The 130630-nt window shown below is 40.8% G+C and overlaps 4 protein-coding genes across 8 annotated transcripts; 2 read left to right on the forward strand and 2 right to left on the reverse strand.

Annotated features, from left to right (window-relative positions):
* Positions 1 to 2123: 2123 nt before the first annotated feature.
* Positions 2124 to 3573, forward strand: phox2bb (paired like homeobox 2Bb). Its single transcript, XM_058064208.1, has 3 exons — positions 2124 to 2364; positions 2781 to 2968; positions 3142 to 3573. The coding sequence occupies exons 1-3, from the start codon at positions 2124 to 2126 to the stop codon at positions 3571 to 3573; spliced, it is 861 nt and encodes a 286-aa protein (XP_057920191.1).
* Positions 3574 to 5354: 1781 nt separating this feature from the next.
* limch1b (LIM and calponin homology domains 1b) lies at positions 5355 to 54383 on the reverse strand. Of its 5 annotated transcripts, XM_058061131.1 has the most exons (26): positions 53627 to 54383; positions 37972 to 38042; positions 36789 to 36858; positions 34050 to 34156; positions 30942 to 30972; positions 27337 to 27447; positions 26731 to 26929; positions 22211 to 22469; positions 17997 to 18123; positions 16396 to 16553; positions 15851 to 16313; positions 14287 to 14592; positions 13405 to 13507; positions 13220 to 13305; positions 12362 to 12443; positions 12215 to 12283; positions 12113 to 12141; positions 11638 to 11751; positions 10425 to 10517; positions 9173 to 9316; positions 8991 to 9085; positions 8786 to 8884; positions 8256 to 8348; positions 8045 to 8153; positions 7836 to 7938; positions 5355 to 6491 (listed from the first exon to the last, which is right to left on the reverse strand). In XM_058061131.1, exons 1-26 carry the CDS (start codon positions 53714 to 53716, stop codon positions 6466 to 6468), a joined length of 3237 nt encoding a protein of 1078 aa, XP_057917114.1. In that variant the 5' UTR covers positions 53717 to 54383; the 3' UTR covers positions 5355 to 6465. The 5 variants fall into 5 exon arrangements, with proteins under 5 accessions (XP_057917114.1, XP_057917130.1, XP_057917125.1 ...); XM_058061147.1 differs by lacking the exon at positions 11638 to 11751; XM_058061142.1 differs by lacking the exon at positions 8256 to 8348.
* A 1911-nt stretch (positions 54384 to 56294) lies between these two features.
* On the forward strand, positions 56295 to 58453 carry LOC131105051 (transmembrane O-methyltransferase-like). The gene is made up of 3 exons (XM_058052764.1): positions 56295 to 56562; positions 57849 to 58045; positions 58109 to 58453. Exons 1-3 carry the CDS (start codon positions 56295 to 56297, stop codon positions 58451 to 58453), a joined length of 810 nt encoding a protein of 269 aa, XP_057908747.1.
* Positions 58454 to 59545: 1092 nt separating this feature from the next.
* LOC131110544 (cathepsin Z-like) lies at positions 59546 to 63299 on the reverse strand. The gene is made up of 6 exons (XM_058063759.1): positions 63119 to 63299; positions 62857 to 63020; positions 60273 to 60452; positions 60043 to 60193; positions 59794 to 59956; positions 59546 to 59717 (listed from the first exon to the last, which is right to left on the reverse strand). The coding sequence occupies exons 1-6, from the start codon at positions 63232 to 63234 to the stop codon at positions 59592 to 59594; spliced, it is 900 nt and encodes a 299-aa protein (XP_057919742.1). The 5' UTR covers positions 63235 to 63299; the 3' UTR covers positions 59546 to 59591.
* Positions 63300 to 130630: the final 67331 nt, after the last annotated feature.

Consider the following 130630-nt stretch of genomic DNA (forward strand, 5'->3'; position numbering starts at 1 on the left):
TATTATTATTATTATTTGTGCAAGTGGTGCTCCAAGTGTGCCTAATGTTGTGACCCAGCAGGTGTGTGAAAGTCAAGATGATAAAGGAAAGAAAGAAAGAAAGAAATAGGAGGAGGAAGATAAAGGGAAAATAAAAGGAAAGCTTTTAATTGGGTTTGCCTCGGCCAAATATCAGAAAAGGACTTCTGCCTCCTTTGAGCTTTATTAGATTCCCGTTCTCGTTCTCATTCTCGTTCTCATTCTCCGAGATCTTCCTTTGATTCCCCGCCAGACACGTGCAAGGCGCGCCATTTGGCTCTTTGGCTTTAATGGAATTAAACATTTGTTGTTAACTTCTGACCGGACACCAGCTTTGGTGCACAAGAAAAGAAAGAAAAACGACTTCTGCCCCCCCCATCCCCCCTCCAACACTACAAATGCATTAAAACACGCCCACATTTAATCATAAAGATCATTATATTATATTTTGTTGTTACCAATAAATGCAAAAATGAGATGAGTATTTATGAAATCGAATTATTTGTTTTTAATATCATTTGTATATCATACTGGCTTTAAAAAACATCAAATATTAGCATCACTATCCTCATCTTTCCTTGCAACTCATAAAAAATAACACAACAACAAAGGCCTCTTCTAATAAAATTGCAAACATTTAATGTTTTTACACAAATATCCCATAAATAAATGTGCTAAATTTAATTTATATTCTTATTTTTTTTGTTTCTTGCCAATCCTGGGGGAGAAAGTGCAGACTTGAATTGGAAAATAAACGAATTGAATTGAATTAAAATAAAAAAGGAGGGGGGGGAGGGGGGCAAGTGTGTGAGCACCTTATTAGAACAAACCGAATTAAACACTCAGCCAATATTGTCAATCTTATAAGAGGTCCACTTCCATAGTTTCATTAGAAAGATTACAATTTGTTTATGGGTGTAAATAAAAGGAATGGTGAATGCAATAAAGACAATTACAAAGCAATTTGGCTCCTTTCCGGAAGTTGATGGACACGCAAAAACATGAGGGCATTTTAATAATCATCTGCTTTTCACACAAACGTAGCTATTTTTAACAGCTACATAAAATGAGTAAATTGAACACTGTTGTAATGGCTGTTATTTATATTATATTTCTATATTGGATATTAATTGATTGTAATTGTTTGTGTTTCTTAAAAAATACGGATCATTAAATGGGTTGGAACTTACCCTAAAGGTGGGGAATTATTCCTATTTGTTTCCAGGCAGACAACCAATTGAAAATGTATTTTATATATGTGTGTGTGTGTGTGTGTGACGTGTGTCGCATCCTAACTAACCCGCATCAACAGAAGAAGAAAAAAGAGAAGAAACGAAGAATTAGAAGCAGAAGAGTGGCAGCAGATGAGTGAGACTATGTTTCCCGTGAAAGCCCGTCAAGGTATAAAGGCCTTAAAAGCTTGGAGGGGGGTGTGGGGGGGTAGAGAGAGAAATTGGATCAGGGAGAATCGTCACCCAACTTTCATTATTTCCAAGTGCTGTGATTGAATTAAAGGGCAAGGCGGCGGTTGCGAGGGAGCGGGGAGGCTGCTGCTGGAGGATGGAGGAGGGATGGATGGATGGATGCGGGATGGATGGATGCTGGTGGGTGGGTGGGTAGGGTAGCGGCGCGTAATGGCGAGGTATTAAATTGTAATTAGAGATGCAGGGGATCAATGATGGGGAAGGTTGGACAGGCCGGGCCCCCAGTGGCAGCCCAATAGACTGATGACTTATTGTCATGTAAAAAAGGCAGCAGCAATAAGAGCAAACTGCTATTGTCCAAGCGGAAAGAGCCAAGTTTATTATGAGGACTATATGCTCTAGAGACCTCGGGCTAGGCGGCTCTTGGGGGGCTTTTCATAAAACACGGCTCTGTTGCTATAAAGGAGGCCACTTTTGGAGCAGGCGCCGAGCAGTGAACATCTAAACATCCTCCCTCCCCCCCCATAACACATCCCAAACTTCCATCTCGCATCCTGTGTGCTGGCTTTCCCTACACCAGATAAGCCGATTTTCTTTCCAAAAAAAAGAGGGATTTGTGTCTTATTTTTGTTTTTTTCGTCGGGAAGTTGCAGCTTTCGACGTCCACTTTGCGTCTCCCAAATGTATAAAATGGAGTATTCTTACCTCAACTCCTCCGCCTACGAGTCATGTATGGCCGGGATGGACACATCGAGCTTGGCTTCGGCCTACGCGGACTTCAGCTCCTGCAGCCAGGCCAGCGGCTTCCAGTACAACCCCATCCGGACCACATTCGGCGCCACCTCCGGATGCCCGTCTCTCACGCCGGGATCCTGCAGCCTGGGAACCCTGCGAGACCACCAGAGCAGCCCGTACGCGGCAGGTAAGGACTAGAAGCGGATGTCGTTGTTGGGAGTTTGTTTAGTATTTACGCGGAACAAATTTGCTTACACAAATGAAAGAATTTATCGCGTTAGGAGCGATCGTCTAATTCGGTTACCGGGGAGGGGGGCAACACACCCCAAAAAACCTCCAACAGAATTATCTTAAGCCGCCGTAATGTATTTACTGTGCGATGAGACAATAATTAGATAAGCAAAGAGCAAAAGTCATTATTGGTGCCAAATTGGAGTTCCATGCACGCAGAGACGCCGCGGATCGCGCGTCGAGGACACATTTATGACAAGTTCGCTCCGACTTGAGCTGCAATTAGTTTAACGTTCCAATTAAGCTCAATATAAAGCAAAATATGAGTCTCGGGTTCCACCCCAGCCAACGGGACGTGTATCTCCTCCGCAGTGCCCTACAAGCTGTTCACCGACCACGGAGGACTGAACGAGAAGAGGAAGCAGAGGCGCATCAGGACCACCTTCACCAGCGCGCAGCTCAAGGAGCTGGAGAGGGTCTTTGCCGAGACGCACTACCCGGACATCTACACCCGGGAGGAGCTGGCACTCAAGATAGACCTGACTGAAGCCAGAGTTCAGGTAAGATTGACGAAAAGGAGGTTTTTGCTCCAATTACGCACCTTTTACGCAAAGGTTACGCACTGGCTTGACTAGACAATTTGGCACAAATTGGCGATTTTAGTCGATTAAATTAATCGTGCGTTATTTGGATGGTGATTAATGTCAACTAACGGGCTCTTTGGATTTCCTAGGTCTGGTTCCAGAACCGACGGGCCAAGTTCCGCAAACAGGAGCGAGCAGCCGCAGCCGCAGCAGCCGCGGCCAAGTCCTCCACGGGCAAGAAATCCGACCCCAGAGATGAAGACAGCAAAGACGTCAAATCCACAGACCCGGACAGCACCGGAGGACCCGGTCCGAACCCCGTACCCACCTCCAACTGCGGGGGTCCCAGCCCCACAGGAGTGCAGGTGGTCAACAGCAGCGGGAACGGACAGGTGGACCAAGGGAAGAGCTCCGTGTCCTCCGGCATGGGGGTGACGGCGCCGAGCCAAGGATGGGCCACCGCCCCGGGGACCATCACCTCCATCCCGGACTCTCTGGGCGGGCCGTTCGCTAGCGTGCTGTCGTCCTTGCAAAGACAGAACGGAGCCAAAGCTTCGTTAGTAAAAAGCGGCATGTTCTAAAAACACACACACACACACACACACACTACAGGACAGTGAAATGATTGACAGATGGACTATGAAAGTGTTTTTTTTCCTGTTATGGCCTCTGCTGTACAAATCAATGATTGTCTCGTCATGATGTTGATTCCTTTTCTTTGTACTGCATCAGCTGCAGTTTTACTACAAAACTCCAGCATGTGAACCAATGAATACTTGTCTCTGAACGCAAGCAGGACTTTATTATAGTTTCTTTAAATTGTCCATGTATTAAAAAAAAAAACGGCACAAGGTACCCCTTTTCCCTTTCATGGACGTTTGTGTCTTTCTACTGCAGTTTTCGTGGCTCCAGTCGTGTAGTGTGAATACTTAGTAGTAATACATACTCGCCTTGTATAGTCTTCATTTTTTTTTGGATGTTGGGACTACAGTTTTTTTTTTGTCTGAGAGGAGGAAATGATGCAAGTGTCATTTGCATGTTGTCTTTTTTCGATTCTTCCATTGTGTGAGTTTTTTGTCCTGGGTCTGAAACTTATTTATATGTCGGTACTGAATGCTTATATTTAAGAAGGGGGTATTTCTACATGTGCACATAGTTTTCCAGGTGTACCATTCAGATGGTTGTTGATGATAAAAAAAAAGGAATTATAGTGCAAATGGGCTTTGTCGTTTGTTACCAGGATACGCTTCAACAGTGTAAATGATGCATTCAGGGTCACGTTTCAGATTAAACTGCCATGCACTTGAAATAAACACAGCATACAATCCAAATATAATACTTCATGATGCAAGTTTTACCTTCAGTTTGATGCTTGACATGAAAAGGAAGCAGGATCTCCTGCAAAAATGACACATATATCTGCAGGATCACATCACTGGTTTGCATTTCTTATCAATATTAATAATTTTCCCGCCAATACGAGGCCACGTGCTTAAAAAAATAACTGCTTACTTTTCCTCATTTAAATGGAAATCCTGGTTCACACGTCAATAAAAATGTATAAAGCAAACTATAAATATATATATTGATATATCTGCTGGTAACATGTAATTATGTTGTAATTGCAAAAAAATACACCAAATAAACTTACATACACTCCAACATATATATAGGCATAAATTACATATTGATATAGTTTGTAATAATATACAAAAAATACACTTCCCTGCACAAATATTGATATAAAAATACACTTACCTGCACAAATATTGATATAATAAACACTTATCTGTACACATATTGATATAAAAAACACATGCACACATATTGATATAAACAACACACTTACCTGCACAAATATTGATATAATAAACACTTACCTGCACAAATATTAATATAATAAACAACTTACCTGCACAAATATTGATATAATAAACAACTTACCTGCACAAATATTGATATAAAAAACTTCTGTACACATATTGATATAAAAAACACATGCACATATATTGATAAACAACACACTAACCTGCACAAATATGGATATTAGAAACACACTTACCTGCACAAATATTGATATAAAAAAACACATCTGCACAAATATTGATATAAAAAACTTATCTGTACACATATTGATATAAAAAACATATGCACACATATTGATAAACAACACACTAACCTGCACAAATATGGATATTAGAAACACACTTACCTGCACAAATATTGATATAAAAAAAACACACTACCGTAATAACATCCTGTGTGTATAATTCTGCCTTCATAATGGCCATAACGCTCATATAGTGCATATATCGTGTCCATGGTGTGCATAAACCAAGAAAGACAAGGTTTGTAAGTTTGTAATGTTTTATTTATAAACATCCAGTCCTGTTTTAAATGCACTGCCACGTGAAATGAATAAAATACATCTACATGTCGTATAGTTCAGGTGAGTATTGCAATAAAATTGCACATGAGACGCCGAGGCCGCCTCACAGGTCCACGGTTGAGTCTGCAGCTAAGAAGCAGCCTCCAAAAAAAAAAAAAAAAGAGGAGAAGCAGAGGAACACCGGAAGAGGAAAGCTTGGCTCTATTGGGACCATGAAGGGCTATTGCTTTTTTTTTTTATTTTTTTTATTTTTTTTTGGTTTGATTTGTGTACACGTCCACAACACTCTGGCCTAAAAAAAAAAAAATGAAGGAACTCGTTAGAAATGTTGCACAACTGCTGCTGGTACACGTTTGATATATGATCTCTGCTAATATCGATCAATGAGCCCTCATATAGGAAAGAACATAGAGATGGAATATGATCATAAAATATGGTGGAGTGAATATTATACCACAAATCAATCACTGCAAATCACTGAGGCATGACGGGACACTTTTGCTCCCTTTCCTCCGTGCAACAACGTGAAATAACGCAACGTTTCATTCCCGCGTCGTCGTCGTCCGTTTGGTTCCTAAGGCACATTACAGTTTTCCCAAAAACTCGCCTGTCCACTTATTGCCCTCATGACTCCACATTCCAAGTCAGCGGAGAATGTGCATACTATTCCCTTCTTCCCACATTGAAAGGCATTTTTGTCAACAATGGGATTAGGGAATAACGTACATGTTAAGAAGAGAACGCCGGCCTATGCAGGACGTGTACAATCTGATGTGTGACATTCATAGTATTGCACTTTGCAATGGGTCATTTGCATAATCATATCCGTGAATTTGATGTCATTTCAAGGGTGTATGTAAAATCAAATAAAGCCGTGATGCGGTGCACTTCCTGTCTACGGGAAATAAGATTGTGCTTGGTAAAAACATGAATATTATTCTTATGAATGTGGACTGTGTGTGAGCGACACACAAAGAAATGTATGGATACGTGATGAGGCGGAGGACGGGGCTTTGCAGGACATCGGGCTTCAAATCCCGGCTTGGAGGAGGGGGGCAGGGCCGGCTTGGAGGCGGTGGAGGCGTCACAAGGTGGTGGGCTGTCCAGCCGCTTGAAAGGCAAACCAGAGAGCCGCAGCCGTTCAACAAGCATCAACACCACAAAATGAAAATGATGGTGATGACTCCGTCGGGTTCGGAAGTCGGTTACGGTCTTAGTCATCGTTTTAGAGTTGTCCTATGATTCAGCATTCCTTGAAACTTTTTGCCACTCGCTATATTTTCCATTCGTATGTGTCCTGTCCTCATCAAAGAAGATGCTACATTTTGTCATTCCAAGGCATATTCAGGCTTAGCAACATATATTTATATTATATTTAATGTAGATTAAATGCTCATTTATGGCGGTTCCAGAACCGATTATGGTAAGCACAGTACCGCCAAGCAGGATCTTTGATTTAAGATAGAATATTTTGGTAGTTAGAGCATACAAAACCTGTTTACAACAAAAATATATATATTAGAGCCCTCTAGTCATGAAATAGCACCCCTATAGTCACCTTGACACTCCTATTACCCAATATAGTAGACATAATAAGAGAAAATAAGACATGAGATAGACTCACTTTAGTATTGTTGAGTTATTTAAACTTCCTGTTCTGTAAAGTACTACAGTAAACCTCGGATATGTCGGATTCAATTGTTCCCACTGGTTTTGTCCGATATAAGCGAAATCCATTATATGCGTATACCGGAAAATGTCCGTTTTACGCATATATGGGATTTATATCCAGTATATGCGTAAATCGGATTTTATCCGTTATAAAAAGGCACTTCCTTGACTATGTTTCCAATGTACCTGGACGCGCAGGCAACGCTGCAAACGCTGCAAATGACGTCGTATAGCGGCCTGTCACAATTCGGCGAATCGGAGCGCCACGATGCGGCCATCCGATATATGCGAGGGAAATTTAATGGAAATGCATTGGAACAGGACTGGAGATTTTGTCCGAAATAGGCGAAATCTGTTATAAAAAATCCGATATATGCAATGAATTTTTATTGGAAATGCATTACAGAAAAATTGGTTCTTTTTTATCTGTCCGTTGTGAGCGAATTTTCGATATATCCGAGGTTTACTGTAGTAAGCACAGTCCCGCCAAGTAGGATCTTTGATTTAAGATAGAATATTTTGGTAGTTAGAGCATACAAAACCTGTTTACAACTTAAAAATATATACTATATTAGAGCCCTCTAGTCATGAAATAGCACCCCTATAGTCACCTTTACACTCCTATTACCCAATATAGTAGACATAATAAGAGAAAATAAGACATGACATAGACTCACTTTAGTATTGTTGAGTTATTTAAGCTTCCTGTTCTGTAAAGTACAATTAGAGTCGATATGGTGAATGGAAGGTGATGTGAAATGCAGCATCAAGACGGTCACTTACAGCGGGAGCGGATGTAGCAATGGTGGCAGTTGAGGAGGCCGTTTCTGATCCGGACGTCCGTGCCCGTGGACGTGTCTCCTAATTGTCCCTTACACACACCACACTGATGTAGGACACACACACACACATAAAGAAAGGATGTATTTACATGCATGTATTAGCATGGAAGAGTGCAAATTTCCATGCTAAAAAAAGGCTTCCTCACGCACCTTAAAGCAGTCAATGTGGAAGTAGAGGCTAAGCGTCTCGATGATCATGGCCGCCCCCTTCCCTAAAGGCTGACTACAGCTGGAGCACAGCTTCTTCCCGCTGACGGACCTACAGGACATATAAACCGTCAAAGTGGTGTACTACTGTTGGATGGAAAATGGCGGTGACAGGGTATGACTGGGATGAGGGTGAACGTCTTGGGGCTGGTACCTGTTGGATGGAGGCATGGTGTCGCCAGGCGGGGGACATGCGGCCGGGGACTTTGATGAGCCGTGACCCACGTTATTACCAGTGGGGACACTCCTGGAAAATGGATCGCAACCATGCGACGTGACGACCATCACACACACACAATCACAATGGGTGAGACTGTATAATGGCGTCAAATGTAAAACAACATCAACAGCATGTTTTACTGCAGAATGTGACGTCATGACAAAGCATGGTAGTGATGTTGCTTTATGGAGAGGGGGAAAAAAAACAGCGACCCTTAGGCGCCACCTGCTGGTTAGACGAGGTAACACAAGGATGGCTGCTTATGAGGTTGTTTATCATGAAGGTTTTTACATTAAGCAGCACAGTTGCCATGGTAACGCTTCACCCTCATCAATATCTGACATGATTACTGTTCTGGGTGGGAGCGGCCATGACAGTAAACAATAGACAGAAGGAAAACATGGACTGGAAGTACATGCGATACAACTTAACACATTCCCATTCCCATTCCCATTCCCATTCACCTGCGTTCTCCTGCAGGCCTGTTGGTGTCTACCGCCGAGCTTTTGGGTATTTGGGGAACTTTCTGACCATTTTGTAGACAGCTGCTGTGACTCTCTGAGCTGAAGATGTCAGACATAATCATAATTATCATATTTATTCCGTATAAAACAGCTATTATAATTATTGCGGTCAATCGGTTCCTGACCCGACTTCGATTTCACAAACCTTCTGCCCGTCTTGAAACTGTCATCGGCGGTGCTGATGTCACTCGTCCTGTCGTTCTCCCGTCGCCGCCACTCGCCGCTCTCTGCGCTTCCCTTCTGTGTCAGCCAATCAGCATCATTTGGTCGTTTATTTATTTAAAGCTGACAGTCTGTATTGAAAGTTCAAAAGAATGAGTAGTTCACCGAATGCAGTCGCTCCTGCTTGCGTTCCCAGTCTGCCAGGGAACGCACGATGGTGTCCTGGGGTTCCTCGGAGTCTGGCGAGAGCTCGGTGCGGCCGGGCGACGGAGTCAGAGGAGCGACCGTTTCTTCCAGTATCCGACGCTCCTGTCGGAACGCCAAGATAACAACACCGTTACCACGTTGCTACTTTTTATTATTTGCCTAAATTAAGCTTTTATAAAAGTATAATATATGTAAAAAAATATAAGGCATTCAGAATACACATTCAAAGACATTGTGATGATATGTATTCTGCACTAGTCACTGGTATCAGTAATGATAGCATAATGTTTGGTATGACACACAAGCACCAGACTTGATCGCCGGAACAACAACATTTTGAATGACCTTACAATAATCCCAATGGCATACAGTTGCGGTCATAACCCACGGCCAACTAACACTCAACACTGACGTCACTTCCAGTCTGCCCCCGACTCAACTCCCCTAAGACTGGAACGCATTTACAGCAACATACATAAGCAGTCTTATTTATTAAATGTCCAAAATTGCTGATTTAATCGACTATATTGGGGAATAGGAGTGTAAATGTGACTATAGGGGTGTTATTTCATGCCTAGAGCGCTCTAATGTGATACAGTAAACCTCGGATATATCGGATTCAATTGTTCCCACTGGTTTTGTCCGATATAAGCGAAATCCGTTATATGCGTATACCGGAAAATGTCCGTTTTACGCATATATCGGATTTATATCCGGTATATGCGTAAATCGGATTTTATCCGTTATAAAAAGGCACTTCCTTGACTATGTTTCCAATGTACCTGGACGCGCAGGCAACGCTGCAAACGACGTCGTATAGCGGCCTGTCACGATTCGGCGAATCGGAGCGCCACGATGCGGCCATCCGATATATGCGAGGGAAATTTAATGGAAATGCATTGGAACGGGACTGGAGATTTTGTCCGAAATAGGCGAAATCCGTTATAAAAAATCTGATATATGCAATGAATTTTTATTGGAAATGCATTACAGAAAAATTGGTTCTTTTTTATCTGTCCATTGTGAGCGAATTTCCGATATATCTGAGGTTTACTGTACTCCAATTAAAAAATATTCCATTCATAAATAAAGCAACCTATTACAGGAAATGTACCTATCACGGTTGGGTCTGGAACCAATGAATAAATGAGGGATTACTGGATCACATGTATTATTACTAGAGTAGTACTAACAATACTAGTACACCCACCTCCTCGTGGTACCTCCTTTCCTCCTCCGCCACCTCCCTTTGAGCTTTCTCCCACTCCTCCTTCAGCTTCGCCTGCTCCCGCTGGTACTTCTCCTGTTGTCACGGAAACACAAACACAAATCGTCACTGAACAGGAAAACTAAGGAAAATGATTCAACTAATAAATAAATGTCTTTAACCAAAGTTCTATGATGAAGAAAATGCAAAATGTACTCGGGTGAAATGTAAAGAAAAAGATAAAGGCAGCAGGCAAAAGCTGAACATGCAAACACATTTCCATTTTTAAACAAAGACCACAATGCTCAGAGGGTTAATGTCATATTTATCATATTTATTATTGTGTACTGTGCTGCTTCTAATAATTTGCTGTACGGTCATGTCTCTTAACTATAAAAACTGAGCATAATAGTCTTGGACAGGAGTTGCACAGGAAGTTGATGACAACACATTCAGAGAGAGGAGACACGAACAATAGCGGGGCAAATCACGACAACGATGCGCCACACATCCGTCCATCCCGGCACATCATCAATGATGGCGGTCCTGCGACAGAGAGGAGGTAGCTGTTCTCACTGCCGACGTGAGATGCGCCTCCCTGCTGGCTGAGGAGGACAGAGATAGATAAGGGGATCTGGGAGGCAGCAAACAGCAGCATCACCCACAGGGTTATTCTGCACAAGGCCGCCCTCTGGTGGTCATAGCGAGGAATGGACTTATGTTAAGCTGAATCAAGCTTTGGCAGCAGCAATGGTTAGTCATTTGTTAAAATTGTCACTATTTTATTTATTAATTTTTTTTTAAAAATCAAAAAATTGTACGTTTTTAAAGTCATAAATCTGATTATTTTAACTTTTAAATGGAAGCAGTTGCATTATTAAATAAAATAAAATTAAAATTGAAATAAAAATTTGGGAGTTAAACAATTTCCAATTTCATTCTTTTAAATGTTCATGGTTTAAAACTCCACACAGAGATGCCCAAGTGGGGAATCGAACCAAGCAATTATAATGTAATAATGTTGGGAATAGTTAAGTGCGTGTTTTCTTGTGTTGAAACTGAGATGTAAATGGAAAAATGGCACAAAAAAAACAGTATCCTTAACTTGGGGGGGGGTCGCCTTTGCGGTGCTGGTGGTGGTGGTGGGGGGGCGGCTTTTCTCCTTAAGGGGAAGCGTCATGCGCCATGCTCTGCCTTACTTAAACTATCCGTGTACCTGCAGCATACGCTCCTGCTCTTGCTGCCACCTTTCCTGACGCTTACGCTCCTCGTCCGGGTCCCAGGACCAGCGGTCAGCCCGCCGGGCCTGAGGTGACACCGGGATTGACACCTGATAGGATTCCCGACACATGCACACATGCCATGCACACACACAAACACACACATACACACACATCATCCAACCAGGAAGCCAAAAGACAAACAGACACATCCAGCACAGGAAAACGGAGGGAAGAGAGGAGACTGAGATAGTTGGTCTACCACAACAGCACTACTCCAATGCTAGCCAATCCACTCCTACTAAAAAGAAGACAGAAGGGGAGATGTGAGCAACAATCATAAAGGGAGGGGGCGGGATCAAAGACGCTTTCTGCTGCGTCCTCATCAGGCCTCGGGGATGACAAGCCGGATGAGAAGCAGGGAAAAAGCATCTTCATACACTTTGGAAGTGAAGGTAAAATTGCACTCACGTTGCTGCTGAGGTCCTTCTCCCCCTTTTCTGCCGAGTATAAGAACATAAGAACATAAGACGTGAGATACACCATAACGCAAACAAGAACCATCACTCTTACCTGCAAAGAACTCCCAGCGTAAATTTGGGTTGCTGCTTGTCAAAGGAGACTGGAGAGTGTTTGTAAAGCCTATAAAGGAAACAATATTCCATTTACTTCAACTAAATCCATGAAGAAGGTAACAGCAGCTAATGTAGTATTACTGGCCTGCTGTTGTACTCGCAGCAGATAAAGATGCTACTTCCTCTTTCTTCAGGTGGCTCCTCTCCAGGTGACTGTGCATGCTCGTCTGCAGGTGTGACAGCGTTATTAGTAGGATCTGGACAGTGGATCACCACATATTCACGATTCAGCGTTCAATAACCCTCATATTTAGGCTTTTGGAAATCAAAACTGCACGGCGGTCGAGTGGTTAGCGTGCAGACCTCACAGTTAGAAGACCTGAGTTCAATCCCATCCTCGGGGATCTCTGTGTTGAGTTTGCATGTTCTCCCCGTGCATGCGTGGGTTTTCTCCGGGTACTCCGGTTTCCTCCCACATTCCAAAAACATGCTAGGTTAATTAGCGACTCCAAATTGTCCATAGGTATGAATGTGAGTGTGAATGGTTGTTTGTCTATATGTGTCCTGTGATTGGCTGGCCACCAGTCCAGCGTGTACCCCGCTTCTCGCCCGAAGACAGCTGGGATAGGCTCCAGCACCCCCTCGTGAGGATAAGTGGTAGAAAATGAATGAATGAATGAATAAATCACCATAGTGCTTTCAATCACCATAATTGGGCCACCATAATTTTGTAGAAAATCGATTCTGTTTACCCAAAATCCGGCTTCAGCGAGATGAGTTTGGTGGTATCAAACTTCCCTCGGTTCTGCGCCACCACGGGAAACTCGTGCATGACAAGTTTTGTACTCAGCTGCAACGTTGTTTTCGAACTTTAACTAAAAAAAAATATACACCCCTTGCTACATTGATGTTGCATTCAAGTGGGCTTTTTCCGGCAGTGTGTTGGAATTGACTGCTTGCTTTCCACATGGTATGGGATGGTGCTGCAGTAGGCAATGCTCACCTGTGAGGTTGTTGACTGCGTGCCAAAACCCGATTGGTCCCCGATAGAGATGCTTTGACACGATGGCACCACTTCCTGTTTGGCCTCTGCACAAATTTTTAGGGTATCATGGCAGAAATGTCACACTAAGTCGTCTACGCAGTTTAGATCTTAGATATAATATTATAGAAGCCTGCGATTTAGACCTGCAGGTGTTTGATGGCGTTCTTCCTCCCACTTTTCCTCCACTGGGGCAGCTGCTGACTGGCTTCCACTTTTCCCAAAGCTTCCCTCTGGCTTCTGCAATTCCTACAAGGGCAGAGAAGCGCATGTAAATTATTAAATATTGCATGAAAAATCAATAAATCATTCACGTTTAGCTGCTGCTGCAGTGGTGAAGAGGCTCCTGAAGGAGCTGATTTACTGAGCAACCACAACATTACATAGAGAGTCTACATTTAGACTGTGCGGGTGGACTTAATGGTATGGTCCGTTCATGCATTTGACCAACATGGCAAAGTTTCAACAATTAAATGATAATTAAATATTAGATTATAATTATGACATCATATGGATGGATCCAACAACATTATGAATAGCTCTCCAATGGACTGTGCGGGGGTGAGCAAATCAAGCGTCCCTTCTTTTCTTCATCCCGCCTGTGATGCTAACGGCCTGTTGTAACTTCCCCAAGTTCACTTGTAAACAAATGTTCACTTTTCCAGAGACATTTTGCGTGCTAGTTGTAGCAAAAATGCTCGGAGCGTGTGCCTGAATACAGTACACCTAACTGGGCTGTGCCAAGTGGCTCCCCTGCTCTACACTCCGGTTCCCGACCTCCGTAGCGGCACACCGGTTGCTTGAAGCATGCGCCCGAATGTAGCGCACATGGCTGGGCCACAGCAGTTGGTTCCCTCCGCTCCATGATATTTGATTAGGACAAATCAACAAGCACAGTTGGTCAAATCCAAATTTGCATCCTTCTTACCTCCAGGTGTACACAAACTACAAATAAATCAAATTATCTGTATCATATCAAAAGTTATGGATATCACTTTGAAAAAAGTCCATCTCTAATATCTATTCACCGCTGGCAGTGAAGTGGGTCGGCTCGGCGGCCTCGAGTGCCGAGTGACCTTGTCATACTGGACGTCCCGAAGAGAGACGTCAGCGTCGGACGACGACTTGGCACAGGCATGTGTGGACGCTGGGCTCCCAGTGGAGGCGCTGCTGCTGCCGTGGGCGGGCGAGGGAGCATCGCAGGTCTTGGGCTTGTCTGTTTTCAGGGAGGACGGTAGGAAGACCGGAGAGGATTCCCTTCCCGGGCTCTCGGGCGTGATGGGAGCATCGGGATCCCCTTCCGTGTTGCCGTTGACCCGGAGCAAACCATCAGGCTGCGTAGGAAGAACACGTTGAGACAAGGCCATGCTAGGCTGTACACTAATCTCTTTTGTGGCTTCTCTTAATTCTTATTATATTTTTTTTACTATGGTCTATTATTAGTAACAAATATGCAAATTAGATCAAGTTGTTTGCATGGTTTGCCAAAATTAAGCATAAATATGGCTAAATGTAAAAAAAATACAGATATAAGACATTCAGAAGATGCATTCAAAGACAATGTAGTATTTTATACTGGTCACTAGGTGTCAGTATTGTTACATTGATGAGACAACAGCCACTGCAGGAAGTACTCACAGGAAGTGAACAAATGTTAACATGCAAGTCTATATTTTGTCTTATGTTCTGTTATTTTATGTCTAGAGGGCTCTAATGATGTTAAAAAGTATATTTAGAAGGTTTTAGTTTTCTTGTTAAATTATATTTTTAGAATATGCCCTTGCTGTACACAAAAGGGAGAAAACGGTCCAGTAGGTGGTGCTAATATGCCAAAACGTACTGGCCTTTGGTTCACACCCAAACACAAAGTCGAGTGGAAAACGGCGAGGTGTTTTGTGCATGAAAAAAAAAAAAGACCACAAGTGAGCAAGCACTTGGGTGACGGAGGCAAGGAAACACTAGCTTGAAAAAGGAGGCAATCAACAAATAGACTAACTTCTGTTACCTTGGTGGAGGTAATAAGAAATACAACTAAAACCCACTCATGACCTAATTTGTGCTGATTACAGGCCACGCCTCCCGGTGTGCCGTCGGCTATTCATGGCGCCCTCAGCACCAAGCGGGCCCCGGTGACAAAGCCGCACTAATATATGTGTGAGGAGCTCCTGGGGAGCGCTAACTTAAGACATGCCGGCGGAGCAGCGTGAATGGCGCTTCTCAGTGGGCGCCCTCTGTACCTTCCACCTTCTCATGCGTCTCCGAGCAGCCTGTGTGGGCCCTCTTTGTGCGCAAGGGAGCCCACTCCATGTGGAGAGGGTCCTTCTCCTCGGCTTCTTAAGTCAATAGGGAACACAAGGCTCCATTCAAAGCTGGACTCGGCTCGGACTCCTGACAAGACATTCCAGGGAAGCACTGGGCTCCTTTTAGCCTGGTGGCCTCGCTTCCGAGCTCGGAGAAACATCTCTTCTATGTACGCTTCCATTTTTTTTCCACAGGGAAAGCTCACAGAGAAGCGTTTGCTCCTCACTGTGGATGTGGAGTGGAATCTGATGTCAAGGAATGAGGAACTGGGGGTCTTGATATATGACTCACCTTGCTGGACCAGGGTTCCGGCGTGGAGGGCCAGGACTGGAAGTAAGGCTTGGGGCTCAGCAAAGGCACTGGCTTGGGCGGCAGCGCCCGATTGGACGGTGGCTCAGATGAGCGTGCGCGGATCTGCGGCCGGTGGGGCGTGTCTCTGGGGAACTCGTCGACCCGTGCCTCCAGCATAGACATGAACCTAGGGGCCGGGGCGGACTGCTGCCTCAGATACTTCATAGGGCCGTTGGGGTCCGTGTCCGAGGGGGTGGTCGGTGACGGCGAGAGGGAGATGGGTAAGCAAGCGATGGACGGGTCAGCCGAGATGCTGCGGTCCAGGAGCTTGGGCAGTTGAAGGCGCTCCAGCACGGCCTCGCTGATGGAGAAGCGCTGGGCGTAGCGCTGGAGGATGAAGGACGCCTCCTCCGGGGTTCTGGCTCTCCTGTAAGCTGCCCGCAGCTCCTCCTCACGACGTTCCCTGCGAGGAAGAGGAGTCGAGTTGGAAAACTACAGTACTCTTATGTCCCAGACACAAATATTCTCTGGCAAGTTTGACGTACTTGTCTTCTACAATCTCTCTGTAGGTCTTGATGCTTCTCCTCCTGTGGGAGATGCAGGTGTCTCCGGACATGAGCTGCTCCATCAGCTTCCTCTCCTCCTCCTTTTTGATCAGGTCCTGGGAGATGCTCCGCCTCCGACTTTTCCAGCGGGCCAGGTCCTGCCAACAGAATGCTGTGCATGTTGAAAAATGCCAACTACTATTGTGTACCATGGAGGGTCCCCACTACAAGGGTCCCCGCTACTACTATTATGTACCATGGAGGGTCCCCACTACTACTATTATGTACCATGGAGGGTCCCCACTACTACTATTATGTACCATGGAGGGTCCCCACTACTACTATTATGTACCATGGAGGGTCCCCACTACTACTATTATGTACCATGGAGGGTCCCCGCTACTACTATTATGTACCATGGAGGGTACCCCATTACTACTATTATGTACCATGGAGGGTCCTCCACTACTACTATTATGTACCATGGAGTGTACCCCATTACTACTATTATGTACCATGGAGGGTCCCCACTACTAGGGTCCCCACTACTACTATTATGTACCACGGAGGGTCCCCCACTACTACTATTACGTACCATGGAGGGTCCCCACTACTACTATTACATACCATGAAGAGTCCCCGCTACTACTACTATTATGTACCATGGAGGGTCCCCACTACTACTATTACGTACCATGGAGGGTCCCCATACTACTATTACATACCATGAAGAGTCCCCGCTACTACTACTATTATGTACCATGGAGGGTCCCCGCTACTACGACTATTATGTACCATGGAGGGTCCCCGCTACTACGACTATTATGTACCATGGAGGGTCCCCGCTACTACTACTATTATGTACCATGGAGGGTCCCCGCTACTACGACTATTATGTACCATGAAGAGTCCCCGCTACTACTACTATTATGTACCATGGAGGGTCCCCGCTACTACGACTATTATGTACCATGGAGGGTCCCCGCTACTACTACTATTATGTACCATGGAGGGTCCCCCCTACTACTATTATGTACCATGGAGGGTCCCCGCTACTACTATTATGTACCATGGAGGGTCCCCACTACTACTATTATGTACAATGGAGGGTCCCCACTACTACTACTACTACTACTATTATGTACCATGGAGGGTCCCCGCTACTACTATTATGTACCATGGAGGGTCCCCGCTACTACTATTATGTACCATGCAGGGTCCCCGCTACTACTATTATGTACCATGCAGGGTCCCCGCTACTACTATTATGTACCATGCAGGGTCCCCGCTACTACTATTATGTACCATGGAGGGTCCCCGCTACTACTATTATGTACCATGGAGGGTCCCCGCTACTACTATTATGTACCATGGAGGGTCCCCGCTACTACTATTATGTACCATGGAGGGTCCCCGCTACTACTATTATGTACCATGGAGGGTCCCCACTACTACTATTATGTACCATGGAGGGTCCCCACTACTACTACTACTACTACTACTACTATGTACCATGGAGGGTCCCCACCTACTGGCACAAGCTGTGAATGAATGAATATATGAAGGAAAGGATAACCAATGAATGATACAATGATACCCACGTCTTGCCAGTGACTGTCCTCTTCCTTCATCCTGTTGTACTGATTATGCATCAGCTCGTGGCGCGCTTGACTGTGCGGCTGCAGGACGGCGTCCTCCTCGGCACGCATGTCAATCATACTCACACTCCTGCAGGGCACAGCAGGAGGGGAGGGGAGGGAGAGACACAGACAAAAAAAATCAATGAAGTGCTTTTTATGACATATTTATCCCAGATTAGTTTTATCCAAAGGAAGGCACGACTACTTGTTTATGTTCCTAGTCAGGAGACACAATGTAATACTGTAGGAATACAGTACAACGTAGTGGTATTTATTATTATTACACCATTATTCATTCATTCTACAGGACAATAAGGGAAACTAAACAAACTACACAATATACGATATGCAGTAGCCTTAATTCAGGGGTGTCCAAAGTGCAGTCCGGGGTCCGGCCCATTTGAGGCCCGCAGCGCATTCTAAAAATATCATTCAATGAGAAATTCCATTTAAAAATCAGTAATTTTACAAGAATTAAAGTCCAAATATTTAGACAAATTAAATGTTGTAATGTAACAAGGCAAAGTTGTAACAACATCGTAGCATTACGATGAAAAATTATTTCATTTTAGTGGCATAAAGTTGAAATATGCTACATAAAAAGTCATAATAGTATGAGAAACAAAACAAAATATAGTATTATTATGGGAAAAATTTAATTGGAGAAAAGTTATATTATGAGAAAATGAAAGGATATTACAGAATATTATTTACAAAGATTATTTTAGAGGAAAGTGAAGTATTCATAAAACAAAAAAGGGCAAAAATGGGGCAACAAAAAGGCCAAGAGGTAAGTCGATACTAATTATAGGCTTTTCCACATTTAGCACAAAGCTGAGATACAGTTTTTTTCTTGTAGTACAGTATATACTGTAGAAGTACTGTGCATACGCACCCTTCCAATTGTCAGTATGTGGCCTTCAGTGTTTGGACACCCCTGCTTTTGTGACATACCGAGTACCTCTGACACAGATCCATGAAGTTTGTTTCATGTGGTAACATCTGCTTCATTATTGTCGCTGGGAGTGCTTCTGGCTTCCCAGCATGCTTTGCGGCACTTGTTGAGTAAAACGTTGCTAAAGTTAGGAATTTAGAGTTAAGATAGAAATGTATTCTCCTCCAATGCTTGTAGTAGGAGCCTTGTGACTGAATACTTGATGCACTCAGCCCCCCAAATTAGATTGAATGAGAACCCCTGGAATTAATATTTTGGAATGATCCTTTTCCACTTCCCTAAAAATACACAGCATTTGAAAGAAAAATTCAAATGTCCCATCCTTGCCAAAACCACAGTACTGCACTGATATAATCACACGTTTCTACTCAGGCAGCCGACAAGGACACTCTACTTGGACGCATTATTTTCATAAAAGAGTTGGCAGATGTTCCCACATGGTAAGCGGATGACATTCGGTGCACTGCAGCACAGGCCCTGCAGCAGTGGCGATGGGACGACTTACTGTGGGTCACCTGACACACTGTCAGGACGCGGCGAGCATGGAGAGACACACACACACAATCACAAAGACATGAACACAAGCACTAAGGCACGTTACTGTGGATTATTGCGAGTGACGGTGGTACACGGTGGTACACGGTGGTACACGGTGGTACACGGTGGTACACAGTGGTATTAGATGAGGATGATGCATGCCAGATTTAAGGCTTTATGATGATGCTTGTAATAATCACAAGAGGGCAGCCTTATCCACACCCAGCCACAGCAGACAAGATGTTTTGACTGCAGCGCCCCCCCACCCCACCAACCAGAATGATAAATCTCAGCAGAAAGATTATTATTATTTGAATTTCCGACGACATGTAACGGTATAACGTGCGTCTCCAATTACGCTCTTCAGTCTCTTTCATGAGGCTGCCTCCAAAGGGTGTGAGATAAAGAGTGGCCTGCAGTCGATCGCCACAAGAGAGAAGCTAAATTTAGAGAGGGAGGGGGGTGGGGGGTGGGGGGGGGGGGGTTCGCTGAAGCAAGACCAGATAGAAGTAGAAGATGGCTATTTGAAGAAAGACTGCGCTCTGTGATTAAGTGCGGGGCCCGTTCACGTTGACATCGTTCCAGATGCATGCATGAGTGTGACAGGTGACGCACTCGTGTGACACTCGTGGGAAAGTGGCGTCCTCAAAACTGCCCGCCAGTCTCTCAATGGGGTCGTAGAAACAGATTTAGCACCAACAAGTGTGCGTTAGTACGCTTGTGTTGACACCACAAGAGAAAATGAGATGTTCTTGTAAAAAGTGGAAAGAACCGCAGTGGTAAAACCAACATAAGGTTGCGTTCAGGTGCTGATTGTGCATATGGAAATAAGAAAAGATACATGCAGATGGATCCGGGTGCTTCCTTGAGCAACGTGCTTGCAAGATGAGTTAGGGGGGGCGCCTCACGTTGCTGGAAAATCTCGATCCGAGAAAGTGTCGTTGTGAGCACTCCCTTTCCGTCGGCCAGTGATGGCAGCAGACACAGGAAGAAGGGGGCATGGGAAGCCGATGCCTCCGGTTGGGGTCAGGGGTGTGCCCGCGATTAAACGAGTGACGGCATCTCCCGCTGGCGAAGCGGCCTCCTCAGGAAGACTGCACCCGCATGTGTCGACGGGACTTGTTACCCGGTGAGAGAGTTCCTCCGAGCATGAGCGAGATGAAGAACTGCGGAGAGCAGAGCAAACTTAAACACCTCCGGAGGTGTTGTTTGTCGGACGGCGATGAACCTCTAACACGATTGCCGGTGAGGCAGAAAGTGTGCAGCTGTCAGATCACGGTCAGCGAAGGAAGCGGTGCTCATTTCCTGACATCCTGAGGGAGGGTCCCGTGTCCTCGTTCCTGAACTCTATCCGAGACAAGGTCTGACTTGTGCTGGTCCATGCCTGTTTTTGCTAGGATTACTTGCCACAGCCAAGGGAGGCTATGTTTACGGTCAATGCTGTTTGCCTGCGGAAGCAGGATTATGGAAAAAGGACCCAGGATGAATGGCGTGGGGGCCCGGGGACAAGAATCCACTGCATTGTGGTGCAAATTCAAATAAAAAGGCGTGGAATCTACAATCTATAAGTAACACAACATTTAACCTGCAAGACATGCTGGGTCTGGTTGAGGGAGTGTACGTGTGGGCTTCCCAGCATGCCTTAGTATAGGTGTAAGTGTCTATTTCCACACATGCAGTCTGTGTGGTAAAGTTACATGATGTGTTTCACATGGCCCATGGCTAGGATGGGGCACATTGGGGCATATTTAAAATCATAATTTAACAGGAAAAAGTTACATTATTATGGGAATAAAGTCAAAATATTATGAGGGAAAATAATGATAAAAATAGTATAATATATAAATAATGAAAAATTCTATTATATTAATTAATAATTAAATAATATCATATTATAATAATTGGACAGTCTTATTATAATAATAATTAAAAATAAGTTAAAAATATATCATAATATAAAATAATAATAATAAATATATAATAATTTTATAATAATAAAATATATATAAAAAGTTTAAAAAATAAGTAAATTTGAATAACAGTACAAAAAAAGTCTAAATCCGGACATGATCCAAGAATCCACTGTATACAAGTCACATGCAGATTATTATGATTATTATTATCATCATTATATATTATATTTAAATAAAAATATTATATAATATAAATAATGAAACATTAAATTATATTAATAATTAAATAATATATTATTATAATAATTGGACAGTCTTATTAATAATAATGATTAAAAATATATAATATAAAATAATAATATAAATATATAATAATTTTATAATAAAATATATATAAAAATAAGTAAAAAAAATTTGAATAACAGTACAAAAAAAGTCTAAATCCGGACATGATCCAAGAATCCACTGTATACAAGTCACCTGCAGATTATTATTATCATCATTATATATTATATTTATATAACAATATATATATATATAAAATATTATATATTAGAGTGTTTTTTTCAATCTCCAAGCACATGTATCTCAAGGGAAGGTAATCAATTTGGCCACAAAGTACATGTACACTTTAAAATATGCTAATAGACAAATTCCCTGCCAAAACATTTCTCGTCTTGGAAAGGCTTTAGTATGAAACAAAAAAATGAAATCTCGTGCAACATGCCCGAGGGTGAATATTTCATGAATATTTGACAAGGTGCACGTACCGCAGAGGCCTTTCTCCTCCTACTGGCGAGGTGGCCGTACTCCAGCTCTTGCGATCGCCCTCCTCCATGTCGCTCTTCTTCTTCCGCAGAGGCAGCGGCACATACCCGCTCTGGTTGCACTTGTTGGGCAGGTACTGGTTGAAGGGCATGGCGGTCCGCAGCTCGCTCACGGAGGTCCGCCGGGCCAGCATGTCATCCTTGTGGATGTCGGGGGTCTTCCTGTGGGGTGGGCCGTCCGACTCGGAGTCGCTGCCGCGGCCTGTTGGGTGCAGGAGAGATATGAGTTGCCTTCTAAGAGGAGAGATCAAATTGCGTAATCGTAGGCCGCCATGTTGCAGCAGACCTCCGTATCTGGGATTCCCCTCATGCATTCCAATATACACAGGTGAAGGAAAGCATAATTATAGTGGCGGGTGACTTTGTTTTGCACACTAAAAATATCTGCAGTGCATGACATCACTTAATAACATACAAAGCCACCCTTTTATCAGCATATAAAATCATCACCGTGTCTGTTTGTTACACACATAAATGACATTATAACATGCATCTCCTCAAAGAATATGATTATGATGCCGTGGTCGCATCCGATGTTTAATATGCGAGTCGACGACACCTGGATTGGCGGCGGAGTGGCTCAAGGACTTTTCCCTGCCCGCAAAATTCTTCCCCCCCCTTGAGATGAGGTTACATAATAATCCTCAAGGTAAACACGGAGCAGAGACGTGATGAGGACGTCGTGTTTACCATTCCTGTGGCGTGCGCTCACTGCGGCCTTCCATTTAGCTGGGTATTTAGCGCTGCGTGCTTGAATGCGCTCGAACGCCAGGTCATAGATACCTGCTTCAACGGATCCCTCTGCAAGATGTTCAGCACATGTACTGCTTTTCTTTGAATGTATGTGACGTACGGTATAGGAATCTAACACGCAACCACAAATAACCCTGTTTCCAGCAGACAACTCATTGTCCAGTTCAGCTGTTAAGGCAACACATGTTTTTTGACTTCTCATACCATTAATTACAACTATATTCATTTTGTTTGCTATGCATGCGCAGGGTGTACCCCGCCTCTCGCCCGAAGACAGCTGGGATAAGCTCCAGCACCCCCTGCAACCCTCGTGAGGATAAGCGGTAGAAAATGAATGAATGAATGAATAATGGCATGTGCTTCCAACATGGATGAGGGGGAGTCCACACATATGGGAACGCTGAAAGGTTCGGGGGCGTTTTCTTGGGTCAGAACCACAAGGCACCATGGTGAAACATCTGCCATGGGATATTATGGATGGTGGTTACTGGATATGAAGACAACAGCAGGAAAAGGAACACGGAAAAATAGATGGCACCGTGGGTAATAATCATTTACTCCAGATTAGCTGACTTCATTTTCTAAACAAAACAAAAAAAAAGTGGTCTTTCCCAAAGAAACAAGTCCCCCAAAACACAAAGCGGGTCGTTTACCAACACTGTATCGACTGTCCATACTTGGCGCGGGCAGAGGCGTGTTGCCGAGATAGAATTTCGTTCCCAGATTGAATTAAACTCTTCTGTCTGTCCTCTAATTGCTGTCGGGGCGAGGTCGGTTTACAGAGCCCGATTGTCCCGAAGCTTTGTCAAAAAAGGTCAGGACAGGGGCAGAACCTGGTCTGAGCGAGGACTCCTGCCCGGGCACCGTCACGCTTGTTGCTGACTCCTGGGTCCGTGTCAACTTTGGACTAAGGTGGGAATGGTGAGGACGCAGGAACACACCCGGATTTCCAACATTGTGGATACAGGAGTGATGGCTGCACACCAAAATAGATCTATGAACAGGATCCACGTGGTCTAACATGTTTGTACGTTGTCTCCTGACTTTCTGATGCAATCCTTGGCCAGTTGAAGAACACAGCAGACGGTATCAAACCCAGTCAAGTAACCACGTCCTTTTTTTTTGCCGTTTTTCATCATCATCATCGATGTTCAAAGCATTCCAGGAGTGACTGCTTCCATCCAGAAGCTTTTCCAACCTGGCTCTTCATTTAACATTTGGATTGCATGTGGGCACGCACAACAGAAGGCGTTTGGCAGTGTGTTGGTGGAGTTATGGGGGCACAAGAATGCAGGCACATTCTCTCATTTATCTACACTATATGATGCAGGGGTGTCCAAAGTGAGTCCCGGGTCTGTTTGTGGCCGACTGTTTTTTTATTGGCCCGCAGCATATTCTAGAAATTCATTAATTCATTAATTTTCTACTGCTTTTTCCTCACGAGGGTCGCGGGGGTGCTGGAGCCTATCCCAGCTGTCTTCGGATGAGAGGTGGGGTACACCCTGGACTGGTGGCTAGCCAATCACATGCTTTTTGGAATGTGGGAGGAAACCGGAGTACCCGGAGAAAACCCACGCATGCACGGGGAGAACATGCAAACTCCACACAGAGATGGCCGAGGGTGGAATTGAACCCTGGTCTCCTAGCTGTGAGGTCTGCGCGCTAACCACTCGATCGCTGTTCTAAAAATACTCATTCATTTTCTACCGCTTTATCCTCAAGAGGGTTGTGGGGGGTGCTGGAGCCTATCCCAGTTGTCTTCGGGCGAGAGGCGGGGTACACCCTGGACTGGTGGACAGCCAATCACAGGGCACATATAGACAAACAACCATTCACACTCACATTCATACCTATGGACAATTTGGAGTCGCTAATTAACCTAGCATGTTTTTGGAATGTGGGAGGAAACCGGAGTACCCGGAGAAAACCCACGCATGCACGGGGAGAACATGCAAACTCCACACAGAGGTGGCCGAGGGTGGAATTGAACCCTGGTCTCCTAGCTGTGAGGTCTGAGCGCTAACCACTTGTGCGCCGTGCAGCCCCACTCTAAAAATATCATAAAAAAAATTATTAACCGCAAAAATGGAAAAAAGTCAAAATATTAAGATAAAAAAAGTTGTAATGTCATCCTAATAACGTCAAAATAATATGAGGAAAAAAATCCTTTAAAAAGTTTGGACACCCCTGGTATAGTAAGAATTAGACAGGAACATGGGACTACTTATGCTAATTTCTCACTTTGTTTCATAGCCAAAAGCCAAAGCTGCAAGTTTCTGTTGTCATCACATCTCAGTCGGATTGAACTGTTCCTAAATAAAACCAACAAGTGCTCAACTCAAGTGACTTCATGGCTCTCTCGAGTCCCATCGCTCCTCTCAATCAACACTTGAAGAAAAGAAACACCTGCAGCGCGAACAAAAGGTTCCAAAAAAAGGCAGAAACACTTGAAGTTTGGATGTCACGGGGCCGGGGCGGATTATCCCCCTGCTGATAGAGAGGTGCCAGGGAACGCTGCAACACGCAAGCCTCGACATGACGCACGTCTGATTCTTCTTGTTGACGTTTGTGCTGCACATGAAGATGCAGAAATGAAATAATTCATCCCTCTGTCGGGTGTTAGAGGTGGCAGAGTGGCTGAGTAGCTTTTTCATCCTTTAAACTACAGTAAACCTCGGATATATCGGACTCGGATATATTGGAAATTCGCTCACAACGGACAGATAAAAAAGAACCGATTTTTCTGTAATGCATTTCCAATAAAAATTCATTGCATAGATCGGATTTTTTACAACGGATTTCGCCTATTTCGGACAAAATCTCCAGTCCCGTTCCAATGCATTTCCATTAAATTTCCCTCGCATATATCGGATGGCCGCATCGTGGCGCTCCGATTCGCCGAATCGTGACAGGCCGCTATACGACGTCATTTGCAGCGTTTGCAGCGTTGCCTGCGCGTCCAGGTACATTGGAAACATAGTCAAGGAAGTGCCTTTTTATAACGGATAAAATCCGATTTACGCATATACCGGATATAAATCCGATATATGCGTAAAACGGACATTTTCCGGTATACGCATATAACGGATTCCGCTTATATCGGACAAAACCAGTGGGAACAATTGAATCCGATATATCCGAGGTTTACTGCATAACATTAGAGCGCTCTAGGCATGAAATAACACCCCACATTTACACATTTACACTCCTATTCCCCAATATAGTCGATTAAATAAGCAATTTGGGACATTTTATTAATAAGACTGCTTATGTATGTTGCTGTAAATGCGTTCCAGTCTTAGGGGAGTTGAGTCGGGGGCAGACTGGAAGTCAAAACCAGTGGGAACAATTGAATCCGATATATTCGAGGTTTACTGTAGTTGCCACAAAAACAACAAACTACTACTCAGTGAATGATGAAGTGAAGATCTTAAATCTGCATGGATAAAAAAAAGCCTTTAAAATGATTGAAAAGGCCTTTTAACTGTGACTGGGCGTCGCCTTGCAATAACACACAATGCTCAGCACAGGGCCTCACAACAGTAGCAAGGCTGTACAAACACAATGGGCCTCATTTTTCTCTGTGCGCCTATCAAAAAGTGCTTGCTTACTAAAATGACATCAATCAGAGCACAACAGTGCACCTTTATGGAGCTACACTATAGTGTTTGTATGTGTGTGTGTGTGTGTGTGTAGGTGTGCCCTCCTACCATCGCTGCTGCCGCGGGCCACCAGGACGTCCGGCGACGGGGTTTGTTGCGAGCGTGAGCCGAAGGAGTCCAGGCTGTCAAAGGAGTCCTCGCGGCCGTGGCGTGGCGGGGAAAGAGAGTCGCTGCGTTCGGAGTCCCAGCAGTCGATGTAGCCGCTGTCCCGGATGCTGCGTTGGGGGCTCTCTGCCACCTCCGCCTCCTTGATGTCAACACACGTCAAGACGCCGTCAATCACACTTGCAATGCATTCATATCACATGTAAAAAGACTGAAACGTTTACCTGGCCAAGCATACTTTGAGGAATATTTCTATCTCCTGATATTTATAAACATCCTCTTCTATTCAAAGCATCTCTGCTCTAACTTTCTCTGCTCCTCATCCACATGCGATCACGCTCCCTAGACTGGCTCCTCCCTCCCACTGTTTATGCTTGAAAAATATCTGAGCTGCTAATGGAAGGTGGGGAAAGGCCTTTCCTGTCTAGCAAAAAAAAAAAAAAAAGGCGTCTCGTTTCCTTTTGTTGTGCAACAACAATTCTGTGATTTGTCTTTGACGTGTTGCACGTTCAAGTAGACACAATAACACCTTATTAAAGTTGCTGATACCTTTCGCATCTGTGACAGCAGGCCTTCAAACTCCCTCAGGTCCAACGTGGGCCCGTTGTAGGAGGTGCAGCCGTTGGCAGCCCGACCCAGCCAGTAAATGGTGATTAGAACCTGCACACATGGCGACAAAGGGGCTGCACATTACTGCCGCAGATGCTCCGTGCTTTTGTGTGTGTTATCATTGCTAAGTAAAGCATCTGCAGTGTTTACAATAAAGGACATGGACAATCCCATTCAGAAACACCAGCGTAATTTCAAATAGCACCTGTAGAGAGTTGTGATAAAGGGGCCACGTCTGTGCTTTAATATTGTCACTTATTGTCACTTGTGTGGCCAAAAGAGGTCAGTTATGAGAATACCAGCAAATTTAGCCAAAACGTAGCCAAAAAGTGTTAGCAAACCTAGCATAACGAGGATCAACAAATGCAGCTACAGCTGCAGCTACAGCTAGAAGAATATCAGCAAATGTAGCCAAAACGTAGCCAAAATCAGCAAACCTAACATAACGAGTATCAACAAATGCAGCTACAGCTAGAAGAATATCAGCAAATGTAGCTAAAACGTAGCCAAAAGAGTGTCAGCAAACATAGCCCAAAAAGTATCAGCACACATATTTAGAAGAATACCAGCAAATGTAGCCAAAACGTAGCCGAAAGTCAGCAAACCTAGCATAACGAGGATCAACAAATGCAGCTACAGCGAGAAGAATATCAGCAAATGTAGCCAAAACGTAGCCAAAATCAGCAAACCTAGCATAACGAGTATCAACAAATGCAGCTACAGCTAGAAGAATATCAGCAAATGTAGCTAAAACGTAGCCAAAAGAGTGTCAGCAAACATAGCCCAAAAAGTATCAGCACACATATTTAGAATAATATCAGCAAATGTAGCCAAAAGTCAGCCAACCTAGCATGACGAGTATCAACAAATGCAGCTACAGCTGGAAGAATATCAGCAAATATAGCTAAAACGTAGCCAAAAGAGTGTCAGCAAACATAGCTCAAAAAGTATCAGCACACATATTTGGAAGAATATCAGCAAAAGTAGCCAAAACATTTGCCAAAAGTCAGCAAACCTAGCATGCCGAGTATCAACAAATGCAGCTACAGCTAAAAGAATATCAGAAACCACATATAGTTGGTGGGTAGACAAATTATTTTTTTCAGATTAAAATGAACAAAGCATTATTAGAGCCCTGTAGACATGACAAAACACGACTATAGTCACATTTATACTCTTTTTATTTACAACATATTGCGCAACTGCAGGGTATTGAGACGCATGCTAACTCGCTAACTAGAGAGCTAGCGACCTAAACGGTAGCCTTCAAGTTATTTCCTTTAAACTTAAATAGCCAAAAACTTACCACTTCCACACGGATAGGGAGGATAAATATTGACAGTTATTTAACCTTTAACATGAACATGAATCAAACGTAATCATTTTTTCTGGGCACATGATTCCATACAGCATCTATATCAAACTTGCGCGGGCCGCACTAACATTAAACTTTCGTATCAAGGCGGGGGCCTCAAACTAGTGTCCTGCGGGCCACATTTGGCCCGTGGGCCACGTGTTTGAGACCCCTGAGTAAAGTCTGCCAAAGTACAAAATGAATAAACGGTTTCCTTCCACTATTCCACTAAACAGCCCGATGCCGGATTAAAGGAAGGCCTTTCACTTTTTGCAACACAAAGCAACCCAAGGTGGTTTCCTCCCGTGTTTACTGTGGCTGCCTGCACAAACATGACAAGGCCCAGACATTATTCGCCCAGGAAAGCTCCCCTCTTCACTGTGACAAGCTCCAAGACCCGAATTGGTTAACACGATTGAGCAAGCCATTCATCATATCCACTGACCATGTGTGGAAGCAGAACACAATGCACACAGCAACAGTGACTGAGCTTCCTAGAGTTAAAAATGCAAAATGGATAAAAATCCCGAATGGGCGATGACACAAAGCTGCGGCTTCAGCACTGTCAGCAAAGATGCCGGCTATATTGGACTACCTACGTGTCAACACCCCGCTCCGCTGGGATGGCTTCCATCGCAGAGCCCAGTGTGGATTAATGAGCTTATTTCACTCACGCACACGACAATGAATGCTGACCACATTCGGAGAAACGGCAACATGCATGACTGACTCATCCCAGGAAGCCATCATTATAATACAATACTGATTCATGCACTTGCAGTCAAACAGCACTCTTTGTACGGCTCGGTTTTAGTATGATTCAGTTTTCTGCACAGATTTGAGTCAACATCACAGTCTTTGAACTACACTGTAAACCAGAATGTTCAAAGTACTTAAATAAATTAAGTTATGCATACTCAAAGTTCTTAAAAAGGTTTTAATAACTTAATTATGTCAAGTTCATTTAACATGTTGTTCCATTTTGAGTACTTTTAACTAATATGTTTTGATTAAATTGAACTATGGCTATATTAAGTAAGATTAACTTAAATACATAGTTTACATACAACTTAAGACACTGTAAATCCGAATAATGAATTAGTATAAGTATAGTTAACTTAAAATTTTCTTAAAAGTTCTACTTGCCAGTTGCATTATCTGTCTTTTCAGTTTATTTAACGTGTCATTTTTGATTAATATGAACTTTTTGCAGATTTGTGTAACCTACTTAAAATAATGAACTCCTAGTTAATTCAAAAGTAAAAAAGAATCTATTAAACATGAATAAATCAAACCAAGAATCAAGAATCAATTAGGTTACACATGCACGCCTTCTTCCTATGGAAAGAGTTGAAATGAGAAATGAGAAATGAAAATGAAAGAATGCAGAATGCACGGCAGAGAGAATGAAAAAAAAAAAGCTATTTCTCTTTTCACCCCCAAATTTAAAAAAAGTATATCTAATATCAACTCCAAATATTAAAGCTCTGTTATACTCAAATGTTTGACTTTATGAACCACTTTTATTGAGTTCTACTAACATATTCTGGTTTACGGTGTATAGTGCACGTTTTATCGATTAGCTAGCTAGCTAAATAACCCGCCATAGGGCCAAAAAAAGTTACAGGTGCCAGGATGTGTGAGAGGTGTCCAATGGCAGATCACATATACACAAACAATCATTCACACTCACATTCATACCTATGGACGATTAGGAGAAGGTGTCCACATGTTTATGAAAATTCATGTGTAGCACTAAAAGCGGTAAAATCAGCACAGGTCTCCTTGAAATGCATAAGAAGAAGAAAAAAACATGCAGATATCAGAGCAGCAACTGGAAGTGGGCCAGGAGCTGCGTGGTTTCTGCGGCTTCAGTGCTATTTTGACAGACAAGTAGTATAAACAAACAGGTTGATGTGTATCGTTGTACTGGTTTTGTCTCATCGGTGTCAGCGGGTGTCTCACGCTATTATGACACACACATACACCCACCCCAGTGATATCTCTTAATGCCACTGAATCCATATATACTGCAGTAGAACAGCACGTGCTGGCTGAGTGTGGGTGTATTGTGGAGGATCTGCTGCCAGATCGTCCCTGTGTGTATCCCATTGAGCTTGCCATATATACGCCGGTACTGCACATTGGGGGGGGGGGAGAGTGATTCGAGGAGGATCGAGGGGTCACTTACATTCTTGAGCTTTCGGCTGCAGTCGCCCCCCCTGCGGATAATCACACAAAGAGGGGAAAACAGTGAGAAACTTCACATTCAACGTATTACATAAGAAGAGTTGAAAGTCTGAAAATGCACACCCGCCCACATGAACCTACAATAGAAGAATTGAAGAAACATCATGTTCTGTTCATCTTCTTGAGTGTGATAACTACCCAAACAGCATCATGGATCCCACCTGCTGTTCCTATGACAGCTCAGTCATAGTACACTGATTATACTGCTTTAAACGTATGCATTTATTTATACTATACGTCTCGGTTGTGAACTTCCCATAACCAAGCAGAAGCATGATTGCATTATTAGTCGTATACGTTATATTAATATTCAGTGTAACCACTATCCGTTCTTCACAAAGACCCCAACACAAGGATGCTTTGTTTGACTGGTTTGTTAGACACATTGTTGGGCCGTATGATAACAAAGACAGTGTACAAAAAAAGACATATTTGCTGCAATAAAAACTGAGATTCCACCGTACGCCTATAGAATGTACAATAAGCTCACTGATTTGTCATAATCTGATATAGACACACTCAACGGGGGCCCAAGAAGCACCCAAAAACGGCATAAAATGGCTGTGTTTGAATTTTGTGATTTTTTACAAAAAACGTGAGGGGTTAGTTAGTATGTGGTTATTTTTTTTGCTTTGATTTTCAACTTGCTGCTAATGCACTTTTCTGGTAAAAAAAAACAGAGGAAACCTCACACACACTCAACAGGGGCCCAAAAAGCACCCAAAAACGGCATAAAATGCCAGTGTTTGAATTTTGTGATTTTTGACAAAAAACCTAAGGGGTTAGTATGTTGTTTTTTTCATTTTTTTCCAACTTGCTTCTAATGCACTTTTCTGGTCAAAAAAACAGGGAAAACCTCACACACACTCAACAGGGGCCCCAGAAGCATCCAAAAACGGCATAAAATGCCAGTGTTTGAATTTTGTGATTTTTGACAAAAAACGTAAGGGGTTAGTATGTCGTTTTTTTCAGTTTTTTTCAACTTGCTTCAAATGCACTTTTCTGGTAAAAAAACAGAGGAAACCTCACACACACTAAAAAGGGGCCCCAGAAGCACCCAAAAACGGCATAAAATGCCAGTGTTTGAATTTTGTGATTTTTGACAAAAAACGTACGCCTATAGAATGTGCAGGGAAAACAATAAGATCATTAATTTGTCATAATCTGATATAGACACACTCAAAAGGGGCCCCAGAAGCACCTAAAAATGGCATAAAATGTCAGATTTTGAGGGCAGTGATTGACAAAAAACGTAAGGGGTTAGTATGTCGTTTTTTTCAGTTTTTTTCAACTTGCTTCAAATGCACTTTTCTGGTCAAAAAAACAGAGGAAACCTCACACACACTCAACAGGGGCCCAAGAAGCACCCAAAAACCGCATAAAATGCCAGTGTTTGAATTTTGTGATTTCTGACAAAAAACATACGCCTATAGAATGTGCAGGGAAAACAATAAGCTCACTAATTTGTCATAATCTGATATAGACACACTCAAAAGGGGCCCCAGAAGCACCTAAAAATGGCATAAAATGTCAGATTTTGAGGGCAGTGATTGACAAAAAACGTAAGGGGTTAGTATGTCGTTTTTTTCAGTTTTTTTCAACTTGCTTCAAATGCACTTTTCTGGTCAAAAAAACAGAGGAAACCTCACACACACTCAACAGGGGCCCAAGAAGCACCCAAAAAACGCATAAAATGCCAGTGTTTGAATTTTGTGATTTCTGACAAAAAACATACGCCTATAGAATGTGCAGGGAAAACAATAAGCTCACTAATTTGTCATAATCTGATATAGACACACTCAAAAGGGGCCCCAGAAGCACCCAAAAACGGCATAAAATGCCAGATTTTGAGGGCGGTGATTTTTGCCAAAAAACGTAAGGGGTTAGTATGTCGTTTTTTTTTAGTTTTTTTCAACCTGCTTCTAATGTACTTTTTCTGGTCAAAAAACCAGGGGAAACCTCACACTCAAAAGGGGCCCCAGAAGCACCCAAAAACGGCATAAAATGCCAGTGTTTGACAATAAGCTCACTAATTTGTCATAATCTGATATAGAAGCCTCACAGCATCTTGGTTTGATGCTCCATTTCAATAAAGCCCAACCAACAGCAACATTAGCAGGGGATCAATCATCTTATAACAATCCACTGTATTGAATGAGGGTATAGGGTATAGGGGATGTGGTTTCACGCTCTGGATCCCAATCCTCAATCTGAGAAGTAGACTTTTGTTAGGAATTTTCTTTGATAAATCAGGCAGAGGAAACTTATCACTACAATCTCAACAAACAGCGTCCCTCAGCCAGCAAACACACAAAAACATGGCGTCTTCCGAGCAGGACAACCATTGCATAAGCAGAGGAAATAGCAGCACAACAATGACATCAATGTCCTATTCTTTTTGACAAACATCAGGTGATATCAGGGATTCTAATCTTACACAGCGTGTGATTAAAGCTGAGCTGAAACAAAAAAGCCAGTGTTGACGTTAGTGTACAAAAGGCAGAAGGAACTCGTGTCAGTGTCACCAAAGAATTCCATGTCTTGACAGAACAAGTCAGGTCGCTCTTCTGATGGGTTCCTCTTTAAGATCCCGTTGTGAAAGACACCTTGCCGGCGGGCGCGATGACAACACGCATGCACATATGCATCTGCTAACGTTTGGATGAGTTACCAAGCAACGCGGTCAGGAGGAGACTAGCTGTCAGCCATTGTTTTTCCATCCATGACAGGTTTGCACAATATTCCATTTAAGGGTCGGCAACCTGTGGCTCCGGAGCTCCATGTGGCTCTTCAGCCTCTTTGTTGTGACTTCCTTGGCAATGCTACAATATTTTTTTAACACCAGAGTGTGGAAAATATACATATTTTGAATGAGTCTTTTTAATGCATCCTGACTTATTTGATGTTGTAGATCACGCACCCGGCGCCTGCAACAGACGCCTCCGTCAATTAATTGGAGGGGTATTAATTGGAGTTCCTGTACAATTTCCTGGGGGACTTGGCCATGACATAACCCTGTGGATCAGTAATGCAGATCTTTGAGACTCACTTGGCAGTGGGCCGTATGGAGGTATCCTGGAGGTCTCCGGGGTCGAATAGCTGGGAACCCTTCAGTCCCAACTCCTCACATCCACGCAGAAACACACTAAGGTTGTCCTGCACAGTACACACACACACACAATGGGACAAAAAGGAGTCAATGTGAGCATGCTCAGTAAGTAAGATACATACTGAAGAAATAAAAGCAAGGTTACTTCCAGACTTATCTCCTACAAACATGAAATTCAGGATACCTGCTGGACGGAAACCCGACACCAGCTGGTTTTGTGTACCCGTCCAATCAGACGACTTCCAATTCCCCTCCTTGAATTCCCATCAAACACTTTTCCTCCTTCACCTGCTGCTTCTCCAGCGACACCAAGTCTTCTCCGCCTTTCACACCCTGTGTCCACCGTCTCCTTCTCGCTCCCTCAACTTCCTGTCTACGTTTAAATCTTTACAGGTCGCAATCTGAGCCGTGTTCTCCCTCCCGCTCCCAGGTTCTCGCTCTCTTTTGTTTCCTGCTTTCTGTCATTCAAAGCCCTCCGCACGCTCTCTCTCTCTCTCTCTCCATCACGGGGTGTCACCGTTTCCTCTCTCCACCCTCGTTTCTTGCAGACCCAAACACAAATACAATAAGATTATACCGTATTTATTATTTCATTCAAGTATCAAAGTCCAATTTCAATCCTTTAGTACAGGGGTCGGGAACCTTTTTGGCTAAGAGAGCCATGAAGGCCAGATATTTTAAAATGTGTATCTGTGAGAGCCATATACATTTTTTTAAACATTGAATGCAATAAAATGTGTGCATTTTTATGCAAGACCAACAGTTTTATATATAATGGGCTCTAATTGTATAGACCAGGCACACTACCCCACGCTAATGGGGTGTGGCCAGCACACTTTCGTGAGCAGCGCAGTGTCTAATAATAAATCAAATACTTGTTGCCATTAATACAACTTCTGCTGCTGCATGGTTTTGCACCATACTCCGTACATGTATTTCTTTCTTTTGGCCATCTTCGTCAGAAGGCTTGGTTCTGCAGCTTTAGCTAGGTGACTATTTGACTAAAGGAGGAAAGTTTATATTTACATGTTGACATCTAAATGACCGAGACTACCGCATTACCCAGTAATAATCGAGTTTTGGTGTTTGACCTGGAAAATATCATCAGGAAAGATAGATATGGTCGGCCGTATTGCAGTAGAAAATAGATGGACGGATTAAAATGCATAAGAAAGTTGTTGATTTTGAATATTATTTTCAACAGTCATTTCTGTCATGGTTTACTTTAAAATGCTAGCAAAAATACATTTTTATTGTGGTAAGAAATGCTTGAGAGCCAGATACAGTCATCAAAAGAGCCCTACCTGGCTCCCGAGCCATAGGTTCCCTACCTGTGCTTTAGTAGTATGTACGCATTAGCTGGTGTATAAATGATCCTGATTGGATGTAAACAAACCCTGCGACATTCTTACGGTTACGGTGCTTTTATTTGGAGCAAAAAGTGACCACTTCCGGTACTGGTAAGGCAACACCACCCACACATTAACACCCGCATCATTTTCATAACCATATACTGGATATTTTCCGCTCTCCCAGCTGGCGCTGCAAATTTGTAGGCCAGCGCCACAGGAAACTGGGCGTCGAATGCAAAGCCGTGACTGACAGCTGAGTTGAGCTCAGTTGATTCATGTGTATTGATCAATTCTTAATTGTTTATGAAGTTTTGTTATGTCAATTTCCTGTTGGTAATAAAGGTTCCATGACAGCAAGAGTCTGGGGCCTTGGTGGATGGCCTTGGTCGACTGATTTTCGAGAGTTTTCTGGAGTTCTTCTTAATCATCTAAAGGACGACCACTAGCAGAGAAAGGGGTATTTGCCCCGGTATGCTTACACACCGTAAAACGAGCGACTTGTTAACGGCGGCCGAGCTGCCAGAGCGCTGAGGTAGCCGTTGTAATTACAAAACAGCCCCAATTCCTCAGAGGCTCATTTTCCCATTAGTCCCAAACAGGAAGAGGAAGGGGGAGTAGCCCGGGTTTTATTATGACGGGCCAGATAACAGCAGAACTCTTGTTTGTTTGTTTCTCACCTCTCTAATTACAGCCAGCTGGAGAAAAAAAAAACACGGGAAGTTTAATATTATAATAAAGTTCTATTATTTCTATTCTTTAAAACATGAACCCAACAAGAAAGAATAACATATTTCCTTCAGGTGTATTCCATTGAGTATTGATGTTGTCCCAGCGACAAATTAGAAATGTTCAGAAGTCAAACAGTAAATGTTGAGTAGTGAAATGACGTTTCAGCAAAATGGAGTGTAACAGGATAATTACTTGTTATTGTTGCGGTGGGAACCATGCCTGTGGGGAACGTGGCTGGGTGTTTACCTCACTTCCAAACATGGGAAGGCTCATTGACGGCTATTAGTGACGCCATGATGGTTGTGCCCAACCCAAATTTGTTTATGTTTATCTATGGTGTCATGCAATGATGCAAATATCCGGTGCCCCTAATGTTCGGCTATTATTCACCTGCACCTCTATTACATTCTCACCTTACTGAACATTGCTGGATGTTCAATGAAGCCAATCTTGTGACTAGATGTTAACCATGTTAGTGGTGTACTCCCCTTTAAGTGATATGATGGCGTTACAAATGTTGCACTAACATTTTGATCATATACTGCCAGAAAAACTTCCTTCTGCTGTATATCATCTACATGGCTGATAAACAACTCACCAGGCCAGCGATGGGTGTCGGAAGTCTGTTGATTTTCTTCACCGAGCCGGGTTTAATGGAGCTCAATAACCTGGCAAAAAGCAGGAAAGCTGAATTACAAAAAAAAAACAATAATCATAACATGATTCATTTTACATTGATTTCATGAGGTTCACCTGTGTTGCATCAGCCATAAAAGCTGATAACAAAATTCTGATTTTACCAAAAAGAAAGGCCTCAGTTTTGATTGACGGCATCAGGGAACATGCAGAAATAAACATGCATACAGTCTTCCTTCGCAATATCACGATTTTTCAGAAATTAATTAATGACCACTGTTTGGTGGTAGACTATGGTCTATTATTAGACAAAACATAAAATACAAATGATATGCAGTATGGTCACCATGCAGCCACATTACCTTACATGACATTACCTTAACGCTGCATGATTGGCATATGTGTGAGTGAAAAAAAACAGTTCTCCTCCCATCCCATGTGGAAGTGGTTGGTTTGTGGCTTCTTAAGTTTCGAGAAAATAAATAAATAAATAAATGTGAGAGTAACTGGTTAGCTCATACGGTGGTCGAGTGGTTAGCATATTGCAAGACCTGTGTTGGAATCTGAGCGGAATACACCTAATTATATTCATTATACCGTTTTTTTAGTGTAAAAAGACCTTTCCAGTATTGAGGCCATTTTGATGAAGTCTAACTGTATGACTGATATGAATGACATGTTATTAATTTATGGAGTCTCCCGTCTCATCTCGTCTCTGCGTTTTCATCGGAGGAAGAGGCCACCCATGGGATACCCTTGTGGTATTTGATACGAGCGGCCCGCTGCATTCCGGCAGTTATTTTGTGATGAAAAGATGTAATTTCCCCATTAGCAAAGTCCTCTTTCCCACAGCATAACTTCAATCCACTTCAATCACAGAAATCCCGCTCTCCGTTCGACTCCCCCAGAATAGCTTTCAACAGCCGGGGGAGGAAGAGCCTAGGTGTGCGTAGACACGACGTGGACAGCAACCGCACTCTTTTTGGAAGTTTTTTCATCGTACTAAAGTCTATCTATGGTGACTTTGAAATTAAATCCGATCATAAATCATCTGTCAAGCAAGTGCCAAAGCATCTCAATAAGTCTTAAACATAGAGAAACATCATAAACAGTTCGGTCATAAAGAAAAATAAATCAGTACTTACTCGCATAGCAGGATTCCATTCTCCAAACCACCTCTGAAATTCTTGTCACCAAAGCATCTTCCCGTCACAGCCTACAGGACAGGAAACACAGAGAATGAGTCCAGTGCAAAGTAATTAGTCTATAAATCGACAGACATAAACAATATAAACAACACAACCTTAATTCAGCGCTCTTCCAAATCATTTCTTGACAATAAATGGCTTGGACGGTGGCACAAAAAAAGCAGCGGACCATCCATCAAGTCCATCTCTGGTTAACAGCGCTAAACGCTAACAAGCTTGGCCTAAGCTGCCATCATCCTGAGCAAATGGCCCCCGGCAAGCTAATTTGTTGTGACAGGGGATTTATCAGGTTTGAGGAAGAGGAGGAGTCGATTGTTTGCATGCATTTGCATCACAAGGAGACACTTGCAAAATTTTATGTAACATTTTTATCTTGCGAGACATTCAATTTGTCACCCCTCCATCAGTTGGGTGGGGGGGGGTGGGGGGTGGGGGGGGGGGATTCTGTTCCAATCTGAGAGTTCTACTTTCTAACCGCCTGTGAGACCATAAATGTGTCGTGACTGTTGATGGGATGAGCACTACGCTGTGAATTGTGCAGTACAGCAAAACAATTAATATGAATGGCTAATCCAGGGGCGTCCAAAGTGTGGCCCAAGGTCCATTTTGGGGTCCATTAGCAGGTTTTACAGTATGACATGAGTAAAAATAACAATTTTTGTAGCATCAAGTTGAAATATTTGAAGTCATATTATTAGGAAAACTAATAAAACAATAAACAACAAAAAATTAGGTTGCGGAAAACGTAATTTTACAAGAATTAAGCCATTATTACATGAAGAAAATAGCTGAAAACAGCATACATGGAAAAACACAACTGTACTTGTAAAAGCAAAAAGAGAAAAAGAGAAAAAAGATCTCTAAGGAGAAAAAAAGTTGCATTTTTTTGCATTTGCAGTTGCATTTTTACGGGAATAAACTTGTAATATTCTGAAAAAAGATGTCATCTTAGGAGCATAAAGTTGAAATATTGAGATATGAGAAACAAACAACACCAAATAAAGTTTACATTTTGGGAAAATTAAGTTGGGGAAAAAATTATAGCTTTACAAGAATTTACAAAAATTAATCATGAAGAAAGAGTTTTGGAAATTCAAAAATTAAAAAAAATAAAATAATGGCAACAATGGGGAAAAACTGAGATTCATCCTAATAATACGCTTTTCACCTATATGACAAAGCTGATATGCAGTCGAGAAGTCGGGCAATTTCCGCAGAATCCGTAATAGTTGGCAGCCCTGGAATGCTCACATAATGTACTGGATTTCAATACCAGTACAAAGCAGTTTCTCAACGCCCTGCCCCAAATGAACAACCAATAACTCAAGCTCTGAAGGCAGCAGGCGTGTTTCAGGGAAACCTCCAGCGCTACTCAGTCCAACCCTGCAGGCCACGGATGTATGACACGCTTTGTTTATAGAGTTGACAGTTGGTCGTCAAGGACGGAGAACACAAACAAAAGACCCACGTGGCTGCTTTTGTAGTGCATTTTTTGTTTTAGGCGATGTTGTCTCAAGTAGGTTACGTAACCATCGAGTTCAAAAACACATGTAATCACGGCTCGCGGCCAATAATCTGGTTAATTCAACTTGGCAAGAGAGCATAATCTGCAGATGCCTTTGGCTCCGACTGCTGGTAGGGAAACAACAATAGAAAACCATGCTGTTCAACAAATACGCATATGATGACATACTTTAGCTCTGGTCCGTGCTGCCCGAGCGCGGCACATTGCGGGTCTGAGACCGAAAGTTCAAGCTAAGGTCAGCTGTGGTATCTGCTGACAATACATCATGCAGATCTTTTCATTAGCTGCCATGGCTGGCATCACCACAGGGGGCCTCTATTGTGTAGATAGAAATTGTTGCTTCGGCGCCGGGGTGCTTGCGTGTTGGGAGGGTGGACTGAGGAGATACAGCGGCAGTTCAGAGCATGCCCCAAGACGAAATACCACCCACACAGACTAACCCCGAAGTCACAACTAACATTTGATTTTGAGCAACTTGTTCCCGCTGAGATTTGGTCCAAAGTAAAAAAGTACAAACTTTTAGGGATTGTAAAATGAGAAAGTGAGATACTAGGTTTTAGATCCCAACATGCCAAATTTACTATATATTTTTTATATATAAATTTACTATATATATATATATATATATTACTATATAATTAATTATTTTCTACAATAAAAGCTCTGATAAAACATTCCACTGTTCTCAAATATCTTAATTTAAATTTTTCTGCACAAAATAAGATGAAAAATAAATAAACAAATCAAGAATAAAGAAAATAAATCAATCAGTAATAAATAAATAGAATAATAATAATAAAACGGCAAATAATAAAAAATTAAGAAACCACACATAGTTGGTGGGTAGACAAATTATTTTTTTCAAATTAAAATGAACAAAGCATTATTAGAGCCCTGTAGACATGACAAAACACGACTATAGTCACATTTATACTTTTTTTATTTACAACATATTGCGCAACTGTGTCTCAACTGTCTTGAGACACATGCTAACTCGCAAACTAGAGAGCTAGCGACCTAAACGGTAGCCTTCAAGTTATTTCCTTCAAACTTAAATAGCCAAAAACTTACCACTTCCACACGGGTAGGGAGGATAACTATTAACAGTTATTTAACCTTTAACATGAACATGAATCAAACGTAATAATTTTTTTCTGGGTACATGATACCATACAGCATCCATATCAAACTTGCGCGGGCCGCACTAACATTAAAATTGGCCCGCAGGCCGCATGTTTGAGACCCCTGTTCTAAAACCTTCAGCGCCAGATCGCCATCCCTAAATCACTACAATCTCTTGCAGCTCCACTCATCATGTGAACCTAATCTGGAAAAACTGGTTCTGGCAGAACTCGATCCAGAAAATACCAACAATTCCCGCATTTCTACGATGAAGGGTACAGGCTTAACCAAAGCACTGAATTCTGTCCTGATCAAAGATAAGGAAGAAACGCGTTGTAGATCATAACTCATAATCACGGATGATGGTACACAATCGTCTAGAAGTCTCAGAGATGGATCAACATCTCCAAAAGGGACGGTAAATTATGCCCCATGTCGTTAAAACTATTGACAGAAGACTTAATAGACTTAAAACTGTATAAGCAAATCCCCTAGGAAAAGCCAACATGAGATCATTAGGCATGTGATCGAGTCTTACACAATGTCTTTATACTTTTTACCCACTAACCCACTTGGTCTCAAACTCATGTCACGGACATGAAATATTTCCATCCAAATATTTTCTTCAGCGGGTGATTTCATTGATCAGTTCCTTCCCTCAAACGGCTTTACTGACCGGCTACAAAGAACACCAGAATTGGTTCGGACCTCCATAGAACGAATTTGACAACCATGCTCTAACCTAAGCCTTGAAGGAGAAAACATTTCTTCTTACCGTCTAATGACTTCAAATGTTAACAGATCACAAGAGTCATCTGGCGTAGGATATCTTACACAACCAGTTTAGTCATCCATCCAACCCACTCAGCAACACACACCAACTTCATTTGGGCAAACAATATCGGAACATTGCACTGCATTTGTAGCTTCTTATTAGAGTTGATAATTCAGGGAATTAATAAATCGTATCCATGTATTTAAAGAGCGGTGCAGCCAAGATTAAGTCCAAGATCGACCTTGATCTTTTGACTTTCTGTAAAAAAAAAAAAAAATGTAGTCAAAATTTACAACGGGGTAAAATGCAGAAAAAAACATTAACAATAGAATTCTACTAATTGTTAAACTGACTATAAAATCCTTTCTATGCCGCTTATCCTCACTAGAGTCATGGATATTTTGGAGCCTATCCCATACCAATGGACAACTTAGAGTCGCCAGTTAAGCTAACATGTTTTTGGAATGTGGGAGGAAACTGGTTTTATATGATTAAATAACAAAAGTTAGTAAACATCTCGGGCGGCACGGCGGTCTGGTGGTTAGTGCGCAGACCTCACAGCTAGGAGACCAGGGTTCAATTCCCACCCTCGGCCATCTCTGTGTGGAGTTTGCATGTTCTCCCCGTGCATGCGTGGGTTTTCTCCGGGTACTACGGTTTCCTCCCACATTCCAAAAACATGCTAGGTTAATTGGCCACTCCAAATTGTCCATAGGTATGAATGTGAGTGTGAATGGTTGTTTGTCTATATGTGCCCTGTGATTGGCTGGCGACCAGTCCAGGGTGTACCCCGCCTCTCGCCCGAAGACAGCTGGGATAGGCTCCAGCACCCCCCGCGACCCTCGTGAGGAAAAAGCGGTAGAAAATGAATGAATGAATGAATGAGTAAACATCTCACAGCTAGGAGACCAGGGTTCAATTCCACCCTCGGCCATCTCTGTGTGGAGTTTGCATGTTCTCCCCGTGCATGTGTGGGTTTTCTCCGGGTACTCCGGTTTCCTCCCACATTCCAAAAACATGCTAGGTTAATTAGCGACTCCAAATTGTCCATAGGTATGAATGTGAGTGTGAATGGTTGTTTGTCTATATGTGCCCTGTGATTGGCTGGCGACCAGTCCAGGGTGTACCCCGCCTCTCGCCCGAAGACAGCTGGGATAGGCTCCAGCACCCCCCGCGACCCTCGTGAGGAAAAAGCGGTAGAAAATGAATGAATGAATGAATGAGTAAACATCTCACAGCTAGGAGACCAGGGTTCAATTCCACCCTCGGCCATCTCTGTGTGGAGTTTGCATGTTCTCCCCGTGCATGTGTGGGTTTTCTCCGGGTACTCCGGTTTCCTCCCACATTCCAAAAACATGCTAGGTTAATTAGCGACTCCAAATTGTCCATAGGTATGAATGTGAGTGTGAATGGTTGTTTGTCTATATGTGCCCTGTGATTGGCTGGCGACCAATCCAGGGTGTACCCCGCCTCTCGCTCAAAGACAGCTGGGATAGGCTCCAGCACCCCCGCGACCCTTGTGAGGAAAAGCGGTAGAAAATGAACGAACGAAGTTAGTAAACATAAAATCCTGATTTTACAATGTATTATTTATGTTGTTTTACAAAATAACATTTTATTCAGTGTGGTCGCTGCTCCCATGGGTTCTTGCCGGAAGTTATTGATAATAATTACCAGCAGCTGATAGATGAGATCTACGTACCCTCTAGTTAAGTTTTGACACACTATTAGGCTGTTTGGCGTGGATCACATTTACCTGCCGTGCCAACGTCTCGCATCAACCACTGTTGCACGGTCACATTGAGAGCAGCATAACATGAATAGCTTTGGCATGTTTCTAAATAGAATTAGGAGCATACTTAGAACCTTGGGGCCTCTTACTCGATAGCACTCTTTGACCAGCGCATAGAAACAAACCGTGGCATTCAGTGGCTGGATACTGCTCTCGTTTTCCTAAGAGCTTACGCTCTGAATTCCAACACTGGTTCCGTTTTTCTGTCTCCACCAATGCCAAAGTCTTTCTGATTAAGTAAGTCAATTTTCCGCTAAAGTGCCCTAACCCCTGAGCTAAATGTTAGCATTCCACTCAGGCCCTCCCACTCCCACCCTGATTTGATGATGGAACAATGTTTGGGCTGTGGATTAACTCCTCTCCGGCCTGTCTAGTTCTGCTCACTTCCTCCCAATTCTCTTCCAAGTCTGACAGTCCTCTATGCCCTACAAAACAGTACTTGGCTTGACTGTTGCATCGGATTAAGTCGAAGAAGGGACCCAGAGACAGAAACGGTCAAAGGGTTTTAAAAATGGGGTGCAGAATAAGCAGATGCAGATATTAAACCTCCGCCCAAAGCCCACTTCAGCGCCGCTTCTGTCTCTGCAACACAAATGACGCCGATCTCGATATAGCTTAGCGTGGTATGGCATCGCAAATCCCCATCCTACTAACCTACATCGCCTAACACACATTTTTCATCAAATTAGACTGAGCTAGTCAGTCTAACGGATAGAAAATTTTGTAAAAATGACGGACACGTGAAAATATGCTGGCGTTTTAGGAAGTGCACGCGTGTAAAGCCGAGGTCACAACCAGACGTACCATTTTTAGGCAGTGTGATTTTTGGTGTTCCCCAAATCCTTGCGTTTCTTTTGTTGTTGTTGTTCTGAACGACCATTGCCTGCACTACTTACGTATGTGATGACGTACCGAGATGTACTAAGCGTGTAAGATTGTCTTGCAACCGGAAAAACAAACCTAAGTCCCCGTTTGACATGACCAGGAACGTCTGTGACACGTGAAAATATCCTGGCGTTTTAGGAAGCCAAGGCCGAGGCCACAACTGGACGTACCATTTTTGGGCGGTGCGATTTTTGGTGTTCCCCAAATCCTTGCGTTTCTTGCATTGTTGTTGTTCTGAATGACCATTGCCCGTACTACTTAAGTATGTGATGACGTACCGAGATGTACTAAGCGTCCTCAGTTAGCCTTGCAATCGGAAACAAACCGAAGTCCCCATTTGACATGACCAGGAACGTCTGTGGCCCGTCTATGGCTCGTACTTCATCATGTCACACGCCGTAGGAGCCTGTACTAGCGGCTATGATATAGGCTTAAGGCTCTACTTCTCAAATAGTGGGGCGTGCCCCACTGGTTTCGCAATAGTATTCCAAAACACAACACTGGGGGCTTAATAGAAAATAACCGAGAACCACTGAGTTATAGGTTAAGGCACAAAAATGGCACAAGAATGATAATCAGGAACCAATTATTCTGGCCATAATTTTTATTGTAATTAAAGCAAAGCTCAGCTGAAAAAATAAATAAATAAAATTAAAATAAAGCAAAGCTCAGCTGCATAATACCCTATCATAAACCGCATACGATTTATAGTGTCAACACCCCACAGCCTCGCTTGAGCAGCAACAAAGACCCTCGGTGTTGACAGCAGCTTAGCTTCATAAGCAGAAGGGCTTTTGCAGGGGCCTCCGCAAGTCTCCGATATCCCGCTTTGTACATTCTCCTGGAGGCCGAGGAGAAACCTCATTTAACAACACCAGTTCCTGATCAGGAACTGATCAGGAACTGATCATACATGTTTGTTTACTGTACCAAACCAGGTGTCAACAGCCTCATTCATTTACTGTACAAGCTGTGTGGCGCCCGAAGGCAACAAAGACCCTTCTGAACATACAAAGCCGTAGGATTCTCTTCTCCTTTTCGCACGCTCAGACTTGCCCCGCTGCCCTATCGTGGTTCCAAAGATCTGTACTCTAATCAGGAGCTTCAATGACATACTGTGTCAACACTGACGCACAATGGGGGTTAATCTGCCTGTTTATGCTTTCTGCTTCTCTCTTGAAATGCTAATTTCGTCACCATCAACAAATACATCACGGAAACGTGAGGTGGAAATGCAGGACTTCTATCCTCACGTGTTTTTTTTTTGTCAAAGTCAAGATACCACCACACCGCTGTTTGCCGACACTTTCCCTGACACTAAATCCAACTGTCATTCCTGGGAACGCAAACGTCTGTCAGTCCGTGTTAGCAATGAGCTCCCATTAGGAGAAGGAAGCAGTGCAGCCAGGCCTTCCTTGCCCCCAAATGCACAGAAATCCTGCCATTGTGCCTCTGCCTAGGGGGGCTTTGGGATTTTAGGAGAAAACAATCCAAGGTCCTATATGGTACCTTTGATACAGCATCACATTCCTCAGGAGGTTCAGTAAGGGTCAGTGCTTGTTGCTAATAGTTCCTAATAAAATGGATTAAGTTCAGTGTATTCTGAAGGACTGCGATATATTTGTGGCGGTTGACTGAGCTGAAACAGAGTTTTTTTTATTTTATTTAATCAAGTAATGGGTTAGGCCTTAGACGCATGGAATCAGTCTGTACCAAACAGGTACATAAACGACGGAAAACGGCAATCTTTGTTGCTGAAGGGTGTGAATATCTTGTTTAATAGGTCATCATTCATGGATGAAATCAGATGAAATGTACATTTTTCCAATCAAAACAATTAATTGAATACCACGATAGTTCATCAATGAGACCATATCTGCTTATTAGCCACGGCCATATAAGGAAGTCCGCTCCTCTGTGACATCACAAAGGGGCATATTTACCACGCCTTCTAAAACTGAGTGTTTTGAGCCATCAAAAACTTCTTTCAGGGCTCACTTCCAAATGCGCAAACCTCATTATCTGAAACTTTGGCATCGTTCAACACGACAATACAACATTCTAACTACACCATTTTGTGGAAATAGGTGAAGTAGTTTTTTTTTTGCGTAATCCTGCTTGCTAACCAAACCAAAGAAAATGGTAATACAGTAAACCTCGGATATATCGGACTCGGCCGATTTTTCTGTAATGCATTTCCAATAAAAATTCATTGCATATATCGGATTTTTTATAACGGATTTCACCTATTTCGGACAAAATCTCCAGTCCCGTTCCAATGCATTTCCATTAAATTTCCCTCGCATATATCGGATGGCCGCATCGTGGCGCTCCGATTCGCCGAATCGTGACAGGCCGCTATACGACGTCATTTGCAGCGTTTGCAGCGTTGCCTGCGCGTCCAGGTACATTGGAAACATAGTCAAGGAAGTGCCTTTTTATAACGGATAAAATCCCATTTACGCAGATACCGGATATGAATCTGATATATGCGTAAAACGGACATTTTCCGGTATACGCATATAACGGATTTCGCTTATATCGGACAAAACCAGTGGGAACAACTGAATCCAATATATCCGAGGTTTACTGTAATACTATGTATAATAATAATAATACAATGAAATCAAGCTGAACAAAGCCGGAAAGGTTTAAAGGTTCTAATGTCTAATATGCGTGAAAGTTCATTAAGTAAGGCTTAGGCTTTGCTTGTATTACATAAGTTGCTTGGCGGCCATTGGAATAATGAATTATAATAAGCAGCATATTGCTGGCGGAGCTGCGGAGACTAAGTACATGGAACTCTAAAAACCGGAACTATCAGTGTGAGGAAAACCTGGGTTTCCGCCACTTGGGGGAAAAAGCAAGTACAGTAAACCTCGGATATATCGGATTCAATTGTTCCCACTGGTTTTGTCTGATAAAAGCGAAATCCGTTATATGCGTATACCGGAAAATGTCCGTTTTACGCATATATCGGATTTATATCCGGTATATGCGTAAATCGGATTTTATCCGTTATAAAAAGGCACTTCCTTGACTATGTTGCCAATGTACCCGGACGCGCAGGCAACGCTGCAAACGCTGCAAATGACGTCGTATAGCGGCCTGTCACGATTCGGCGAATCGGAGCGCCACGATGCGGCCATCCGATATATGCGAGGGAAATTTAATGGAAATGCATTGGAACGGGACTGGAGATTTTGTCCGAAATAGGCGAAATCAGTTATAAAAAATCCGATATATGCAATGAATTTTTATTGGAAATGCATTACAGAAAAATTGGTTCTTTTTTATCTGTCTGTTGTGAGCAAATTTCCGATATATCCGAGTCCGATATATCCAAGGTTTACTGTATTGAAATGTCGGTAAGAAGAAAAATAGCACGGACTGAATCATAGAGAACGAAAACTGCCATTTCAAAACAGCAGGTTTCCTTTTGTCGAATGCAGCATTGTAAGACTTTATAGAGGTCAAGGTCAGAGAGGCACTGCAATTCGTGTGGCTCGATGGTGTCCGAGTCGGATACAAGCCACCGAGGGGGAGCTGTCATGCACGCCCACCCCAAAAGAGGGAGGTGCAGCTGGCTAGATTAGTCAGGATTAGACTTTATCCCCTGCCACTAGCAAGAGGATGGCGATAACTGCGCTCAAGAGGCCCGCTGCTTTAAACTAAGCTATTCCACTCTAGGTATTATTTGACACTCTCCATCGGAGTGAAGGCGTAAGCAGACGGTCGGAATGGTGCAAACAAGTTAAAAGGATGGACGCTAGGAGACTGACCGACAATCCAAATCCTGCAGTTTTATTACTACAGTATTTGTAACATATGCTAGTTGGTGGTGGTCTTACGTTTTTGGGTTAAAAACTGTGTAATTTGGAGGGATGGAGAGATAGCCTCTTTAAGTAAGAACTAAAAGCACAATATCTGGCTCACATTGTTGCTACAGCCTCCTGAGAGACAGCCATTACCCCACAAAGAAACGTGTTTTGGGGTACAAATATGGTTGCACAGCAAAAACCTGCAGACTGATAAGATACTTTGCTAGCAGCCGACCTCCATCATACTCATGCAGACATTTTATATGCATAACAGGGCTATTAGCTCCCAAAATATAAAAGAAAATCGACCACAAACGAATGTCCACTACTGAGGATACAAATGCACAGGCTGGCATTCAGGAGGCTACCGCTGGCATTGTGCCCTCCTCCAGTGTGAGCTGCACAAGCTCCCTTGGCAGCCAAAATAGTCCAGCTCCCTGGTGTCCCAGCTCAAAAGTAGGAAACCAGCTCAGCCTGCGTGACCCAATTAGAAACATCCCCTGGAAGGACAGGGTGGGGACATCATCGTCAGTCTCTCTGTCCTAGCTAGCACACATGAAGAGCGACTCCGAATAAAGCAGGTCAAATGCTAATATTTGTAAACTGATGGGCTCCGGATATGCTTTTAGGAAAAAAAATATGTTATTTTAATTTTACTGGTTTTATCCAAGGCTTGCTGGCTGTCACTCAAAAGCTCACAGGCAGGAGGAGCGATCGCATTAATTAATTAATTGACTTAATTAATGCCCAAAATCAGCTGGGATAGGCTCCAGCATACCCCCACGATCCTACTCAGAATCAGCGACATGGAAAATGGATGGATGAAGTCATGATACAATGACACATTTGTAGATTAAATAAAAAGGCAAAAATTATTTTTTTCAGATTAAAATGAACAAAGCATTATTAGAGCCCTGTAGACATGACAAAACACGACTATAGTCACATTTATACTCTTTTTATTTACAACATATTGCGCAACCGAAGGGTCTTGAGACACATGCCAACTCGCAAACTAGAGAGCATGCGACCTAAACGGTAGCCTCCAAGTTATTTCCTTTAAAGTTAAATAGCCAAAAACTTACCACTTCCACACGGTTAGGGAGGATAACTATTAACAGTTATTTAACCTTTAACATGAACATGAATCAAACATAATAATTTTTTCTGGGTACATGATACCATACAGCATCCATATCAAACTAACATTAAACTTTCATATCAAGGCGGGGGCCTCAAACTAGTGTCCTGCGGGCCACATTTGGCCCGCGGGCCGTGTGTTTGAGACCCCTGTTCTAAAGCCTTCAGCGCCAGATCACCATCCCTAAATTACTACAATCTACAATCTTACCACTTCCACACGGATAGGGAGGACAACTATTAACAGTTATTTAACCTTTAACATGAACATTAATCAAACGTAATCATTTTCGCAGGGGTGCTGGAGCCTATCCCAGCTGTCTTCAGGCGAGAGGTGGGCCAGCCAATCACAGGGCACATATAGACAAACAACCATTCACACTCACATTCATACCTATGGACAATTTGGAGTCGCTAATTAACCTAGCATGTTTTTGGAATGTCGGAGGAAACCGGAGTAACTGGAGAAACTCCGAAGAACATGCAAACTCCACACAGAGATGGCCGAGGGTGGATTTGAACCCTGGGCTCCTAGCTGTGAGGTCTGTGCGCTAACCACTCGACCACCATGCATTCCAATAGCAGACATTTTCTTGCAGAATCACATAGTAGCAGTTAAGATCATAGATGTAATCAAAAGCCCAGAAAACAGACATTACGCTCATTTTTAACCTTCCAGTTGACTCATCTCAAGCCTACAGAGGTATCAACGAAATGGGAGTTTGATTTCGGAGTCGTGCAAAGCGACCCACTTTACCCGTGAACGAGGGCGATCAATAGAGTAGAGGCAGAGGCTGTGATAGGGGAAGCATGGCAGAAAAAGGATCAAAAGTAATCACCCAACAATCAAGTGAAAGGCATTTATACGTCACCACTCTTTTGCTCCACTGTGGCATGGAACCGGAGAACCCGGATGAAACCCACGCACACACGGGAAGAACATGCAAACTCCACACAGAGAATCCAACCCAGGTATGTTTTGCTTTTTATGCGTATCACACACTTTGTCTCTCCCACATCCACTACAATTGCATGCACATATGGCATGGTCAATTATGCAAATGAGATGATATCATCTACCCCTCTGTGGGTAAACACATTCCAGCATCAAGGCTAGAATTTGGACACCATACTTCCAATACCTTATGGCGTCCCCTCTGTAACTAATTTAGGATTGGTGACAGATTGTCCAATACGACCTTGGTGAAGGAGACATCCTCACTTTGTCCTTCTTCCTTTACTTCCAATTAGACGTCCATTTGGGAGGAAAAGTGACAACACATCCATCCATCATCACGTGGAAAAAAACAACAATGCCTTCAAACTGGGAATGACATCATGGAAGGATTGTGGGGTGTTTCCAAAATAACCCGAGGGCCCGAGAAAGGAAAATTCGCAGGATTTGGCTGTCATGAACGACATCCAAGAAGACAGCCATTTTACCTGGGTGAGGTCAGCTGTCACCGTTACCCACTCGGGTGACTCGGCGGGGGGTGGGGGGGTTCTGACAAGATGATGGGAAGCAGCATACTTTGGGTTTTGTCATAACGACCTTTTGTTCTTTCTGGGAGCCTCTTTTACTGAGTGAGAGGCAGCCATTGACGTCGTCACTGATTATTAAAAGTTAAAATGTATTTTTTTTTTAGCAAAATAAATGAACAGAATTAGAAAATAAGTGCAATGCCTGGGTAAGAAATGAGGCGGAGCTATGTAAAATGCAAGAAGTCATGTGACATGTGACAGTCATGTTAATGACGTGCTCACTGACAGGACGCTGCCTGCAGAAGATGGATAGATGCTTTTCATCATAGTTTTCATATTAAACATGAACTAAGATTACATGACAAAGATTACGGTAACAATGCCTCACTCTGATTTTTTTTTTTTAAACAATCAGCTTGAAATGAGGCACGGTTGTAATAATGAATGTTGCATTGTATGGAATTGAATGACGATTCATGGTGACTGAAGCAATTGGTTTGCTAGTTTGCTGTGTAAAAAAGCACAACATGACATCATGGGAAGCTAAGCTACATCCGTGCCAAATCCATACTTCCTCATATCGTGCGGCCCTATAAAAGGTTAATATTGCACCCCTTGTTTTTAATCTAACGTCAGCACCTAAATCCACTCCACAATGCACAAAAAGATACCGTGACGAGATCCCGAGACCCATTGTTGTACCACCCATCCACAAACATCACCTCAGGTTGCAGCATGATAATGCACGGCCCCTCCCAGTACTGTAAAACAACACATATTGGAGTGGTCTTTTATTGTGGCCAGCCTATATTGTGTCGTCTAATCTGGATCTTCCTGTGAGGTGAATAAATGATGAAGTACGGATGCTTATTTACACAAATTAATCGATTTGTCAACAACTTTGCCAACAAAATGTTTATACTTCGGTCGTACGACTCAACATTCAAAGCTGTTCCCTTCAACACACCGACTCCCTCCGTTTATTGGGGTTGGGCGATTCTATCACAAAATATCAACATTTCCCGAGCCGAAGCCTCAAGTCCTGTTGGGATCCGCGACACAGCAGCAGGGGGGGAAAAAAGACGGAGCGAATGAGGCTCGGTTGCATCCATTCATTGACTCTGATTCTGATTCTCTCAGGTGGCCGACTGAGCGTTACCAGGTTGTTCTACGATACCGCCGCCCTCGCCCCCGCAGGGGGAAGAACAACAACACGATTGCGCTATCAGTTACCTATTCATTCAGCTCTGTGCGCTGATCCCAATCTAGGTCAACACAAGCATTTCAACGGACAGAAAACCTTCGGGAAGACTTTTATTCGACGTGTTGACATAAAAAACTGTGTTATAAACACAGGAAGTAGATAAAGGACTGGATTAAGTTGGTAAATTCTTAAAGATTCAAGTTTTGACAGCCTTTTACGCTAACCGGTTAGTTAGTCAGAGCATATATGCTAACTTTGTTTTAAGATCAGCGGCAAAAATTAAACATGAATGTTAAAAAACATAAAATAGCCCACTTAAGCTAACCCAATAAGCTAATTCAGTAGCTAAATGTTTTTTGCTGAGGTTATCTTCTGAATGGTAAATATCCACAAGTAATTTTAGACATATGGCTCCCTACCGCTCCAGCTAGCTTAATGTTGACATTCTCCCCAAGATTTCTGGTCAACATTTGCAATAAAAGTACATTACATTCAGGTCCAGATAATTTTGGACATATGGCTCCCTACCGCTCCAGCGAGCTTAATGTTGACATTCTCCCCAAGATTTCTGGTCAACATTTGCAATAAAAGTACATTACATTCAGGTCCAGATCATTTTGGACATATGGCTCCCTACCGCTCCAGCTAGCTTAATGTTGACATTCTCCCCAAGATTTCTGGTCAACATTTGCAATAAAAGTACATTACATTCAGGTCCAGATAATTTTGGACATATGGCTCCCTACCGCTCCAGCTAGCTTTATGTTGACATTCTCCCCAAGATTTCTGGTCAACATTTGCAATAAAAGTACATTACATTCAGGTCCAGATAATTTTGGACATATGGCTCCCTACCGCTCCAGCTAGCTTAATGTTGACATTCTCCCCAAAATTTCTGGTCAACATTTGCAATAAAAGTACATTACATTCAGGTCCAGATAATTTTGGACATATGGCTCCCTACCGCTCCAGCTAGCTTAATGTTGACATTCTCCCCAAGATTTCTGGTCAACATTTGCAATAAAAGTACATTACATTCAGGTCCAGAACCTTCAATTTGCCTCACAGACTTATTAAACACATTTAAAGTATAATAAATGCTAATATATAAATGGAATAGTTGCCGCTCAAGGCGACCGGTGTGTTCAATACCACCGTACAGTACAAAACAATCAGTGTTTGCAGCAATGCAATGACTAGCCGGACCTCAAATCAGGTATTTATCAGCTATGTCAGCCTTTTGTGTCATCTCCCAAAGCCGCATTCCCCCCCAACGACATCAACAACAACAACAAATAATCAGCCATTCATGCCAGCTTTCATTCCCGGGACAGACGAGCGTCCGCTGGCCGGCTGCAGGATGACAAAGTCAAAAGCAATGAGGGCAGGCGAGTGCTGTCACTGAAATTCTCCCCGGGAACAAAACCATGATTGTTGGGGAGGCAAAAAAAAAAAATCCATTCCACATGATGCATTCATTGTTTAGCAGCCAAACACGCACTGCAGGCCCCCGGAGCTCAAACACAGCCTGCTGGCACACTTCAAATATAGACCATATCTAGGTACTGTTCATTTCTGGTGCACTTGGAGGTGACTTACATATACTCCGTTAACATATATACAGTTTATACACCAATGACACTCATAAAGCATCCTGCACATAAACATGCACTTGAGAGTTATGACGAGTGGACCTGTTGCAGTGAACGTCACCTTTCAACAGGTGACGACGTAATGATGCTAAGGTAAGACGGTGCAAAAAAATTACATTATATACTACATAAAGTACTACATAAGAAGACACCTGCAAAGAGCTACATTACGGTAAATGATGTTATTGAGTCACCTCGATCCATTTCTGAGCCTCCTGGAAAGCGGACGCTGTCGCTGGGTGATGCTGATGAGACTGTCCGATTTCCGCAACCGGGCTCGCCATCCCAAGTGTTTTCGTCTGGTCCTTCGGGAAAAAAAGAAAAAAACAACAACAAGCTTAGCCGCTACAGTTGTTATTCCAAAATGACGTGCCAATAGAGCAGTTATGTCGCAGCAGCAACCGGCGAGACAGTCGAGCCACGGTGGCTCCCCTCCGGTGTAGTAGCTCCACTTCTCCGCTTGTCAGTGCACTGCGGAGGAGGGGGGGAGCTAGCATAAAGCTACCTTCGCGCACATGCACATTGGCTTCCGGTGTGGACGCTCAAAATAAGCGTTTTTAAAATAAAACGTCGCAGAAGTAGTGATTTTTTTAAATAGAAAAATGCACCAAAATGTACTTTTGTCATTTTTTGTGACAAAAGGGTTTAAAAATATCCGTCTGTGAAGGTACGGAATCGAGTAGTTCTCTCCTAAAAAGTGACTTAGCTAGCTAAAGAGTACACCTAAGTACACTAGCAAGGTTGCAATCATTGCCCTTTAAAACGTTTGCAGTGTAACTCAATTTCTCGTGGGTTATTCAATTAAACTTAAAGAATTAAACAAAACGAAACGAAACGCAGCAACTGTTCCATCTTTGTTAATTGTTCTGTATCAACAACGCTTCAAAGCTAGCTTCACTTTATGACACCACTGGGTGACATGTTTATTTTCTCTCAGCAAACTACAGCAGCCGGAAGTAGGCTCGTATAGGCTCCAGCATACCCCAGCACCCCTATTATATGAATGGCTGGAATAATAGCGACTTCCACCAAGCTCGTTTGCTCGCTACCGCCCCCTAGTGTCCCGGGTTGTATAATGCAGAGCCATTACAGATGCTGCCGTGCCTGTGCATTGTTAAATTATCCTAATTGAACTTAATGTCAACATGGAGTCAAGTCGAGCTCTTATTTTGAAAGCACAACCGCTCTGTTGGACTATTTGTGCTACTTGATGCAATTGCAAGGGTAGAGGAGCTGTGGACACCGCAGTGTGAGTCCCCTGTCGGCCAAAAGTACTGTAAACATTATAGCATCATCAATTTCCCTTGCTCCACGAGCCAGTGAGTGACGACAGGCTCGAGCCGGCTCCTTTGGCTCGGCTCCCAAAGAAGAGTCGGTTCTTTTGGCTCGGCTTCTATTAATGTACTATTTCAAGGTTGTCAAACTTAATCGTAGAGGGGAACAAAATTAAAAACTGGACCGAACTGGACATTAGCTCCGTAGTATACCAAGACGAGTTTAAAAAAAACAACAAAAAAAAAAACAACTAACGGCTTCACAGTGTTGGGGCGCTGCAGTAATTCATTCAGCTGCCTCTGTCCACTAGAGGGAGCCAAAGGAGCCCATAAGGGTAGTCCTCTGGTATAGATCACTATATGCACTGTTTCATAGGCTCAACTCAGTGGCAATTTGTTTTTATTTTGCTTTATATGGTTTGCTGCGTTTATTTCTACTTGGTTGAATGACTATCAGCCATTGTTAAAAATGATGTCCCACTTTGTTTGGTGTCAGTGAATGCACCCAAGTTATGTGCTGGTTTCGTTCTGTGCAAGTTTGCATATTTTTTTGGATGATATCTGTACTGTATGTGTGTTTGTTTTTATTAATATGTTTATGCAGTGCAAAAGACAGTGTAACAACAAAACAAAAGAGCATAAAGATCACAATTTGTATCAATAAGTCCGCTAAATAGAAGACAAAGATGCTGTAATCTTTAACTTGGACACACCCACTTATACCTTTGGCCTCTCTAAAACAGGAAATCCCAGAGACTCTGAGACTGTCCATTTCTTATATAGGCCTTTAGCATATTGTGATCAAATAAAACTGTAGTATTTGGTGTCTAGACCTGAATTTACCATGACACGTATTTGTACGCTCTCCACGCGGCCACTTCCTGGATACCAACCAAGGGTCAAGTGGTTGACTTTCCCACCTTGCTGATTTATTTACAGTATTGCAGCGTCCAAGCGGTGACAGGTGCATCTGTGCATGACAGGACACACACACACACACACACTTATATACGCACACTTACATACGCACACCCCCCCACACACACACGCTGCAGCCGGTAAGTCCTGCATCTCTACTATTGTCTAAATGTCTTGTTTTTTTTCCCCTTATGTTTTCCGAGAGTAGTATTATTTAAGGACTAATTTACTGTTTTGGGCGGCACGGTGGAGAAGTGGTTAGCGCGCAGACCTCACAGCTAGGAGACCAGGGTTCAATTCCACCCTCATGCATGCATGGGTTTTCTCCGGGTACTCCGGTTTCCTCCCACATTCCAAAAACATGCTAGGTTAATTAGCGACTCCAAATTGTCCATAGGTATGAATGTGAGTGTGAATGGTTGTTTGTCTATATGTGCCCTGTGATTGGCTGGCCACCAGTCCAGGGTGTACCCTGCCTCTCGCCCGAAGACAGCTGGGATAGGCTCCAGAACCCCCCGCGAGAATGAATGAATGAATAATTGACTGTTTTGTGCAAAAATATGACTAATATATAATATGACTTGGCATATAATAATAATTATAATACCAAAAAGTCTTGAGGACTGACCATAGTGTCTTCCATCGGTCTGCAGGATTTGGTCCCGCCATCATGAACTTATGGGTCGTCGCGGTCACATCCGGCACGCTGCTCTCCGCCATTGTGCTGGCGTTCACCCACCATCGTCACACGCTGGCCAAGCGGTGCCGGGACACTCTGGCCTGGATGCTGCGTCTGCTGTGGAGGGGAAGCGTGTGCCCCCGCGGCGTGCACGCCTTCGTCTTCTCCGAGTGCACCCACGGCAAGGCCGAGAGCGTGCTGGAGACCTTTGACCTCTACGCCGACGCGCACCCCTCCGCCTCCATCGGACCCCAGCTGGGTTAGTGTGCACTGGTTGCTGGCATATTACAGTATGAATACAGTATGAATACAGTATGGATACAGTATGGATACAGTATGAATACAGTATGAATACAGTATGGGCGGTATCACAGCAGTCTGATTGGTCGCTCAGTTTAGTGGTAATATTACATTGCTGTTTGATATTTTGGTATGTTTATGAATTTAGATGAGAAAAATAACTTGCCTGTTCTGGTTCCTGCAAGAGCACGATTTTGGAGTCCAAAGTGAAGGCATGCCCATTAATTGTGAGAAGTGAGTCGGTAACACTTAACACGAACCCGCCTACCCCTCGCCACTATTCATTAGTTCCTCAGTAACGACGCTAAATGTATGTGACTTAGTCATTAGTTCCTCAGTAACTACTCTAAATGTGCGTTTGTTCATTGGTTTCTCAGTAACCACTCTAAATGTATGTGCTTTAATAATTAGTTCCTCGGTCACTACTCTCTATATATGTACCTTAATCATTAGTTCATCTGTGACTTCTCTAAATGTACATTTGTTCATTGGTGTCTCAGTAACCACTCTAAGTGTATGTGCTCCAATCATTAGTTCATCAGTTACTACTCTAAATGTATGTGCCTTAGTCATTAGTTCATCAGTAACTACTCTAAATGTATGTGCCTTAGTCATTAGTTCATCAGTAACTACTCTAAATGTATGTGCCTTAGTCATTCGTTCATCAGTAACTACTCTAAATGTATGTCTTGGCCATTAGTCAGTAACTACTCTAAATGTATGTGCCTTGGCCACTAGTTTGTCTGTAACTACTCTAAATGTATGTGCCTTGGTCATTAGTTTGTCAGTAACTACTCTAAATGTATGTGCCTTGGTCATTAGTTTGTCAGTAACTACTCTAAATGTATGTGCCTTAGCCATTAGTTTGTCAGTAACTACTCTAAATGTATGTGCCTTAGTCATTAGTTTGTCAGTAACTACTCTAAATGTATGTGCCTTGGTCATTAGTTTGTCAGTAACTACTCTAAATGTATGTGCCTTAGCCATTAGTTTGTCAGTAACTACTCTAAATGTATGTGCCTTAGTCATTAGTTTGTCAGTAACTACTCTAAATGTATGTGCCTTGGCCATTAGTTCGTCAGTAACTACTCTAAATGTGTGTGCTTGGTCAGTAGTTCCTCAGTAACTACTCTAAATGTATGTGGTCACGGTGAAAACCAGTTTGACGCCCCTGCACTATAATATTCATAATATGGGACCTTTAAGAGTAAGCGGTGCGAATGTTTCCTTCTTGTGTCTCGTCAGGCGAGGCCTTGGACGCCATCGTCTGGCGTGTCCGCCCCACTCGTGTCCTGGAACTGGGCATGCATTGCGGCTACGGCTCCGTTAGCCTGCTGCGTCTGCTGCCCCCTGCTGGTAGGCTGATCACAGTGGAGCAGGACCCTGAGGTGGCCGACCTCGGGGAGGAAATCATCCTGGTGGCCGGATTCAAACACGCTCAGGTAGGCTCTGACGAGAGAAGCAGATCAAAAATAAAACGGTGACCTCAAATTGCGTTCCCTCAGTTCCAGGTGTTGACAGGTAAGTCCAGCGAGGTCATCCCCAAGCTGCACTCCTACCTGGAACCCACACAAGGAAGTGGAGGCTTCCACCTGGTGCTGATGGACCACGACACCAGACTCTACCTCCTGGACCTCCTGGCTCTGGAGAGAGAGGAGCTGCTCCGCCCGTCCGGCTGCTCCGTGGTCATGATCTTCAGGAACCACATGGACAGAAGTCTGGATGACCTGAAAGAGATGGTTCGCAGCAGACCAGATTGTTACCGCATCAGGTCGCAGCAAGACGGGATGCTGGAGATCTTCTTTGAGGAGCAAAGCACCGAGGCAGGCTCCAGTAAAATGACAGATTGATGATAGACATCAGGGGTGTCCAAAGTGCGGCTCCACTTGTGGCCCACGGCTGTTTTTTTATTGGCCCATGGCATATTCTAAAAATTAAATTCAAGAAAAAAAAAACAGCAAAAGTGGAAAAGTTTGCAGCACTTCTACAAGAATAGTATAGTAAATTTTTTTTTAGTCATAATAAAATAATCAGGCTGTAAAAAAATGTGGGGGGGATACAGAGTTGAAATATTTAGAAATTAACTTAATTGAAATTAAAAAATAGAAATTAATTGGATTTTAGTACTTTAAAATTTTAGTACTGTAGAGTTGAAATAGCAGAATAACTTTTTAAGCTGCAAGAATTAAAAAAATTTTTTTTTCAAACCCAGCAAAAAAAAAAAAACAACTGATGACTTTTTTTAGTCATAATAAAATAATCAGGCTGTAAAAAAAAAATGGGGGGGGGGGGGGGGGGTACCGAGTTGAAATATTTAGAAATTAACTTAATTGAAATTAAAAAAATAGAAATTGTTGGATTTCAGTACCGTAGTACTGTAAAATTTTAGTACTGTAGAGTTGAAATATCAGAATACCTTTAAGCTGCAAGAATTAAAATTTTTTTTCAAACCCAGCAGAAATTAACTTAATTGAAATTAAAAAATAGAAAAAAATTGAAATTCTTTAATTGTTTTTAGTACTGTAGACTTGAAATATCAGAATACCTTTTTAAGCTGCAAGATTTTTTTTTTAAACCCAGTAAAAAAAAAAAAAAAAAAAAATGAACTGATGACTTGTTTTAGTCATAATAAAATAATCAGGCTGTAAAAAAAAAATGGGGGGATACAGAGTTGAAAAATTTAGAAATAAAAAAATTGAAATTATTTAATTGGATTTTAGTACTGTAGAGTTGAAATATCAGAATACCTTTTTAAGCTGCAAGAATTAAACATTTTCTTTTTTAAACCCAGCAAAAAAAAAAAAAAAAAAAAAAAAGCAAAGATCCTTCCTTCCTATCACTCACTATGTGGCCCCCGCTGGAAAAGGTTTGGACCCCCCCCTTGGAGGCTTAGTGTATAGCTGCATTAGATGCCATGTTACCTTCAAATAAGACAACATGAACATAATCATGTCCTTTATTGCTCACCAAGAACCAAGTGCATGTGATCTATGGGTACCGTCTTGGTACCAGAACATCTCCGTACATGCAGTCGTCCTCCACCGCCAGATTGTAGCGAGATCCACTCCCTCCTTTGTAGGCGCTCGTCACGATCCTCAGCCAGCCCTTTTCACCCTGACAAAGACGTCCCACTTTACTACCAGTCAGGAAAAAAACAAACAAACCTGACCATGTTTGGAGGTGGACTCACCCACGGTTCCCCCCAGGAGTTCCTCACGATCCAGTACTCGGTGCCGTTTTCAACCCCCCAGCCGGCCACTGACACAACATGGTTGACCTCCGGCTTGTCCACGTACTCCATGTACAGTCCACCCCTGTAAGCGTCCAGTTTCTCCGTGGCCATGATTCCACAGCTGCAGCATGAACAAAATAAAGAACATTTCATCCTCCACCCCAAAATGTCAACAAATCAAATCAGGAAGTGGAAAAATCAGCCAACCTGATTGGTCCTTTGGAGTGGATTTCCGCCATAATGTTCTCCCGCCCGCTTATGGTGCCATAGTCGCCCACTCGCCACAAAGTATAGTTCTGCACGTTGCTGCACTCGCCAAAAGTCACACACGTCCCACACGCGTTGAAAGGGTGGCATTCTGGGGGTGGGGGTGAGGTGGGGGTAAGATGGGGGTACACTAGAATAGAAAGCGAAAGACGGAGCTGTGCTCTGGTTACTCTGATCGATGGCCTGGTAGTTGTTGCAGGTCTCGTCGGGGATGCCGTGTTTGTGGGCGTACTCCCATACGCCGCCGTGGTCCCCGCCGTGACAGGTGCCCGAGGCGGCACAGTCCAGCACGTGCTGCACGGACAGGTAGGCTGAAGGCCACGCCGCTTGGCGCTTGATGTTGATGCGATCTACGTGGCGTGGAAGGTACAGGGTACTAAACCATCAGCAGTAGCAGACATCTTTACATACAATCAGGCCCATCATCGTGTACAGTAGTTTGATAAAAGGGAAACACGTTTTTCGAAGGTAGTATTACATTTTTGAAACCCAATTTTTTAAAATACTTTGTACTATACCAGTCCCCCCCACACTTCTTAAATGGTATTAAACCTGTATTTTTTTAAAGCATTTTCTAAAAAGGTCATTAAATTTTTTTTTAAATTTATATTTACTTAAAAATAAAAAAATAAGATAACCCACAAAAACAGTATTAAATCTGTGATTTTTTTTGCCATTAAAAAAAACTAAAAATAAGCCTTTGTTTTTCTTGGTAGGATTATTTTTATAGGTTGTATTAAATTTATTGTAACCGTTCTTTGGTTAGGAGAATTAAACTTAAAAAAAGTTAATTTTTTTTGTATTTACCATTTTTACTGTTAAATTAAACCTATTAAACCTGTGGGGGCTTTTAAGGTTGTTTTAAACCAGTTTTTAAATATATTTTTAAAAAAGGTTGGATGAAATGGCTTTAAAATTGGAACTCATTTTAGCAGTATTTTTTTTTAAACAATATTAAACATGTTTTTGTCCCCCCCCATCATAGAAATAAAAATACATTAAATCTGTATTTTGTTTAATGGCAGTATTAAACCTATATACTCAACTCATTTTTGTAAGTTGATAAAATATAATGTAATTTGACTAATTAAACCCATGGGGGCTTTTAAGGTTGTTTTAAACCAGTTTTAAAATATATTTAAAAAAAATAAAAGGTTGGATTAAATGGCTTTAAAATTAGAACTCATTTAATTTTGGCAGTGTTTTTAAAAAACAACAACATATTAAACATGTTTTTGCCTCCCTATCATAAAATAAAAATACATTCTGTATTTTGTTTTATTGGCAGTATTAAACCTGTTTAAATACTCATTTTGTAAGTAGTATTAAAAATATTTTAATGTAATTTTCTGACTAATTAAACCCGTGGGGGCTTTTAAGGTTGTTTTAAAACAGTTTTTAAACATTTTTTAAAAAAGGTTGGATGAAATGGCTTTAAAATTAGAACTCATTTAATTTTAGCAGTATTTTTTTAAACATGTTTTTGCCCCCCCCCCCCATCATAAAATAAAAATACATTAAATCTGTATTTTGTTTTATTGGCAGTATTAAACCTGGTTAAATACTCATTTTTGTAAGCAGTATTAAAATTATAATAATGTAATTTTCTGACTGTTTAATTCAACCTGTGGGAGCTTTTAAGGTTGTTTTAAACAAGGTTGGATTAAATGGCTTTAAAATTAGAACTCATTTCATTTTAGCAGTTTTTTTTAAAAAACATAATATTAAACATGTTTTTGCCCCCCCCCCCCATCATAGAATAAAAATACATTAAACCTGTTTAAATACTCATTTTTGTAAGTAGTATTAAAAATATTTTAATGTAATTTTCTGAATGTTTAATTAAACCCTTTTAAGGGCTTAAGGTTGTTTTAAACCCGTTTTAAAATATATTGTAAAAAAAAAAGGTTGGATTAAATGGCTTTAAAATTAGAACTCATTTTTAGCAGTATTTTTAAAAAAAAAACATAATATTAAACATGTTTTTGCCTCCCCATCATAAAATAAAAATACATTCTGTATTTTGTTTTATTGGCAGTATTAAACCTGTTTAAATACTCATTTTTGTAAGTAGGATTAAAAAGATTTTAATGTATTTTATGACTGTTTAATTAAACCTGTGGGAGCTTTTAAGGTTGTTTTAAACAAGGTTGGATTAAATGGCTTCAAAATTAGAACTCATTTCATTTTAGCAGTTATTTTTTTATTTATTTATTTATTTTTAGAATAAAAATACATTAAACCTGTTTAAATACTCATTTTTGTAAGTAGTATTAAAAATATTTTAATGTCATTTTCTGACTGTTTAATTAAACCCTTTTAAGGGCTTTTAAGGTTGTTTTAAACCCGTTTTAAAATATATTTTAAAAAAAAGGTTGGATTAAATGGCTTTAAAATTAGAACTCATTTAATTTTAGCAGTATTTAAAAAAAAAAAAAAAAACAAACATGTTTTTGCCTCCCCATCATAAAATAAAAATACATTCTGTATTTTCTTTTATTGGCAGTATTAAATACTCATTTTTGTAAGTAGTTAAAGTAGTTAAAAATATTTTAATGTAATTTTCTGACTGTGTTTTTTTGGTTATAGTATTAAACCTGTCCTCCTCCAAAAGGTAGTATTGAACCCTTATTTAGTAGAAGTATACCAGTGTTTTCCCCAAGTAAAAGTGTTTTAATTGGAAGCTGAATGTGCTACCCTGATGTAGCGTAACAAAAAGACGGCATGGACGCCTTCAGGACGTCGTGGACCCACCTGCCATGGCGCTGGTGCTGCCGTGGGCCCAGCAGGACCCGCAGTACTGAGGGATGTGTTGGTTCCGAGTGGCGCTCACGTAGTTGACCCCGTTCACGTTCCTCCAGTCCCAGGACTTGGGTAGCACAACCAGGTTCAGGATCTCATGGGCCCTGGGTGCCGTTCTGGGGGGGGAGGCAACAGAACACAATGAATGAATGAATGCTAGCAGACAACCACAATGTATCCCAGTGGGCATATGAGAGTCCACTTTGGAACCTACTTGACTCCAAAGTGCTTGCGTGGCGACGGCAGGTAACAAGAAGGCTTCTTGCTTAGAAAGCTTCCTGCTAAAACGACGGACGCCAGCAACACCAGGAGGGACAAAAGCGGAGACATGCTGACGCAGACACAACCGACACGCCACTGAGGAATAAAAGTCAGGCTGAGATGCCAATCAGGCTTGATTGACAGCACCTGGGAGTCCCTTCCACTTGTGTGGGGGGAAATAGTTAGCTTTCTCTTCTGCAATGTGATTTTAAAAAGTTATGTCAGTCATATTTAAATAGACAACATGAATGAATAAACTAAAGTGAGGGAATTGAACGTCCTGATATTATTTTTAGGATCGCCATTTTTATGAATTCATATCCATTTTTGATGTGAAGACGGTAGCAGGCTATTGAGTAGTGACAAAACACTATATGTCATTTTACTACCCTATTTTATTTATTGATTTACAGTACAGTAGCTTATTTTCATTGACTGGAATATGAATGGGAATTTCCAAGGCAATGACGCAGACTGTCCACTTGATGGCGCTATTTGCCTTGACAAGACTTCACTCTTTTTTTAGATGACACTTTTCCATTTTGACTGCACGGCGGTCTAGTGGTTAGCGCGCAGACCTCACAGCTAGGAGACAAGGGTTCAATTCCACCCTCAGCCATCTCTGTGTGGAGTTTGCATGTTCTCCCCGTGCATGCGTGGGTTTTCTCCAGGTACTCCGGTTTCCTCCCACATTCCAAAAACATGCTAGGTTAATTAGCGACTCCAAATTGTCCATAGGTATGAATGTGAGTGTGAATGGTTGTTTGTCTATATGTGCCCTGTGATTGGCTGGCCACCAGTCCAGGGTGTACCCCGCCTCTCGCCCGAAGACAGCTGGGATAGGCTCCAGCACTCCCTGCGACCCTCATGAATGAATGACTTTTCCATTTTAAAGCATGAAGCTAAAATATATTCTACAAATGTAAACCATGAAATATAAATATATAAATATCAAAGATGATAATATTTCTAATAATAATATATGCACACAAAGTTCAACTTTAGTCTCAAAGGTCTTGGAACTCTGCTATGCAGGCCGTTTTTGCCCAGTGTCTTATGGTGGAGTCATGAACCTTGACCTTCACTGAGGCCTGTAGTTCTTTGGATGTTGGTGTGGGGTCTTTTGTGACCTCTTGGATGTGTCGTGGCTGCGCCCTTGGGGTCATTTTGGTCAGCCGGTCACTCCTGGGAAGGTTTATCACTCTTTCGTGTTTTTGCCATTCGTGGGTAATAGCTCTCGCTGTGGCTGGCTGGAGTCCCAAATAATAATATCACGTTTTAACACAGGGTTTTGATTTTTTTTCCTCCCTTAAAAATAAAAAATTCATTAAAAAAATTAATTTTGTGTTCAGTTGTGTTGTCCATGACCTGGGACCGGGACTTTTCGTTGTACGGTAGCGTTTTTGTGTCCTTGTTAAAACACAGAAGATTCATTTACAAGCAAGCGATCATACATGACGCACAGCAAGGCGAAAAAGGAGATTGAGTGACAATGATCTACATCCAATCAGAAAACAGAAAACAACAGCCAGCGCAGACACTCAACCTCCCACAATGCAATACTTCTTAAAGGGCCAGGCTCGGCCTGTAACAAGTTTATACCCTGTAATAAAAAAAACATAAACTAAAAAAACTGCAAAAGGTGTCCGAGTGAACAATGTATTCTATAATTTTCCCGCTCCAACGCATTTAGGACGAGGTAGTGACCCAGAAGGTCCAGCAGATGGAGCTTGAGTGAGAAAAATAGGCCCATCAACACCATCCATGAGTTTTTATGAAATGAAATACATCTACGTTTGGCATCTATTGGTGGGCTGCATCCCCTGTCCCACCCCCCTCAAATGGCCGAAAAACATGAAGTCCAAAAACTGTTTGTTGCATCTGCAAAGTCAGCCTTGAAACGCAGCTCCTGGGTGACCTACTTGCAGGTTCTCCTTTTTAATCGTGTGCAGAGATCTTGCAGTGTGAAGCAACTCTGCCACCCACCTCTGATCCTGGCTTAAACCTGCACACACACACACACACACACACACACACACACACAAAACGCACCCTCCCTGTGGAGTGAGAGAAGATGGAGAGAAAATAGACCTCCCACTACGTCGCATTTAAAGACGGCTGAATGTTCTCTCGGGGTTAAGGAGACCTCCTCCGCTTGAATATTTTTGATTTGGCGTCAGAATCGGGATTGTTTTTGGCCTTTAAAAAAAACAAAAACGGTGACAGTTTTTAAATACAACATATAAAAGATCAAATACCTGACATAGAAAAATAGATTTTTGGCGCCAAAAGGAAGCTAAACCTTCAATAAATGAACACAAAGACGCCATTTTAGTATCACTGACCTTTTGTGCGTCATTCAAACATGCATGTGTGTGTGCGTTTTGCACACCAAGGATCCGACTCTTTTCATGATGGATCAATTGTGTTTCAAAGACCGCCGAGGGTCCTATTGATTTTAGCGTAAAATGCACACTCTGCAACGTGAAAGCATGGATCTATAAGTTAGGAAGGAAACAAGGAAGGAATAAATAAAAAAAACATTTGATTGGGAAATGGTGGTGTTGCTAACCGTGGAAGAATAAACAAATAAAATGCATTGCTTTATTTGGTATTTTTTGTGTCAATGCAAGATCTCTATTGATTTTGAATGGTGAATGTGGCCAAAAATCAAGCAAACATCTCAATCATGTGTGACATCATAAAATAAAAATACATTCTGTATTTTGTTTTATTGGCAAGTAAGTAGTTTTTGTAAGTAGTATTAAAAATTTTAATGTAATTTTCTGACTAATTAAACCCGTGGGGGCTTTTAAGGTTGTTTTAAACCAGTTTTAAAATATATTTAAAAAAAAAAGGTTGGATTAAATGGCTTTAAAATTAGAACTCATTTAATTTTAACAGTATTTTTAAAAAAAAACAACAACCCATAATATTAAACATGTTTTTGCCTCCCCATCATAAAATAAAAATACATTCTGTATTTTGTTTTATTGGAAGTATTAAACCTGTTTAAATACTAATTTTTGTAAGTAGTATTAAAATTTTTTTAATGTAGTTTTCTGACTAATTAAACCCGTGGGGGCTTTTAAGGTTGTTTTAAACCAGTTTTAAAATATATTTTAAAAAAAGGTTGGATTAAATGGTTTTAAAATTAGAACTCATTAAATTTTAACAGTATTTAAAAAAAAATAACCCATAATATTAAACATGTTTTTGCCTCCCAATCATAAAATAGAAATACATCTGTATTTTGTTTTATTGGCAGTATTAAACCTGTTTAAATACTCATTTTTGTAAGTAGTATTAAAAAAAATTTAATGTAATTTTCTGACTAATTAAACCCGTGGGGGCTTTTAAGGTTGTTTTAAACCAGTTTTTAAATATATTTAAAAAAAAGGTTGGATTAAATGGCTTTAAAATTAGAACTCATTTCATTTTAGCAGTATTTTTTTGAAAACATAATATTAAAAATGTTTTAGCCTCCCCATCATAAAATAAAAATACATTCTGTTTTTTGTTTTATTGTCAGTATTAAACCTGTTTAAATACTAGTATTAAACCAGTTTTAAAATATATTTTTAAAAAAGGTAGGATTAAATGGCTTTAAAATTAGAACTCATTTAATTTTAACAGTATTTTCTTTTTAAAATATAATATTAAACAAGCCAACATCTCAATCATGTGTGACATTTTCTGTGTGAAAGGATTTCCAAGACTTCTATTGATTTTGACAGAAGGTGGTCATGGATTCTGAGGGGAATTTTTCTGACAGGGAAAATCTGAAAGCGGGATAAAATGATATACTGTAATATTTACAGTAGCAATAAAAAAAAAGTCTATACGGTGTCAACACGACATCTGGGACCCGGCAAAGCAAGCTAACCCTTTGTGCTAGCTTGTCCTCCTGCAAACAGCATCAGCACCACATGACCTCCTGACATAAGCGGCGTGTTTGTCCTATTCTAGAAATAACACGTCGGGACCACTGCGGCGCTCTGCTTAATTGAGACACGCCACGGATGACCCGCTGTCGGTCCGAGCCCTCGCCACCGCCACCTGTCACTCACGCTGACTAATTGGTGGTGTAGCGGACACCCACCCCGGCACCCAAAAGTGAAAAGTGACTGACCTTCTCTGGGTGTTTATTTTGGACAAGATGGTGCACTTTGTCGGCAGGGATCTATTGGCTCACATGAAGATGTCTGATCGTTTATTGATATTATTGATAACGAAATATCAGACGTACACGGTACCGGTCAAAAGTATGGAGACACCGTCTCATTCAAAAGCATGAACAGGTGGCTCTAAACTTTTGACTGGGAGCGAATAAAACACACAGTCCACACACATGCACTCATTTGTTGACTTTTTTCTATAGGGACAACACAATGCACGCACTTACTCTCATTTGTTGACTTTTTTCTATAGGGACAACACAATGCACGCACTTACTCTCATTTGTTGACTTTTTTTATTTTACCAGAGGAACAACGCAATCCACATGTATTTCCTCATTTGTTGGCTTTTTTTTTTTTTTTTTTTTTACCAGAGGAACAATGCAATCCACATGTATTCCCTCATTTGTTGAATTTTTTGTATAGGAACCACACAATCCACATGCATTCCCTCATTTGTTGACTTTTTTCTATAGGGACAACACAATCCACATTAATTTGTTGACTTTTTTCTATAGGGACAACACGATGCATGCGCTTACTCTCATTTGTTGACTTTTTTTTTTACCAGAGGAACAACGCAATCCACATGTATTCCCTCATTTGTTGACTTTTTTTTGTATAGGAACCACACAATCCACATGTATTCCCTCATTTGTTGACTTTTTTCTATAGGGACAACACAATCCACATGAATTTGTTGACTTTTTTCCCCGAGAACAACACAATCCACGCGCTTACTCTCATTTGTTGACTTTTTTTTTGTTTTTACCAGAGGAACAACGCAATCCACATGCATTCCCTTATTTGTTGACTTTTTTCTATAGGGACAACACAATCCACATGAATTTGTTGACTTTTTTTCCCAAGAACAACACAATCCATGTGCTTACACTCATTTGTTGACTTTTTTTTTTTACCAGAGGAACAACGCCATCCACATGCATTCCCTTATTTGTTGACTTTTTTGTATAGGAACCACACAATCCACATGCATTCCCTCATTTGTTGACTTTTTTCTATAGGGACAACACAATCCACATTAATTTGTTGACTTTTTTCTATAGGGACAACACGATGCATGCGCTTACTCTCATTTGTTGACTTTTTTTTACCAGAGGAACAACGCAATCCACATGTATTCCCTCATTTGTTGAATTTTTTGTATAGGAACCACACAATCCACATGCATTCCCTCATTTGTTGACTTTTTTCTATAGGGACAACACAATCCACATTAATTTGTTGACTTTTTTCTATAGGGACAACACGATGCATGCGCTTACTCTCATTTGTTGACTTTTTTTTTTACCAGAGGAACAACGCAATCCACATGTATTCCCTCATTTGTTGACTTTTTTTTGTATAGGAACCACACAATCCACATGTATTCCCTCATTTGTTGACTTTTTTCTATAGGGACAACACAATCCACATGAATTTGTTGACTTTTTTCCCCGAGAACAACACAATCCACGCGCTTACTCTCATTTGTTGACTTTTTTTTTGTTTTTACCAGAGGAACAACGCAATCCACATGCATTCCCTTATTTGTTGACTTTTTTCTATAGGGACAACACAATCCACATGAATTTGTTGACTTTTTTTCCCAAGAACAACACAATCCATGTGCTTACACTCATTTGTTGACTTTTTTTTTTTACCAGAGGAACAACGCCATCCACATGCATTCCCTTATTTGTTGACTTTTTTCCCAGAGGAACAACACTGTCCACACACATTCACTCATTTGTTGACTTTTTTCGTGAGAACAACACTGTCCACATACATTCACTCATTTGTTGACTTTTTCTTTACCAGAGGAACAACGCAATCCACATGTATTCCCTCATTTGTTTACTTTTTTCGATAGGAACCATACCATCCACATGTATGCCCTCATCTGTTGACTTTTTTCCCGAGAACAACACTGTCCACGTACATTCACTCATTTGTTGACTTTTTTTTGTTTGTTTTTACCAGAGGAACAACACAATCCACATGTATTCCCTCATTTGTTGACTTTTTTTTCTATAAGAACAACACAATCCACATGAATTTGTTGACTTTTTTCGAAGAACAACACAATCCACATACATTCACTCATTTGTTGACTTTTTTTCTATAGGAACAACACAATTCACATGAATTCCCTCATTTGTTGACTTTTTTTTCCCAGAGGAACAACACAAGCCACATGCATTCCCTCATTTGTTGACTTTTTTTTCTAGAAGAACAACACAATCCACATGAATTTGTTGACTTTTTTCGAAGAACAACACAATCCACATGCATTCCCTTATTTGTTGACTTTTTTTTCCCATAGGAACAACACAATCTACACACATCCCGGCATTTGTTGACTTTTTTCCCCCAGAGGAACAACACAATCCATATGTATTCCCTCATTTGTTGACTTTTTTGCTGAGAACAACACTGTCCACATACATTCACTCATTTGTTGACTTTTTTTTTCTATAGGAACAACACAATTCACATGAATTCCCTCATTTGTTGACTTTTTTTCCCAGAGGAACAACACAAGCCACATGCATTCTCTCATTTGTTGACTTGTGACTTTTTTTTTCCTGAGAACAACACTGTCCACACACACACTCACTCATTTGTTGACTTTTTCCATAGTAGCAACACCATCCAGTTTATATTTGTTATCCATAGGAACGACACAATACACACACATTCACATTATGAGTCATAAATCAATAATAAACCATAAATCAATAGTAAATAAGCTGTCTTTACGTATTGATAGAACACACACAATGTCTTTGCATTCAGTATGGAATGGACCAGGTGACAAAATGAGGTGAGGGGGGGGGGCAGCATCCCCCCCGGGGAGAGAGCTCCACAAATCCAGTGAAACCCAAAGGCATCCATATTTGGCAGGGCTTTTGTCTGCCATGGCAGCAAGCAGGAGCCAAGAAGACGAACCCCCTCCCAACCCCCTCCAATTATCAACTGAATTAGTGTGCGAGTACGAAAACACCGAAGATGGACAGGGGTGGGGGTGGGGAGGATGGGGGGGTGAGGATGGAATAGAAGGCAGACTAATGTGTGTCAGCTTTAAAAGCTTATTAAAGTCCATGCATCATAAAGGAGATGAGTGCCTTCTAATTAAAAATGAATGGGGTGCTGGAGCCTATCCCAGCTGTCTTCGAGCAAGAGGCGGGGTACACCCTGGACTGGTGGCCAGCCAATCACAGGGCACATATAGACAAACAACCATTCACACTCACATTCATACCTATGGACAATTTGGAGTCGCTAATTAACCTAGCATGTTTTCGGAATGTCGGAGGAAACCGGAGTACCTGGAGAAAAACATGCAAACTACACACAGAGATGACTGAGGGTGGAATTGAACCCTGGTCTTCTAGCTGTGAGGTCTGCGTGCTAACCACTCGACTACCGTGCCGCCCGTTTTATTCATTCATTCATTCATTTTCTACCACTTTTTCCTCACGAGGGTCGCGAGGGTGCTGGAGCCTATCCCAGCTGTCTTTGGGCGAGAGGCGGGGTACACCCTGGACTGGTGGCCAGCCAATCACAGGGCACATATAGACAAACAACCATTCACACTCACATTCATACCTATGGACAATTTGGAGTCGCTAATTAACCTAGCATGTTTTTGGAATGTGGGAGGAAACCGGAGTACCTGGAGAAAAAACATGCAAACTACACACAGAGATGGCCAAGGGTGGAATTGAACCCTGGTCTTCTAGCTGTGAGGTCTGCGTGCTAACCACTCGACCACCGTGCCGCCCGTTTTATTCATTCATTCATTTTCTACCACTTTTTCCTCACGAGGGTCGCGAGGGTGCTGGAGCCTATCCCAGCTGTCTTCGGGCGAGAGGCGGGGTACACCCTGGACTGGTCGCCAGCCAATCACAGGGCACATATAGACAAACAACCATTCACACTCACATTCATACCTATGGACAATTTGGAGTCGCTAATTAACCTAGCATGTTTTTGGAATGTGGGAGGAAACCGGAGTACCTGGAGAAAAAACATGCAAACTACACACAGAGATGGCCGAGGGTGGAATTGAACCCTTGTCCTCTAGCTGTGAGGTCTGCGTGCTAACCACTCGACCACCGTGCCGCCCGTTTTAATGTATATATATATATATTCACACTCACATTCATACCTATGGACAATTTGGAGTCGCTAATTAACCTAGCATGTTTTTGGAATGTGGGAGGAAACCGGAGTACCCGGAGAAAGCGGGGAGAAAATGAGGACTGAGCATGATTGGTGGAATTGAGGGTGGAATTGAACCCTGGTCTTCTAGTCTGTGCGCTAACCACTGCACCCGTTTGTTCCACCCGTTTTAATGTATATATATATATATATACACTACCAAATGGTATTCATAAATGTGAGTTATAATGCACCAAATGTCACTTTTCTGTATGAAAGGCACCGCCAAGGTTACAAAGGCTCCCCCTACTGTTGTGTCATGGAATTGATTTTGAAGTGTTAAAATGCGTCATTAGAAGCGATGCTAGTGTAAAGAAATATAAAAACAAGGCAGCCGGAGTGGGCATGTGCGGTGGCCATGACAACAAGAGCAGAGATGCTAGTTTGCTCATTATCGGCGTGTTTCTCACCGAAAAGCCCCCCCCCCCATTAGGAGCTATTTTCCATGTTGTTGCTATAAACGAGCTTCTTGGATGATGATTGCTTAGTAAATCTGCTCCGTTGTGTCCTTTTTATGTGAAAAAAAAATAAAAAAAAGCCAGAGGAAATCCCAGCGGCTAATGAGAAAAGATGAGCATGGCGCTGTAGTAAATCACACACACACACACACACACACACACACACACACACACACACACACACACACACACACACACACGGCGAGTGTGTAAAGGTGATTAAAAGACGTGATAGCGGCATGCTTTATTCCGTAACTGTATAGTACCGCGAACTTTGACCTCAGCACGCTCCTTTTATTACAACACTTTGATGCTTGAGATGGCGTGTGTTTATGATGACACGTGCGGGGGCGGCGTTGGATGTTACACGCTAAGATGACTTCCACGACAAAATGACTTCCACTAACGCACGATGCAAAAGTCTAAACACGCAACTTTTAGACTTTAGAAAAATACTTTTATTTCTTTATGAAGCCATTTGGTTGCCATTTTAATACGCTGCCATGCTAAACAACTCCACATGAGCTAATTGGCTAATTCCCTAATATTTGGCTAATTGGCTAATAATTAAGGTTCCCTCCTCCAACACCTCAATGCTTCATTGTTAGCACGTCAGACAGGAAGTAAGTACTAAAAAAAAGCCACAAGTACGTTCTTTTCAAGGAATGATACAATCGGTAAAGTAGTATGGTGTACCGTCGTGTACTCTACTGCAGTTTCATGTAGTGTAATCCAGTGTAGTGATGTGTAGTTTAGTGTATTTTTATCGTATTCAAGTGCAGTCACATGAGGTATTGTGTAGTGTATTGTGGTGTAGTGTTGTGTAATGCAGCATGGTGTATTTTGTAGTATAATGTGTAGTGTAGTGCTGTGTTTTGTGATGTACTCTAGTGATGCTTAGTGTACTGTATTACAGTGTAGTGTAATGTCGTGTTTTGTAGTGTCGTTTTGTGTAGTGTACTATACTATAGCGTAGTGTATCATAATACAGTGTATTGTGTTGTATTGTATTGTATTACAGTGTAGTGTAATGTCGTGTTTTGTAGTGTCGTTTCATGTTCTGTACGATACACTAGTGTGGTGTAGTGTACTGTAGTATAGCATAGTGTATTATAATGTAGTGTATTGTGTTGTATTATAATATTGTGTCGTGTAATGTCGTGTTTCATGTAGTGTACTATGCAATAGTGCGGTCTAGTATACTGTAGTATAGCGTAGTGTATTATAATGCAGTGTATTGTGTTGTATTGTAATATTGTGTAGTGTAATGTTGTGTTCAGTGTAGTGTACAATACAATAGTGTGGTGTAGTGTACTGTAGTATAGCGTAGTGTATTATAATGCAGTGTATTGTGATGTATTGTATTACAGTGTAGTGTAATGTTGTGTTTTGTAGTGTTGTTTTGTGTAGTGTACTATACAATAGTGCGGTGTAGTGTACTGTAGTATAGCATAGTGTATTATAATGCAGTGTATTGTGTTGTATTGTAATATTGTGTAGTGTAATGTCGTGTTTTGTAGTGTCGTTTCATGTACTGTACTATACTATAGTGCGGTCTAGTGTATTGTAGTATAGTGTAGTGTATTATAATGCAGTGTATTGTATTACAGTGTAGTGTAATGTCGTGTTTCGTGTAGTGTACTATACAATAGTGCGGTGTAGTGTACTGCAGTTTAGCATAGTGTATTATAATGCAGTGTATTGTGTCGTATTGTAATATTGTGTAGAGTAATGTCGTGTTTTGTAGTGTCGTGGTGTACTGCAGTATAGCATAGTGTATTATAATGCAGTGTATTGTGATGTATTGTATTATAGTGTAGTGTAATGTTGTGTTTTGTAGTGTTGTTTTGTGTAGTGTACTATACTATAGTGCGGTGTAGTGTACTGTAGTATAGCGTAGTGTATTGTAATATTGCGTAGTGTAATGTTGTGTTTTGCGTAGTGTACTATACAATAGTGCGGTGTAGTGTACTGTAGTATAGCATAGTGCATTATAATGCAGTGTATTGTACTGTAGTATAGCGTAGTGTATTGTAATATTGTGTAGTGTAATGTTGTGTTTCGTGTAGTGTACTATACAATAGTGTGGTGTAGTGTACTGGAGTAGAGCATAGTGTATTATAATGCAGTGTATTGTGTCGTATTGTAATATTGTGCAGTGTAATGTTGTGTTTTGTAGTGTCGTAGTGTACTGCAGTATAGCATAGTGTATTATAATGAAGAGTATTGTGATGTATTGCAATATTGTGTAGTGTAATGGTGTGTGTCGTGTTGTGTATTGTAGTGTAGTGTGGTGTATCATGCGTATGAAGTGTACTGTACTACTATAGTGTAGTGTAGTGTACTATAATGTAGTGTATTGTTGTGCAGCATACGTGTAATGTATGTGTGGTGTGTTATATTGCAGCGTAGTCATAATGTTGTGTTGTGTAGGACCTCCATGGGGGGGGGGGGGGTCCTCCTGTGTAAAATCCTCAAAGGTCAAAGTAGTTTCTGCAGTCCTCCCATGATATGATGATGCGGCGATGGCCCATTGACAGGATTGTTTTGTCAGTGTGACTTCCTGTTGAGCTTCTGTGGCGCGTCCCAGCGGGGGGGAGGGGGGGCAAAACACACAAAACACTCCGCCGATGCCCTCGGCGCCTCTCAATATGCACACCATAGATAAAGTGCATTCAGCGCACCAAAAGATGATTGCATTCAGGACACAGTTGGCGCTGACTTCCTGCCTGGTCTTTGTGCCGCGTCTCGGTAAACAAGACGGACAAGGAGTCACAACTCAGTGGGATCAATCCGCCACGGAGAGAGCTACTCTGGGGGCAACGAGCTGCTCTCCACCCAGCGGGTGAAGCACATATCTTCCCCTTTTATCGCCAGTCAGGTGCTTATTGGCGATGTGGTCCCCATCGGGCTGCGTTGCCATGGGGACGTATTCCTCTTTTTATAACCTCCAGTCAAAAACAGCAGCACAAAAAACCCAAACCTTCTCAATCCTTAACTCCATTTCCCTTTAAACAGTCATAACTGCAGCAACACAGCAAAAATGTGACATTTTTCCACCTGTGCCTTTCACACAGTGTGATTTTTCACACAGAAATATGCCACCACGTCATTGTCGGCCAACAACAACAACAACAACAACAACAGTGTACGCCAAGTCAGTCTCAGGTGTTAAACTTCCAAATATCCTTTCACACAGGCATTGTCCCGCCTCTATAACTGCTTAGATACAACCTCATAATATTACTGCTTGTTTTTGTAACCTTGTCGGTGCCTTTCATACAGAACAGCGACACGGCAAAAAAGTGACATTTGGTGCATTATAACTCACATTTATGTATAACATTTGATAATATATATATACATTAAAACGGGTGGCACGGTAGACAAGTGGTTTGCGCACAGACCTAACAGCTAGAAGACCAGGGTTCAATTCCACCCTCAATTCCACCAATCATGCTCAGTCCTCATTTTCTACCCGTTTTCTCTGGGTACTCCGGTTCCAAAAAATTCCAAAAACATGCTAGGTTAATTAGCGACTCCAAATTGTCCATAGGTATGAATGTGAGTGTGAATGGTTGTTTGTCTATATGTGCCCTGTGATTGGCTGGCCACCAGTCCAGGGTGTACCCCGCCTCTCGCCCAAAAGACAGCTGGGATAGGCTCCAGTACCCCTGCGACCCTCGTGAGGAAAAAGCGGTAGAAAATGAATGAATGAATGTTCCATTTAGAGGGGCTGCACGGTGGACGAGTGGTTAGCGAGCTGACCTCACAGCTAGAAGACCAGGGTTCAATTCCACCCTCGGGTTTCTCCGGGTACTCTGGTTTCCTCCCACATTCCAAAAACAAGCTAGGTTAATTAGCGACTCCAAATTGTCCATAGGTATGAATGTGAGTGTGAATGGTTGTTTGTCTATATGTGCCCTGTGATTGGCTGGCCACCAGTCCAGGGTGTACCCCGCCTCTCGCTCCAAGACAGCTGGGATAGGCTCCAGCACCCACTGCGACCCTCGTGAGGAAAAAGCGGTAGAAAATGAATGAATGAATGTTCCATTTAGAGGGGCTGCACGGTGGTCGAGTGGTTAGCACGCAGAAGACCAGGGTTCAATTCCACCCTCGTCCATCTCTGTGTGGAGTTTGCATGTTCTCCCCGTGCATGCATGGGTTTTCTCCGGGTATTCCGGTTCCAAAATTCCCAAAACATGCTAGGTTAATTAGCATTACTCCAAATTGTCCATAGGTATGAATGTGAGTGTGAATGGTTGTTTGTCTATATGTGCCCTGTGATTGGCTGGCCACCAGTCCAGCAGGGTGTACCCCGCCTCTCGCCCCAAAAGACAGCTGGGATAGGCTCCAGCACCCCCTGCGACCCTCGTGAGGAAAAGCAGTATAAAATGAATGAATGAATATACATTAAAACAGACATATTTAATAACAATAATTCACAAATATTCTACCTCCATTGTCAAATATTATGAAGACAAATACAGAGAAGCCGTGACGGAAATATGAAGGAATATATGCTAATGGAGCATATGAATATGAATATGCACGGCGACACGTTACACGCTGTGTTGTGCTTTCACATTCAAGGTGACCTTTGCTTGCAGGTAAATCAATAAAATCACATCCATTGGAGCGGTTGACTATTTTGTTGTTGTACATTTGTCTAAATCACTAACCCCGCCCCCACCCGCTTTTTTCATTTCTATGTTTATCATATGCTTATTGGAGCCTGGGGGGGAACATTTGGAATTACCACAGTCCCTCGGTTAATTGCCAAAAGTCTCTTATAAACACACACACACACACATTACACACACACACACACACGCACACACACTTTGGGTTAGGAGATGTTGGTATTTTTATTATTAATGAGGCAGCCAGACGTGTCTGACATTTTGTGTTTGGCCTACACATGCAAATGAGAGTGCAGGCCAACAATGAACGAAAAACACCAGCACCCATTTATGCACATCACCATGTTTTTTTATGATTTTAATATTTACAAATTCATATTTCCAATGCCATAATTATACTATCACAATTATGATACACTACGCTATACTACAGTACACTAGACCGCACTATAGTATAGTACACTACATGAAACAACACTACAAAACACGACACTACTCTACACAATATTATAATACACTATGCTATACTGCAGTACACTACACCTCACTATTGCATAGTACACTACACGAAACACAACATTACACTACACAATATTACAATACACTACGCTATACTACAGTACACTACACCGTACTATTGTATAGTACACTACACGAAACACGACATTACACTGTAATACAATACAACCCAATACACTGCATTACAATACACTACGCTATAATACAGTACACTACACCACACTATAGTATAGTACACTACATGAAACGACACTACAAAACACGACATTACACTACACAATATTACAATACAACACAATACACTGCATTATTTCATACTATGTATGATATGAATGATGTCATATTGTGATTGTATGGGTATGTTTGTTATGTAGTATGATTACATTTATGATTTCATATTTATGATTCCAATGTCGTAGTTATGGTTTCATATCATGTGAAGTTTATTCATTCATTCATTCATTCATTTTCTACCACTTTTTCTTCAAGAGGGTCGCGGGGGGGGGGTGCTGGAGCCTATCCCAGCTGTCTTCGGGCGAGAGGCGGGGTACACCCTGGACTGGTGGCCAGCCAATCACAGGGCACATATAGACAAACAACCATTCACACTCACATTCATACCTATGGACAATTTGGAGTCGCTAATTAACCTAGCATGTTTTTGGAATGTGGGAGGAAACTGGAGTACCCGGAGAAAACCCACGCATGCATGGGGAGAACTCTACACAGAGATGGCCGAGGGTGGGATCGAACCCTGGTCTCCTAGCTGTGAGGTCAGCGCGCTAACCACTGGACCTCCGTGCCGCCCAGGTGGATTTTATATTCTCATCATTTTCTTATTATTTCTGATTGAGTGCATATTATTTCATAGTTATAATTCCATACATATTGTGTCATATTCCAAATAAATATGAATGTATTGATATGTATGCTTTCAGTTTCATATTTATGCTTTAATACTCCAGTATGATTTCATATTGTGACTTATAGGGACATATTTTTACTTCAAATTTCTATTTGATGATTTGGAATGCCATGTGATATTATAAATAAAAAATAAAAGGTCATAAGGTCATGCAGACCCCAGGTCAGTGTGCACGGGCAGCTCGTTCATACGCTACATCTAAACATCTACACATGTTAAGAATTCCTTCCACCAAGCTAGCTTAGCTTCTTCCAGAAACATCTGCCGTAGGAGTTGAGGGTCTCCCGACAAGATAACCTGGCAGCAAGGAGGAAGGAAGGAAGGAAGGAAGGGTTCAAAGGTGACAAATGAAAGAAAGATGTTTCCCCCCTGCGTTACCTCTGAACCCAGCCAAAGGAGGAAGAACAATGGCTGACTTCCTGACACTGAAGGAATTGGAATACTGTGAGATTGATGATGTGCTTCAACCAGGAACCAGGCAGATGATTTCTGCTGTTTTGTTTTCATTTTCCAGCTTATTCAACTTTCTTTTAAATTTTCTTTGTGTTATATTATGACTTTATTCCCATAATATTATTTTGCCCCAACCTAATTTTACAAAAATTCCGTTCCTGTATTTGTTTGTTTCCATATATTATTATGAGTTTATTCCTGTTCTCATTAGAATACACATTTTTTCTCTTAATATTTTGACATTATTCTTGTAAAATTATATCTGTTTTTTCTATTTCTGCTGTTTTGTTTTAATTTTCCAACTTTTTCAACTTTCTTCTTTTAAATTTTCTTTGTGTAATATTATGACTTTATTCCCATAATATTATAACTTTTGCCCCAACCTAATTTTACAAAAAATCCGTTCCTGTATTTGTTTGTTTCCATATATTATTATGAGTTTATCCCTGTTCTCATTAGAATAGGCATTTTTTCTCATAATATTTTGACATTATTCTTGTAAAATTATATCTGTTTTTTGTATTTCTGCTGTTTTGTTTTATTTTTCCAGCTTATTCAACTTTTTAAAATTTTCTTTGTGTAATATTATGACTTTATTCCCATAATATTATAACTTTTGCCCCAACCTAATTTGAAAAAATTCTGTTCCTGTATTTGTTTGTTTCCATATATTATTATGAGTTTATCCCTGTTCTCATTAGAATAAAAAAAAATTCTCTTAAATATTTTGACATTATTCTTGTACAATTATACAAGTTTTTTCTATTTCTGCTGTTTTGTTTTAATTTTCCAACTTTTTCAACTTTCTTCTTTTAAATTTTCTTTGTGTAATATTATGACTTTATTCCCATAATATTATAATTTTTGCCCCAACCTAATTTTACAAAAACTCTGTTCCTGTATTTGTTTTTTTTTTTCATATATTTTTATGAGTTTATCCCTGTTCTCATTAGAATAAAAAAAATAATCTTAAATATTTTGACATTCTTGTAAAATTATACCTGTTTTTTTCGATTTCTGCTGTTTTATTTGAATGTTCTTTTTCTCCTGACATCATCGCTCGTCGCGATAGACGAGTTTTCCCGAGCAAGACAAGGTACAACTGTCGCGTCTCAGTAGGTCATCGCACCACTGGAGACACGCTAGTGCTGATAAGCCTAATTGCCACCCGATGCTGCGCCTGCCCGGATCATCCATTTGTCTTTTGTGTAATGAAATCCCCGGAGCCCCACAAGCTGCGAACCCAACGTCCCCCCCCGCCCCCCACCACCACCATAGCAGCAGCTCTTGAAGACACAGACACAGGTCAGTGTTTCTTATCACCGGCTTTGTTAATCCCGGACCTTTTTCCACTCTACCGCCTGTCGTTGTTAACCATAAATCAATGAGGCCCACAGTGGGATATCACTGCCATTTTAACTATTTAACGTTGCTGTACCTTTAAGAGTCGTGTTTCATAACCACGATTCTTTACTCGGATAATTACTTCATGCAATAGCAAGCCGCACCTAATTGGATTTCTATCCTCTCTCCTTGCACTTTTCAACTTTTCCAGCACTGAAAAGACAGAACGCCCTTCGCCGACTCAGACGTGTTGCCTCAGCACAAACAAGATGATGCAACAACCAAGGATTAGCATCTTAGCTGCTTAATCCTCCGCAAACCAAAGAGAAATGTAAGAAAAAGACAAGACGCAGGCATGGTAGAGTTTCTAGTCTGTTGTGGTTTTCTAACATATGGATGAGCTCCACGACCGAGGTATCCTCCCACGTGATCACCATGATGAACGATTGGTGCCATCTGCACATAAAACTTCTTTTTTTGAGGACAGGGTTCTGTCTTATCTCATACTGGATGTGATGGATCCCATCTGGTTCTCACTAAACAAAATGGATGACAACCAGGTACTGGATAGTACATCTAGAAGATACTTAGAGCATAAAACTTGCTGAATGACAGGATGGTGACTTCAACTAAACAGCAATCATGCAAGAGAGGACAATAAGACCAATCAATAAGGCAAGCAGCCATTTGCAATAGTGGTGTGTCGGTCATGAACGAACGGGTCAAACGAACTAGTTCTTTTTTGTCAACTGAATGAACCAAGTCACCACCCCTAAAATACCCGTTCAGTCCGTTCAGTTGCAAATGCTTTTTTTTTGATTGGCTGGAGAGTCTGGAGGCGGGACTATCTGCGTGCATGCCTGTCTTATCCTATCAATGTGCCCCACGCTGTGGGTGGGTGGGGTTATCTGACTGAAAGACCGATGCCAAGAGATTGACCGACACTGTCTGTGACCACGTTCATTCCGTTCACAAAAAAGAACCAGTTCACAAAAAAGAACCAGTTCTTTTTTTGTAAACTAGTTCTTTTTTGTGAACGGAATGAACCAAGTCACTGCCCCTAAAATACCCGTTCAGTCCGTTCAGATGCAAATGATTTTTTTTTGATTGGCTGGAGAGTCTGGAGGCGGGACTATCTGCGTGCATGCCTGTCTTATCCTATCAATGCGCCCCACGCTGTGGGTGGGTGGGGTTAGCTGACTGAAAGACCGATGCCGAGTGATTGACCGACACTGTCTGTGACCACGTTCATTCCGTTCACAAAAAAGAACTTAATATTTTGACATTATTCTTGTAAAATTATACCTGTTTTTCTATTTCTGCTGTTTTGTTTTAATTTTCCAGCTTCTTCCACTTTCTTCTTTTAAATTATCTTTGTGTAATATTATGACTTTATTCCCATAATATTATAACTTTTGCCCCAACCTAATTTGCCAAAAATTCTGTTCCTGTATTTGTTTGTTTCCATATATTATTATGAGTTTATTCCTGTTCTCATTAGAATACACATTTTTTCTCTTAATATTTTGACATTATTCTTGTAAAATTATATCTGTTTTTTGTATTTCGGCTGTTTTGTTTTAATTTTCCAACTTTTTCAACTTTCTTGTTTTAAATTTTCTTTGTGTAATATTATGACTTTATTCCCATAATATTATAACTTTTGCCCCAACCTAATTTGAAAAAATTCCGTTCCTGTATTTGTTTGTTTCCATATATTATTATGAGTTTATCCCTGTTCTCATTAGAATACACATTTTTTTCTCTTAATATTTTGACATTATTCTTGTAAAATTATACCTGTTTTTTTATATTTCTGCTGTTTTGTTTTAATTTTCCAGCTTCTTCAACTTTCATTAAATTTTCTTTGTGTAATATTATGACTTTATTCCCATAATATTATAACTTTTGCCCCAACCTAATTTGCCAAAAATTCTGTTCCTGTATTTGTTTGTTTCCATATATTTTTATGAGTTTATCCCTGTTCTCATTAGAATAAAAAAAATTCTCTTAAATATTTTGACATTATTCTTGTAAAATTATATCTGTTTTTTCTATTTCTGCTGTTTTGTTTTAATTTTCCAACTTTTCAACTTTTCTTTAAAATTATCTTTGTGTAATATTATGACTTTATTCCCATAATATTATAACTTTTGACCCAAGCTAATTTTACAAAAATTCCGTTCCTGTATTTGTTTGTTTCTCATATTACAACTTAAAAAAACGACTTCTTTCTAACTTCTAAAGAAGTTATTATTGACAAATTGTGACAAAAACAACAACAACAACATAGAAGCATGAACCCACTGAATATAAAACAACACTAAACTTGACTGTAAGAAAAGGAGACAAAGAATAATTGTTAACATCTCTCGACATGAAAAGCAGCCGCTTCGGCCCAACATTACAATGCGCCGTTGCAATAATTGAACCGCAAACAATAATGCCGCATGCCTGCACTCAAGAAAATACCAAATTATGAAAATTTTCCCTGGCTCGACATTCTTGTAATCTAATATCCATCCCTGCATGGAAATGAGCAGTAATCAGATTAGGAAACAATTTCTGGGAGTTGTGTAGCGTTCTTTCCCATCCTGTTTACACTTTCTCACCGGGGACGGGAGGAAAGGGTGGTCTCCATGGAAACAGCGGGCGGCCAACGATGGCCGTCTCCCGCCTCACTATATGACAAGTACTCGAATTGGCAGCTGCTTACATACATAAACGGTACACAGTGGACGCTGTACTGCATGGACACAAGTACTGGGACGCATGGAATCCATCTTTTCTTTGCCGCCCTAAAAGTGAACTAAATATGGAAATGTTTTTCATGTCTTATAAATAAAAGAAAATATTAATTTCCTGGCTTGGTCCTATCATGGTTTTTTGTAAAGATATATATTTCCTGATTGAATACAGTCAATCAATCAATCAAATTAAAAATTTATTTAAAAATTTTTTTTATTTATTTTTTAAAAATAAAATAAAAATTATTTTTTTAAATAAAATAAAATAAAAAATATTTTTTAAATAAATTAAAATTTATTTATTTAAATTTATTTAATCAAATTTGACCTATTTTATGCTTAATTAAGCATTTCTAAACATAAAAAATGTTATGTTACTACTTTCTTACTTTACTGTCGCAATGTTAGATGTCATTTGGTCACGTGACACATCCGCGGGTTCGAACGCCTGGCCTTCGTCAAACGATTAGGCCACTTGCCTATGCATGGTCTGTGTCTTATTTACGTCTTAATGTCTTATTATGGCTACTATATTGAGTTAATAGGAGTGTAAAGGTGACTATAGGGGTGCTATTTCATGTCTAAAAGGCTCTAGTCATGAAGAGTGTAAACAGGTCTTCTATGATAATATTTGATTTATAAAAAACAAACCCTACTTAGTGGAAATTCACTTAACTAGTATAAACGAGGGTTACTGTATTCAAATATTATAGTATATACAATATGATATCATAGTAATAATATATATTTAACATGATATAAATGTAATAATATAATAGAAATATACATTCAAATGTATTCAAGGCACCTGCTTTGGTAGTTTTGGAGTAAAAGTAAGAAAGCTCTGTCTTGATAATGAGATGCGTCAAAATAGCGCTGTCAATCATCGTCAATGGTGGACCACTGGCAGGGGCCCCCATCACAGGGAGGTGGGCCCCTATAGGGGCTGACTGAGGAGGCGCCAGCTGGTCGTGACTGCACTGTAATCTCTTACAGAGTGGGGGGGGTTGTGATGTCAGAGGAGGGAGATGACCTGCTGGGACACTTCTATAGAACTGGGGAGGGGTCGTATGAAAAGTGGCATGAAGGAATAACAATAAGCATGATGGAATGATTCTATTCCATTCTAAGTGTGAAAGCATTCCATGGCGGAACAATGAAGGTTGGTAGAGAGGTGACGTGGAATATTGTTTAAAAGCAGCAGGCTTCTGGCTTTGACATCCCTGACGTTAATCCCTGAAGCTGTGAAGAAGCTTATTAGCAACAACAGCTTTCAGGAGGATGCGGCGTACAAGACCGCAATGAGAAACATGGATTCTTCTAAATAATAGACACAGTATCATACGCAGCGCCACCTCACAACAGGAACTTACAAAAGACACGGAAATATTCCCTGAGGAAATCATGGAAATCCAATAAGCCGTTACCAGCTGTTTTTTTTTTTTTTACAAGGACAACTATGTCATATTAAAATATGTAATATGTAATGTATTATAAAAATAACATCATTTTAATAAGATAATGTTGAAATATTATTGAATATTATTCATTCATTTTCTACCGCTTTTCCTCACGAGGGTCGCGGGGGTGCTGGAGCCTATCCCAGCTGTCTTCGGGCGAGAGGCGGGGTACACCCTGGACTGGTGGCCAGCCAGCCAATCACAGGGCACATATAGACAAACAACCATTCACACTCACATTCATACCTATGGACAATTTGGAGTCGCTAATTAACCTAGCATGTTTTTGGAATGTGGGAGGAAACCGGAGTACCCGGAGAGAACATGCAAACTCCACACAGAGATGGCCGAGGGTGGAACTGAACCCTGGTCCTCCTAGCTGTGAGGTATGCGCGCTAACCACTCGACCACCGTGCCGCCATTGAATATTTTTATTATTATTAATATTATCGATCTATAGGTCTTTAGTGTTTTTAGTGCTAGAGGCAAAATGATGTGATGATGAAACTCCACAATAGAAGAGAGCATGTGTGGTGCAGTTTTAATTTACTGCATTTATAAGAATTCTGCCGCAACTTGCACAACAACCAGGAAGTGAAAAAGTAGAGAGTCTTGTAAGTTGTAAGTTGCAAATGTGAAAAGTGTAAATAGTGTTATATTTGTAAATAAATGGTTATTTTTGGTGTTGTTTATGTTATGGCATAGTAATATTCTGGATAAATATAGATGGCTAAATTTTTGTCAAAGTGAAAGTTCTGCTTGACATTTTTTTTTCACAAAAAGCAGTTTTTCTCCTTTTTGTTGAGAACTGATATTTTGCCGAAACTTACCTAAGTAAGTTACCTACCGCTGATTAGTAAAAAACAGAAAAAGGTAGAAACTAACTTTTTTCTTCTGATGAAAGATGAGAGTCTAACCTTTCTTTTGGTATTTACCATCACTACCCGAGAATACAATCTTCTGTGTGCCTTGAAAAATCTGTCAAAAACATAAAAAATTGAAAAAATGAACGACTTTTCCTCTCCCCAAAATCATCGCGAAGAGGGCGAGTTACGGTCATTTTCGAAATTGAAGTGGAAAAGTATAAACGATCAAGTGACAAACATCACAAACACTCCACTGCAAATCAACAAGTCAGCGGCACACACACAGCGCTACATGTGCATCACCAATGAATAGATAAGAAATAACAAATAAATCAACTTTACGGCCAGGCTTTGTGTTTGACATCGACTCGGTCAAATAGGGGGATGATATACGTAGCTATTTGTCGTTTCACTGTTCTACCACTCAGTTTTTCTGCACAAAATAAGATGAAAAATAAATAAACAAATCAAGAATAAAGAAAATCAATCAATCAGTAATAAATAAATATAATAATAATAAAACGGCAAATAATAAAAACTTAAGAAACCACATATAGTTGGTGGGTAGACAAATTATTTTTTTCACATTAAAATGAACAAAGCATTATTAGAGCCCTGTAGACATGACAAAACACGACTATAGTCACATTTATACTCTTTTTATTTACAACATATTGCGCAACTGCAGGGTCTTGAGACACATGCTAACTCGCAAACTAGACAGCTAGCGACCTAAACGGTAGCCTTCAAGTTATTTCCTTTAAACTTAAATAGCCAAAAACTTACCACTTCCACACGGATAGGGAGGATAACTATTAACAGTTATTTAACCTTTAACATGAACATTAATCAAACGTGATAATTTTTTCTGGGTACATGATACCATACAGCATCCATATCAAACTTGCTGGGCCGCACTAACATTAAACAAAATCAAGGCGGGGGGCCTCAAACTAGTGTCCTGCGGGCCACATTTGGCCCGCGGGCCGCGTGTTTGAGACCCCTGATTTAAATTATTTGTAAAAATGACTGTTTACGCTGTACATTGTTCATATTTGATGTCATCTATTTATTCTCCACATTATTATTTATTATTTATTATTACACTGGAGCCATGCAACGACATTTGGTTGGCAATTTCACTGCTGTGTTATTGTGCAATGACAATAAAGAAAGTCTTTGTCTATGTCTCTGATGTCTATGTGTGTGACTGTCTTGTTTTTCCTGACACACAAACATTTTTAATTGGACTGCCGCCCTTAGGAGTTGAAGAGTGCGTCCTCACGTGACAACAATTACAAACCTTTTGCTTTGCTAGCGATAACAATAGCATGCATATTCCTTTTAGAATGGAATTTAAGTGACAAAAAGCAGGGGTGGAGTGGTGGGGGGTATTACATACAACACACCCCCAGCACCCTTCAATTTTGTTGCTATCAAGCAAGAAAAATCCCAAATACTAAACAAGAACAGAGTATGTTGTCATTTAGTGATGGTGCTGCACTGTGCAGAAACGATCCATCACATCTTGAAATTGGAGCCATGGCAAAGGCTGATGAGGATGAGAGTGGCGGGTGGGGCGTGGGGGGGGTTGGGGTTGGTTAACCTGGGCTGTCAGAGGCAGCGGACAGGCTTCTCCATCAAACAGCCTCTTGCTCTAATAACTGGGAGAAAGCCCACAGCGTGACTGATGGATGTGGACAGGTAGTTTGGAGGCCACCGCAATGGGGAACCGGTCGCCAAAAACACTTTTTGTCCCTCTTAGGCCACCATACTCAGACGCATACAAAGCTATCAGCTAAGAAAAGCTTGCAACAGCATATAGAACTCCATAGAAGTATGATTATAAGCAGCGTGCAGTATATTTTATGACAAGTTTTACGAGTGAACATCAACGTCTTAAAAATCCTGGATGGCCTTTAATCTTGTGCAAGAATAGCTAATGTCACTCTTTACATATCCCGACACCGCATATCAAAGCTACATAAATATGTCACCAGGGAAATTGCTCAGAGTCATAAATACTTCACGGGAACGCAGGCCGCGCCTCATAAAAGTCAGCGTTTAACCTTGACCGCCGTTTATCACGCCGTACCAGCGAGAGCCGTGTCCCAATACTTTTGTCCATGCAAATAAGCGAGTGAAGCATTGCTGTGTTTATTCTCCATATCTGCCATAAATGCATTATTTACACCTCCCTTTCTTCCTTTTATTACGCCCAGTGATGGATGGCTCCGCTGATGCTGGATGGATACACTGGAAATGGGCCAGGGGCTGGTGGACACAGCCTGGTAATACAATGTAGAATATATTTCATATGTAATATGGGAAAATATACAATAAAATGACATGATACCTGTTCAGGTCTAGTTTACATCTCTTCTACCATATTTTCTATTGCTTCACAAGAATGTTATGGTATGGTATGGTAGGGTATGGTAGGGTATGGTAGGGTATGGTATGGTATGGTATGGTAGGGTAGGGTATGGTAGGGTAGGGTAGGGTATGGTATGGTACTGTATGGTATGGTGGTAGGGTATGGTATGGTACTGTATGTTATGGTATGGTGGTAGGGTATAATATGGTGGTGAGGGTATGGTATACTATGGTGGTAGGGTATGGTATGGTGGTAGGGTATGGTAGGCTATGGTATGGTGGTAGGGTATGGTATGGTATGGTAGGGTAGGGTAGGGTATGGTATGGTGGTAGGGTATGGTATGGTATGGTATGGTATGGTAGGGTAGGGTATGGTATGGTGGTAGGGTATGGTATGGTGGTAGGGTATGGTAGGCTATGGTATGGTGGTAGGGTATGGTATGGTATGGTAGGGTAGGGTATGGTATGGTGGTAGGGTATGACATGGTGGTAGGGTATGGTATGGTATTGTAGGGTATGGTGGTAGGGTATGGTAGGGTATGGTATGCTATGGTGGTAGGGTATGGTAGGCTATGGTATGGTGGTAGGGTATGGTATGGTATGGTATGGTAGGGTAGGGTATGGTGGTAGGGTATGGTGGTAGGGTATGGTATTGTAGGGTATGGTGGTAGGGTATGGTATGCTATGGTGGTAGGGTATGGTATGGTACTGTATGGTATGGTGGTAGGGTATGGTATGGTACTGTATGTAATGGTGGTAGGGTATGGTGGTGAGGGTATGTAGGGTATGGTGGTAGGGTATGGTATGGTGGTAGGGTATGGTATGGTATGATAGGGTATGGTGGGAGGGTATGGTATGGTATGATAGGGTATGGTGGGAGGGTATAGTATTGTGGTAGGGTATGGTGGTAGGGTATGGTATGGTATGGTGGTAGGGTATGGTATGGTGTGGTGGTAGGGTATGGTATGATGGTAGGGCATGGTATGGTATGGTGGTATGGTATGGCAGGGTTTTGTTAGGGTATGTACCTCTAACATTACACTTCAGTCACATTGTCGTATTATTACATGTTCTGTTAGCATTTAGCATGATGATACCTTAGCCTAGCTTAGTTATACAAGTCATGCAAGTATAAAAAGTAGTATAAAAAAGTATAAAAACGTGGGCATCCCTGGTATACAGTAAGTGTAATTAATATATAGAACAACATATGTATTTTGATCCCTGTGGACTATTTAGACATTTCAAGGCATCCCGCCCACCCACTTGTTCCCTACTGCTGCTTTAAATCATCTTATTCCCGAGTACACCATCTACAAATGCATATTAAAGCAATCAGGGCGAGTTGAGAGGTGATCTACATGACTCATTGTGTGTCTCCGCGATAATGTGATTGACACACACACACTCACACACACACACTCACACAGTAAATGTGAATGAATTGAGGGAAGCTGGCCTCCATAATACATATTTATGTGTGCTGCTGTTGAAATGCTCACCAAATAAATCTGACCTGGCTTCAGCTGGGGAACAAACATGAATTATATATAACCTATACAGACTTCACTCTGCAAATAAGGGAGGAATAATGCGTAAGGCGAATCGCCGAGGATGCACTTTTCAAGCCGCTAAGCCAGGGGGACATCCACGGTGGTGAAATGTCAAAGCCTGAAAGCCACAGGAGATACATTCCTGGATTTGTAAAGGGATTTTCCTGCAAGCAGATGCTGGTGAATATTAATGCCGAGAGGAAGTGAGCTCCTCCGCCTTTGTGCCGCCCCAAACAGTCATGACAGCATGGAGGGGAGCCCGTGCAGGTTGCATTCAGGAAATTAATAGCAAAAAAAAAAAAATCACCTCCAGGTCACATTTTGCTTGGCTGCTTTGAATATTATTCAGGAAGCAACAAAACATTTCCTCGGCGATATTAACCTTTCAGGCCTGAGGAGCAACTGAGGCGTCACAGTGGAGCCTGAACTGCTTCTTCAACGGCATCCACAAGGAAGCATCAAAGCGCTGGCAGATGACACAAAAACATCTTGTGAAATATAAAAACATCTTCAACATCACCACGACCTGTTTGGACGTGGATGGATGGATGAAATGGATGGATAGATAGATGCTGATGTTGATGGATGCTAGCTAGACAGAGAAAGAGATAGACAGCTACTTTGTTAATCTCTAAGAAGAACCCATGGGCAAGGAACTTGGGTGAGAGCCAGAGGGAAGCATTTGATGTGATTGCCTCCACATGATGGCTTCCCCTACTTCCATAAACTTCCATCAGCGACGTGCGGGTTTCTGTGCAGCAACATCATTGCTGCCACGGGGTAATAATAACCCCAAACATGTGGATGTGGTTCAGGGACATAAAAACACTTCCACATGTTGTTCAAGCTGTACAACGTCCAAGCGGACCTGAACTGCTCGTGTTTTGGATTTGTGGTACCACTCAGATCCACGACATTCACTACACCTGCACACTTATCTTAAATCAGGGGTCTCAAACATGCGGCCCGCGGGCCAAATGTGGCCCGCAGGATGCTAGTTTGAGGCCCCCGCCTTGATATGACAGTTTAATGTTAGTGCGGCCCGTGCAAGTTTGATACGGATGCTGTATGATATCATGTACCCAGAAAAAATGATTACGTTTGATTAATGTTCATGTTAAAGGTTAAATAACTGTTAATAGTTATCCTCCCTATCCGTGTGGAAGTGGTACGTTTTTGGCTTTTTATGTTTAAAGGAAATAACTTGGAGGCTACCGTTGAGGTCGCTAGCTCTCTAGTTTGCAAGTTAGCATGTGTCTCAAGACCCTGCAGTTGCGCAATATGTTGTAAATAAAAAGAGTATAAATGTGACTATAGTCGTGTTTTGTCATGTCTACAGGGCTCTAATAATGCTTTATTAATTTTAATCTGAAAAAAAATAATTTGTCTACCCAGCAACTATATGTGGCTTCTTAAGTTTTTATTATTTGTCGCTTTATTATTATTATTATTATATTTATTTATTACTGATTAATTGATTTTCTTTATTCTTGATTTGTTTATTTTCATCTTATTTTGTGTAGAAAAAAAAAATTAAGATATTTGAGAACAGTGGAATGTTTTATCAGAGCTTTTCTTGTAGAAAAATTGGAACCAAAGCAAAGTTTTTAAAATTTTTCTGTTTTTAATAAATGTTTTTTTGTTTTGTTTTGGAAAACCTGATGCGGCCCAGTCTCACCCAGACCCTAGCTCCAGTGGCCCCCAAGTAAATTGAGTCTGAGACCCCTGTCTTAAATCCTTGCCCCATTTCACCATTAAGTCCAAATACTACATACTCACAAATCCTGCTGCCTGTGGTTGCCTTTTGGCCTGTTGGGGGCAGCGGACACCATAGACAGATACAATAGGACACCATAAACACCAGTGCAATACACGATGGACACCAGTTTTTAGGCACAAAGTGGGTGAGCTTCTCCAAGGAGTGGACATGTGAAACATCAGGCTTGGAGCAACCTTTCGGCCTCTCAAGAAGCATTTAGCACAGGAAGTTAGCGTGCTAATGAGACTCGAGCGGGTGGCCGGGTCGCCAATCTTCTGTCTGAACTTTTCTCCCGCGGCGTTCCCTAAAAAAGTGGGGTCATTGCCGCCTCTGATCTTGAAAATTGAATTCCGGTGAGTGCCCCCCCCCCAGGGAGTCCCACCCACGAGAAACCTAACCTCACCTCACCAGCCATCAAACACCTCATGACGCAGCAGTGAGTCAAATGACATCTTTGTGTCACGTTACATCCTATCATCTTATCTTCCTGTGTCTAGCCCCGCCTTCAAACCCCCTTATCCCGGGGGGCTCCGAGGCCCGCCCATGCTATCCCGACCAGGATCAAGTATGCTCACTGTCAGCACTTTCTCCCGCAGCCTGGCACTCTGTTTATTTTTGCAAGACACACACGCTGAATAGACTTTCATAAATAGCGAGAGAGCCATCGCGGCTTGTCACAACTCGTAAGGGCGCTGCCGCGCCGCTTCACAGCCGCCGTCCGTGCTCACTGAACGGATGAGTGCGCAGCTCGGCTCAGCTGTCTTTTGGAAAGAGCAGCGGTCAGGGCGCCGATATGCCGCTTTGTGCTTAGCTCAAAAGGTACAAGGAACAGAACGGGAAGAGGGTTTGGCGGTGATGTAGCATGGCGGCGCTAGCGTCAGGCGCTACTGTGGATCAACTGGGGATTGTTTACATTCTGCTGGCATTGTACTCACAACCCCACTAATTATATGACAACTGCACATAAAGACATACTGTACTGTATATCAGGTGGGTATGATACTATACAATGTTATAATTGATGGTTGGCTAAATATGATACCATAAATCTTGGATGTCATACAATCCTATACAATAATGCAACATTACACAATATGGACTCCATAGGTAGATACCATGATACAAAAGATGGATACAATATCATACACAAGATGGATATGATATCATATGACTATCCAGTAGCTATAGACATGACAATCCTATACAATAATGCAACATTACACTATATGGACTCCATAGGTAGATACCATGATACAAAACATGGATACAATATCATACACAAGATGGATATGATATTATATGACTATCCAGTAGCTATAGACATGACAATCCCATACAATATTGCAACATTACACTATATGGACTCCATAGGTAGATACCATGATACAAAAGATGGATACAATATCATCACAAGATGGATATGATATCATATGACTATCCAGTAGCTATAGACATGACAATCCTATACAATAATGCAACATTACAATATATGGACTCCATAGGTAGATACCATGATACAAAAGATGGATACAATATCATCACAAGATGGATATGATATCATATGACTATCCAGTAGCTATAGACATGACAATCCTATACAATAATGCAACATTACAATATATGGACTCCATAGGTAGATACCATGATACAAAAGATGGATACAATATCATACACAAGATGGATATGATATCATATGACTATCCAGTAGCTATAGACATGACAATCCTATACAATAATGCAACATTACAATATATGGACTCCATAGGTAGATACCATGATACAAAAGATACAATATCATACACAAGATGGATATGATATCATATGACTATCCAGTAGCTATAGACATGACAATCCTTTACAATAATGCAACATTACACTATATGGACTCCATAGGTAGATACCATGATACAAAACATGGATACAATATCATACACAAGATGGATATGATATTATATGACTATCCAGTAGCTATAGACATGACAATCCTATACAATAATGCAACATTACAATATATGGACTCCATAGGTAGATACCATGATACAAAAGATGGATATAATATCATACACAAGATGGATATGATATTATATGACTGTCCAGTAGCTATAGACATGGCAATCCTATACAATATTGCAACATTACACTATATGGACTCCATAGGTAGATACCATGATACAAAAGATGGATACAATATCATACACAAGATGGATATGATATTATATGACGATCCAGTAGCTATAGACATTGATACCATGTGATATCATACAATACTATGGATACAGTATGATACAGATAGATAACATAGAAAGATGATATGATAGGTAGATATGATCCATAGATACCGTGGATATGATGCAATAGATGAGAGGGATATGATAGAATGAGACATCAATGGACACCATAGACAGATACAGTATAGCACCATAAATACCATATATAATGAATAGATAGGGTGGCGTGGCGGTCGAGTGGTTAGCGTGCAGACCTCACAGGATTCAATTCCACCCTGGGCCATCTCTGTGTGGAGTTTGCATGTTCTCCCCGTGCATGTGTGGGTTTTCCCCGGGTACTCCGGTTTCCTCCCACATTCCAAAAACATGCTAGGTTAATTAATTAGCGACTCCAAATTGTCCATGGGTATGAATGTGAGTGTGAATAGTTGTTTGTCTATATGTGCCCTGTGATTGGCTGGCTGGCGACCAGTCCAGGGTGTACCCCACCTCTCAAATGGGCTCCAGCACCCCCTCGTGAGGAAAAGCGGTAGAAAATGAATGAATAAATAGATATTATATCAGGTAAAAGGACACCACAGATAGATCCCAACTACAGGATGTATTAGGTCATTGTTGCTAGCGGTATTATTTTCATGAAAGTTAAAATAGAGAGGATACCGTATTAGAGAAAATTATCAAAAGGGGAGGTCGTCCGGACAAAAGGGTAAAAGGTAGTACGCAGGCTTTGTGGGAAAACAGGAAAGTTGACAGGTACTATATGTACGGACATGAATATATGGGTACAATGTACATGCTAACATGGTAGTAGAATATGATACATGATACGGTACAGTAGATTAAGGGCTATTGTGTATAAATATTGATACCACAGATGTTAAATGCAGTGTTGTACTGTGTACGGATCACCAAAAACACGGATCAACCCTTCTTTTCCCCCAGATCACCTACGTAAGTGAATATAGGATTTACATAAAATGGCGATTAAACGCATGAGAATGCTCATCCTGATATGCGGTTTCTTCCTTTGTTTCCATGTCAGTGCATGCCAGGCTTTAAGAGAAAATTCCACAGTGGTTTCATCCGCTGTTAATCTGCATTAGTGTCCACACACACCTTTGATCTCCAGCAAGACTCTGATTGGATGTGTGGAGGCGGGGCTCACTTTCCCATCACTAGCAGCCAGGCCAGGGAGGAGGCTTATTTCTTGAAAAAAAAAAGTTGTTTTCAGGTCAGTGGCAGCGTTCAGGACCAATCAGACAAACACCTTTCAGAGGAGGAGGAGGAGAAGAAGGAGGAGGAGGAGGAGTGCTGCAAACCCGATGAACTTGTGACGACAGCACTGGCTCTTTCACGGCTTTGACTCTCTAAATGTTGGCTGCCGTGCTGAAGGCTGGATGAGTGGAGGGATCAACTGGCAGGAGAGGGAAGGGGGTGCCGGGGGGGCGGGGGGCGGGGGGCAGGGGGTACGACGTTGTTGTTTTTCCAAAGAAAGCTTTCGGAATCCAGCTTTAAAAGCAGGAACATTTGAATGGATGCTGGCAGGCAACCAGTGAACAATCTTTGTTTCTAATGATGACATCAGTCACGTATAAAAAGCACAATCTTTTCCCGTACTTCTCACTGGGAAGCTGGAGCCTACCCCAGCTACACTTTAGACTACACTACGTGGACCACTACACGACCAATTACTAAAAAGAGGAATAAATAATATCTATTCTCGATTCAACCAACTACAGTCACCAATACTTGCCAGTAGTGAAGTCTACAACAACAAACAAAATGGGGTCTCTCATGCTACTTTTTTCACCCATTGCGACTAAAACAACTCCAGTCGCCATAATGCTTGGAGTGCTGAAAAGACAGTGACGCATTTCCACAAAAAAAAAAAAAAACACAAAATATCCCGTTTTGAAGTCTTATGCGGCAATCATGTTTTGATCTGACAAATCTTTAGTAAGTTTGATCAAGTGAATAATCCCAACAGTAACATACCGAATTACTGATGATATAACACTTTTAAAATGTTAATTCATAGTAACTGACATGCTAATTGCTGCTAATTGACTCCAAACCATCACTGTGATAAGTGAATTTCCACAAAGTAGGACTCCTTGTTTATAAATACAATATTTCCATAGTAACAGCACAAAAAACATATTTACAAACTTCTAAATGCAGTTTTTAAGAACATTAATAACCTCTAGACACCCCATAGTCACATTTCCACACATATTACTCAATATATAATACATAATAAGACCAACTAAGACATCCAAGACATAAATAGAAGTGATGTTGGGCAATAGAAATGAAATGGAACTACACTAATCCCTCGTTTATCACGGTTAATTGGTTCCAGACCCTAACAGTGGTAAGTGAATTTAAGCCAAGTAGCATTTCTTATTAGTAAATAGAATATTTTTGTAGTTAGAGCATAAAGATGTGTTTACTACCTTCTAAATATGTTTTTTTAACATTATTAGAGCCCTCTAGACATGAAATAACACCCCCATATTTTCTTTTACACACCCATTAGTGAATATAGTAGACATAAAATAAGAAAATAAGACCAAATAAGACATCCAAGACATAAATAGGACTCATGTTATTGCTGTAAATGTGGACAGGAAGTGATGTTGGCCAATAGAAATGAAATGGAACTACACTAATCCCTCGTTTATCACGGTTAATTGGTTCCACACCCTAACAGTGGTAAGTAAATTTAAGCCAAGTAGGATTTCTTATTAGTAAATAGAATATTTTTGTAGTTAGAGCATAAAGATGTGTTTACCGCCTTCTAAATATGTTTTTTTTTTACATTATTAGAGCCCTCTAGACATGAAATAACACCCCTATAGTTTCTTTTACACATGTTGATTCATAGTGACTGACATGAAGCTAATGAGGAAGCTAATGAAGGTGTTGTAGGCTTGGGAAGAATTCAATGATGTGGGATGAGATCGAGAGCTTGGTGAACTTTCATTCATTCGTTCATTTTCTACCGCTTTTTCCTCACGAGGGTCGCGGAGGTGCTGGAGCCTATCTCAGCTGTCTTCGGGCGAGAGGCGGGGTACACCCTGGACTGGTCGCCAGCCAATCACAGGGCACATATAGACAAACAACCATTCACACTCACATTCATACCTATGGACAATTTGGAGTCGCTAATTAACCTAGCATGTTTTTGGAATGTGGGAGGAAACCAGAGTACCCGGAGAAAACCCACACATGCACAGAACATGCAAACTCTACACAGAGACGACCGAGGGTGAAATCGAACCCTGGTCCTCCTAGCTGTGAGGTCTGCGCGCTAACCACTCGACCACCGTGCCGCCCTGCCACAACATTGTTATGTTAAATTAGCCTCTTCAGCCTCCCAGGTATGATCTTCACGCATTTTTGGTCACCTATTGAGCCTGATGCTATGTGTGCGATTGTGTCAGTCAGTTGCTTGTTTTTCCAAATGTTATTGATCTTCAATTTTGGGTAATTAATATCTCAAAAAATGCAACTTATGTATGTTTTTTGAGGCGTTTTTTGATGCTGCAACTTATACACTGGAGCATCTTACACTCTAGTAAATAAGGTTGTTTTTTTTAAATGAACTCCATAAGACTGTATGGATAAGTAAGCACAAATGGACTCTGCATGCGGTTTAAATGTTAGCTGGGAGAAGGAAGTTGGGCTGCCGGCCCCGCAACCCGACCTCAGACAAGCGGAAGAAGATGGATGTATAGATAGTCTAATGATGATAAGACGCTGAAAACCCGAATCATGTGTGGAATTCCCTTAAACGCAGTAGTTTGCCACTTGGAAAAGTAGCTCCGTAGCTTCCAGCGCCGTGTTGTCACAATGTGCCGCCACGCTGTGAAGTGTGAAAGCGTTCCAGAGAGCGATGATTAGCGGCACAGTACTGACTCAAAAGCCGAGGGCTTCGGCTGACAGCTGCTCTCTACTCCCACTACAACCACGTGTCACCTTTTCAGAAAAAAATCACAAAAAACATCTTCTCGCTGATGCCCCGAAACAACTTTTCATGCCACATGAATGCGTCCTCGTCCGACAGCTGGCGCCGCGGCCTGCCTGGCAGCGGCGCCGCGCTTACAATTTCCCATCAATTTGTCGCACCTGACAGCCCGCTCCGTCGGGTGCCCTCCTTCGTCACCACTTGGAGGGACACGTCTTACCCCGGTGAGAATAGACTGGGATGTTTCAGGGAAGGAGTGCTACCAAATAGGAGCTGCAGGCTGTTATATTTCATGTCAAATCTAGGCCGGGACACGAGTGGGGAAAACTAGCTTGAACCTGGGCCAACTCGAGACCACAACCAAGCTGGAACCCGTTAGAAGCACACGTTGAAATCCACTATTCTAAAAGTGAACATGGATGATTACTGATGCATTCAAATACTATCATCCATTTCTAATATTTCCACCATGACGGGAGGCAGGAACAAAGTCAAACATCATTCACTAGTGGTGAGGGTGAATCAGGGGGGGTTTCTGTGGAGGAAAATAAAGCATATTTTTGGAAATAAACATAATTTTTTAAACCAAAAATATGTATATTTGAGGGGTTGTGAATGCTAAATCCTCTGTAATTCATTAATTCATTCATTTTCTACCGCTTATCCTCACGAGGGTCGCGGGCGGTGCTGGAGCCTATCCCAGCTGTCTTCGGGCGAGAGGCGGGGTACACCCTGGACTGGTGGCCAGCCAGCCAATCACAGGGCACATATAGACAAACAACCATTCACACTCACATTCATACCTATGGACAATTTGGAGTCGCTAATTAACCTAGCATGTTTTTGGAATGTGGGAGGAAACCGGAGTACCCGGAGAAAACCCACGCATGCAATGGGAGAACATGCAAACTCCACACAGAGATGGCCGAGGGTGGAATTGAACCCTGGTCTCCTAGAGGTGAGGTCTGCGCGCTAACCACTCGACCGCCAACTGTAATTCTATTTTTTTTAAAACATTTTTGGAATGTACTAAATGATAACACCACAAGCTTGCTAATTGATACTAATTGACTAAGTGAATTTCCACAAAGTAGGATTCCTTATTATAAATACAATATTTTCATAGTAACAGCACAAAAAACATGTTTACAAACTTCTAAATGCAGTTTTTAAGAACATTAATACCTTCTAGACATGAAATAAAACCCCATAGTCACATTCCCACACATATTACTCAATATCGTAGACATAATAAGACCAAATAAGACATCCAAGACATAAATAGACTCATGTTATTGCTGTAAATGTGGACAGGAAATGATGTTATGTTGGCCAATAGAAATGAAATGGAACTACACTAATCCCTCGTTTATCACGGTTAATTGGTTCCAGACCCTAACAGTGGTAAGTGAATTTAAGCCAAGGAGCATTTCTTATTAGTAAATAGAATATTTTTGTAATTAGAGCATAAAGATGTGTTTACCACCTTCTAAATATGCTTTTTAACATTATTAGAGCCCTCTAGACATGAAATAACACCCCCACAGTTGCTTTGACACACCCATTACCCAATATAGTAGACATAAAATAAGAAAATAAGACCAAATAAGACATCCAAGACATAAATAGGACTCATGTTATTGCTGTAAATGTGGACAGGAAGTGATGTTGGCCAATAGAAATGAAATGGAACTACACTAATCCCTCGTTTATCACGGTTAATTGGTTCCAGACCCTAACAGTGGTAAGTGAATTTAAGCCAAGTAGCATTTCTTATTAGTAAATAGAATATTTTTGTAATTAGAGCATAAAGATGTGTTTACCACCTTCTAAATATGCTTTTTTTTACATTATTAGAGCCCTCTAGACATGAAATAACACCCCTATAGTTTCTTTTACACACCCATTACTCAATATAGTAGACATAAAATAAGAACATAAGACCAAATAAGACATCCAAGACATAAATAGGACTCATGTTATTGCTGTAAATGTGGACAGGAAGTGAAGTTGGCCAATAGAAAGGAAATGGAACTACACTAATCCCTCGTTTATCATGGTTAATTGGTTCCAGACCCTAACAGTGGTAAGTGAATTTAAGCCAAGTAGGATTTCTTATTAGTAAATAGAATATTTTTGTAGTTAGAGCATAAAGATGTGTTTACCACCTTCTAAATATGTTTTTGAACATTATTAGAGCCCTCTAGACATGAAATAACACCCCTATAGTTTCTTTTACACACCCATTACTCAATATAGTAGACATACAATAAGAAAATAAGACATCCAAGACATAAATAGGACTCATGTTATTGCTGTAAATGTGGACAGGAAGTGATGTTGGCCAATAGAAATGAAATGGAACACTAATCCCTCGTTTATCACGGTTAATTGGTTCCAGACCCTAACAGTGGTAAGTGAATTTAAGCCAAGTAGCACCTTCTAAACCTTCTAAATATGCTTTTTAACATTATTAGAGCCCTCTAGACATGAAATAACACCCCTATAGTTTATTTTACACACCCATTACTCAATATAGTAGACATAAAATAAGAAAATAAGACATAAATATGCATGTTATCATTGGGAAAGTTTTTTGTTGTTCTTTTTTTTCTGTACAACACTTCCTGCAGTGACAACTGTGTCATCAACGTAGCATTACTGACTTGTGACTAGAGTAGAATATATATAATCACGTCTTTGAATGCGTCTACCGAATGACAATCCACCCACAAACCTGAGATGATTAAGGTATTTTTAAAAACCGTGCTAAAGCGAAGCTACAAAACGAGTGCGATGTTAGCGTATTGTGAGCGTGTGCCAGCAAAGGTAAATAAAAAAATAATCTCCAAAGAAAACATATTCCAGGACTTTTTTTTCACTAATGGACTCTGTGGTGAGTTTGCAAACGTCGGGAGAAAGGATGCTTGACACTGAGACAATCAATAGCGTTGTAGCATCAAGTGCAGCACTTAACCCCATTCTAGCCTTGTTGTCGTCATGCGCTACCACTTTCAGGGCTTCCTGAGACTTCCTTCTCCGCTCCGCTGCGGACAATAATGGGACAAAGAGCAGCGCTAAATGAGCCCTGAAGCTCCGTCAACTCGCCGCACTTAGAAAGTGTCATTTGTGACAATGAATATTTTTATAAATATGCTCATTATAATTATGCTAGTTTTTTAATATAAATATAAACACAAACACTATATTTGTATTTAAATTTATATTTATATTAATAATTAATTAATAATAAATAGATAATTAATTAACACAAATAAAATGCAAATATTAATATTAATTAAAAATATTATAAATTTATTAATATTATTTACAGGAATAAAGTAGAAAACTACTTCTAAGTTCCTACTACTACTAATAATAATATTTCACTTTTAAGCACATCTACCTGTGTTGAAATAAAAAAAAGAAAAAAAAGAAAAAAAAGAAAAAAAAGAAAAAAGCTGTCATTTGTGACAATGAATATTTTTTATAAATATGCTCATTATAATTATGCTAGCTTTTAATATAAATATAAACAGGAACACTATATTATATTTATATTTAAATTTATATTTATATTAATAATTAATTAATAATGAATAGATAATTAATTAACACAAATAAAATACAAATATTAATATTAATTTACAATTTATTTATTATACATTTATTAATATTATTTACAGGAATAGAAAACTACTTCTAAGTTTCTACTACTACTAATAATAATATTTCACTTTTAAGCACATCTATCTGTGTTGAAATAAAAAAAGAAAAAAAAGAAAAAAAGGAAAAAAAGTGTCATTTGTGACAATGCATATTTTTATAAATATGCTCATATAATTAAGCTAGTTTTTAATACAAATATAAACACAAAAACTATATTTGTATTTAAATTTATATTTATATTAATAATTACAGTATGTCACAAAAGTGAGTACACCCCTCACATTTCTGCAAATATTTTATTATATCTTTTCATGGGACAACACTGAAGAAATGAAACTTTGCTACAATGTAAAGTAGTCAGTGTACAGCTTGTATAACAGTGTAAATTTACTGACCCCTCCAAATAACTCAATACACAGACCTTAATGTCTAAACTGCAGGCAACAAAAGTGAATACACCCCTAAGTGAAAATGTCCAAAATGGGCCCAATTAGCCATTTTCTTTCCCCAGTGTCATGTGACCCATTATTGTTACAAAGTCTCAGGTGTGAATGGGGGGCATGTGTGTTAAATTTGGTTTTATCACTCTCACACTCTCTCATACTGGTCACTGGAAGTTTAACATGGCACCTCATGGCAAAGAACTCTCTGAGGATCTGAAAAAAAAAGAATTGCTGCGCTACACGAAGATGGCTTAGGCTAGAAGAAGATTGCCAACACTCTGAAACTGAGCAGCAGCACGGTGGCCAAGACCATACAGCGGTTTAACATCACAGGTTCCACTCAGAACAGGCCTCGCCATGGTCGACCAAAGAAGTTGAGTGCACGTGCCCAGCGTCATATCCAGAGGTTGTCTTTGGAAAATAGACGCCTGAGTGCTGCCAGCATTGCTGCAGAGGTTGAAGGGATGGGTGGTCAACCTGTCAGTGCTCAGACCATACGTCGCACTCTGCATCAAATTGGTCTGCATGGCTGTCATCCCAGAAAGAAGCCTCTTCTAAAGATGATGCATAAGAAAGCCCGCAAACAGTTTGCTGAAGATAAGCAGACTAAAGACATGGATTACTGGAACCATGTCCTGTGGTCTGATGAGACCAAGATAAGCTTATTTGGTTCAGATGGTGTCAAGCGTGTGTGGCGGAAACCAGGTGAGGAGTACAAAGACGAGTGTGTTTTACCTACAGTCAAACATGGTGGTGGGAGTGTCATGGTCTGGGGCTGCATGAGTGCTGCCGGCACTGGGGAGCTACAGTTCATTGAGGGAACCATGAATGCCAACATGTACTGTGACATCCTGAAGCAGAGCATGATCCCCTCCCTTTGGAAACTGGGCCGCAGGGCAGTATTCCAACATGACAACGACCCCAAACACACCTCCAAGACAACCACTGCTTTGCTAAAGAAGTTAAGGGTGAATGTGATGGACTGGCCAAGCATGTCTCCGGACCTAAATCCTATTGAGCATCTGTGGGGCATCCTCAAACTGAAAGTGAGGGAGCACAAGGTCTCTAACATCCACCAGCTCCGTGATGTCGTCATGGAGGAATGGAAGAGGATTCCAGTGGCAACCTGTGAAGCTCTGGTGAACTCCATGCCTAAGGGGTTAAGGCAGTGCTGGAAAATAATGGTGGCCACACAAAATATTGACACTTTTGGCCCAATTTGGACATTTTCACTTAGGGGTGTATTCACTTTTGTTGCCTGCAGTTTAGACATTAAGGTCTGTGTATTGAGTTATTTTGAGGGGACAGTAAATTTACACTGTTATACAAGCTGTACACTGACTACTTTACATTGTAGCAAAGTTTCATTTCTTCAGTGTTGTCCCATGAAAAGATATAATAAAATATTTGCAAAAATGTGAGGGGTGTACTCACTTTTGTGACATACTGTAATTAATAATAAATTGATAGTTATTAACACAAATAAAATACAAATATTAATATTAATTTACAATTTATTTATTATAAATTTATTAAAATTATTTACAGGAATAAAGTAGAAAACTACTTCTAAGTTCCTACTACTATTAATAATAATATTTCACTTTTAAGCACATCTACCTGTGTTGAAATAAAAAAATTAAAAAAAAGAAAAAAAGGAAAAAAAAGTGTCATTTGTGACAATGCATATTTTTATAAATATGCTCATTATAATTAAGCTAGTTTTTAATATAAATATAAACACAAAAACTATATTTGTATTTAAATTTATATTTATATTAATAATTAATTAATAATAAATTGATAGTTATTAACACAAATAAAATACAAATATTAATATTAATTTACAATTTATTTATTATAAATTTATTAAAATTATTTACAGGAATAAAGTAGAAAACTACTTCTAAGTTCCTACTACTATTAATAATAATATTTCACTTTTAAGCACATCTACCTGTGTTGAAATAAAAAAATTAAAAAAAAGAAAAAAAGGAAAAAAAGTGTCATTTGTGACAATGCATATTTTTATAAATATGCTCATATAATTAAGCTAGTTTTTAATATAAATATAAACACAAAAACGATATTTGTATTTAAATTTATATTAATAATTAATTAATAATAAATAGATAATTAATTAACACAAATAAAATGCAAATATTAATATTAATTTACAATTTATTTATTATAAATTTATTAATATCATTTACAGGAATAAAATAGAAAACTACTACTACTCCCGTGTTGAAATAAAAAAAAAAGAAAAAAAGGTGTCATTTGTTCCCCTGCAAGCTTTTGTAGATTATTCCACTATCTCCTCCACTCCAGACAGAACAAAAACATTTGACGCAGACCAAAGCCTAGTTGGATGCCCCGTGCTTATTTTCCACTGAAACAACAGCACGTCCTCCAAACAGGCGTCCCTCTGTGGTCCGTGAATGTCAACATCAGTTATCCCCACTGAAACCTTAAACTGCAACACACCTGTTCTTTTGTCTTTTGTGCTCCCTGGCTGACATTTGACTTTTTCTTTCTTTCCACAGTCTGTCACCTCCTTTTGCTTTTCAACTTGCCGTCTTTTTGCTCTTTTTCCTCGTCTTAGCACACCTTATCATGTCACCTTTTCTTTCTTTGGCTGCCCCCCCCCGCCAAATCCCCGTTTCCCTGCCTTTACGCAACATCGCTGATGTGATATTATGTTGTCACATGTCAATCAGGCAATGCCTGTTTTGTTTATGTCCACTTGCTGTGTCAATAAAAACCAGCTATTTACCTCCTTTTATTTGGTAATGGTTTTATTTCATTTTATTGATTTTATTTCATTTATTTCACCCCTCCATCGGGTACTTTTACAATCAGTAACTGTTACACTTGTTCACTTCCTGCTTTCCTAATTTTATTTTTTTTCATTTTATAATTTTTTTTTATTTTATTTTGTTTTTATTTACACTTGTTCACTTCCTGCTTTGCCAATATTTTTCTAAAATATTTTTTTTCCTAATATAGTTTTTTTAATTTTATTATTTTTTTCATTTATTTTATAAATTTAATTTTGTTTTATTTAAAATTTTTTAATTGATTTTTATATTTGGTGCAAACCTGGAGAACAATTTTTCTAGCGATGTTTGATAATATTAACTGACTGATATGGTGGGCCGATATTGATATAAAAATGAGATGCTAGACGCTAGCTCAGTTTTATGTCTAAGTTTCCTCTTTTGACTAACTACACTTTTAAAAAAAAGAAAGTAAAACAGGAACAACAAGGAACTCTCCAAGTGTTTTTTTGACATCTTATTATGTCTACTATATTGGGTAATAGGAAGGTAGAGATGATTATAGGGGTGTTATTTTATGTCTGGAGGGCTCTAATAATAGTAAAAATCACATTTAGAAGATAGCAAAAAGGTTCTTTATGCCCTAAGTAAGAAAATATTCCATTTATTAATTCGTAATCCTACTTTGCCGTTGGGTCTGAAACCAATTAACTTTTGTATGTAGTTTTTTTTTACTTTGTGTACATAGTTACTGCAAATGTGGATTTTGTATGGAGTTATAATACTGCAGGTACTGCAGTGGTACATGAGGAAGGGGCTGCAAAAATGTCCTCCCTTCCATCATAATTACTATGACCACTAGAGGGTTTCCGCGTGGTACGGTATGGGGGGGTCGGGGAGTGGTGGGGGCAGTTGAATGTGCAGTAGAATGCGTAGTAGCGTATCCTTGAAGGACAGGCTGGAGAGGAGAAAAGACGTCCATCATTTGAAATGACATCCAAACTCCCTCTTGTGCGCCTCCACACAAGCCGAGGCCTGGCAGCGCATGAATAGGCTCAGTTAGATTCCAAAGTCTTTCCCCCCCATGAAAAGGCTGCGTCCGGAGACACTGGAGCTGCTCCCGGGCCGCTCCACAAAGGCTGGCTTTCAAAAAAAACTCAAAGAAGATGAGGGAAGGCTTGTTTTTCTTTCTTTGGCCTCGTCCTCCGTGCGGGCGGAGCTGCGGCCGTGCCGGAGCGGAGCGCATTGAGAGGCGGGATGTGAGGCACAAAAGAAAAGTGAAGATCAGCAAAATGAAAGGTGAAGGTTGGCGATACGTAGATATACCGCTTGGCCATTAGCGCATCAAAGACTTTTCATTTCATTATTAAAAGCTGAGATTGAAATATGAATCAATCTGAGAGATGATACCAGCACACTTTTATTATTTATTAGGATATCATAGTTTAGTAGTCGGGGTCCAACCGTACTTGCGTTCATCGTATTTCCATACGGAATACTACAAACTACAGACCAGGTCCGACGTTACGTACACATTAATTACGAGACATAACATTACCAATTTTTTCTAGTCAAATTGCACCTTTTTTCCTGTTAGATTATGACTTTTATCCTCTTAAGATTTTTTTACGTTATTCTCGTAAAATTACTGCAGCTGGCCAACTCGTTCAAATTTTGTCTTGGAATTTTTTTTTTTTCGTAAATTTGAAAAAAAATTATTGATTTTATCCTAGCCACATTATTGACATAAAATTAGTGTCTTTCTTTAATATTTCAATATTGTAATATTTAGGCTCCACCAACGTGACATTATTTTTCCTATAATTATAATAATTATTAGTATATATAATTTTAATTTTCCTATATTTATTTTTCCTAATATTATGATTGTAATATTGTAAAATTGTTCGTGAAAAATGATGACTTTTTCTTGTTTAGATTACAACATTTTTCTCTTCATATTCTCATAAATTACAGCTTTTGTTGTTGGCTTTTTAATTTTTTTTCCCAACTATTTCAGCTTTCATTTTGTATAAATGTCTTTCTTGTAATATTACGACTTTATATCCACAATATTTGGTCTTTTACCCCAATTTTTTTTTACAAAATTACAACTTAATTGAAAAAAAAATGTCTTTAATATTTCATGTCTATATTTCCCTCATAGTATAACAAATGTATTCTTGTAAAATTGGTCCTTTTCGCTGTTAAATTACGACTTTTTTCTCTTAATATTTTGACTTTATTCTCCGTTTTTTCATTTCTCTTGTTGTCGGGTTTTAACTATTTATATACTATTTCAGCTTTCATCTTGTATAAGTGTCTTTCTTATAATATTACGACTTTATACCCACAATATTTGGTCTTTTACCACAATTTCCTCAAAATTACAACTTTTTTTTCCCAAAAATATTTCTTTAATATTTAATCTCTATATTTCCCTCATAGTATAGCAAATGTATTCTTGTAAAATTGGTCCTTTTCCATGTTAAATTACTACTTTTTTCTCTTAATATTTTGACTTCATTCTCTGTTTTTTCATTTCTGTTATTGTCAGGTTTTTACATTCTTTTCCGACTATTTCAGCTTTCATCTTGTATAAATGTCTTTCTTGTAATATTACAACTTAATACCCAAAATATTTGGTCTTTTACCACAATTTTCCCCAAAATTACAACTTAAAAAAAAAAAATACCACTTAAAAATATTTTTTCTTCAATATTTAATCTCTATTTTTCAACAAATGTATTCCTGTAAAAATGGCCATTTTCCCTGTTAAATTACGACTTTTTTCTCTTAATATTTTGACTTTATTCTCTGTTTTTTCATTTCTGTTGTTGTTGGGTTTTTACATTCTTTTCCGACTATTTCAGCTTTCATCTTGTATAAATGTCTTTCTTGTAATATTACAACTTAATACCCAAAATATTTGGTCTTTTACCCCAATTTCCCCCAAATTACAACTTAAAAAAAAAATTACCACTTAAAAATATTTTTTCTTTAATATTTAATCTCTATTTTTCAACAAATGTATTCTTGTAAAATTGGTCCTTTTTCCTGTTAAATTACTACATTTGTCTCCTAATATTTTGACTTTACTCTCATGAAATGACTGCTCTTTTTTCATTTGTGTTGTTGTTGTTTTTAATTTTTTTTACCCAACTATTTCAGCTTTCATCTTGTATAAATGTCTTTCTTGTAATATTACAACTTAATACCCAAAATATTTGGTCTTTTACCCCAATTTCCCCCAAATTACAACTTTTTAAATAAAAAAAAAATACCACTTAAAAATATTTTTTCTTTAATATTTAATCTCTATTTTTCAACACATGTATTCTTGTAAAATTGGTCCTTTTTCCTGTTAAATTACTACATTTTTCTCCTAATATTTTGACTTTATTGTCATTCTTTTTTCATTTGTGTTGTTGGGTTTTTACATTTTTTTCCCAACTATTTCAGCTTTCATCTTGTACATTTCCCTCTCATAATTATGACTTTATTGCCATAATTTGGACCCCCTACATGCCCCAGTAGCTTCCCAAATAGGTACTATAGTGCTGTAGGTACTGCTGGTACTGTGGATAGAAGCTGGTGTGCAGCACCTTTTAGGAGGTTGAAAGCTGAGCTGATTTGTGGCCGCCGAGCGTCGATGTACAAAACCCTCTTGTGTCAATACAGACGAGGGCCAACGGCTTATGTGTTTAAAGCGTCCAATGGGACGACTGCGGGGCCCTGGCAGGCCGTAATGGGAACAGCAGCGTGTGAAATATGTTATGCAAAGGAAGCAGGCCGCTGCCGTGGCCCACATTCACAGCGACTGGCAACCCATCCTCAGCGTCAGCACTCCTAACAAGTACCAAAGAAGAACGGGCGGCTGACATTCAAACTTGGCTCGCCGCAGTGCAAGCAAGGGGCGCCTTGCGGGGTTGACTCTGGGGGAGTCATGCCTACAGTCAATAACTGCTGACGACTAAACACAAAGGCAACGCGCAGTTTTAATTTAGCGTTTAAAATACAATTTTCACATATTTATGTTATTTAGTTGTTACCGACTAAGACTTAGATGGGACTCTTTGTGTTTGATATCAGCCCCGCATCCCAGGTGGGTGGAGTGGAGGGGAGAAACCCTCATCCGGAAGCACTGGGCCACAGCGGGTCACGCTCGGATTGGTGCTCCGTCATGGCTAGTTGAGCACAAAGTGAGATTTTTGGGTGGTTCGGTACACGCTGGACAGAAATAGCAGAAAGGGAAACATGGTCGTCATAAGAGGAAGTTGGATGGTGTCGGTGACAGACAGCACCGTTTTTTTTCCATACTAGTACAAATAGTACGAATACAAAGTAGCGATAAAACGTATTTGATAGGGTGTCGCTCCACAAAACAGCATCACCCATGGAATCTTTTACTGAGTTTTTTTTTGGCATTTTTTGAACATATTTTTTTTTTTTTAATTTTGTCTTAGTAACACTGTCACTTCACACATATTTTTATACACTGGGAATGCCCCCATATGCTTTTATTTAGACTGTTTTTTTTGTTTTTTTTTTGCCAAAAATAGGCCATTTTGTCCAGCGGAAACACAAGCCCTTCACCATAAATTAATCATTATTTATTAATAGGTGACAAAACAGGTCAAATATATCTATGTATGTAATGTCAAATGTAAACATAAGTACATTTTATGGGTGTATCAATAATAATTTTTTAAACATTTCTTCTCAAATAGTCTTTATAAATTTTCTTCTCATAGTACAATAACTTTATTCCCATAATATTTTGACTTTATTCTCATAAAATTAAATAACATTTTTAAGTTCTTTGAGTTTTTTTTAATAAAAAATTTCCAGCTATTTCAACCTTTGCCTTGTCAGATTTTCTCGTCATAATAATGACTTTATTCCCATAGTATTTTGACTTTGTTCTCATAAAATTAAATCAAATTTTTGAGTTCTTATTTTTTTTTTATAAAAATTTTCTTTGTTTATCATTTTATAACAAAAATAAAAAATATTTAATATTTCATCTGTATAATCCTAAAATTTTCCTCATAATATTACAATGTTAAACTTGTAAAATTGCGTTTCTTATAGTTAGATTACAACTTTTTTCTCTTAATATTCTTACTTTATTTTTAGAATTATTGTTTTTTATTCATAAGCTATATCTTTAGAATGTGTTGTGGTCCAATAAAAAAACAGCAGCAGCCCACAAATGGCCCCCAAGCCGCACTTTGGATACCCTTTGTTTACTAGCCTTTCCTCTCAATACTACGCGTTATGTGTGAATGTTTGCAACTCTAGTTGTGCTACGTGAGAAAGCATTCCTATGGGAAGTTATTAGACTGAAATACACTGAAAAGTATGATAGTAATGTAGTATTTACAACTATGCAGTATTACTAAATACAGCAGACAGTGAGAGAACGAAGAGAAAGTTGTTTAAAAAGAGAATGCCTCCCAGGTAAAGGATGACCATGACCGTGCTCGTCCATTTGGAGTCAGGAGAGCTTCTCATCCACAAAAGCAAACAATCCCAGCTGGGAATAGCGGCGCCATTGTCACATCTCCACATTTCTCATACGAGTTTCATTCCTCAACCTGAATGAGGTTGAGACAAAGCTGGATTAAGGGGCGAGATGAAGACCTGTCGGGAAGTGTGTGTGTGTGTGTGTGTGTGGGGGGGGGGGGGGGGGGGGGGGGGGTTCAGCCAAATAGACTCCGGGCGGTGGCAGGCGGCCACATTTCTTTCACGCGGCCTTTTAATGAGCTCTAATGAAATATCCCAGGACTCAGCCTTGGTCCGAGGCTCAATCACTAAATCACAGAGGAGCACCAGGAACCATACCAGCAACATACTTTCATTTCTTAGGATATCATCGTTTAGTATCCGGGGTCCAACCGTACATGCGTTCATCGTATTTCCATACGGAATACTACAGACGTGGACCAATTAATTCTCGTCTAATTGCACCTTTTTCCTGTTAGATTACGACTTTTATTCTCTTAACGTTATTCTCGTGAAATTACTGCTGCTGTGCAACTCTTTCAAATTTTGTATTGGAATTTTTTTTTGTTGAAATTTTGACAAAAATTTTTGGACTTTATCCTGCCCACATTATTGATGTAAAATTTGTGTTTTTTTTTAAATATTTATTATTTATTATAATATTTATGCTCCACTAACATGACGTTATTTTTCCTCCTAATATTACGAACTTAATTGTTAGTGAAAAATTACGACTTTTTCTTGTTGAGATTACAAAATTTTTCCCTTCATATTCTCATGAAATTACAGCTTTTGTTGTTGGCTTTTTACTATTTCAGCTTTCATCTTGTAAATGTCTTTCTTGTAATATTATGACTTAATACCCACAATATTTGGTCTTTTGCCCCAATTTTTCCCAAAATTACAACTTTTTTAAATTTATTTTTTTAAAATATAACCACTTAAAAATATTTTATATTTGTATTTGTATTTGTATTTGTATTTGTATTTGTATTTGTATTTGTATTTGTATTTATATTTATATTTTCTCTATATTTCCCTCACAGTATAACAAATGTATTCTCGTTAAATTACTGCTGCTGTCCAACTCTTTCAAATTTTGTATTGGAAATTATTTAAAAAAATTGACTTTATCCTACCCACATTATTGATATAAAATTAGTGTCTTTTTAAAATATTTATTTTATAAATTTATTTATTTATTATAATATTTATGGTCCACTAACATGACATTATTTTTCCTCCTAATATTACCAACTTAATTGTTAGTGAAAAATGATGACTTTTTCTTGCTTAGATGACAACATTTTTCTCTTCTCATTTTTTCTCTTCATATTCTCATTATATTTATATTTATATTTTCTCTATTTCCCTCATAGTATAACAAATGTATTCTTGTAAAATTTCCTGTTAAATTACGAAGAAGGACGAACAACACTCCGACTGCTTTCATTGAAACCCAACAACACAAAACCCAAAAACCCTAACCCAACAACACAAAACCCAAAAACCCACAAAACCCTGAACCTAACCCAACTGAAAAACTGCTCCGAAACACAAAAAAAGCATGTCCTTAAAAGCCAACCTCCATTATAAAGCCGAGTCATCGATTTATCTTGAAATGATGCAGCTCATATACTAGCTGCCTCCACGGCTTCACATCCCTTTTAGAACCTCTTAATTGTTATCATCCAATTATTGTACTCGCCCGTATCACTTTACTACCCCCTCAGTCAGAGGACGATTTACACGTTGGGATATTTCAATTAACGGCAGACGAAGCGGCGTCTCGTGAAAGCTAACAGTTCGTTAAGATGAGGACTGATTCTCACAATGAGTTCCTAACCTAATTAAACACTATTTCTTCACTATTTGTACGCAACTTGCTTTTTAATAACATTCCAAGCACGGGACCGGTGTGATTTTATTCTTCACTCTCACTGCACACGAGAGGAAGAGGAACCCCACTCCTCCTCCACCTCATTATTTCTCCTCACATTCCTGTGCACAATGCTGTGAACACCTTGCAGCACTTGTGATTCCTTCCGCCTGGCTGTGCTTTCATTCATGCGCACTCCATTAGGCAGCACGTAGCGCTGTGAGGAAATAAAGTGTGTATCTGACGGTATACGATGGGGCGCTCCTCTTTTGTGTGGCGATACATCAAGGCGCTAACAACTGGAAGAAGAAGGGATCGCATGAATATCCACCGTGTTGCATTCATGGTGCTGGGGATACTTACAATGTATTATTGTTCTTATACAGTAAACCTCGGGTATATCGGATTCAATTGTTCCCACTGGTTTTGTCCGATATAAGCGAAATCCGTTATATGCGTATACCGGAAAATGTCCGTTTTACGCATATATCGGATTTATATCCGGTATATGCGTAAATCGGATTTTATCCGTTATAAAAAGGCACTTCCTTGACTATGTTTCCAATGTACCTGGACGCGCAGGCAACGCTGCAAACGCTGCAAATGACATCGTATAGCGGCCTGTCACGATTCGGCGAATCGGAGCGCCACGATGCGGCCATCCGATATATGCGAGGGAAATTTAATGGAAATGCATTGGAACGGGACTGGAGATTTTGTCCGAAATAGGCGAAATCCGTTATAAAAAATCCGATATATGCAATGAATTTTTATTGGAAATGCATTACAGAAAAATTGGTTCTTTTTTATCGGTCCATTGTGAGCGAATTTCCGATATATCCGAGTCCGATATATCCGAGGTTTACTGTATAATAATAATAGAACATGATGGTAAACATTCATTCATTCATTTTCTATCGCTTTTTCCTCACGAGGGTCGCGGGGGGGGGGGGGGGGGTGCTGGAGCCTATCCCAGCTGTCTTCGGGCAAGAGGCAGGGTAGCCAGTCACAGGGCACATATAGACAAACAACCATTCACACTCACATTCATACCTATGGACAATTTGGAGTCGCTAATTAACCTAGCATGTTTTTGGAATGTGGGAGGAAACCGGAAAACCCACGCATGCACAGGGAGAACATGCAAACTCCACACAGACATGGCCGAGGGTGGAATTGAACCCTAGTCTCCTAGCTGTGAGGTCGGAGCGCTAACCACTAGACCACCGTTCTAAAAATATTAATTCATTCTTTTTCTACCGCTTTTTCCTCACGACGGTCGCGGGGGTGCTGGAGCCTATCCCAGCTGTCTTCGGGCAGGGTACACCCTGGACTGGTCGCCAACCAATCACAGGGCACATATAGACAAACAACCATTCACACTCACATTCATACCTATGGACAATTTGGAGTCGCTAATTAACCTAGCATGTTTTTGGAATGTGGGAGGAAACCGGAGTACCCGGAGAAAACCCACGCATGCACAGGGAGAACACGCAAACTCCACACAGAGATGGCCGAGAGTGGAATTGAACCCTGGTCTCCAAGCTGTGAGCTCTGCACGCTAACCACTAGACCGCCATGCCGCCCATGATGGTAAGCATACTGTATAAAATAATATATATGTCGTTACACTTCCAATATCTCACTGTATTGTAACAAGAGTGCCCAGCATGCCTTGCGGGCACTTGTGTTACGTGTTTATTGTTAGCATCTAGCTATGTTACCCGCATAGAATGGTGGGTCATCCTTGTGTGTTACGTTACTTGCTACATGCTGTGCTGTTTATTTTGATTTTAAGACTATGTTGGTTCTGTTGGTGAGTCCAGATCACCGTGGTCCAGGTCACCTGTGAAACCGGATTCATGTATCATGTGGAAATATTTTTATTGAGTATTGTTACCAACACACTTACACTGAAAGACGTCATTTATTTCATTTAATTGATTCTAATTTCAATTAAAAATCAAAATTAACAAATTTAGCATGAAAGATTTATTATTTAATTATTTAAAAATAATTTCATTTTGTTAATAATTTTCTAATTAATATATTTAATTATGTAAAAAAATGTAAACATATATAAATAGGTACGGTAAATACATTGTTAAAACACTATTAGAAAAATGTAATTAAGAATAATAAACCAAAATACATACAATATTTTCTAAATATTAAAAGTGTATTTTTGACATTAAGTATTTATAGGGCTTCCACAGGCCACGGTAAACGATACAGGGGACCAAATGCAGCCCCCGGGTCTTGAGTTTGACACCTGTGCTATAGTGAATTAGGACGCCATCTTCTGGATGGAATTGTAATAACGAGACTGCCCTATTGTATGTAATGTGTTTCTAATGTACTTACTGTTTCTTAAACTACCTTATATTGGGTTATATTTAGTAAGGTTATGCAGTATTTATACTTTCTTGTACTACATAGTTTGTTTACTATGTGCATGATTTAGCCTGTTTCAAAGTGTACGAGATCAGTCAATTCCAGTATTTGTCATATTAGGAACAAAGGCTTTGTGTGTCCGCTGTTATGTAGTATCATAACCGCCTGTGATAATATGGTTACCACGGCAACAGAAGACCTCCTACCCCTGTAACTGTTTGACAATTTTAACATGTGCAGTGTGCATTTCACTTTCCTGCATGTAAATATCCACGAGAAAAAGGAAAAACAAACATGGCACTATGACTTGTGAAGCCTTGAACGCATCGTTAAGTAAGGAGAGAAATGTTCTTACATAACGCCGGCTTCATGGTGCCTCGTAAGAAAACTAAATCATTTCTAAAGACCTTTGATTCTTTTCTTTGGGCTAAAATGTGGAAGAGGAGGAAGAATGTAGCGAGAGCCTGCACTGTGGACCCGTCTCATGACTTAAACATTCACGGGGATCCAACGTGCCCACAGTGCAGATTCTTCAGTCCATTTGCAGCTTCAGCACATCAGGAGGGCATTGTTACGCTGTGCTGTCATCACATTATTATTATTATTATTATTATTATTATTATTATTATTATTATTATTATTATTATTATTATTATTATTATTATTATTATTATTATTATTATTATTATTATTATTATTATTATTATTATTATTATTATTATTATTATTATTATTATTATTATTATTATTATTATTATTATTATTATTATTATTATTATTATTATTATTATTATTATTATTATTATTATTATTATTATTATTATTATTATTATTATTATTATTATTATTATTATTATTATTATTATTGTTCTCACATTTTTATTAGAAACCACTAGAACAGGGGTCTCAAACTCAATTTACTTGGGTGCCACTGGAGCTAGGGTCTGGGTGAGACTGGGCCGCATCAGGTTTTCCAAAAAAAACAAACCAAAAAACGCATTTATTAAAAACTAAAATTTTTTAAAAACTTCGCTTTGGTTCCAATTTTCCACAATAAAAGCTCTGATAAAACATTCCACTGTTCTCAAATATCTTACTTTTTATTTTTCTACACAAAATAAGATGAAAAATAAATAAATCAAGAATAAAGAAAATCAATCAATCAGTAATAAATAAATATAATAATAATAATAAAACGTCAAATAATAAAAACTTAAGAAACCACATATAGTTGGTGGGTAGACAAATTATTTTTTTCAGATTAAAACTAACAAAGCATTATTAGAGCCCTGTAGACATGACAAAACACGACTATAGTCACATTTATACTTTTTTTATTTACAACATATTGCGCAACTGCAGGGTCTTGAGACACATGCTAACTCGCAAACTAGAGAGCTAGCGACCTAAACGGTAGCCTTCAAGTTATTTCCTTTAAACTTAAATAGCCAAAAACGTACCACTTCCACACGGATAGGGAGGATAACTATTAACAGTTATTTAACCTTTAACATGAACATTAATCAAACGTAATCATTTTTTCTGGGTACATGATACCATACAGCATCGGTATCAAACTTGCGCGGGCCGCACTAACATTAAACTTTCATATCAAGGCTGGGGCCTCAAACTAGTGTCCGCGTGTTTGAGACCCCTGCACTAGAATTTGCCATGAAGCATCCTGTGGACAGCATCCACATGTACCTAAGGTATATCTCACAAGGGGTAACACTATGAAGGAAAACTTTACTTGAGAATAGTCTCAGTATGGTGGCGGTAGCTTCACAGGGCTGCATGAGTGCTGCCGGTGCGAGGGAGCTGCGGTTCCTTAAGGGAAATATGATGTCCCTTGACAAGATATAGTAGAATGAAATGCTAGAATAAAATGCTAACTAAGTCCTTTTACTGACTCAAGTTCAGAGTCAAGTTCTGAGTCCCCCCATCACAAAGCAGTCTTCATCCTGGGCCCTCTTTGAGGCTTTAAAATCTATAGGATTGTTGTGGACCCTACAGGATCATGTAGCAAGACTTGCTATAAACGCTATATCACTTGGCTTGTTACTTGTATGTCCGCGGCTGTTGCTAATACTCCAAGTGGAATGTGGTGAAGGTCAGATTCCACCGGGGGAAGCGTTACACAAGCCGGCCCGGGTGGGAGTCGCTCATACAGAGGAGGGCTTTCACTCGCTCGCTTGCCTGGCCGACTTCAGAGGCAGCTCGAATTCCTCGGGGGTATTTTCATGTAGCCAGGTGATTTCCAAGCTGGCCTATCCTCCCAGGCAAAGAGACGTGTTTATCTTTGCTCGCCGTTTAAACAGGATAAGGAGAGGATTTACAGGCGGCAATTGCCCTTCTGGCTTGCAAAGGATTGGAAAATAAATGTATATGTCATGTGTAAGGCCACATAAGACAAGTAATACTATATATGTTTACTCTATCCGTGCTGACGGCGATGATAAAGAAGACTGAGTGGCTCTCATATGAAGTGTAATTGCATCCTGTGAAATGATTTGCAGTGGAAGTCATTATTGATGTGTTGCTTGGAAAACACGCACGCGGTTTCTGCTGCGCACATAATATTGACTAAGTACAGGAACTTTGGAAATCCAATAATCATTAGCGTTCGCCTCCGCCGCTGTCATTCGCGTGATAAGCGCCCTGAACGCCTCCTGTTGCAAAACAAGAAGCTCAGCTGTACCGTATTTATGGGGCCAACTTATTAAGTTATGTGCTGATATCTAAAGTGGTGTCCAAACATCACAACTGTTATCACGGATAGAAATGTCTTCTGTGTGACAGTGGCTCAAACTGGTTCTAACTCAGTCTACAAGAGCCCAGAATGGAAATACAGAGTCTATCTAGCAATAGTCGCACCCCTCGAGAAAGCGAAACTTAAGCTTGTGTGCCTGGAAAGTGAAAAGTTAAGTTTGTGTAGAGTGGCTCAAACTTGTTCTAATTCGATTTACAAGAGCCCAGAATGAAAGTACACAGAGTCTATATAGCAAAGGTCGCACCCCTCCAGAAAGTGAAACCTAAGCTTGTGTGACTGGAAAGTGAAAAGTTAAGTTTGTGTGAGAGTGGCTCAAACTGGTTCTTACTCAATCTACAAGAGCCCAGAATGAAAGTGCACAGAGTCTATATAGCAATAGTCGCACCCCTCTAGAAAGTGAAACCTAAGCTTGTGTGCCTGGAAAGTGAAAAGTTAAGTTTGTGTGACAGTGGCTCAAACTGGTTCTAACTCGATCTTCAAGAGCCCAGAATGGAAGTACAGAGTCTATATAGCAATATGCGTACCCCTCTAAAAAGTGAAACCTCAGCTTGTGTGCCTGGAAAGTGAAAAGTTAAGTTTGTGTGACAGTGGCTCAAACTGGTTCTAACTCGATCTACAAGAGCCCAGAATGGAAGTACAGAGTCTATATAGCAATAGTCGCACCACTCTAGAAAGTGAAACCTTAGCTTGTGTGCCTGGAAAGTGAAAAGTTAGGTTTGTGTGAGAGTGGTTCAAACTGGCTCTAACTCGATCTACAGGAGCCCAGAATGGAAGTACACAGTCTATATAGCAAAAGTCACACCCCTCTAGAAAGAGAAACTTGAGCTTGTGTGCCTGGAAAGTGAAAAGTTAAGTTTGTGTGAGAGGGGCTCAAACTGGTTCTAAGTTGATCTCCAAGAGCCCAGAATAGGTAAGTACAGAGTCTATATAGCAATAGTCACACCCCTCTAGAAAGTGAAACTTACGCTTGTGTGCCTGGAAAGTGAAAAGTTAAGTTTGTGTGAGAGTGGCACAAACTGGTTCTAAGTTGATCTCCAAGAGCCCAGAATAGGTAAGTACAGAGTCTATATAGCAAAAGTCACACCCCTCTAGAAAGTGAAACTTGAGCTTGTGTGCCTGGAAAGTGAAAAGTTAAGTTTGTGTGAGAGTGGCTCAAACTGGTTCTAACTCGATCTACAAGAGCCCAAAATGGAAGTACAGAGTCTATATAGCAATAGTCACACCCCTCTAGAAAGTGAAACTTGAGCTTGTGTGCCTGGAAAGTGAAAAGTTAAGTTTGTGTGACAGTGGCTCAAACTGGTTCCAACTTGATCTACAAGAGCCCAGAATGAAAGTACACAGAGTCTATACAGCAAAAGTCGCACCCCTCTAGAAAGTGAAACTTACGCTTGTGTGCCTGGAAAGTGAAAAGTTAAGTTTGTGTAAGAGTGGCTCAAACTGGTTCTAACTAGATCTACAAGAGCCCAGAATGGAAGTACACAGAGTCTATTTAGCAATAGTCACACACCTCTAGAAAGTGAAACCTCAGCTTGTGTGCCTGGAAAGTGAAAAGTTAAGTTTGTGTGACAGTGGCTCAAACTGGTTCTAACTCGATCTACAAGAGCCCAGAATGGAAGTACAGAGTCTATATAGCAATAGTCGCACCCCTCTAGAAAGTGAAACTTAAGTTTGTGTGCCTGGAAAGTGAACTGGTTCTAATTATTCTGATGGCGTATCTGTGTACTATCTTCTCCTGTCAGTACTTTTCTATGGGCTAGCATTGAGTGTGGTGCAACTGTAGTTGTGCTGTGTGAGAGCTGCCTATGAGAAGCTACTATTAGACCGAAGATGCACTGAGCTAACAGACTGAATCTGAAGACGTAATACCGAGATGTCAAAGTACTCATGCTGTGAAGTTATTAAAGGTTTTGTGGGGGCAAGAGCTTGACCCAGGGACCAGGTTTTCCTATTTCCATTGTTTCCAGGGGGAATAATTCATTGAAAATGAAAGAAGAATGTGTTAAGACAAGGCAGGAGATGCGGGTAAATACTTATTCTTGACATTTCAAATGCACCCACGACAAGATCTTTACACAGGCAGCTGATTTAAGCACCACATTACACATGAGTGAATGAAACGGAATTACCTCGTAATGTTTGATGCTATACGTGTCACATCAGCGACTGAGGCTACAACGCTATCTCTGAGAGCGGGCGGGGTGGTGGTGGTGGGGGCGTTCTCGTGATACAAATTGAACACTTGAGCGCGAGCACAGGCTGACCCGATCCCAAATCTAAGTGACACATCCTTTGTGTCACATCCAGTGCACCTTCAGCAAATGGGCTTGGGGGGGTGATTGTGCAGGGGGAGACTTCCATTTTATGCTCCCAACCCCCCCCCCCCCTCCCCTCTCCATACACACATCACACACTGTATGTGACAACAAGGAAACAGCATCTCTTGGTTTGATACGTAGCGACATTAGCATTTAGATAACCCCTGTGAATATTGGACGCTACGGAAGTGGAGGCAGCAGCAGAATAAAGGCTGCAAATCATCAAAAGTTACATTTGGAATTAACAGATGTGTGTGTATGAATGTTTTAGTCACGTAAAAACATTTTATTCAATTGCTTTCCCGGATATAACGCATAGCGATAACTCATTAAAACACAAGTGAATATGTTGATGTTATTTTTCAATTATCCTAATCACAACAACACTGTGTTGTTTGTTCCTTGCAGGAAACCCCGAAAGCAATCAGCATTACAGTCGCTTCACACACACACACACACACACACACACAACCTCAAACACACGCTTCACAAGAAATAAATGGAAGCCCGAAACGCCACTCAAGTCTCCCGCAAAGGTTAGCAAGCACGACAACATTCCTGCGAGTCAATCAGCAGGGCACGATATGAGCACCTTGTCCACATTCCAGGTAATAGAGATGATGGCGAGCACAGTAGACATGTGGGGGTGAGTGACGAGGGGGGGGGGGGGGTGTGTGATTTGAGTGACGTGTACGCAGGTTGATCACCTTTCCAGGGGAATCACCGCCCTTTGAAAAACGAAAAACACGTTTTTTTGGGGGGCTGGCCAACGCAGGTGATTAAATTGTGTTAGTGGCGTTTGCACCCTCAAGTTAAATTACGCGGCTGTAATGAAAAAAAAATGCTAGTTAGCATTTTAAAGAGTAAACTGTTGGACGGTGTTGCCCTTAAGGCACATTACATGTACTGAAAAATGAAAGGATAAAAATTGTCTTTGTGATATATTGAAAGTCTAGTAATAAAACTTGGGTCTTTGCTTTTTTTCCCCCATTTTTGCTGTTGATTTTCCCCTCCTAATACTTCAACTTTTTAAAAATTAATCTTCAAAATATTTTGACTTTATTTAGTACATAATAATATAACGTTTTAGTAATCAACTATTTGGTTTTGCTTGTTTGGCATAATAATTTGACTTCCAAAGAAATACAGATGAATAGGTGCAGATTATGGAAGAACTAGAAAGCTTTCTGTGCTGGTTACATGTACGGAAAAATGAAAGGATAAAAATGGTCTTTATAGAAAGTCTAGTAGTATAAACTTGGGTCTTTCCCCCCATTTTTGCTGTTGATTTTCCCCCCCTAATACTTCAACTTTTTAAAAATTACTCTTCATACATTTTTCGGAATATTTTGACTTCATTTAGTACATACTTTTTAGTAATCAAGTATTTTGTTTTGCTTGTTTTGCATAATAATTTGACTTCCAAAGAAATACAGATGAATAGGTGCAGATTATGGAAGAACTAGAAAGCTTTCTGTGCTGGTTATTGTGTGTAGGAGTCCACAACTCAATACAAAAGTGACCAAAAATGAGCATAATAGGTCCCACTTAACATCAAAACTGTATCTGGCAACATAATACATGATACAAATAGTCTGGCAGTGGCATTTTTGGCGTTTTTTTCCACACAGAAAACACATCACATTCAGTAACTATCTATAAATATGTAATAAAAATGTAATTTTTTATGGACGAACCGAATTGATTGCTCACAAATTTTTGCTAATAATGTGTGCCACTAGCTCCGAAAGAAGAATTTCGGCATGACGACTTCCAGCGCCATTTATGCAGGGGAAAAAAGTCAGATCAACCAGCAGCTTGAATGGGGAATAAAAAGGGGGGTACTGTATTATGAGTCTCATTGACGTTCTTTTGTCCAAGCCTGGGTGAACGAAATCAGTCCTGGTTGTTGGTGGGGAGGGGGGTGGGGGGGGGGTGGGGGGGGGGGGGGGGGTTGACAGGATGATCCAAGGAGGTGGAAAATGACAATTTCTGTTGCATGTGTGGGTGCACAAGCAGCTGCTTGTTATCACAAGGACGTTGTGACACCAAATGCTAGATTGATGGCGGATGAGTTGGAAGCAGGCCATTACCTTTGATAATTGATGGCCTGTGTGTGTTTGTGTGCGTTTGTATGTGTGTGTGTGTGTGCGTGCCCCCCAACTCCCCCTCCAATATCCCCGCGCTCAGTTGCCACGGAAACTGCAGCAAAGCAAACAAAGGGGTGGAAGTGAGCCGAGGGAATACGGTGACACAAAAGGGGGGTGGGGGGGGTCGCCTCGCTTGGCTTCAGGAGAGACGTGCACAAAGCTCGAAAAAAAGTAAGACTGCTCGTTTTTTTTTTTTTTTTCTTTTTCTTCCTTGCTAACAAAGCCGCTCGAGATTGACGTCGGTTATTAAAGACGCTTTTGTCACTTTTGGAAAATCATCCACTTATGGAAACGTTAAATCCGGCTCACCTCTGCTTATCTCGACATGGTGTCAATCAAAATGTAAAAGGCCGCCCCTATTAGGAACCCCGACAATCAACAGCCACTAAATATCATCTTCAGCGATCATGATGGTTGCCACCGTTCTACCGCTTCATCCTCACGAGGGTCGCTGGAGCCTATCCCAGCTGTCTTTGGGCGAGAGGCGGGGTACACCCTGAACTGGTCGCCAGCCAATCACAGGGCACATAGAGACAAACAACCATTCACACTCACATTTATACCTATGGACAATTTGGAGTCGCTAATTAACCTAGCATGTTTTTGGAATGTGGGAGGAAACCGGAGTACCCGAAGAAAACCCACGCATGCACGCATATATCCGGTATATGCGTAAATCGGATTTTATACGTTATAAAAAGGCACTTCCTTGACTATGTTTCCAATGTACCTGGACGCGCAGGCAACGCTGCAAATGACGTCGTATAGCGGCCTGTCACGATTCGGCGAATCGGAGCGCCACGATGCGGCCATCCGATATATGCGAGGGAAATTTAATGGAAATGCATTGGAACGGGACTGGAGATTTTGTCCGAAATAGGCGAAATCCGTTATAAAAAATCCGATATATGCAATGAATTTTTATTGGAAATGCATTACAGAAAAATTGGTTCTTTTTTATCTGTCCGTTGTGAGCGAATTTCCGATATATCCGAGTCCGATATATCCGATGTTTACTGTAGTTTCTGCCGCTCGTCCCGGCAGTTCACCCTTTCTGTCCCTCCTCAAAGATCATGACCATTGGTGAGGGTAAGAACGTCGATCGAAACGTCGAGCTTTGACTTTTGGCTTAGGCTTCTTCTTCACCACACACTGCAATGTGCTTGTCAATCTTGCGTACAATATTAGTCTTCCTAATTAGTACTTAAATAAAACTAAACAAATAAAAACTCATTCATTCATTCATTTTCTACCGCTTTTCCTCACGAGGGTCGCGGGGGGTGCTGGAGCCTATCCCAGCTGTCTTCGGGCGTAAGGCGGGGTACACCCTGGACTGGTCGCCACCCAATCACAGGGCACATATAGACAAACAACCATTCACACTCACATTCATACCTATGCACAATTTGGAGTCACCAATTAACCTAGCATGTTTTTGGAATGTGGGAGGAAACCGGAGTACCCGGAGAAAACCCACGCATGCACGGGGAGAACATGCAAACTCCACACAGAGATGCCCGAGGGTGGGATTGAACCCTGGTCTCCTAGCTGTGAGGTGTACGCGCTAACCCCTAGACCACCGTGCCGCCTCTTCCTAATTAGTACTTAAATAAAACTAAAAAAATAAAAACTAAAACTAAAAAATGTGTTTTTAATGAATCTAAGGAAGCTTGTAATGGATGATTTCTCCTTGGTCGTCATGGTTGAGATGTTGAGATGTTTTCAATGTTCTGTTTTGTTTCCTGTTCCACATAGAAGGCCAAACAGGAAGGATTATGTGTTCTTAGGCCTGTGGTTGGTCCTCATTAAGCTAGGCTTCAACATGAAGGACCCTCACTCTCTCTTCCAGCCTGTTGGTGATCAAACGGGAGTGTGATAGGTGATGGCATGCTCAATAGCCTAAAGCTGCTCATTCATCCTTTTTATAAAAAAAAAAAAAAAACAACAACAGGAAATCAGTCTAAATGACGACTTGGATCCTCCCTCCGCCTGCCAAAGGGGCTTCAGAAGCTTCAACTTCAGTTTTGAAGAGGAGAATTTCAAGTGGGGCTTTTGAGAGCGGCGGCAATTAAAGGCCCGGCTCACTAAAGAGACACACCTGTGTTTCGCTCAACGTGGGGGAGCTTTTCCCGATCACATGACAAACCAAGATGAACCGGTATCAAATAATCGTTGCAGATACGGTATCAATTTTGGTTTGTTTATTTCGGCTTTTTTCACTACTGAGCGTAAAAAACATAAATAATAATCAAATAATAATAATAAAAATGGGCGGCACGGTGGTCTAGTGGTTAGCGTGCAGACCTCACAGCTAGGAGACCAGGGTTCAATTCCACCCTCGGCCATCTCTGTGTGGAGTTTGCATGTTCTCCGGGTACTCCGGTTTCCTCCCACATTCCAAAAAAAACATGCTAGGTTAATTAGCGACTCCAAATTGTCCATAGGTATGAATGTGAGTGTGAATGGTTGTTTGTCTATATGTGCCCTGTGATTGGCTGGCCACCAGTCCAGGGTGTACCCCGCCTCTCGCCCGATGACAGCTGGGATAGGCTCCAGCACCCCCCGGAAAAAGCGGAAGAAAATGAATGAATGAATGAATAATAATAATATTCTCCACCACAACACAATCCAGCATCTGCAGCCCTTTTTTGCTCCCGCGTCTATTCTCCTCGACGCCCCGCTCTCTTCTGTCACCGTGTGATTGATACCTCCGCTAGCGGCCTGATATGCTGTTCCTAATTTTAGCCCGGCTGGCTCGCTGGGGGTGGCAACAGGTACGGTGGCAGGCGGTGGAGCGTGAGGCCATCTGTACTGTAAATAGGCAGTGATGGATGGCCTCTCTCACAAGCTATTGAAGGTATTTGAAGTACTTCCACTCGCTCGTGTGGTTCTTATGTGGAGCTCTGCATTCAAATATTATTCCACGTTCCTGCTGGTGTAATATCCTGGTATGTGTGGGCACTACTACATCACGTCTTCATCTCCTTAACTGGAAAACTGGAACTACATAGGCTTGCACTCAAGCTAGCGCTGTGCCTTGCATGTGGTTCAGCATCAATTGGCTGAAAATAACAGAAATATTACATTTCAAAAAATAAAAAATTATCTAAAATATGCATGTTTGACATCCTATTTTGTGGGACTCCTAAATAAATGACTTAATATATTAAGTATTCCTATTAAGTATTTGATCATTTATTTTAATTGATCATTCATTCATTCATTCATTTTCTACCGCTTTTCCTCACGAGGGTCGCGGGGGGTGCTGGAGCCTATCCCAGCTGTCTTCGGGCGTAAGGCGGGGTACACCCTAGACTGGTCGCCAGCCAATCACAGGGCACATATAGACAAACAACCATTCACACTCACTTTTAATTGATCATTTTAGTTTTATTTAATAATTACTTTAGTTTGAATTTAATGCAGGGGTCTCAAACACGCGGCCCGCAGGACACTAGTTTGAGGCCCCCCCACAGTTTAATGTTAGTGCGGCCCGCGCAAGTTTGATATGGATGCTGTATGGTATCATGTACCCAGAAAAAATGATTACGTTTGATTAATGTTCATGTTAAAGGTTAAATAACTGTTAATAGTTATCCTCCCTATCCGTGTGGAAGTGGTACGTTTTTGGTTATTTAAGTTTAAAGGAAATAACTTGATTGCTACCGTTTAGGTCGCTAGCTCTCTAGTTTGCGAACAGTGGAACAGTGGAATGTTTTATCAGAGCTTTTATTGTAGAAAATCGGAACCAAAGCACTGACAAAGTTTGTATATTTTTCTGTTTTTTAATAAATATGTTACCTACTTCATTCATTAGGAAACAAATTAATTAATAATTATATAATAATAATAAGTATTTATAATAATTTATAATAATATGAAAATTAATACATTTATTATTTTTATTATATATTTTTTTAGAAATTTACAAGCAGTCTGAATGTGAGCTCAGGTGAAAACTACATTAATATTTCATGTGTTAAATTCAATACATTCATTTTCTTAAATGCATATTAAACATTAAAATAATCATTCAATGAAGAAATGTTTCTTTAAATATATTTCTGACTAATGTTAGTACACAGCAATGCCCCCCCCCCAGTGTATGACCTCATGTTGTAACAATGCGCATTTATCAGATTCTCATTAGGAGGAAAGTGGGTCACTTTAATCACATGAACGTCATCAAGGAACGAGGCCAACTCGCTACCTGGCCCATGTAGGTCAAGGGTCACCTGGACTCCCATGTGGCATTCTTCAATCGCGATTAATCCGCTAATGTCCGCGTGTAAATTCACCAAATGGGGCGAGCCCCATCATGCATATGTATGAGTGCATTTATATTTAGTTACTTTACATCAGGAGCGTGTTGGGGGGTGAATGGTGCCTCGGAGCTGTCATGTGACCGACCACCCTTCTCGCTTCCAATAACAGATGGACCAACCACCCTGCAAGGCTGGAACCAATATGCAAAGTAGATGGTGGTGGTGGTGGTGGTGGTGGTGGGGGCTTTTCAGTGACTGTTGATGCACCATTAGACAGAAAGATGCTGATTAGACATGATTATTATAGTGCCTTAGACTGGCCACAATAAAAGGCCACTATAAAATGTGCAGTTGTGCTGTGCTGAGGGGTAAGAAAACCAGTATCTGGTGTGATCAGCATTTGCACGGTGGTCGAGTGGTTAGCGCGCAGACCTCACAGCTAGGAGACCAGGGTTCAATTCCACCCTCGGCCATCTCTGTGTGGAGTTTGCATGTTCTCCATGCGTGCATGCATGGGTTTTCTCCGGGTACTCCGGTTTCCTCCCACATTCCAAAAACATGCTAGGTTAATTAGCAACTCCAAATTGTCCATAGGTATGAATGTGAGTGTGAATGGTTGTTTGTCTATATGTGCCCTGTGATTGGCTGGCTGGCGACCAGTCCAGGGTGTACCCCGCCTCTAGCCCGAAGACAGCTGGGATAGGCTCCAGCACCAACTGCGACCCTCGTGAGAAAAAGCAGTAGAAAATGAATGAATATTTTTAGAACGGCGGTCGAGTCGTTAGCGCTCAGACCTCACAGCTAGGAGACCAGGGTTCAATTCCACCCTCGGCCATCTCTGTGTGGAGTTTGCATGTTCTCCCCGTGCATGCGTGGGTTTTCTCCGGGTACTCCGGTTTCCTCCCACATTCCAAAAACATGCTAGGTTAATTAGCAACTCCAAATTGTCCATAGGTATGAAAGTGAGTGTGAATGGTTGTTTGTCTATATGTGCCCTGTGATTGGCTGGCTGGCGACCAGTCCAGGGTGTACCCCGCCTCTCGCCCGAAGACTGCCAAGACTGGAATAGGCTCCAGCACCCCCGCGACCCTCGTGAGGAAAAGGCGGTAGAAAATGAATGAATGAATATTCATGGCTATTTACATAATATTTGCAAATGATGATTAATAAATGTTAATTATAAAAAGTGATATTGGATAATTCCTCACGGCACACCTGACGGTTTCTCAAGGTACACTAGTGTGCCGCGGCACAGTGGTTGAAAATCACTGTGCTAGTGTAACTCGCCTGGTTCCACCCAGGGAGTTGTGAGTACTAGCCATCGAGCTAAGAGCCCGAGCAGTCAACTCGATGCCCGCCGTGACTCCAAACACGTCAGGTTTACCAACATACTTCAGCACCAAGCTGGCAAAACATGTTCTTCTGACAAGCCGCGAGACATAAACGATGAACTAAAACCACCTTCCCGGTCGCCATCCCAGCTCATCACACGGAACTTCTACCTAAGACGCATCTCCTGCGCCTCCATGTCCACTATGATATTCCATGAAGCAATCTTTCCATTTCAAGTTGGAAATTGCTTCTGTCAAGACTGCTCACTGGGGGAAGGAAAAGGGGGGGCGCTGATAGCTCTTGCCTGAATTGCGTCTCAATTTGAGAAAAGAGGGCTAATCTAACGTGACATCTTGATAACGTGGAGGAGAAAAAAGGAGTTTTCCTGAGCTGCTTTCTGTTTTCCAGTCGGGAAATACCACCTTGCACAAGTTCCAATTATGGCAGGTTTAATAAGCAATGTGCAGAAAAAGGGGCTGCCACATGGGGCCGAACACTCCCTGGGTCACCTTTTACCTTATGGTGGGGGAGCGAGGGATTGTGTGTGTGGGGGGGGTGCTTTTGTTAAGGACTCAGGCATTCCGTTTGTAACCGTTTTAATGGCCACTGCCTCCTGGTCAAGAGTACTAATCTACAGGATTAGACACTGTCGGCCAAACAAACGTGACCTCACTGTGGAGAATCTGTGCATGTGCAAGTATACACTGACTCCATAGGAGAGAACCTGGAAGTTGGTTGGTTGGAACAGGGGGGGGGGGGGTCACGTCCGTCAAAGGATTAGCGGGAATCAAGCATCGGGGCGTGCATTTAGACGTTTGAAAGACTCTCCAAATAAGAATCAGGCCTCACAAGGGGGGGGGGGGGGGATTGATAGCAGCCAAGGATGAAAAGACAGGAGATTTGGAAGGAGGATGAAAGCCCCCCCCCCCGCCCCTCGGACTCGGATAAACCAACCAGAAACAACAAGGGTGGAGGAGGAGTCTCAGTGTTTGTGGAGTACACGGTGGTATGTTAGTTGCAATTGACAACTCCCTAGAACAGGGGTCTCAAACACGCGGCCCGCGGGCCAAATGTGGCCCGCAGGACACTAGTTTGAGGCCCCCGCCTTGATATGAAAGTTTCATGTTTGCGCAAGTTTGATATGGATGCTGTATGGTATCATGTACCCAGAAAAAATGATTACGTTTGATTAATGTTCATGTTAAAGGTTAAATAACTGTTAATAGTTATCCTCCCTATCCGTGTGGAAGTGGTAAAAGTTTTTGGCTATTTAAGTTTAAAGGAAATAACTTGAAGGCTACCGTTTAGGTCGCTAGCTCTCTAGTTTGCGAGTTAGCATGTGTCTCAAGACCCTGCAGTTGCGCAATATGTTGTAAATAAAAAGTATAAATGTGACTATAGTCGTGTTTTGTCATGTCTACAGGGCTCTAATAATGCTTTGTTCATTTTAATCTGAAAAAAATAATTTGTCTACCCACCAACTATATGTGGTTTCTTAAGTTTTTATTATTATTATATTTATTTATTTATTTATTACTGATATATTGATTTTCTTTATTCTTGATTTGTTTATTTATTTTTCATCTTATTTTGTGCAGAAAAAATAAAATTAAGATATTTGAGAACAGTGGAATGTTTTATCAGAGCTTTTATTGTAGAAAATTGGAACCAAAGCACTGAAAAAGTTTGTATATTTTTCTGTTTTTAATACATTTTTTGGGGGGGGAAACCTGATGCGGCCCAGCCTTGCCCAGACCCTAGCTCCAGTGGCCCCCCAGGTAAATTGAGTTTGAGACCCCTGTTCTAAGGTAAACGTAATGGGTATGCAGTGGTTTTTGTTGTTAATTAACTCTAAAAGATCCAATGAGAGCAGAAGAAATAGCTCCCTTAAGAAAATAATGTAAATCCAATGAATTTAATTGTAGCTTTACTACAGAATACAATATTGTACGAGTACTGATGCAAACCTTGCAATAGAAAAAGCTGCGGCATTGAAAAACCAAGGTTTGACTGCTGACATGACATGCTATTTGCATAGCAAAATGAATGTAGCAATCAAAGTAGCAGCCATTGTGCTACACGAACATTTTAGCTTGAATCTCCAATGATTTCAATTTCTCTTGGCTGCTAATCAGCGATGGCATTGTGACGACCGCAGTCTTCCAGTGCACCAGCAACAGGAGGCCCGGCTTTGTTTATTGATTGGCTGATTGGTTTGTTTGTATTTACACCCCACCCCCCACCCCACCCCCATCACTCCCTCTATGCACTCTGCTTGGGGGAAATCACATGCACTGCGGGAGAGAAAACTTTCCAGAAGGGAAATACAATATCCCTCAATCAATTCCCAACACCTTTTCTTCCTGCCTCATATGTTAATCAGGATTTATACCGTGCGGTCATGGAAATGGGATACTTTATTTGTAAAATGACAATAAGGAATATAATATGGTTACACTCAAACATGTTTATTTAATCCTACCCCTTTTTCCATGTGTCAGGAAATACGGATTCCTATTCACTTCCTGTATTTAACATGTTCACACAGAAATGAACTCATGTGTTTACACTTTTCTAAAACAGGAAAGAAAAAGAGTAAAAAAGGATGTGAAAAGTAGTGACCAAAAGGATAAGATTGCGGGTGCAAGCGGTCGAAATGAGTTTCCTCCGTAGGGTGGCTAGACTCTGATACGAGATAAGGTGAGAAGCACCGTAATCTAGGAGAAACTAAGAGTAGAACCACTGCTTCTCCGCATTGATATGAGGTGGCTAAGGCATTTGGTTAGGACGGCGACTGGGAACGTCTGATTGGTTCTCTCGACTGGCATGAGAACACCTCAGGATCCAGCGGGAGGAGCTGGATGAGGTAGTAGCATGGTTACTCAACCCAGTCTTCCAATATTTCAATACACGACTTCCCTTTTACATACCATGAACAGATATCAGTCCATATAGACTAGGTTTGTAACGGTATTTGTTACGGAACATTTGGTTCCCATGCGGTTTCCCACACATTACATTTAACAGGAACAGTGTCAGAAGTGTTTATGGGCTCTACTTGCTACTAATTAATGCAGTGCAGCCCAGCCTTAGGCTATAGTGTACCTGTACTGTCAACATTTACAGTACATTCGAAAACAAAGGACATTTTCGACAAATTCAGGGCTGTTGTATAATATGTTGACCGTGTAGATCAATGTCAACGTTTAAGTCATAATAAGAACCCAGTGGACCAGGACTTGATGAGCTGGTCCACATAAATATGTTCCGCTGTAGCAGATTCTAGGGCAAGGGGTCTCAAACTCAATTTACCTGGGGGCCACTGGAGCTAGGGTCTGGGCAAGGCTGGGCCGCATCAGGTTTTCCAAAAAAAAAAAAATGCATTTATTAAAAACAGAAAAATATACAAACTTTTTCAGTGCTTTGGTTCCGATTTTCTACAATAAAAGCTCTGATAAAACATTCCACTGTTCTCAAATATCTTAATTTTTATTTTTCTGCACAAAATAAGATGAAAAATAAATAAACAAATCAAGAATAAAGAAAATCAATCAATCAGTAATATAATAAATATAATAATAATAATAAAACGGCAAATAATAAAAACTTAAGAAACCACATATAGTTGGTGGGTAGACAAATTATTTTTTTCAGATTAAAATTAACAAAACACGACTATAGTCACATTTATACTCTTTTTATTTACAACATATTGCGCAACTGCAGGGTCTTGAGACACATGCTAACCTAAACGGTAGCCTTCAAGTTATTTCCTTTAAACTTAAATAGGCAAAAACTTACCACTTCCACACGGATAGGGAGGATAACTATTAACAGTTATTTAACCTTTAACATGAACATGAATCAAACGTAATCATTTTTTCTGGGTACATGATACCATACAGCATCCATATCAAACTTGCGCGGGCCGCACTAACATTAAACTTTCATATCAAGGCGGGGGTCTCAAACTAGTGTCCTGCGGGCCACATTTGGCCCACGGGCCGCGTGTTTGAGACCCCTGATTTACAACATATTGCGCATCTGCAGGGTCTTGAGACACATGCTAACTCACAAAATGGAGCGCTAGCGACCTAAACGGTAGCCTTCAAGTTATTTCCTTTAAACTTAAATAGACAAAAACTTACCACTTCCACACGGATAGGGAGGATAACTATTAACAGTTATTTAACCTTTAACATGAACATTAATCAAACGTAATACATTTTTTCTGGGTACATGATACCATAC

Source organism: Doryrhamphus excisus, chromosome 2, assembly GCF_030265055.1.
Source record: "Doryrhamphus excisus isolate RoL2022-K1 chromosome 2, RoL_Dexc_1.0, whole genome shotgun sequence".
NCBI lineage: Eukaryota > Metazoa > Chordata > Actinopteri > Syngnathiformes > Syngnathidae > Doryrhamphus > Doryrhamphus excisus.

What these genes read in the sequence shown, in the direction of transcription:
- phox2bb (XM_058064208.1), top strand. Translation starts at nt 2,124, where the DNA reads ATGTATAAAATGGAGTATTCTTACCTCAACTCCTCCGCCTACGAGTCA. An exon ending in GAGCAGCCCGTACGCGGCAG is followed by an intron (nt 2,365 to 2,780) that starts GTAAGGACTAGA and finishes TCTCCTCCGCAG; the next exon opens with TGCCCTACAAGCTGTTCACC. An exon ending in TGACTGAAGCCAGAGTTCAG is followed by an intron (nt 2,969 to 3,141) that starts GTAAGATTGACG and finishes TGGATTTCCTAG; the next exon opens with GTCTGGTTCCAGAACCGACG.
- limch1b (XM_058061131.1), bottom strand. Translation starts at nt 53,716, where the DNA reads ATGGCGAGCCCGGTTGCGGAAATCGGACAGTCTCATCAGCATCACCCA. An exon ending in AGAGAGATTGTAGAAGACAA is followed by an intron (nt 16,314 to 16,395) that starts GTACGTCAAACT and finishes TCTTCCTCGCAG; the next exon opens with GGAACGTCGTGAGGAGGAGC. An exon ending in ACGCTGGGAGTTCTTTGCAG is followed by an intron (nt 12,142 to 12,214) that starts GTAAGAGTGATG and finishes TATACTCGGCAG; the next exon opens with AAAAGGGGGAGAAGGACCTC.
- LOC131105051 (XM_058052764.1), top strand. Translation starts at nt 56,295, where the DNA reads ATGAACTTATGGGTCGTCGCGGTCACATCCGGCACGCTGCTCTCCGCC. An exon ending in CTCCATCGGACCCCAGCTGG is followed by an intron (nt 56,563 to 57,848) that starts GTTAGTGTGCAC and finishes GTGTCTCGTCAG; the next exon opens with GCGAGGCCTTGGACGCCATC. An exon ending in CCGGATTCAAACACGCTCAG is followed by an intron (nt 58,046 to 58,108) that starts GTAGGCTCTGAC and finishes GCGTTCCCTCAG; the next exon opens with TTCCAGGTGTTGACAGGTAA.
- LOC131110544 (XM_058063759.1), bottom strand. Translation starts at nt 63,234, where the DNA reads ATGTCTCCGCTTTTGTCCCTCCTGGTGTTGCTGGCGTCCGTCGTTTTA. An exon ending in CGCAAGCACTTTGGAGTCAA is followed by an intron (nt 63,021 to 63,118) that starts GTAGGTTCCAAA and finishes CTCCCCCCCCAG; the next exon opens with AACGGCACCCAGGGCCCATG. An exon ending in ACTCCTGGGGGGAACCGTGG is followed by an intron (nt 59,718 to 59,793) that starts GTGAGTCCACCT and finishes CGTCTTTGTCAG; the next exon opens with GGTGAAAAGGGCTGGCTGAG.